This window comes from Telopea speciosissima, chromosome 7, assembly GCF_018873765.1.
Source record: "Telopea speciosissima isolate NSW1024214 ecotype Mountain lineage chromosome 7, Tspe_v1, whole genome shotgun sequence".
Taxonomy (NCBI): domain Eukaryota; kingdom Viridiplantae; phylum Streptophyta; class Magnoliopsida; order Proteales; family Proteaceae; genus Telopea; species Telopea speciosissima.
This window is the reverse complement of record NC_057922.1, coordinates 1,569,294-1,693,833: the sequence shown is the minus strand read 5'-3', so window position 1 is coordinate 1,693,833 and position 124,540 is coordinate 1,569,294. Positions and strand designations below refer to the sequence as shown.

The window sequence follows — 124,540 nt, the reverse complement described above, 5'->3', positions numbered from 1 at the left end:
TTATTAGAAACAAGGATGGGTTTGTTCTGGCAGCCTTCTCTAACTTCTACGGGGAATGCACCAACTCGGTGGCCAAATTAAGAGCCTTGAGGTATGGCTTGAAGCTGTAATCTGATATGGGTTTTATGGACTTTGTGGTTAATTCCGATTCTACTTCTACGGTTAGAGTGATTAACAAGAAAAAGTGTAATCTCTGTAAGGGGTGGTATTGGTTTTAGGAAATCATGATGCTTTGTAACTCTACTCGGTCGTCTATTACTTTCACGTTTAGGGAAAGTAACAGAGCGGCGGATTGGCTGGCCAATTTTGCTTGCGAAATGACGGTCTACAAAGTTTTCCAATTTGGGGAAGAGCCTCCAGGGGAGCTTCGGCGCATTATCCAGGAAGACAGGTTTGGTTCACCGGTTCTTCAAAAAAGGTAGTGCTTTTTTTTTTTTTCTCTCTCTCTCTTTGTGTACTTGAGATGTAAGGGGTAGGGATTTTCCTTGCTTGAGTGTTTGAGAGTTTGTGCTCCTTTGGGTAGGGGTAAGGCGGCAATGTCCCCCCCCCCCTTGTACTTGTTTTTTAACTCCACTTTTTAATAAAAATTTTAGGGGCCTCCCCCGGGTCCCAGATAATATTCGGGGTAAAAAAAAAAAGGGAAATACAAAATATAAAACCATTTACTTAAATGTTATTAGGCATTAATAAGTGTCTGTCCTGGTTTCCAGTCAATGTCCAAGAACAATATACACTATCAAACTTGGGTAAAAAACCACAAGTACCATTTTGAGTGTTTTTTTTGCGTGAAAATAGTTCATGCCTTGTGTTTAGAATGTAAAAAATAGGATGTATACAAAAAATCAGATCAAAAAAAGCATTTCTGGGCCTTGAAACCACCAACTCGAGTTGGCTGGAAAAAAATCATTGGTTTCGACCATATCTCTGTTTCTGGCTAGTCGAAACCCGAGATCTTGAACCTTGCCTACAGGTGACCAAATTACTCTCCAACAACTGGCTGATATGTTTAAAGGTTTAACTGATGAGATGAAGTTGATGAAGCAACAATTAAATGCGATATCTTAGCAGGTTAATGTAAAAAGATTCACTCCACAATTAGATGATGGTCACTAAGAAAAATTTTGCCTGCAAAGAGGGAAGGTAGACTCAGTTTCACAACCATTGAATCCATTCCAGAGATGCTGGTGTATGAACCACAACTTAATGATGATTGGGGTATTGACATTGCCCTTGAAAGAGAAGAGTGTGGAGACACCCTACATAATAGCATTAACATCTATGAGATTAATGTTGAAGTTCCAACATTTTGTCGTTATAGAAGAGCCAATCTTTGATATTTCGAATGTCGAGGCGTACATTGAAGAGTTTGAAGCAGGGAAGGTTGAAGACACAACTGTAGAAGACCCCATGGACATGACTGCTGATTTCGAAGTTGAGCACATAGAGTTTGTCATGCCACTAGAGTTCTTTGAAGAGAAAGTTCCATGCCTTGAAGATTACATTCCTAACATCTACGAGCTGCCTGAGTACTATTATGGGTTGAAGACAGATGTTCGTCACACAATATTGATTCCCCCATTTTGCAAAATTTGAGGACAATTTTTTTTCAAGCAGGGCAGAATTGACGTAAATAAGTCATTTAGTGGGTTTATTTTATTGAAAATAAGCTTTGGGTTGGGTTATATATGTGTTGGCCTTTTGATCCCATTGGTTTATTTTGTAATTGGCCAATTTAATGGGCCTAAAATATGGGTAGAATATAGGAAAACGGGATTTCCTTAGTTTAGTTAGAGTCCTATGTTGAGTTTTTTCTTTATTATTTCACTTTCTTAGTCAACTTAGGTTACCTTATTAGTTAAGGATAGGGTTAGGCCTTTCCTCTTTAGTGTCTAAGTCTATTTTTGACTCTTCTATAAAAGTTTGTAATGGAGGCCAACATGGTACACGAATTTGATTAATGAAGTATTGACTTTAGCCTTTGTGAAAATCCTGGGATAGGTTGGGTGAGATGCCCATTCCCTTCCATTGGTTATTGAATCCAAACCCTAATTTTGTTCAAATCGAGTTTAAGAGTGCTACAAGCTGCTGAGATTTCTTTCAACTGATTGTCATATTGATTTCTTGAAAATTATTACATCAAGATCATTGCTGCTTCAACAGGTTACAAATTTGTGGTTTTTTTTATTTGTTACTTCAACCAATGAAATTGTTCCCTCATTTGAGTTTCCATTGTTCTCTTGTTTCCCTTATATTTAGTTCCCTTATTTTTATTACCCATTGTTCTTTAGGTTTCCTCATATGATTTTTTGTTTCTATTACTATCTTTCTTGTTCTTTAGAGATTTTCTGTTTGATCCTGCTTAGGATTGGACCTATTCAGGTTCTAGTCTTACATTAGACACTTAAAAAGATCCTTCCCAGTAGGTAATGAAACCAGAGTCCAAATATTCCTGGATAATAAAGCATCCATCTCTGTATCCATGACAGCCTTCCAACCAGGGTGAGAGAATGCCTCATGGTGGGTGTGAGGTATAAAGTTAGTAGATAAAATAGAAGCAAGAGGGTGATAGTGAGAAGGAAGATGAGAAATGGAAACATACTGCTCAATAGGATAAACAATTAAGGATTTGTGGGGTTTGTGAGTACAAGATTGAGTACCTTTACGAACAACAATGGTAAGCCGATGGAGCCCTCAGCATCAGAGTCAGATTGAGTGTCAGGCTGATCGGCGTCCGCTGTAGCAGATGGCAAGTCTGGAACAATAGGAGCAGTGGGGGATGGACCAGATACATTTTTGTGGGGCAATGGAGGCTGGTATAGGAGTAGTGGTGGCTGGTAAGGTCGATGGTTGACGTCGGTGACAGTGATAGACTTTAACCGGTAAAGGGATAGGAATGGTGATAGGTATGGGTGGACCTAGAAGATCTTCATTGTTCACTGTGGACGGTACAGAAGTACGAGAAAAATATGTAGTATTTTCAAAAAAGGTGACGTCAACACTGATAAACTGTTTATTAGAAATGTGATCAAAACCTTTATAGCTTTTTGCGTACAAGAGTAACCAAGAAAGAGACATTAATAGAACGAGGAGATAGTTTATCAATGATAGGGTGAAGAATGTGAACGAAACACACGCAACCAAAAAACACGTGATGGAGAGGGAAATAAAAGGCTATCAGGATAAAGAATAAAAAAAGGAACTTTATTATGTAAAACCGAGGACGACATATCTGGTACAAGCGGTAAGGACGTCATCACACCAAAAACGTTTGGGGACATTCATTTGGAGCATAATAGATCGGGCAACTTCTAGTACGTGTCGATTTTTGTGTTCAGCTACTCCATTTTGTTGTGGAGTGTACGAGCAACTAGTTTGGTGAATAATACCATGAGTGAGGCAAAAATTAGAAATCTCAATTTGAGTGTACTCGAGCATTATCAGAACGAAATTTTTTTATGGATGTGGCAAATTTGGTCGTTATTTATTAATAAATTTTTTTTAAATACAATAAGAAATTGAGCCCGGTCCTTCAACAAATAAATTCAAGTGGATCGGGAATAATCATCCACAAAATTAGCAAAATAAGAAAATGCTAACCTATTACGAACTCGACACGGACCCCAAATGTCAAAATGTACTAAAGAAAACAATGAAGAACTTCCAAGTAAAGTACGGGCAAGAAAGGAGGCAAAATGATGTTTGCCCAGTTCACAAGCTTCACATTCAAGACGAGATGTGGACTTGCAACTAGGAACCATTAATTGGAATTTAGATAGAGATGGGTGACCAAGGTGTAGATGCAATTGCATGGTAGATGGTATGGTTATAGATATAGCAGCAGTGGATGGTCCGATGCCATCCAGGTAATACAGCCCATCACGCTCAAGCCCTCCACCAATCATCTTCCTTGTTTGAAGGTCCTAAAAAACACAAGAAGGATAGAAAGTTACCGATCAATTACGAGACGTAGTACGTTGACTAACAGATAAAAGATTTAAAGGTAATTTAGGAACATGAAGAACAGAAGAGAAAGTCATGGATGATGTTGAAGAAACAGTTCCATGACCACCTGAGTAAAGGATCCATCAACAAGGATAACATTGGAAGAAGTTTGAACGGGATTTATGGCAGAGAATAAACTTGACATACCAGTCATGTGACATGAAGCACCCGAATCAATAAGCCATAAAGTAGAGGAAGGATAGAAAGCAGAGTTACCTTTATAGGCTAGAGTGGCGGTAGAGGTGGAGGCAGATGCAGAACTTCAAGTTGTTGGAGGCAGATGCAGTTTCAAGTTGTTGGAGGTGTTTGACTAGCTGGTTGTAATCATCACGATACATAGATGATGAAGTAGTAGAACTCTGTTTCATTTCACTGGTAGGTTTCTAAGTAGCAGTGTCAGTAATGGCATCATTGGCTAGTTCATTTGTCCGCTCAGGTTTTTCATGCTTGCTCAACAAGTATCTATTGTATGATTTGGTTTGCCACAATAAGAGCACTAGTGGGAAGATTTTTCGATGGGTTGACCAGTTGATGACTTGTACCTCATCCACCAGTGCCACGGCCATAGCCTCTAAATTGGCCACGACCATGTCCTCGTCCATGATTTGCAACAAATGCTGAGTTGTCCTTGGGTGTATTGTCAGGCTTGGATGGGTTAGCCAGACGGTTAATACAAGAATAAACTTCATTGAGAGAAGGAACCTTCTCCCCTGTGAGCAACTGACTCTTCACAAACTGGTAGTCAGGATGTGGTTCAAATAGGAATTTTGCAACATGGAACTCAGCTCTTTGTTGTTTTAACTGATCCAGATTGGTAGTCAGAGGCTGATGTATTTGGAGTAATTCAACCATGCCCTTATAACTGGCAAAATATTCATTCAAAGTTTTATCTCCCTGTTGGAAAGTAATAAATTTCTCATTGAGATCATACATACGAGAGATATTCCTTTCTTGAGAGCAGCTTTCACGTAAGTTATTCCAGACATCCTTAGCAAGTTTGTGAAACATCACATTGGAGGCAATAGCAGGTTCAACACTGTTCCATAACCACTTGATAATAGAACTTTCACGCATCCACTCATCATGAGCTGTGATTGTGGTATGGTCCTTAGAATCACAATCAGGTTGATCATCTATAATGTATTTTAGTTTGCCCTTGGCATGTATATAAGGTTGCACTGCCTGGGCCCACAATAAATAATTTGCAACTCCGGAGAGTTAATAGCAGTTATCTGAACTTGGACATTGTCCATTGGTGGTTTGGGATCAGCCATCAAACTAGATTAGGGTAACAACAACAGCAATATATTAATTGGCTATTAGATAGAACCAGATTAGGGTTGAAATAAACCAAAACAGCAGCAGTATATTCAGCAGTAGCAAAGTTGGGTTGTAATAACCTAAGTCAGTAGGAGTGCTATCGGCAGAACCAATAACCAGAACAGCAGTAGATTAGGGCTTAAAGAATACCCTAAAGAAGGCAGTAGTAATAAGCAGAACAGCAGGGGCACACTTGGCAGTATCGAATTAGGGTTTATGAACCCAAATTACACAGATAAAAACACAACCGGCAGTGGGGAATATTAATCCCATGAGTTTACCAACTCAAGTCAGCGAGAATTAGACTGCCGAGTGTTGTTCTGGGAGAAGAAAAGAATCCAAAAACTCACTGGAAAAATTGGATTGATTGGAGAAGAAAAGCTCACCAAAAACTTTCAACCTTCAAGAAGTAATCACAGACTTTCAATCTTCAATAATAATCTACTGACTGGATCAAAAATCTTCAAGAAGTAATCGCAGATTCGCAGAGATATGGTCTTCAGAGAGTACCGCAGCTTGAGAAGAAAAGTCTTCAATCGATCTTGCATTCAGGTATGTAAGATAACCCTAGTTTTCAATTGAAAACTCCATCTAGGGTTTAAATTGTAGTAATATGTAGCGTAGGGTGTTGCAACCCTTTAATAAAAATTAATTAAGAACCTTCAAACCAGAATCACCGAAGAACAACCAATTAAAGGTTGTGCTCTGATACCATGTAATGAAACACACTCATAGAAAACCAGAACTGAGAAGAAGATGGAGAAGGGAAGAGAACTGTTGAATTTGACAATCTCCTTCACCTTGTTTATATTTATGCTAAACAGATTACATTAAGAGGGAATTCCTAATCATATTAGGATTCCAAATTACAATAGGAAATTAGAAATAGAACTAGGACTAGGAAACTCTAACTAAAACATAAACATAAATAGGAGACTCATAAGGAGAGAGGAATCTCGACTAGAATAATTGAATATTCTAATCGAGATATCCTCTTCTACCTATGAGCTCAATATACTTCAACAGGAATCGTGATGGGCCCACACGAACAAGAGAAAACTCAAAACAAAGTATCAATGGCAAAATGGTAAATATTTTGAATTTTATAAAACTAGTGGCAGAATTGTAAATAGATGGAATCTGAACTTGCTGCTTAGGGATGAAGGGTGGAAGGATTTGAAAAAAAGTATAATTAAAAAGGGGTTGACCGTGGAACAAAATAAATTAAGGGGTAAGATGAGATAAAGGAGGTAAACAAGTGGTATTGTTGGAAACTAAAACAAAATAAAAACTATATTGAAATCGTAAGGAGGGTGGGGAATAACGTATTTGAATTGGACAGGGAGAAACCAGCAGGGGTTGGGTTCGAAGGTGAGTTGTTCCATGATGGGGATTTCAGTTTGACAGAGAAAGGGGTCCTTGACTCAGAATTCGAGCTTGACAAGGATTTCAACTCCTGAACTCGTGTACCCCGGAGTGCACGGAGTTAGCTACGTCAATGGAAGCTAGGTATGCTCGAGTTGATTTCCTCCCTCTGGACTTCTCTCTCGCTTTTTTTTTTTTTTTTTTTTGTGTTCTGACGGAACCTTAATGTGGGGGGGGGGGGTCGATCAAAGTTGTGTGGGGAAAAAAAGAAGATGGGGGTGTTGGGAGGGTGGGAGTGTTGCTGCGGAAGTTGGTACTCGAAGGGAGGGGAGGGTTCTAGTTGAGATAATGGGGTTTGGGGAAGAGGGTACTGAAGGAGGCATTGAATTTTTTTTCTTTTTCTTTTTTGAATCTCAGTTATTGGCAGAATAGATGCTGGTAACCAAGTAAGCAAGAAAAACAGAAATAGAATTAATGGGAAGGGAAGAAAGGGATTGATGGGGAGCTTTGGCTTTGATACCAAATTGGTGGAGGGCCTGTTAGAAGAGAGGGGAAATCTGAGAAGAAACTCAGAGTGGCAGGGGGAGAAGGAGCACACAACACCACACTAACATTGAACAACCAACAATTACTATTTTCAAATCTGTATGTCCACTGTTGAAATACAATGTGTAAATAGGCAAAAACCAAAAGAATCCTAGTTCCTAGTTGGTATGTAAAAACTATCTTCTAATCCAACTCTAAATAGAGTTGAAAATACACGTCTATTCCTATGTATCCTAAGAAAGAAAGGGCGTACCCAGTGCATGAGGCTCCTGCCGCTGCTGGGTCTGGGGAGGGTCATAATGTACGCAGCCGTAGCCCTGCTTTGCGGAGAGGTTGTTTCCAGAAACTCGAACCCATGACTACTTGGTCTCAGTGGAGCAACATTACCATTGCACCAAGGTCTATTCCTATGTATCCTACGTTGCCAAAAAAAAAAAATCCAACTCTTAGTGGACCAAAAACCCGGGTTGGATCGGTTCCGTCTGGGTTTGGGTTTCCAAACTCAATCATGCTGGTCCAACCAGTCAAGTGCTACTGCATCAGTCCCCCCCCCCCCCCCACGCCAATGCTAACGAATTGGTTTACTTTAGGGTGTTATGGTTTTGTTTGTTCTCCCCCCCCCCCCCTTTTTTTTTTCTTTCCTGTGGTAATGGTTTTCAATTCATCCCCCCAAAAAAAGCTATGAAAAGTTGTTGACTAGGCAGAGAATATTGTTTATGGCTAATGCCAAGTGATACATGGTGAAAAATCCAATGGATGGAAGGCCATGAGATTTGAATATTAGAGAGCCAAAAGGTTACCTATCTATCCTGCTGTCTGAATGATCATATCAGCCTGACATGTGGCAATAGCTGCTCATCAAGTGGGCTGTTCAACTGTCAGTCTGGCAGACATTTTTGCATGTGTATAATTTATTGATTGCTTTGCTAGTTTCTTTCTTTTAAATGGAAAATGAGATGGGGAAAAGACCAACAAATAAGTGTCAATCACAAGCTTGCCTATTTCATTACTGTATGCATTATTTTGAAGCTTTTCATTGGCAGGGGTAGATCATGGCCCTCGGGGGAAGCAAGAAAGTTGGGTCTGCTGCTGAGGCATCCTCATATCCATTGTCATCCAAACCAGGAAACCCCAATTCATTGAAGCCTAAACATAAAATTGTGAAAAAATCTTCAGATAGGAGAAAAGATTCTACTGCTGAACAGATTCAGGAGAAACCAAATCATGAGAACACCACACAAGGGAGTATAAAAGAAAAGAATGCTAGCAATAAAATAAAAAATGGAAACAAGAAAATTTCACTGGAAGCGCACAGAGAGACGAGTATTATCAATGACAATAGCCGGAGGGATAGAAAGGACAAGGAAGAGCTGGATGGTAATGCTATCTATCAAATGAAAAATGGAAACAAGAAAAATTCACAGGAACTGAACAGAGAGAAGAGTATCATCAGGGAAAATAGCCGTAGGGATCAAAAGGCCAAGGAAGAGCTGGGTGGGTTGATTTTCATGTGCAATGGAAAGACCAAACCAGATTGTTTCCGCTATGGGGTCATGGGAGTCCCGCAGAGCCAGAAAGAGCTAGTAATGGAAATAAAACCTGGTCTAAAGCTCTTCCTCTATGATTTTGATCTCAAGCTTATGTATGGGATCTACAAGGCATCTTTTGCTGGTGGTATGAATCTGGAGCCTGCTGCTTTTGGCGGGGCCTTCCCTGTTCAGGTTCCTTTCATTAATATTACTTCCACATGCATGAGTCTCTGTTTCCATTTTATGGAAATCATAATAGACTAACCCTTGGTTTTCTTTAGGTGCGGTTCATGGTTCACGAGGATTGTTTCCCTCTACCTGAGAGTGTTTTTAAGAGAGCAATCGAGGACAATTATGATGAAAAGAAGCACAGGTTCAAGACTGAGCTTACTGTCCTGCAAGTGAGAGACCATTCTTCTACTATATCAGAAATCAATGTTTGTCCATAATATATTTTTGAGAATGTCAATTATGCCCTCACAGGTAAAGAAACTTACAAGTCTGTTTCAGACTTCTAGTGGGCAGCTTTCTAGAAAACCTTTTTTGGCCCACAGGGAGGGAGCCACTCTACAGGAAGAGGCAATTCGTTTTGATCCACTGTTTCTGACGGAGAAAGAATATCGAACTTACGGTCTTTCAAGAGAAAGACGTACCTTGACCCCGTCTGCTTCTATTGATTGTAATGCTCCTATAGTAGACCTGTACCAGAAGGATCATGAAAGGGAGCAGCTTCCATGGCATGCTGGTCCTCAGCAAAGAGAAACAGCCTCAAAAGAAATGGACCAAGTTCGTCGTGATCCCCTTTTTCTCAGTGAGAAGGATTATCGAGCTTATGGTCTTGGGCAAGAACCACCTTCTTTAATTCCTCGTGCTGTTGTAGCCACTAGTGCTGCCACAGTAATAGATTCCTATGCAAAAGATCCAAATTATCCTCAACATCATGGTTCTACATCCTCAGATGCATATTCTCTGGTTCCTAGAAGAGAGGCAACTTCTTCGGAACCATATCTTCTGGTCCGAAGGAGAGACATTAACCTCACAAATTATGATTACCAAGAAAGGGGCTCTACTGATTTCTCAATAAGTGGAGCTGATGAAGGAGGATTATATTCAAGATATGCTGCCAATTCTTTGAGGGATTACAATGAGAAACAAAACCATCTGGGGGGCAGACATGAGCTTGCATCCTCATCAGTCTCATCTCAATACTCCTTTGGTGGTCCATCGCTGACTTACCGCTAACCTAAGTTCGCATGTGTATGAACTTGTTAAGTTATCAGGCGCATCTGTCAAAACTTACGGAGAAGTACATGCAAGTGTACCATTGTGTTACCCATTAATCTGATCCGAGCAGTTTTGAGGTAATCCAAGTCATTTATTAATGTAAGCTGTAGGTCTTATTTTCAAGGAAAATTCATTTAAAACTCATGGTTTTATGAATCTTCACATTTCAGATTCATGGGCTCTGTAAGAGGTGATCTTAATGGAGCCTTCAGGCCTTAGTAATTTAAGAAATGGAGAAAACAGTGACTACTAGATTTTTTTTAATGTTTGTTTGTTTTTTCTTTTGGGTCTATTCTCTCAGTTATAAATAGACAAAATGAGCTGTATAAAACTATAAATTATTCGATAGATCTGTTACTTCTGGCATGGGCCTCTTGTTGTAATTTATCATATTTTTTGCTGTTTTTATTACGGGTCATCTTAATTTTTTGGGTGTGCAATAGATATCCTTGTTATCCATTTTAAAAGTGAAAAGTGAAAAGTCTGTTAACTTTCGGTCCTCATATTGCTCAGGGAAATGGATTTCCTCCAGCCGTGACGGGAGCTGGAGGGTTCAGCCCCGCAAGACGACAGCAAAAACAGGGGTGGGCTGGTCATTTCACAGGTGGGTCAACTTCATAAAAAAAAATAAGTGGAATGCCGTCTGCCAACCTGAGTACACACTTAACCGTACTCATAGTTTTCAATCTCTCATTCTACTCAATTTTTCACCATCTCTTTCTGTTGAATTTCAAGTCATCAGGTTGGTTTTTCTGACTATCTCTATTTTTAACTTACTCCCCTTTTCCTTGGAGATCCCTTTACTTTGTACTACTGAACTTTTGTCTCAGTTGCCTGTGACACCAGAACATCTTACTTTAAACTCTCACTTGCTTTGATGCCTTTTAGTGTTACTTGCAAGTCATTCTTTTTTTTATTTCCATCTCTTGCTGTATCGTCTTTAATCCATCTTAACATTTTTGGTGAGACTCATGCCCCCATTGGATGTGTTTATCTCTTTGTGCCCGTTACTTTTCAATAATGCATAAACATTATTCCACTCACATCATACCCCTTCCCCCTTATTAGCGCCTGTGTCTTCTAGACATCAATGGGGTTGTTTTGTTTGCCTTGTCCAAAATTGAACTCTATTGATTCATCATCTTTAAGAACACCCCACAGCCAACATGCAGGCGAGCAGGACTAGGAGTGGGTGTTACTACATCCTTCAAGTGGATCCTCTGTGTTCCATGCCTATTTTAGCAATACAATAGTCAATGCTGCCAATTTTGGAAATCATTGTTATTTACTACTACTTACTACTCTTGGAAAATACTCTGTTAATGGGAATCAAACAACACCTGGGGCACCTTTTCTTTTCCTTGAAAATAACACCTACAGATTACTAGTCTAATCACTAGCGCTGCTGCTTTGAGCACTCCTGCTGCGTGGAAAGGGGCTTTGTAGTTGGTGGGCCCTCTAAACCCTCGAATAGAAATTACCGAAGCTAATCTCGAAAGCAATACATGTATGTATCTCTACTAGACTGTGTTTGATGTGCATACTCTGAATAGATAGATCCTGGATCTAGAATGCCTTCTGAAACCTGGTGTTACTCTATTTTCTTGCTTAAAAACATTCTTAGAATGCATATTAAACACAGTTTTAAGGAAAGAGATAGAAAAAGAATACATTCTATCAATCCAATGTTCCGTCCATCCCCTCCCTCCCTCCCTCCTTCACTCACTCACTCCTATTCTCTCTCGTTTCATCTTTTCGATTGGCAGGGTGTTAGTGCCTGCCATTTGTGGTCATTCCTACGTTCACTCTTACTTCAGCCAACGCAGATCTCCTTTCTAACCCCTTCTTTCCCTCCATTCATAGTGCATGTTAATATTGGATGTTTCTAACCCCTTCTTTCCCTCCATTCATAGTGCATGTTAATATTGGATGTTTCTAACCCCTTCTTTCCCTCCATTCATAGTGCATGTTAATATTGGATGTGAGAGAGAGAGAGAACAATGTCTTCTCCGGTTGTCCAGGAGTTCAATTCAATGCCATTGCTTCTCTGGCTTCATTGTAAATGTAGAAGACAATAATCTGGCATGCAATAACTATAACGCATAGATACCAACTATTATTTGAATGGTCCATATTTAAAGATTCTCATCATTGTAACATGTGTCAAATTTTAGAGTCTAATTTAATCACATACCTCCGGTATAGTGGCAAGCATGCATCCCATGTATATCCATGCATGCATATAAATATTTTTTTTAACTATAAAAATACATTCTTCCAACTTTGAGCAAAAACAAACAGTTTGGACTTCAATAGGAAAAACCATGAAAAATTGACTGCTTAGATCGGTCTTGTGACTTCCAAAACGTCACAACTCGTGTGTGACACCAATGATATCATCATCTCTCTCTCTCATCTTAATTCTTAATCCTAATTGCTTGCGTTCCACGTAGGGTTGTTAACGGATCGGATTCGGTTCGGATAGTGCTATATCCGCATCTGCATCCGATTAGCTATCGGACGGATTCGGATAGTGCTAAACGGATACAGACACGGATACGGATACAAATCAAATAATTTATCCGTTTACATATAAATATAGTTTTTCGGATAGCTATAGCCTATTCGTATCCGCTTCCGTTTAGCTTTCGGACGGATTCGGATAATGCTAAACGGATACGAGAACGGATTTCGGCTATTCATTTACACCCTTAATTCCAGGATCTTTATCGTCCCCAGTACTGGGGGCGATCGGTCAAGTGCCATTGTGTGACTGGATACCACCCATGTGTGCACGGTGGGACCCATTGTGCACACATGGGCGGTGCCCCAGCCGCATGATGCACACTTGTACTGGGGGCGATAATTTTCCCTAGTTCCACGGATACCTTGTAAATTGAATTGGTGAAGAAAAAAAATAATAAAAAAAGAGAGATCCGAAAAACGCAAAGAAACTGACCCATTGATTCATCTAATCAATAGGTAGGTAGTGAATCCATTCTTCCTCTCCTTTGAATTTTCATCTCTCGCTGGCTCTCTCTCTCTCCACCCTCTTTGTATGGTCTGGTGTGGTCTGGTCACTGAGACTCACTGGTGTGTCTTCTTCAGTTCATTTTCTTCTTTGCAGTTTGTTAGTTAGTTAGTTAGCCGGAATTTAATACTGAATTTAATCTCGCAAGCAAATCAGTTCTGGTTTCTTCTGTCTCTGTATATTTGTTTGTGTGATGAGATCATGACATCTAATTTAATAGAGTAGGACTCCATCTATCTATCTATACGAGTACGACTATACCTGGCCATTATTATCGATCTATCTATCTATCTATGCTTTGAATTCGAGGGAAAGGAATGTCTGGAATCTTCAGATGGAAGAAGGTCGCAAGGGAAACGGCGACGAGAACTGTCCGATTTTCAGCGCTATCGGAGACTCAGTCGAACTACAGCTTCTCCCACAAATCATCGCCCATCTCGACTCGATTCAACTACCTCCACGTCGTCTCCTACCGTCGCAGGGAGTCTCTGATGGGGTTCCAGGAGCGCTACAAATGGGAGGGCAGCTCCGATGACTTCCAGACTCGCAGGATTCGAGCTGAGCCCAATTGCCCACGCTGCTCCAAGAAGATGGATCTGCTCTTCTCAAATCGCCATCCCGCCACCGCCTCCTCTTCCATAGCCCCTGGCGACAGGGGAGCCTACCAGGCCGTCAATCTCTGCCGCAATTGCAAGGCCGCATACTACTTCCGCCCCTACAAGATGGCTCCCCTGCAGGGCAGCTTCATTGAGATTGGCAGGGTCAGAGGAGGAGTACCAAAGGATTCCGACAGGAAACCCGGCGAGAGTGGCAGAAAGGGAGACGGAAGCGCCCCAAGTGATGGTGGTGCCGGTTCCGGTGCCGGCGAGGAGGAGTTTGGGAACCGGCTTCGGGTGTCGTACTGGGAGACGTTGAGGTCATACAGTGGTGACCCACCTGAGAATTGGCCACCTCCACCAACACCACCTGGGGATAACGGGAATGAGCTTGCGGTGCACACGCCTCCAGGCCCGCCTTTTGCTCCTGGCGTCAATGTCATACGGGCTGCCGGTCCAGGTGGCGGCGGTGGCAGTGGTGGCGGGTCATTTGGGGAGAAGAGTGGATGGGGTGGATCCAATTTGGGAAAGGATTTGCCCACGCCCAAGGACATCTGCAAGGGCCTCGATAAGTTTGTTATTGGTCAAGAACGAGCCAAAAAGGTGCGTAATGTGTGATGTTCCACACCTCCACGGATTCATGCACGTTCGTTTTTTGTTCTTGGTTTTTTTTTTTTTTTTTTTGGGTTAGAAGTTTTTTGTTCTTGTAGATGATAGACATTTCAGAGAAAGAAAATAGGAATTTTTTTTTTTCCGTCCCAAGTATTTATGCATATATGCATTTGAATTCATTTCCTCGTTTTGGAGGGTATGATCACAATTTCTTATCTTTAATGAGTTCATATGTGCATTTGAGTGCGTCCTTTTGTTCATTGATTAATTATCTGCTTCTTCTTACATCGTCTGTGGTATGGTTTTGCACTCGTATTTAGAATTCAGAACCGAAGTGCACATTTTTTTTCTTGGGTGTACTTTTACATTGCTTTTCTATGCTTGACTTATTCTTTGTTATTCTGCTGTTGATGTCTATATGATCTAGGATGTAAAAGGAGATATATCGGGTGATAATGTAGTTATGTAATTTTATATTTTTAACCAGACACTGAGGAGAAAAAGTAGGGTTTTAATCCTCTCCAATTCCCTAAAAGTGTGCAGTGCAGCAGTTCGGGTGGAGATGTTGACACCTGGCAGCTCAGACATCCAACAATCCGAGCTCATAGACTTTGGGTTTTTTTTTTCTTTCTTCTCGAGCTCGGCACTGTTGGATGTCCGAGCTGCCAGGTATCAACATCTCCACCCCGAACTGCCGCACTGCACACTTTAGGGAATTGGAGGATTATTTTCCAAAAAATAGCGGGCGGGGTTTGCTTTTACAGATTTGGCTGCCTTTGGGATTTTTATTTCACACTTTCAAGCTTTCTTTCATGTTGCAGGTGCTCTCAGTAGCTGTGTATAATCATTACAAGAGGATATACCATGCCTCTTTGCAGAAAGGGTTAGTTTTTTTGCCGGCTTTCCAACTCCATTTGTGGTGCAATCGATATGAATCTTTGACTCATGCTGATAGGGCTCGAAAGCAGTTTGAATGCTTCTGGATTTAAGTTATTGTTGTGCATCCCTTGATAAAAATGAATTTCTTGATTCAAATTTCCAGGTCTGGAGGGGAATCAGAGAACCCTGAAACTGAAAATGATGATGATTCAGTGGAACTAGAGAAAAGCAATGTCCTCTTGATGGGCCCAACGGGCTCAGGTATGGTCAGTGCTTGTGATCCCTGATGATTTGTCTACCATCCAGTAAATTGGCTCCAGCAACTTTGATGTTATTTACCACTTTCTTGCTGTTAGCATGATAACAAGCTGACAGATTTAGATATTGCTATTCTGATTACATATTTATAAGGACAGGAAAGACATTACTTGCAAAAACACTGGCTCGTTTCGTGAATGTGCCCTTTGTTATTGCTGATGCGACAACATTGACTCAGGCAAGCTGAATTCTTATCTTTTCACTGCACTGCATTTGTTGACGATGTTTGATTCCATCTTTAGCTGCAGCATTCTGAGGTTGAAGAACTACTTTTGTAGACTTGTTATGTACTGACAATGTTTCATTGCAATGTTGCAGTTTGGCTTCTTATCCAAGCCTTTGCACATAAAATTTCTTTCCTGTGAAAATAAATGTAGTACGATTAAACCTCTCTTCCTAAAGGAATTGTATTCATCTTTGATCTTTCAGAGTAAATTTAGAAACTCTAGTTGTAGGTGGCCCACAGTCTGTTATGGTAACTATAATGCTGCAATATTTTTTAATTGACTTCCATAGAGTGCTCCACTACTGTAGTTAGATGCTTAATGCTATTCAGATTTATATATTGGAAATCTTTTTTCCTCGCAAAGGTAAAAACTGAAACAGGTGATCAATGTTTTTTTTCAGGCAGGTTATGTTGGAGAGGATGTGGAGTCAATATTGTATAAGTTACTCACGGTATGGTTCACAATTGCTGCATGTAGTTAAACACACAGGCTTCTTTGTCACATGCTGATTCATGTACTTAAAATGATTGAATATTTGAAAGTATAGTTGATCCTGGAGCTCAGGTGCTCAGCAAACAGTTAAGTATATACAATTTTTGTTGTATGTTTGTCTGGCAATTTTTGTTGTTGCTGAAGTGTTTCTGGAAAGGTAACATGTGTCTTTTGACTCTTTTCTGTTTTTTCAGCTGTAAGCTGATTACGCGTTAATGGACTTTTGCCATTATCCTCTTTTTCTTTAAATTGCATTTTGCTTGTCTACTCTTCTCTTGAAAAAGCATAGTGGATTTATGGTTTCTGGTACACTTAGATGCCCTTCATGCATGCTTTTAATAAATATCTTTAATATTTGTAGAGAAATGAAGCGGAAAAAGTTTCAATTTGAACTTTTGAAGTTTTCTTCTTCTGCAATCATAATTATTAAATACATTTAGGATAGATTTAATGGCTCGAGTATATGGATTGTCCTTTAGGGACTATTACATTCTAGCATTCAGAGGGTGGTTTTGTCTTAAGAACTTTGGGATATAAAGCATGAACACTTAGCTCTATATGAGCCCTATACTGCTCAACTCAACTCAGTTCAACTGAGCCTTTTCCCAACTAAAAATTGAGACACATTGGTGTTTGAGAGAATTAGCAATCTTGAAGATAATTTCAATGTCATAATATTCTTTGGCAGAGAATGTGATGAAAGATATTGGGAGTTCTATGGGAGTATCTTCTGCTACGAGTCAAGCTAGAGAATCCTTCACTGTGGTCCTCAAGTTTAACCTCTTCTCGTTTGCATGCAACTAACTATATTTTCTGACATTATTTTAATGTTAAAGGAATTTGTGAGGTTTTTCACTTGCATAAGGTATGGGACCTAAGCCTTATGAGCATGCCCTCTTTAGTAAATGGATACATATAGTAACTAATCATACTTATATTCTCATAAAAAGAGAGGGATCAGGTCTCTTTATTTTGTTGACTGAGGATGAAAGATGTCTTCATCATGTTTTACTTGGACAGTTTAACCTTTTTGGAGAGCTAACTGAGAAGAAGAATAACCCTTCCTCCCCCTTTACAGCTGCCTCATCCTGCCCCTAAAGGTTAGGTTTGGTAAGGCCTAATTTGGTTTTGAATTGGGTTTGGCTTACTTTTATAAACCTATCACAATCTAGGTTTATGCCATGACAGAACTCTTATTAATTTTTTTCCTTTGGAAGTACTTTTAGTAAGTGTTTTGAGCATTTATACCCTATTTGTGTACTTTTGTCATCTATTTTACTTGTTTCCATATTGAAAATTTCCCCTTTATCTCCTATCCTGGCCACCCCTTTCTTGCCCATGGCCTGCATTATGGTTTGGGTTCTGGACCTTCTGGTTAGCCAAGCCTCTACTACTTAATCTGACCCATTCTATGTTGGAGAGTCCAACCCAAAACCTTAAGGTATTAGGTGGAGATAGCTCTTCAAGTATATGAAGGCACCAAGGACCAAACTTGACCGATGTGGAACTATAACTCTATTACTCCCAAGATCTCAACAGTCCCCCTCACGTGTAGCTTCGGCATACCTGGCTCTACATGTGGACAAATAACTTATTGAGGACAACAAACGGACCTACGCTCTGATACCATGTTGGAGGGTCCAACACATAGCCTTAAGGTATTAGGTGGAGATAGCTTCTCAAGTATATGAAGGCACCAAGGATCACACTTAAGCGGTGTGGGACTGTGCCTCTATGACTCCCAACATCTCAACATTCTAGCCCTTCACAGTTGCTGAATCAGTTCCCACTTAGCACCAAGAGTGCATGCAAAGTACATGCAGAACTATATTGCTTCGGACTTCCCCCTGGTCTTTCCTCTTTATAATGTGCCTTTACTGGTCTTACTATTTGTAGTTTGGTTGGTGAAATGGAAGCATGTTTGCCCATGCGACTGGCTGCCTCCACATGCATGTTTAATCATTTTCTGTGGGTGAGGTTATACTTTTCTGCCCCTTAAAATTTTAATTTTCCTTTATATACAGTTCGTTGGAGTAATTTATTGCATAATGCCCCCTCCCCCAAAAAAAAAAAAAATGAATATTCATGATAACTTACTAACCAGTATGGCAATATACAGTTTCACCTCTATATTATAATTGGAGAGATCTGTCTTCTGCAGAGTATATCCACTTCTAGTGAGCTCTCTTAGTGCTTGGAGAGATTGAATGTTACCTAAAATGATTTATGACTTCTTAGTGGATGGGATTGAGTTTTGAGGAGTCAGCAGTGGTTGTGAGTTAAGGCTTATACTTGGAAACCTTGACTGACTGTAGTTCATGCCACCGACTGCATTTGTCATAAATGGAAGAGCCCTGGCTATTTATCATTTTGATCCCGCAGACTGGATCCAGGATACTTCATATTGGCACTGCCTGTTTGCAAGTAAAGGTTAGGGAAGGGAAGTGAAATCAGTTTTGCAAAGAAAAAATAGTGTAATTATGATTGTGTATCCCCATTTAATTGGGATAAGGCTGAGTTGAGTTGAGTATGATTGTGTAACCTATCTAAACTCTTACCATATTTGGTAATTATATTTTCAGATGTAAATTTTATTTACTTTTCAAATCAAAGGGATTTGGTTGCAAAGTAAAGTAAAATTTATTAATGATATTTGGAATGCTTTGGAGTTAGTTAGACAATCATGTGAAGTAGTGATTACTACTTTCGTATTGATTTGATTTCACTTCCCTTCCTTTCCTTTTGTTTCCCTTGCAACCAAATGGAACCATTTCCATTTCTTCTCATCCTTCTGTTTAACCTTTTTTATAGGCTTGGTCTCCACTTTATAATTTTTGGTTAGTAAATTACTGGTAAAGCGCATGGCTATGTGAAATTCACTCATGTTCCATATGAATATGGAGAAAATATGCAAGGATAATTGATGTAGGGGAAACCCTAGGGACTAGGGGTCCTACAAAGGCTGGTTAGGTAGGCTATGCTGAGGTGTACAAAACTTAGGTACTGTCTGATAATAGGGACTGGCAGCAACATACATGATCCATATGTAGACTAAAACAGGAGAATCAATGCAGCAATGTGCAGTATAAACCATAAGTGAATGCATAAACTCAATTAGGATTCAATTGGAAAATATGGGGATGGGGACATGGCAGCATAATATCAAATCTAGTACAGGTTATCTCATTATTCCAAAAAAAATAAGTGCTGTACTATTCCTTAACCATGCCTCTAATAAATAAAAATCAGCAAGGAGTTCAATGCATAAGAATCCATAGAACAAACAATAGGTTAATAAAATTCTGTAGCAAGGAAAAGGGTAGAACAAATATTAGGTTAATAAAATTCTGCAGCAGGGAAAAGGGTCGAACAAATATTAGGTTAATAGAATTCTGCAGCAGGAAAAAAAGGTAGAACAATTCTGAAATTTGGGGGGGGGGGTGTTGGTGTCCACAGTAGCAGCAGTAGGTGAAGAAAAAAAAAAAGAGAATAAAATATGAGAGGAGAAGAAGAGAGAAGAAGGGGGGGGGGAGGCGAGGAGAATGCACATGCACACAATTCAAACTCAATTCATTCTTCCATAATCTCAACGATGGGGGATTACATCATATATAAAGAAAAACAAAAGACTCCTAAAAAATAAAACTCACCCTCTAACTAAAACTTATCCAAAGAGGGAAACTAAAACAATTGGAAACCAAATATCCTACGTAACTAACTTCTAAAACAAAGAGAGAATAAAATAAACTAAAACATTCTATTTCCCCAAATAAGATAAATTCCTAAAATCCTACTAGGTCCAAAATTCAAGTTGGACCTGGTTCAATTGAATTTGGGTCGGTCCAAGGTAGTGCACCAGTTGGGCCGGGCCGGTCCATGATTCTCCTGCATCAATAATTTCCAGTTTGAGTTGGCCAGTAGTGGTAGCAGCTCATCTGGAATCTGACCTGGTAATTGTGTCATTTTAGGTACAGTGGGTAGTATAGTGCAGTGTTTTGGGCCATGTTTGCATGACTGATATGGTATGAGCTATCTTCCCAATCCAAACCCAATTGTTTTATTACTTGGGTCTGTTCAATCTAGTTGTTTTTTATCAGTTTCAGGTGGGTCAGATGGTTTGGATGGGATGAAATAGATGATGTTCTAGGACTTTGGTTCCACCTGTCTGAGCACCATCTTTCTAGGGGCTTAATTAGGGATGGCAAAGGGGCAAGGTTCGGCGCTGGTTTGGCTGACATGAATGTTCATGTTTAACTAATCGAATTCAAATCCAATCTAGAACTTTAATAGGCTTTTCTGAGCTTGAAAGCCTGCCTCATTAGGGCGTGGTAGGTTTATCAATTTTAACCTGTGCATTTTGTGTTCCTGGGTTTAATCTTTGGTCCACACTTTGTGATTCCTAGTTTTGTATGCATGCTACATGGAATCTCTAGATATATAATGTAATTATACCTGTAACATTTTGCATGTTTTTATACAGATACACTTTTTGTTTTCATCTTGGAGCATGGGTTGATTGATGTACTTCCTCTTGTCTCTTTCCATGAAACAGAACTTATATTGTTAATGATTCATGAGATTTAAAAAAAATTTCAGTCTGGATTATCACTGTTCTTGGTATTCAGGTTGCTGAGTTCAATGTGCAAGCTGCTCAACAGGGAATGGTCTACATTGATGAAGTTGATAAGATAACAAAGAAGGTTTTTTTAATTACTACATATGGATTGTTTGGTTAGATAACTATAACCAAAGGATCATTATTTAATACACTTTTTTCCACAGGCTGAGAGCTTAAACATTAGCAGAGATGTATCTGGTGAGGGTGTTCAGCAAGCATTACTAAAAATGCTTGAAGGAACCGTGAGTGCATCTACATTATACCGCTTCTGTCATTAGTTTTAAATTTATCAGATGATTAATTTTTCTCTTTTTCTTCCCAATCTTTGGAGTAAAAAATGTTGGGTGTTCTATCTATTGTTTATTTTCAGTTATTTGTTCTTATTTTTTCATGGATCCGAGCAAAAAAGATTTTAGAAAAATTAAAATGGATTTGTGTTACATATTTTGGTAACATATTTTATTTATAGATTTGCTCCACATTTGAATTTATGACATCTATTTATGATGGGTCAATGACAATCACGGTGGTTCTACTTCTGTGGTAGTTACCTTAAAATGTGGTCCATAATATTGAAGAATTCTTATATGAATATGTACTCAAAATTCATATCATGTGCATGACTGGAATCAGGTCAGGCACGGTTGTTTTGGTCTGTCTTCACAAGTATGAAGCTGCTTTCTAAATCACTCCCCCTCTATTCTCCTGAAGATTGACATCCATAAGGCTTTTGATTCTCTAAGGTGGGATTTCATTAGATAAGTGATGACCAAGATGGGATTTCCAGCGATTTCTGTCAACTGGATTCAGGCCTGCATCTCCTCCCCAAGGTTCTCAATGTTAGTTAATGGCAGCCCGACGGGGTATTTTGATGCTTCAGTGGGAATTCGGCCAAGCTGTCCCCTCTCCCCCTACTTGTTTGTTCACTTTGGCTTTGGAAGTCCTCTCCAGGAAAATCCAATTTAGCACAGATCAGTAGCTCATTTCTCCTTTGCCAAAGTGTAAAGCTCTCAAACTAACTCATTTGGCGTTTGCAGATGACATGATGATTTTCTCTAAGGCTTCCATTGCCTCTCTAGAATCTTCTTTGCTCTGTCTTCAGCATTTCCATAAGTTATCGGGCCTTCGCATCAACCCTTCAAAGTCTCTTTTGTTCTTTGCTGGGGTTTCGGATTTGGACAAAGTGGCTTTTATTGAGAGATCTGGTTTCCAAGAGGGTCATCTTCTTGTTAAGTACTTGGGTCTCCCTTTAATTCCAGCTAGGCTATCAGTTCACCACTGTACCCCGATGCTTGATCTCATCCGCAAAAGGATTCAGTTATGGAAAGGCAGACTTCTCTCTTATGCAGGCAGGTTGATGCTTATTAGATCAATTTTGGAATCATCTTATATCTACTAGTCCAGCATCTATGGTCTCCCCCAAGCTACTATCAAGTCCTTGGAAACTCTTTTGGCTTCCTTTCTCTGGAAAGGTAATGATTCTTCAAGGTTCCTTCACCCTCTTTGCTGGGTAGCTGTGTGTCTTCCTAAGAAGGAAGGTGGTTTGGGTATTAGAAGAATCAAAGAAGTGAATTTTGCTGAAATCATCAAGCTCATTTGGAAGATTGTCTCTAAATAGAAAAGCATCTGGGTTGACTGGATTTACTCGGGCCTCCTTTGTCAGGACTCCATCTGGACGGCTTTAGCTTCCTCTAATTCTTCTTGGGTCTGGCGTAAGATCTTAGACTCCCATCATCTAGTTCTTCACAAAATTCACTCTCAGATTGGTGATGGTCTCACTTCCTATCTTTGGCTCGACCACTGGCACCCAAGGGGGATCTTCATCCACTCGATAACCCCGTGAATCATATATGCTTCTGGTCTTCACAGGCTCTCCTTGGTAGCTGACATCTTAGATCAGATTGGTTGGTCCCCTCCTCCTACCTCCTCTCCGGAGCTTAATCTCATCTGGAATGAGCTTCCCTCCATTTCCTAAAGGCATATGGGTAGAGGTGACTGTGTTTCTTGGCTGGCAAGCAATTCTAGTTCCTTCTCCTCTAAATCAGCTTGGGATCTCATTCGTCCGAAGGGCCAGTTGGTCCCTTGGAGAAAGCTTCTTTGGTTCAAGCATCACATCCCTCGACACTGCTTCACTGCTTGGAGGATCTTCTCCAATTGTCTTCCAACCCAAGCCTTCCTTAGTCACCGCCAAATTCCTGTTTCGCCCTCTTGCTGCCTCTGCTGGAACAATATGGAAGACTCGGATCATCTCTTCTTTGAGTGTCCTACTGCGGAAGCAATTTGGAAAGGTATCTTGATCAAATGCTGGCCTACCTCTAGAAGAATCCTTCCCTTCTCCTGCGAGTGGATTTGGATTGATATGACCTTTGCCGGTTCCTCTATCTGTGACATGGTCGGAAAGCTTGCTTTTTGTGCAACTCTTAACCATATTTGGATGGAGTGTAATATCAGGAAATGGACCTCCAACTCTAAGTCTTATCAGCAGATTTGGGATTCCATTTCTTTTGAAATTAAGGCGAAATTATCGTCAGCTCCTCCATCTTCTTACCTTGACACCCCAAGGAACAGGCTCATTGTTGTCTCCCGGGGCGTTTCTTCTATCTCTCTTGTTGTTCCTGGCCCTCATTTATGAGGGTTTGGCTTCTGATTCTTTGTTTTGTTGCTCCCCTTTAGGGGCCCGTAATTTTTTTCCTCTTTGGTAATGAATTTTTTATTCACCCAAAAAAAATAAAAATGAAACTGCTTTCTGTTTTTCTTATTCAATAGGGGAAAGGAATGGTGAAGAATTCATACATTCTGTTGTTGACCATAAATACATCAGTGCCGGTCTGAAAATTTAGTTACTGTACATTCCACACCATATCGATTTTCAAGAGCATGATGCTTAATCACTATCTTCTCTTCCTAAATGCCTTGTTCCAGTGTGACCAAGTCCTTCCTATTTTTTATATTTCCATCCTCTTTTTAGAGCCTTTAACATTTACCACTGGCACTCTTTCATGCCCTTGCTGTCAATGGCCTTTATTTCACATGGCCAAACCATTTCATGTGAGATTCTCCTTTGTGATATCACAGTGCTACTGTTAGAATTCCTAAGATGCTGTTATTATACTTAGGCTGTACTATTTCCGTAACTGGTAATTTGTTTTTCTTAGTCTTGCTGCTTATTAATATCAATACCCTCATCTTGGTTATACTCTCTTTAGGTACGTCTTCTCTCAACTTTAAAGAATATTGGGGTCTTATTGATATTGATGCAGGCCCAGAGTCAATAACAATCCAACGAAAGCACAACTAAAAGGTACAACTAGGAAAAATGTAGCCGTACCAGAAATCTGAATGAGCCAGATGTTATCTATTATACTATACTCTCCTCTTGAACCATGTCTCTCAGAATCCGTCTTATGCTACAAAGTCTGATGCCTTGTCTAGTACTGGACCGTCAGCTGCGGTAATTTGCACACTACAAATGCTGGACTCATAGGAAATGTGAGATTATCTGCCCTAGGATCATAGTACTAAATCTCGTGAAATCTCGGTCGAGATCTCGAATATTTCGAGTATCTCGACCTGACCGAAACGAAACAGCAGCTCGAATAAAAAAAATGCAAAAACTTGGTCGAAATTTCGATCATCTCGCGATATCTCGAAACAAAATCAAAATCTCACGAGATATCGAGATTCTTTTTTCAAAAGTAGCTTTATAGATACCAAAACTCGTTAGTCTCAGTCGAAATTTCGACCGAGACTTAACAAGCTCTGGTTTTTTGGGTTTTTTTCTCCTTGTTCTTCATCCTTTCACTTCGCCTTGCTGATTCTTGCACCGGCCTTCGAATCTTCGCCACATCTACGCCGGAGAACACACCATTAGCACATTTATAAAGCTTTTCCACTATTTCAGATAAAACCAATTTCTCCAAAAATGTTTTTTTGAAAGAAACATGATCAATACTTGTTTGTTTGTGATGAAATTAATATATGTTAGACACTGAAAGCCGATCTACAACCTCACGGTGTCGAAATTTTTTTTTATATATATCTTATTTTTTATTTTTCTGGTTCAAAATTTTGATTTTCTTACAACAAGAATGTTAAAATTAAAAATCGGGGTTATGTACATTGTATGGTGATCAATTAAGTATCTTCTCCATCCATTCCCAGTTTTGAGTACGACTCCCACTCACAGGGACGTAGTGGATCATCTTTTGTAGATGACATCCTTTCCTACCCAACCCACCAGCCGTACCCGTACATGCTCCCAGAGGCGTCATATCATAGTGGATCAGTGGGTAGTACTTCTTCACAGTTTGGTGACCCATAACCTAGGATATGTTACCTTCAACATGTTGATGATGCAATTTACATGGCCACTGTGGATAACTACACTCGTTGTGGGATAACCTAGAGGGGGTGAATAGGTTACCACTAGTGAAATGTTGTCCTCTTAAAATTTTCTTTAAATTAAAAACAAGATAGAGAGAGAAATTGTGCAAATAGAGGACACACAAGATTTATAGTGGTTCGGCTAAGCTAGCCTACGTCCACTCCTCTCAACCTTGAGAGAATTTTACTAGTTACTTCCTTTCAGTGCAGTAGGTGGGAAGAACACATTTACAATCTTTTTCCACGGGATAAGAAGATCCCAATTTTTTAAGGATAAGAGGATCCTTGCAAAACCTAAGTACAGTCTAGGCTAAGCAACAATGCGTTATAAACTCAAAAGCATAAATTAATACAAAGAGAATAAAGGTAAGAGTTACCTAGGCAAGGAGTGTAGTGTGTACTCCTTGCAAGTGCCAAATGATACAAGAATGAATGCTTGTAATGATGACCTTCTTTAAGACTATTCTTTAGAGTGCAAGCATATGAAGGTCTTTAAAGCTTTGAAGTCAACCTTGGAATAGGGTTGATGAAGACAAGAAGACTTCAATGAATGAGAGCTTGAATTGACTTTTCACCTTTTACAAAAGTGCTAATTTAGACTCTAATGGATAGGTGAAAAGGTCTGACATGTTCTCTATTTATAGGCTCATTAATGGCCTTTAAAACATGTGCAAAGTGTGCTCTAACGGATCTATTTTTTACCAATCCGGTCGACCGGATCCTAGCCGTTGGAAAAGTAGCCGTTTGAAGGCTTATAGGGCATCCGGTCGATGTCCGGTCGACCGGATCATCGTCCCACTTGATCCGGTCGACCGGATCATTTATGGAACGCATCGGTGAAGCCTCGATCCAGGTCGATACATGTATCGAGATCCGGTCGACGGATGCTCGCGGCGCTTTGACTGATCGGGGTTTGGTCCGGGGTTTTTTTCAACTGACTCCAACATGTTTAAGGGTCAAGGAGAGTTCAAGTTTAACCTCCTAAGGTCTCTAAATGATGCATGTGCTTTTTCATTTATTTAATGCAAATGCAATTATAAGAATGCAGTGAGTGTGTCTAAGTATGTGCACACGAGCATCTTGATCTTGATGAAGGTCTTGGTCTCTTTCTCCGAGTGATGTTCTTCAATCTTCAAAAGATCTTCCAAAATCTTCTTTTCTTGAAAAGCTTAGCATGCCTTCGATATTTTTTATCTTCGTTGCTTTGTCTGAACATCTTTACTCCGTACTATATGTCTTCTACTCTTTTGACTTTATTAGCCCTGTTGACATATAGACATATGCAAGACCTTGTCTGATATGTTTATTATCATCAAGACAATTATGGAGATGGGGTAGGATTACCCAACACTCGTTTCTTCTCCCATACTATGACATGACATTCATTTGTCCTACAGTCAAAGAACAATGCACGTCAGCTCCATCGGACTATGAGTGGGGTCGATCCTAGATGTTGGAGTAATTATTATTAGAATATTTGTAAACATTTGAGTCACTAGATGATTACTTGACTTGTATTGGACTATTGGGCGCTTGTATCACCCATGCTCCGGATATGGTGAATTGCAGTGCTAAAGACTAGCTTCCCAATATTGGAACGAGATGTCTACTTATATTAAGAATGTAGCTAAAGAAGTTCTAGGCGAGTCTATAGGAAAACGACACTCATCTAGAGAAACTTGGGGGTGGGATGAAGTTAAAGCAGCCATTGAAGCTAAGAAATCTAGTATTAAAACTTGTCAAAGGACTAAGGAATATGTGGATCTCTATAACAATTTGAGCACAAAGGAAAGGGAAAAAGATATCTACAAACTAGCTAAAATGAGGAAAAGGAAGAACAGAGATTTCAACCATATTAGATGCATTAAAAGTGAAGATGATAAAGTATTAATAAGTGATGAGGATATTAAAGAGAGATGAAAAAATTATTTCTACAACTTACTAAATGAAACAATACAAATAACGAGTGTTTCGTAAAATTGTAATAACCATCAAGAAACTACAGGTCTTTGATATTAAAAAAAAAAAAAAGGTCGTACCCGGTGCAAGGCTCCCGCCTTTAGCGAGGTGCAGGGAGGGTCAAATGTACACAGCCTTAGCCTGTTTCCAGAGAGGTTGTTTCAAGTTTTTGAACACAGCGTGACCAAGCGTTCATCAGTGAGCACTTGACCAACATGCCAAGCACGAAAGAAGATGAAAATAGGTAAAGCAATAGGTCCAGATGGTATTTCATTAGAGGTGTGGAAGAGTTTAGGAATTAAATGGTATAACCGTATAACTTGGCTATCTAAGTTATTTAATAAGATTATGAGCATAAGAAAAATTCTAAATGAATGGAGGAGAAGCATTGTGGTGAAGCATTTATAAAAATAAAGGTGAAGGGGGGGGGGGGGGGGGGGGGGGGGGGGGGGGGGGGGGGGGAGATTTTTTAGTGTAATTTTTATTTCATTCACTTAGTGAAATTTTCTCTTCTTTTCCTATTTTTGGCTTAAGTTCTTAGTTTTGATTTTCAAGTTCTTAGTTTTGATTTCATAAGTCTAGTTTAATGGTTGTAATAGTTTTAGTTTAAAGCTTCCTAGTCTAAGTTCCTATGTTGATGACAAGACATGGAGATTTAGAAGAGGAAGCCATGGTGAGTTTATTCAAGTATTCTTCAAGCACATCAAGGTATCTCATTCTCTAAACCCTTAATCTCATTCTCCCTTTCCTCTATCTCTCTCTATCTTCTTCTTCTTCTCCCTCTATTTCTTTTATTTTTTTATATGGTTGTGGTATGTGGATGCACTTTTATTCTCTTATTTCTTTTTATGTGATTATGAAGCGTGGCTGCTTTTTATTATTCCTTTCAATTCGCTTTAGTTTGATAGGTTAGATGCTCATGCGTTAGGACGCCAATTTAATCCCTTAATTTTGTTAGATGCTTATGAGTTAGGATGCATTAATTTTCATTAGTTTAATTAGTTTAATTTAACATTTTAATTTGGTCCACTTTGCATTACTTTTAAGTTAATTAAATAGAGTGGCGTATATCTCCTCGTGTTCGACCCGTAGCTACGATTGACCCGTACGCTTGCGGTATTATTTTAACTCAAACAAGCTATACTATGAAATTACGGGAGAGAGTATTTAAACTCGCTTGGGACATGGAAGTGATATTTCGGATAACCAAATTGGTTAATATCAGGAAGAGCATCCACAAAAGCTATTTATTTGCTGAGACTAGTGGAAAGATTTATAGAATGTAAGAAGGATCTCTAGTATGGTCTTTATTCATTTAGAAAAAGCTTATGATAGAGTCCTTAGAGAGTTAATTTGGCAAGTGTTAGAGAAGAAAAGTGTTTCGAGTAAATATGTGGACATAGTTAAAGATATGTATAATTGTGTAGGGGAGGGCAATGAATTCCCAATTACAGTTGGATTACATCAAGGATTAACTTTAAGCCTATATTTGTTTGCAATAATCATAGATGAACTGACTAGAGACATTCAAGATCAGTTCCCTTAATATATGTTTTTTGCTGATGATATTGTTTGGTGGATGAAGCAAAAGTAGGGATAAATGCAAAGTTGAAATTATGGAGATCAATCTTGGAATCAAAAGATTTTAAGATAAGTAGAACAAAAACAGAGTAAATGGTGTGTAAATTTAGTAATAATAGGATTGGAAGCGAGGTGATGAAAATTGATGACAGGGAGATACCATAAAGTGAAAATTTTGGGTACCTAGGTTCAATCATAATTAGAGTAGGACAAATAGAGGAAGATGTTGCACAAAGAGTTTGAATAGGGTGGATAGAAGTGGAGGGATGCGTCTGGAGTGTTGTGTGATTGACGTATTCCTATAAACTCAAAGGAAAATTCTATAAGACTGTTATACGACCGACAATGATGTAAGGAGCTGAATGTTGGGTAATGAAGAAACAATATATAAATAAACTTAGTGTAGCTGAAAGGAGATGTTGAGATGGATGAGTGGTGAAACTAAAAAATAAAATAAAATTAGGAAGAAGAAAAATAGATCCGATTCATGATTAGTCGTGAGAAGTCGTTTCAGGTGGCATGGACATATGCAACGGAGGCCTTTGAATGCTCTAGTACAAAGGGGTAATTTGATTCTAACTAAAGGAGCTAAAATAGCTAGTGGTAGGCCTAAAATGATCCTAGGAGAAGTGGTGAGGAAAGACATGCATGGCTTAGGATTAGTAACAATATGGTTTTGGATAGAGCTGATTGGAGGAAAAGGATCCATGTAGCCAACCCTATTTAATTGGGATAAGGACGAGTTGAGTTGAGTTGAAATGCTGGACTTGTACACTATATGTTTGGCATCGAGGAGCATTTCCCTTTGTCTGAACCAATCAATTTCAACTTATCTTTCAGAATAACCCAGTGAAAACCAGACGTGCTGAGGAAGTGACAAATTCTCAGAGCAGTGCATAGTGGACGAACAAAAGGTCAAATAACTATTTGATCACCTTGCACACAAGGCAAACATGGGGTAGGAGAAGCCATTTGACTTGCCTCCTCTAGTACAAGCGTTGTTCTCCCAGCTTCTCATGTTGCATATCCTTGCCTGTATTTGGTCCTTTAATGTGTTGGGCTGGATGTTTATTTATAAATATCCATTTCTCCATTAAATTTAGAGGTGAAATAAAGGATTTAAAATTAAAGCACAACACACATGTTACAGGATAGGATATTGATATTTGTGTCTGTGCCCTGGCTTCATGACAAGAGGTGTTCTCCCAGCTTCTCATGCTGTATATCCTTGCCTGTATTTGGTCCTTTAATGTGTTGGGCTGGATGTTTCTGGGGGTCTGTTTGCATTAGATCATGTTAGTGCATGTGTAAGTGTTTGTTCTGTGTGCATATCAAAATTGGTGATGCTACTATAGCTCTGCAGAAAATATTATTATGAGTTTCTTTACCATCCACTTGAAGTTGAAGGTGAATATACTAATCGTTAACTAGAAATTTCTGTTGAACCATCAAATGCTTCTATATATTGGATAAGATTACCTCCTAGTATTTGTAGTCAAATGAATTCTGAGGTGTTACAATGGGAAAACTCAACAGACTACTAGTCAACACTCTTAGACTTATATAAGTTAGTTAGAATGATACCACCATGTATGGAAATAATGGAATGCTAACAAACCTAGTAAAATAACTATTAATGCATAATAGATATACTTCTCTGATGATTGTACATGAGAATGAAGAATAATTTGTCCAAGTTGTTCGATCTTTATTATATTGTAATTTATAAAAATTTGGATAAGGAACTATCACTGTTGATATGAGTAGGGATTTATGTGCTACTTGTTAGATACGTTTGTTTTCCAGATGCTTCTCGATTAGTTATTTTTATGTATTAAGATCATACTGTATTTACTCAATGATATTGTTTATGTGCCTGGAATAGGTATTTCAATTAGCTTTCTGGGAAATTACACGTCTTGAAGAGTTGACATTTTGAACTTAGGATGAGGTCGATTAGCTATGTAGCTGTTAAATGATGGTGCACCACTGTTTGCAGTTTTCAGAGTTCACTCTGAATATGTTATCAGTTAGTTTAAATACAGATTTGAAATCAGCAAGGAATCCTTCAGATCCCATGTGGTCATAGAGATAAAATCACATCACCTTGGTTTTTTTTGCTGTTGTTTGTAGAGGCTGGTATGTTAGGTTTTTCTGTTGCTGTTGTTTGATGTGTTTATTGACTTTTATAACTATATATATATACCTTCTCTTTCCCGTAAATCTTAGTTGTACATAGACAGTAATATGAATACTTGGTTGGTTCTGAGACCAGGTATGCAACCATTTTGTTGGTTGTCTGAAGTATAGAATTTTCTTGACCAGATAGTGAATGTTCCTGAGAAAGGAGCTCGGAAGCATCCGCGTGGTGATAACATTCAGGTAAACTTCCTAATGTAGTTACTATTTACAAGTATATTCAGAACTATCCTTGTGGTGATAATGTTGGTGATAATGTTATTGTTATTGTCTCCTTAGATTCTGTTCATTCATAAGTGTATGTGATAGTTGCTAGTCTTTGAGTACATTGGTAGCCTTATATTATGATTTCCATATCAAACTTCAGTAAAAATATAAAATTTCTGAGTTAAACATTCTTCCTATCTCTGTCATCTTTCTGGTAAGTTTTTATTATTGGTGTCTTCAATTTTGTGCAATTTTATTGTTTTTATCACAAATGATCCCAGCTATGATTGCGGTCCTTATATGTTTGAGGGTTCATCAGATTTACAAATTGCGCATGTTTTGGGAGTTAGGGTTCTAGTGTTGATACATAGCCCAAAGGATCTAATAGGTTTATTTTTCATCAATACTTTTCACCAATAGTTAGTGGGTGAGCCTTCGCGCAACAGTTAAGTTGCACTATTGCAACCTGTTGGTTGTGAGTTCGAAACTTGGAAACAGCCTCTTCTGCAAAGCAGGGGGTAAGGCTGTGTACATTTGCCCCTCCCAGACCCTGCAGTAGCGTCCAGCGGGAGCCTCGTGCACTAGGACGCTCATTCATTTAATCTATTTGAGCTAATCCTTGGTGCATATCCTATCTTTCTAAAAGATGCTAGTCAAACTGTGATTGAGCAGATCTTGAGGACCTTGCTTATAGAAGGCTGAGGGAGAAGTTAGGTTGACTAATCAATTGAGAGGTGGTCTGTGCTTTTTTTTTCTTCCTTTTCTGCAATGCTTTGCTGAGCTGTACCCATGGATTTAAGTATCGCACTATATCGTTTCGTATCAGCAGATACGTAGCAGTATCGCAGGGTATCAATATGATACAATGAGATACGTCTCTTTTTCTTGAAAAAAAAAGGTATCGATCAGTATCGCATTGTATCAGCTGATACGGTGTGATACAATACGATACGTACCAATACTCTTGATACGATTGATTTAGGGGTTAAAAAAAAATTTAAAGTATCAGTACGTATCACATTGTATCGGCCAATACGGCGCGATACATTGCAATACATTGCGATACGCACATTAAAAGACACATGTAACTTTAGAATTGTGATTCCAGAAACCAAAAAGCATTAGGAAGTGTTTGATTCAGTTATTCTGAAAAATTAGATTCTGATTCTGGATCAGATTCTCTAAAATCAGTTTCTATGGATTCATAACTTTGAAATTCAACTGTTTGGTTACCCTGATTCTGTGTTTTGATTCTTCCTGAAAAACTGTTTGGTTACCCTGAGTCTGTGAGTTGGATTTATCCTGAATCTATCTAAATAACTGTTTGGTTACCCTGAGTCTGTCAGTTGGATTCATCCTAATCTACCTAAAAAAATGTCTAGTTGAATTGTTGATCATGTGAAAAGGATATTGGCCAAATTATTAATTCTTAGTAAAAGTAATTTTGTGGTTAAAACTTGGCATGTCTGAAATGCATCTTAATGCCATATAGTTGGGCACCCCCTCCATATATCCTTTTTTGTCTCTAGAAATCAGAAGTACACTGGCTTTCAAATATTCTTTTCCTAAAGAATTAATTTGATGTGTGAGGAGAGAAAGATAATGGAAAACACCATTTGAAATTGTGTAGATTATTGCCATAACTAACTATGCTATGACCAGCTGAATAAAAATGGCCTTGGTGGATTCGAACCACCATCCCTGGAACATGCTCATGTTCCAAGTGCTCTACCAATTTGAGCTAAAGACCCATCAAGTGGAGCTTAGAATTTACAAAAAACCATCAGAGCTTGATGATTTTGTTCAGGTTTATGTAGTGTAGTTTCTGGAGTTGGAAGAGCTACTATCGAGTTTGGTATAGTAAACTCTTTCGATTGAACCTGATGAACTGAAGAACAGACAAGCAATGTTCATGGATTTGGTTGCCAGAGTCATGTTTACATCATCATGGCATCCATGGGAAATAACTAACACGTGTCCCTACCATGACATCTCATTCAGAATATTTTATTGGGTTATCACCCCCAATAACCCAAACTAGTATTTTACAAGAACATTTTCCAAAAAGACCATGAAGAAGTGTAGCCATGACTGCAACATAAGGATTCATACAAAGATCATGAAGAATCAAAATAAAATCAGTCAAGTGCAGCCATGACAGCAACATAACCATAAGGATTCATACAAAGATCTTAAAAAAATCAAATGAAGGTGTACAGCAGATAAGAGAACATACAATAAAACTATGTTGAGCTAGTAATGTAGGTCTTACTTATTTTATTATATGATCATATACCTTTAGGGAATAGTGCAAAAGATTTTCCACAAGCTTTCTTTACAATCTCCTTGTCAACTGACTGCACAAGATGACCTTCAGAATCATTTCCCCGGAAGAAGGGCACACTCCCATCAGCATCCTGTATCCAGATATTAAATTTTCCCACCAACACAATTACCAAAGGTCAGTAACAATGGCTCACCAATTTACTAGACACAATACAGTAAATAGAGCTCAGAATATGATCATAGCAATACAAATAAAACTGAAAAACAAAACCACTGATATGTGAAGGTTACTTATAGCAGCAATGAAGGTGGTTTTTGAAGAGCTATCATACAGGACAAAAACAAACTTCCCACCAAGATCTCTCACAACCTGGTTTGCAGGATAAGGCCCTCTGTCTCTTAGAGTCCTATATGCTTCTATTACAATACTGACTTCGTTTGCAGCCTTGTTCAATCCATATTGTTGCTTCAGGAGAGCAATGTTCTCAATGTGCCCTTGGAATAGGCAGAATATGTCATCTACAACAGCGAATAACCTTGCAGAGAAAAAATGGAGATCAAACTTAATTCTAATTTACAACTAATAGAGAAACGAATAAAGAAATGAGAACAACTAGGTAAGGCAATTGTTAGACAGAGGCAGTTAAATTGGAGCAAAAATTAACAATAAAATGAAACAAAAATGTCGTTCTTCAGATCTGGGTATTTTTACATTGGTTCAGATTGGTTTTAATGGACTCTGAAGAGTCGCCCTTTCCACCCCCACCCCAAAACCCCGAAAAGCAAAAGTTAGAAAACTGATCAGAAGATAAAGAGATCTATAAAAAGGATATGGTATTGAGATTTTAACAATATCATAACAATGAATCGAATAGGGGTTCTACAACCCCATACGTCCGAAGTCTGAACTCTGAAGCCGTCTGAAAAGATTAAACTTTTAAGCCATGATATGTAAAGAACATGTTAGCAAAACCAGAAATATGGAATGGCTTGAATGACCAGAATCGATCATCCAGCCCCTTATTTATAATTACCTCAAATCATAGACAAAGTATGAATCCCCCCTAGTCCTATTCCTACTAGGAATTCCCACTCCAATTAGGAATCCCAAATAGAGATCGAATAGGGAGAAAAATACAGAAAAGAAAGTAACAGAAAAGGAAATAAAAAGAAAACACAAATCAACTAACATAAAAGGACTAAATTACCCCTATCGGGTAAAGTAGTCAATCTCAACACTCCCCCTCAAGTTGGAGCAAAGATGTCGATCATGCCCAACTTGACTAGATTGGGATGAAACAATTTCCCAGACAATCCCTTGGTGAAGATATCAACAAGTTGATCAGCAAATGTCACAAAGGGAATGCAAATCAGCCCATCTTCTAACTTCTCTTTGATGAAATGCCTATCCACCTCAACATGCTTAGTACGATCATGCTGTACTGGGTTGTGTGCTATGCTGATTACAGCCTTGTTGTCGCAGTACAACATTATAGGAAGATGAATAGGAACACCAAGATCTTGTAGCAAACAAGCCAGAGTAACTCACAAATACCTTGTGCCATAGCTCGAAACTCAGCTTCGGCACTAGAACGAGCAACTACATTTTGCTTCTTGCTACGCCAGGTGACAAGATTTCCACCTACAAAGGAGCAATACCCAGAAATAGACTTGCGATCTGCAGAACCAACCTAATCAGCATCAGTGTATGCTTTTATCCGTAGATGACCATGTGTAGACAGAAGAATTCCTTTTCCAGGAGCTGACTTCAAATAGTGCAAGATACGAAGAACAACCTCCATATGAGAAGAGTAGGGATCATGCATAAACTGGCTCACAGTACTCACGGCGACAGCAATGTCAGGACGAGTGTGTGAGAGATAAATTAGCTTCCCTACAAGTCTTTGGTATCAGCCTTTATCAACAGGCTCACCCTCTTTCTCCTTGAGTCTAACAGTAGGGTCCATAGGAGTATCTGAAGGATGGCAGCCTAACAACCCGGTTTCAGCCAATAAGTCTAGGACATACTTCCTCTGGGAGAGAAAAATGCCTTTAGAAGATCTGGCCACTTCAATCCTAAGAAAATATCGTAGTTTCCCTAGATCTTTAATCTCAAATTCTTGTCCAAGGAAGGTCTTCAACCGTCTGATCTCATCACCATCATTGCCAGTAACCACTATATCATCAACGTAGACTATAAGAACAGTGAGTTTTTCACCAGCCCTCTTTATAAAGAGTGTGTGATCAGCATTACTCTGCTTATAGCCCACAAAAATCATGGCCTTGTGGAACCGGCCAAACCATGCTCAAGGTGACTGCTTCAGCCCATAAAGTACACGCTTCAACCTACACATTTTTCCTTGGTTTCTGTCACAAGATAACCCTGGTGGAATGTCCATATATACCTCCTCATCCAGTGCTCCATTTAGGAAGGCATTTTTTACATCTAGTTGCTGCAAGTCCCATCCAAGGAAAAGTTGCTGAGTTTTCCTTCTGCAGCAACAAGCTAGAGTAACTCATAAATACTGTTCATGTGTTACATCTAGTTCCTGGTAATCAATGTCGTATGTCTGAGTGAACCCCTTAGCCACGAGTCGTGCCTTATACCTATCCACAGTACCACCCACCTTCTGTTTCACCACAAACACCCATTTACATCCAACGGTTTTCTTCCCAGGTGGAAGAACCACTAGCTCCCATGTGTTATTTTTCTTCAAGGCTTCCATTTCTTCCATCATAGTTGCCTTCCACTTTCCATCTGATAGAGCTTCCTGCCAATTGTTAGGAATATGAACAAAAGAAAGAGAGGAAACAAAAGCACGAAAGGATGGGGAAAGGGAATCATAAGAAACAACATGAGATATGGGATGCTGAGTGCAAGTTCTGACACCTTTGCGAAGAGCAATAGGTAATTCAGGGGAAGGAACATTACTAGGTAGAGAGGCAGGTTATGGATCCGGGTTCGGCAATTGGATGGGTACTGGAGCAACAGTTGATTGAACCTGCTTATGTTTCCTTGCATAGGTCTTCACAATATTGTCATCAATCCTCCTCTGAAATTCACTAATAGTCCTCTGGATAGGAGTCTGGACCGGGGTAGATTGCTCCCCCTGTATAGGAACCTCTCCCCCTGACTCAGGGGGAGTACTAGGGGCAGGCCGAACTGGTTCAGACTCATGGGAAACAGACTGAAGTGGAGGTGGAGAGTCAATAGTCAGCACATCTTCACTAACACTCTCCCCCTGAAGAGGTGGGGACACAAAATATGGAACACTTTCATGAAAGACAACATCCATGCTGACAAAAGTCCTGCGGGATGGAGGGTAATAACATTTGTACCCCTTCTGTGTAGCAGAGTAACCCAAGAAAATGCAGCGGAGACTACGTGGTTCAAGTTTACCAGGGGACCTTGTATCCCTGGCATAACAAACGCAGCCAAATACCTTAGGTGGGACTATAAAGGAAGAAGAGCCAAGTAATAGCTCAATAGGGGCTTTGGAATGAAGAACCGGGTTGGGCAGCCTATTAATTAAATAGGCTGCAGTAAGGACAGCATCCCCCCAATAAAGGGAAGGGACATTGCAAGCAAACATAAGAGCCCTAGCCACCTCCAAGAGGTGGCGGTTTTTCCTTTCAGCCACACCATTTTGGGCTGGAGTGTCGACACAGCTGGTCTAATGGAGGATTCCATGGGCAGCAAGGTATTTTTGGAACTGACCTTCCATATACTCTTTCCCATTGTCACTCCTCAAAATTTGAAGAGTGGCATTGAATTGGGTCTTAACCAACTGATGAAAGTGCTGAAAACATGAAAAAACTTCATTTTTTGTGTGCATAAGGTAGACCCAAGTGAACCTAGAATAGTAGTCAATAAAAGTGACATACCACCGATGTCCAGACAGGGAAGCTTTCCTACTAGGACCCCACACATCAGTATGAACAACATGAAATAAGGAAGAGGATCTTTTATTAGAAATAGGATAATTTGAACGTGTCTGTTTAGCCAAGACACAAGGCTCACAAAAAAAATCTTCCTTATTACAATCTTTAACTAATGCTGGAAATAAAGTTGATAAAGTACCTAAAGGGGGATGGCCTAGCCTAGAGTTCCATTTGTGTAATTCAAAAGGGAAAGATGCCGAAGGTAAAGCCTGGGTAGGTGTAGGATCTCCATCAAGTAGGTACAATCCGCCATGCACTTTACCCGATCCAATCGTCTTCCCCGAGTCTAGTTCCTGAAAAACACAGTGAGTGGGAAAAAAAGTCACTTTACAATTCAGGGATTTGGTGATACTGCTAATGGAAAGAAGGTTAGTTGTAAATTTGGGAATATGCAACACAGATGACAGTGTAAGAGAAGGAGAACAACCAATGGATCCTTTTCCTGAGATGGAGAAGAGGGACCCATCAGCAATTTTGACTTTATCCTTACCAGAAGCAGGAGAATATGTATTAAAAAGGCTGGAAGAACCTGTCATGTGATCAGTAGCACCGGAGTCTATGATCCATGGAGTGGAAACTACTGATGCACAATGACCAGCAAAGGAAATACCTGTACGGACAAAGAAGGAACCTGAATTGGCAGCAAATGTAGTAGAGGCAGCGGATGTGTTCAACAGATGCCGGAGAGCCTGGAGTTCTTCCTGGGAAAAACCAATGTCAGCAGTGGGAGTTGGAGCTACACTTTCAGTGTGATTGGCTTTGTTTTTAGGCTTAGCACGACCACGTTTGGCCTCAAAATCAACAGGCTTCCCATGTAGTTTCCAACACTGAGCCTTAGTGTGATGGCTTGTGACAATGATCACACTTCACAGGCTCTTTGGCAGTAGTAGCAGCAACACTATCAGAAGAAGGATCAGGAGTGGAGCCAGTAGTCTGTAAGGCTGATTGCTCAACCTTGGGAGGAATCATCATGGCAGCCCGGCGGGTCTCTTCACTGTGAACATGAGAAAAAGTTTCCTCGAAGGTGGGGAAACGAACCCGACCAAGAACTTGCACCCGAACAGAATCATAGTCATCATTAAGGCCAGCCAGAAAATCATACACTCGAAACTAGTCCACATAGGAGTGATAGGCAGTGATGTCTGTAGTAGTAGTAGGTTGAAAACGAGCATAATGATCCAATTGCTACCATAAGCATTTGAGGGCAGCATCGTATTTAGTGACAGATAACCCCTTCTGAGTAGTGTTTTGGAGCGTCTTCCTGATCTCATAAACCTGAGTACTACTACCTGACCGACCATAGGTTCCCTTGACAGCGGTCCATATCTGAGTAGCAGTGTCAAGGAGGAGATACTGGCTTGAAAGGTCGGTGTGCATAGAATTCAGAACAAAGGACATTACCATAGCATCGTTGGCAGCCCATTTAGTAAGGGCAGCACCTTCCTCAGTAGGCTGTTTGGTGGTGCCAGTAAGATGGCCAGTGAGTCCCCTACCAGCCACAGTTAAGGAGAGAGATCTGGCCCAAATTAAGTAGTTCGTACCATCAAGCTTTATTGCAGCAGCATATAGAAGAAAATCAGACCTAGTCTGACCATTACTGTCAGAAGTAGCTGTGGTAATATCAGAGTATGGCATGGTGTGATAAGTGGGGCAAAAATACCAGAAGAAGAAACCCCCCTTGGCAGCAGCAACACAAGCAGCCCTAACCCTAAAAATCGATAAGTTGCAGGGTTTTGAAAAAAAAAACCCTGGAAGAGGTAATCGATTAGGGTTAGGGGTCTTCAAAAACTTGAAAGAGGCTGAAACTGTTGTTGAATACTGTGTATGGTGTGAGAGACACACCCTCCAAAAATCAGCAATATCCGAGACCAAAAAAACCAAAAATCGATAAAGTCAGGGTTTTAAAAAAAACCCTGAAAGGAAGATCGATTGAGGGAAGAGAGCTTCAATGCTGAATCTAGGGCTGCAGTAGATGCTGTCCAATGGTGCGAAATAGGAACCTCCAAAGGGGAACAATCAAACTCCAATAAGAAATAGATCTGATCTTCAAAGCTGGAACTTCCAAAAAATCGCAGAGAAGAAGGGGCAGCAGCTATCGCAGATGATTAATTAAACTTGTGGGACATAAATTGAGGTATGTAGAGGGCAGCAGCTAGATCATCTGATCACCTCATCAGTGCTGCCCTTAAGCAAAGAGAAAAAACCAGAAAAATAAAGGAAGAAGATGAAGATGGAGGGGAGAGAAGAGGGGGGAAGTTTTGTAACCTAGATCAGAGAAATAGGCTCTGATACCATGTTAGCAAAACCAGAAATATGGAATGGCTTGAATGACCAGAATCGATCATCCAGCCCCTTATTTATAATTACCTCAAATCATAGACAAAGTATGAATCCCCCCTAGTCCTATTCCTACTAGGAATTCCCACTCCAATTAGGAATCCCAAATAGAGATCGGATAGGGAGAAAAATATAGAAAAGAAAATAACAGAAAAGGAAATAAATAGTAAACACAAATCAACTAGCATAAAAGGACTAAATTACCCCTATCGGGTAAAGTAGTCAATCTCAACAGAACACCATCACTCCCAGAAGAAGAGGACAAAAGATTATCTGGGTCCATCGTATGTATATAGAAATTTAAGATTAATAGGTCACAAAACAGACAAAAGCATACAAAGTAAATGAAAAAGAAGAAGAAAATTCTGATCTATATAAATTTTTATACCTTGGAAGGAGAGGGTTCTGTTTATCAGTAATAAAGGCCATGACACCAGCAAAACCGAGATTAATGGTGACGGAAGCCGGATGAACGGATGAGAAATGCTGGGCCAAAAACCCATATTTGAAAGCAGAAACCGATTCGGAATCAGGGCTCTGCAAGCCTTTCAGGACTCTTTGCGATGGATTTGTCGAACACAGCAAGCATTTTCTCGTTTCTAAATTCTAACTTCTCTTACAACTGCAACAAGTATGAACAGATTCGATTCAAAACAAAGAATAGACAGAGATGATGAATAAATCAGTTTCCCTAACTCATACAACAGGGACAGAGCGAAAAAGAGAGAGAACAGAGAGAACGAGAGAGAGAAAGAGAGAGCACAGAGAAGTGGGTACCTCGGTGATGAGAGCTGGAGATCAGAGTTAGAGAAGAAGACTTCGGTGATGTCGTCTCCTTCAGCCGCGGTTCCTCTCCTTCCTCTTTGTTCGAGCGTTTCTTGTTGCAGTGTCGGGATTTTAGAATTAGAGTAGCGATTTGGAGATTTAGGGTAAGAATCACCCATCCAAGCCATTTATATACGAGGTACCTCAAAAGTATGTTTTTCGTTGGAATTCACCTAATGAGGTGAATTCTTGTGCGAGTCAATTTTACGTTAAAATGAAGAATCATGGGTTTTCGTAGAATCCATCAAAAAATCAACCAAACGGTCTTTGTTGGTACGAATCAAGATTCTGCAGACTCTAATCCTTAAGAATAACGGAACCAAACACTTCCTTAACAACACCCGGATGGACAAGTTTTCACCAAAACTTCAATTTTGTGACATCTTCTTTCAAATTTCATGCTTGGGGCTTTGTTTCCTTGCTGAAAAACAAATAAAATCAAGGAAACAAACTGCAATATTGCTTATTTATATTGTTTTTTGCTCCAAAAGTGTATTTCTTTGTGTATCTTGACCATTTCCATGTGTATCTGTAGCGTGCGATACGTATCTCCGATACGATACGATACAATACGTCTCTCAAAATCACCCCACCGATACGATATGCGATACCGATATTCTAAACCTTGGATTTACCTAAACGATAAATATAACAACTTCAGCCATTTTGGGAGCCAAGGGTTTGTCCCTTGAGTCCTTGTTACTAATGAAGCTGCTAACCGAGGTTATGAGGTTTGGAAGAAGTTGGATATGGAATGGATAGGGAGTCGATAATTTTCTGTAGCAATTTTAGAGGATTGAATCTTGGGAGAAGAATCTAAACAGAGAGAGAACAGGTGTCCCCCTGACTAAGTGATACTTCTCTGGCTGCATTGATAGGAGGATTTAGCAGACATCAACATACCCATCTGAATAGCCCACCTAGTGAGAGCATGATTAGCAAATTCACGAACAACTTAGTAAAAATTCATTTTGGCAAAAATTGGGACCAAATACAAATCAGTTTGACAAATTCAAAAAAATTTACAAATTTTTGAAAGTCCGTGAATAGTCATCCATGAATAATTCAGCCTGAAATTTGTTGGTAGTTAAAAAATAATTGTCTTTTGAGAATAATTTGTGAACAGAATAAATTCAGTTTGAAAAATTCAGAATCTTCACAAAAGTTCCAAAAAAATGGATAAAAATTCAAAATATTTATGAAGATTCCATAAAAAAATCAAAATAAAACAAGCCTTTTTTTTATTCTGAATTTAAACATAAATGAATTAAGTGGTTGGTCGAGACAGAGAAGTGAGGGAAAGCGTGTATATCTTTTATCGGGATTCAAATTGGAAGGTAGGGATGCTAAGTAATGTAGTAGTGTAAATTGAAATATTTTTGAAGGCTTTCTTGGGCTAGATTTCCATGTACTAACCTGTTTGGTTCTTTGATAGAGAAGTTGAGTGATGAAATTGTCCGGCACTTCAGTTAAATTGTTTTAGTGGTTCCGCTTGAAGGATGGCGGAGATTCAGAACGATAATTTTTTTCCCCTCTTTTCCCATGTTTGTAAATTTTACAATTATTTTTGTACCTGCTGTTGCACTGCCAGTTACATCCTTTAACATAGGTTGAACTATTGGCAGATAGATACAAAAGATATCCTTTTTATATGTGGTGGAGCCTTTGTTGATTTAGAAAAGACAATTTCAGAAAGGTATTTCCATATGATGTTATTTGTTGGAAGGAATTCTTTTCCAATTTTTCATTGCTTGTAGAAATGGAGTTTCTAAAAATCTTTGGAACTTTCATTTCTGTTCAATAGACGACAAGATTCTTCAATTGGCTTTGGTGCACCAGTTCGTGCTAACATGAGAACTGGTGGGCTAACTAATGCTGCAGTGACATCATCCTTGCTGGAAACGGTAAGAAACAAGAGACTTAAGTTCTGAAAAGGCAGGAATGATGGAATTGCCATTTATGACAAATTTCTTATGTTGTGTTCCCTGGAAGTTGAAATATGTAAAATTTTTATGTTTCCCCTCTATATTTTTCAATTTCAGTCATTTACAAATGAGAACACTGAAAGTTCTTTACTTGCATTTTCAGGCTGAAAGTGGTGATTTAATTGCATATGGGCTAATACCAGAATTTATTGGACGCTTTCCAATTCTAGTTAGCTTGTCAGCACTTACGGAGGACCAACTTGTTCAGGTAATTATATGAATCTTCATCTCCCCCCCCCCCTTCAATCTGTGGGTTGATTGAATGGTTTTGTATGTGGTGGAACAAGTAGTCTGCGAAGGTCAGATATGATGCCAGGAATTTCCCTTGTTTAGCTTTAGCTATAAGGGGCTGTTTGTTTGACGGGGAGGATGGGGTGGGAATGTTGTGGGACTGGGTCCCACAGTGTAGTGGATTGGGGAACAGGGATGTGATTTTTACTTTTCCCATGAACGGTAACCAATGTCTTTTTGATAGGATAGAGGTGGGATTTTCAAGTGCCATGTCAGTAGACAAAGCATTTAATGTTGTTCCCTGGGCTTTTGTAAGTTCACCACCTCAGGTTAACCAAACAAGGTTGGGGTGGGATTTTGAAGTGCCACATCAGCACTTTCCCACCCCAATTCTCCCACCCCATCTAAGTCACCGTCAAACAAACGGCCCTTAAGCATTTGCAGCTAGACTATGCAAGTGTTGCTAAAAGACTTTTTTTTTTGGGGGTGGGGGTGGGGTTGGAGAAAACTCATGGATTCTCCGCTACCTTGAGTGGATTTTTTTTCTTTCTAATTTCAATGAATACGTGTCGTGGACATAGTTCGAGAACTCGCGAGATCTCGCCGAGTTTCTCGGTTTTTCAAAATCCCGAGACGAGACTGCCTACGAGTCTCAAAATATCAATATCTCGCCGAGATCGAGATCGAGATCTCGGATCTCGGTCGAGATCTCGGTTTGACATAGGAAAATGCCCATCTAGGTCCTTTATATGAGTGCCAGATCTCGAGATCTTGCTGGAAATTCTTGGTATACAGACACCTATCTATGCCAGGAACCAAGTCAGACACTTATTTATGCCTAATATCATTTTCATTTACTTAAGATATTATTCATAAATAAGCAAATACCCCCTATTTGAATCCAATAAAAATAGTTAAAAAATCAAATTCTAAAAGGAAAAAAAGTCAACCCCCTGGTTCAAGAACAAAAACTGGATTTTCGGCGGTAGGTGCAATTTCAACTTTCTAATGCTGGGGTTTTTCTCAAATCTAAAAATTCCATAAATCGTATTATGGTAAAACATTGCTAAAAATTAAGTGCGGTAAAATATTCATTTGTTTTGATGTCCAAAAACTATTTTCATTCGAGCGATTTTGACGACATTATGCTGCACGAATTAAGTTTGACCGGTACATAACTCTTTCAATATAAATCAGATTTGAGCAATCTTGGACTTGTTGGAAAGCTTTGTTTTGAAAGCTTTCCAACAAGTCAAAACAAAACTTTCCAACAAGTCCAAGATTGCTTAAATCTGATTTATATTGAAGGAGTTATGTACCGGTCAAACTTAATTCGGTGTGCGCAAATGCTGTTAAAATCGCTCTGAATGAAAATATATTTTTGGACATCAAAACAAATGAATATTTTACCGCACTTTTGGTTTTTAGCAATGTTTTACCATATTAAGATTTATGGAATTTTTAGATTTGAGAAAAACCAAGATTAAAAGTTGAAAATTGCACCTACCGCAAAAATCCAGCTTTTGTTCTTGAACCGGAGGTTAACTTTTTTCCTTTTGGAATTTGATTTTTTAACTATTTTTATTGATTCAAATAGGTATTTGCTTATTTATGAATAATATCTTAAGTAGATGTTACTTAAATGATATTAGGCATAAATAAGTGTGTTTGTCCTATGTCTGTCCTGGTTTCTAGCATAAGTGTCTATCCTGCTTTCCCACTAACTGAAACTCCTATTTGGACTTTGTTTTTGCAAAATCTGATAGTGCCATTATATTTAAATAGCCTAAAATAGGCTGAATACCAAGTTTCAGACCCAAACTAGGTCTAAAACCCACCGAGATGAGGCTTCGAGTCGAGAAAAAAAAAAAAGTGCACCAACTCGGCGAGATCTCGACTCGACTCGGTTTTTCAAGGGTCCGAGTTGGCACCAAGACCCGAGTTTTCGAACCTAGGTCGTGGATATGGACGCTACTGACCAATTCGAACTCTATATGCTATATGCTTCATGGGACTTGGTTTTCAACTTGTAATGATATAGTTCCACCGAATGATTAAATAGAGTATAGGGATCAACATGGAACATGTGTAATTGTCTTTAGTCCTTTAATAAACTTGTCATGCATAGAAATGTGACAACTGTAGAAACCATCTTGAGTTCTCCTTGATATGCACTTCAACATGCCAAGAAAATTAAAAATAAAATAAAATAACAAAGTGAGAAGAATGAACCGAGCCCAATGTTCCGATCAGATCCCCTCCTGCCTCTGACCTTGCGCCCACCTTTTGTTTCACTCCCGCTTGCTCTAAGACGTACATCACCTCCCTCTCTGGTCCTCTCCCCATCCTGACACCAGGGAGTAACCTCTGCTCTCTCAGTCGGGGTCGGAGGCACAGCCAGAAAAAGAAAACCCTCAGGCTACGTGAGAAACCAGTTTTGGGGTCTCCCTTGGACATTCCTCTTGTCTGTTGGTCTGTCCCCGTCTTTATCTGTTGGTCCCAACCAATTTGCCTTTCTGAATCCTGCAACCGACATTACTTGCTACACTTTTGGGGCCTCTGTTGACCAGTCCCTCCCTCCCTCTGGCCTCTTGAATTGTCCCTTTCCCTTGGTAGTCTCCCTTGATCCATTGGGGCTTCAGCCAACCATGGCCCTCTCCTCCTCTGTGGCTCTCTTGCGGAAGTCCGCCCCCCACTCTCCTTTATGCCCCACCATCCTCTGTCTTGACTCTCGCAAGCGAGACTCCCCTTTCACTTCCTCTGCTTTTACTTTTGCCACTCCAGAACCTTTGAGTTGGGCCCACCCCTCATGCCATACTCCCCACCACTTTGTCTTTCAACCCCAGGACTGGACCTCTTTCTAGTCTAAGCCCACCTAGTTCCTTTGGGCTAGACCCATCTACCTTCCCTCTTGGCCCATCCTTGGTGACCCTACCTTGCAACGTGGACCCACCGGTTCAAGGCCTTCCCTCGCCTCCCCTAGGTCTCACCAACCTAGCCCTATCCCCTACCCTTTGAACCTAGGCCCCGGGTTGGCTCCACCCGCCTTCCAACCCATTTTTCCTTTCTCTCTCTCCCGAAGCTACTCACTACCATCCTTCAATTGCAATCAACTCCTCTGTCCACCCAATGAGGACTGATTAGCTCTGGCAACCCTCTCGTCTTGCCCATCTGCCAGCCTCCACCACCCTCTCTCCCTGCTCCAGGAGCATTGCAATCAACTCCTCTGTCCTCATCCATCCATCCTTCTCCCAACCCCAGCCTTGAGGGGTATTTGCTGCAGCTATCCTTCCCTTTTAAATGAATAAGTGCGTCGTTTAAAACACGAAGGGCCTCAATTCTCTACTCAAACAGGCAGAATCCGCCATCACATCACCTCCCAACATTTTGCCTTTGCTTGCCTCATTGAAACCAGAATCAAAGAGTCCAACACCCTCCGCATTGTTGCCTCCATTGGGACCCTTCCTTAATCCATATCTCAGTTCTATCTTCCACCTCCCAGCTTTTGCACCTAAAGGTTACCGATCCTTATGGTACCTTTTGCTTCCAATTTACCACCATTTATGCAGCGAATTGTGCTTCAGCGATAACCACCCTTTGGAAAGATATTCACTATGTTGCCCTTCAGGCTGGCTCTCTTCCCTGGGCCTTAGGGAGATGATTTCAATGTGGTGTGGTTTGCTCATGAAAAACAGGGAAGGAGCCAGTTAGATGTCCCCTTTGTTGATGCTCTAAATGAGTGTATTAAAGATATTGCCATGGCTGATTTGAGATGGTCCGGTCTTAAATTCACTTAGCATAACAAGCGTAGTGGGGATTCCATAATTGCTTGTAAGCTTAATAGGCTTTTAGTCAATGATGTCTGGCTTACCTCCTTCCCTTCTTTCCATGCCTCTTTTGATGCCCCTGGTATTTTCAATCACTGTCCCATTACTGTCCTTATCCAGCTTTACACCTCCTTTGGCCTAAAACCATTCAAGTTCTTTGATATGTGGTCCTCCCACCCTGCTTTCCTCCCCATTGTTAGTGAGGGTTGGGCCAAGATAGTGCACGCTTCCTCCTCCCCCCTCCCCCCTCATTTGGAAATCTCACCTCTCTTGTTCCCTATTGTCGTGCCAAGCTTTCAGAAATCTAGTCACGCATCCAATTCGACATCCATAACATCAATCTAGCCTTTGAGGAGAATTCTGCTTCTTCGGAACTCCTTGCCTGTTGGTCTAAGAAGAGAGTTTCTTCCATTAAAAATCTAGAGTTAAGTGGTTGAATCTTGATGACTCTAACACTGCCTAGTTCCCTAGGTCTTTGAATGCTAGATCTAACTTTAACTTCATTTCCAAGCTCTTGCTCTGTGATGGCTCCTCTATATCTTTAGTTGAGGAAATCAAAACTGAAGCAGTTAACTTCTTCAATATCTTCAATCCCTCCTCTCCGTCCCCCACCCCCTCTGTTATCCCTAATAACCTTCTCACCAATTCCATCCCTCCCTCCATTGCTTCCTTCCATTCTATCCTCTCTGAAGAGGAAATCCTCTTGGCTGTCCTCTCTCATAAATCAAACCGAGCTCCAAGCCCTGATGGCTTTAGCATGGGCTTCTTCTCCTCCAGTTGGGATATTATCAAATTGGACCTTGTTAAACTATTCAAAGCTTCTTCTTCAACCCCAGTCAGGTTAAAGGGATCAACCAATCTTTCCCTTCCCTCATTCTCAAAAAGAAGGTGCCTCTTCGTTATCCGATTTTCAGCCCATTTCCCTGTGCAATACCCTATATAAATTCATTGCCAAAGTCCTTGTGAATCGCCTCAATTTGGTGGTTGATTCCTTAGTTAGCCCTAATTAATCAACTTTCATTTCCGGTCGAAGCATCTTTGATAACATTCTTCTCATTGTCTTAAACAAAATGGCATTTCCCCCTACCTTTGTCAATTGGATCTACCACTTCATTTCCAATCCTTGTTTCTTTGTGCTTATTAACAGTAGCCCAACTAGTTTCTTTGCCTCTTCTGGTGGTATTCGTCAGGGCTGCCCTCTTTCCCCCTATATCTTCACTTTGGCCCTTGAAGTCCTTTCCAGAAGCTTCCAGTCCAGTATGGACCTGCATTTTATCTCCCTCCATGTCCAAATGCAATGCTATAATGATCTCCCATCTTGCCTTTGCAGATGACCTCATGATCTTCTCCAAAGCGGATACCTCTTCAGTTGAGACCATCTTATCCTGTTTGAACAATTTTGAAAGTATGTTGGGTCTCTGTATTAACCTCTCCAAATCCCTCTTGTTCCTAGCTGGGGTTCACGAGAAAGCTAGGTCTAGCCTGAAAAAGAAGTGTTGGTTTTCCTTGAGTAGTCTTCCTGTCAAGTATTTGGTCCTCCCTTTGATCCTCTCTACATTGATTGCTCACCACTGTTCCCCTGTTCTAGATCTCTTGCATAAGAGGGTCCAGCTCTGGAAGAGTTAGCTCCTTTCCTATGCCGACAGTCTAGAGTTGATCAGATTTGTGCTTCAATCTTCCTATATCTATTAGTTTGACATTTTTTGTCTTCCTCAGCCCATTATTTCAAAGATGGAGCAAGGATAAAGATTTCGGTGCCGATGAAGGTTTCGACCAGCCAGAAACTGAAATTTGGTTGAAACTAGGTATTTTTTGGGTAAAACTCGACATGTGATGGGCTGGTCAAAACTGGTTGAAAACTACCGAAACTGGGTTGGTTAAAATTGCTCGAAACAAACCAGTCGAAACTTGGTATTTTTTAAACACCCCTAAGGTTTCGCCTCGGTTAGCTCTACAGGTTTCGACCAAGATTTAGTTCAATGAGATGGAGGCCCTCATGAGAGACTTTCTTTGGAAGGGGTGTGAATCTTCCAAATTCCTTTACCCGATCAGTTGGTCCTCCGTTTGCATCCCTAGGGACGAAGTGGGCCTTGGCTTAAGAAGAATTAAAGATTTTAATAAAGTAGGTATTCTTTAGCTTCTTTGGAAGCTTACTAATAGAAGAAGAGCATTTGGGTTGATTGGGTTCAATCCCACCACCTTCCCAACAACTTTATTTGGACCGTCTCTCCTCATGCATCTTGGGTTTGGAGAAAGATTCTGAAAATCAGGCCTCTCGTGCTTGGGGTTATTTCTTCTTAGATTAATGATGATGCTTCTACGAGGTTCTGGTTGGACCATTGGCATCTGCTTGGGATCCTTCTTCACTCGGTGGGTAACAGAGCTATCTACAGTTTCAGTTTCAATAGATTGGATTTGGTTTCAGACATCATTTGGTTTGATGAGGGGGCCGCCTCCCCCTCCTCCGTCCTATCTGGCATTTGGGAAGCCCTTTTGAGTATTCCCCAGAAGGCCCTTTGGCAGTGGTGATATTGTTTCGTGGTCAGCCTCTTCTTGTGGTCAGTTCAGTGCCAAGTCTGCTTAGGATCTCATCAGGGTTGTTGGTTCTATTAAAGTCTGGCGCAACCTGGTTTGGTACAAGAGGTATATTCCCTGCCACAGCTTCACAGTATAAAGGGTTTTCTCCCACTGCCTCCCTATGCAAAGTCCTTCCTCATTGAGCACCATATTTCAGTCGCCCTCAGCTGTTGGCTTTATTGGAATGCCATTGAAGATGTGGAGCACCTCTTCTTTGATTTCCCATTCTCTTCCTTGGTCTGGAAAGGCATCCTTTCTAAGTGATTGCCCAGTAGAAGAAGAATCCTGCCTTTTGATAGAGAGTGGATTTGGGTGGACATGTCCTTTGCAGGGGCCTCTTGTTGTAATATGGTGGGCAGCTTGCATTTGGTGCTTTTATTTATCTTATCTGGTTGATGCGCAACCTTCGCAGATGGACCTCCCAGTCTAGATCCTTTCAGCAGATTTGGGATTTCATTATCTTTGATGTAAAAGCCAGGCTAGATGTGTCTTCCTCCAGGTGTGTAGATTCCCCCAGAAATAGGCTGATTGTTGCTTCTTGGGGTATTTCCCCTTCTATTTTCCAGGCCTTTGCCTCTCCCCCTTTGTGAAGGCTGGGCCTTGATGATTGTATTTTATTGTTAGTTTGTTCCTCCCCTTTTGAGGGGCCCCCTGTATTTTTCTTTTCTTTGGTTAATGAATTATTTATTCACCCCCCAAATAAAAAAACTATTTGGTGTCAGTTGACTTGAGCAGGTCAAACTTAGGTATAATTGGTGGTTTGTTTGTAAACTCATTTAGAATATAAAAAAATCTTTAAATGTTAAGGGACCTTTGTTGTGGTTTCTGTTACTTTCCCTCTCTTCTTATGAACCCCGAGGCTTGTTATTTTTATATACTTTCTCCAGCGATGAAAGAGAAACTGGGGGATCAGGTAGAACACACTTAACTAATTCAGCATTTGAGAGTTTTGATTTAATTATGCTTTTCTGCTTTCTATTATTAGTTTTGTTAAACATGAATCATACCAGTCAAACTTCTAGGATCGAGAGCTTTATGCATTCTCGTGTCCTTGTCCTTTTGGCAAGCTAAAATAGAATCTGAATGCTCTATTTTCTGTAACAGGTCCTGACGGAGCCCAAAAATGCTCTTGGTAAACAGTACAAGAAAATGTTTAGTATGAACAATGTAAGATTTGGTTTGCTTTTGGCTTCTAGCCAGGAGTATGTATCCTCTTTATATATATATATGAATATATATATATATTGTCTAGATCTAGATCTTCATGAGATGGTTAAGATTCTACCACATTTCAGGTCAAGCTACATTTTACAGAGAATGCCCTGAGACTGATTGCAAATAAAGCCATGGCAAAGAACACTGGTGCAAGGGGTTTGAGGGCCATATTGGAAAACATTCTAACTGAAGCCATGTATGAGGTAGTAACTTTTGTACATAACTAATAATGTCTTAAAACTGTTGATCCTTAGAATGAAGTTGACCCGTCATCTGAGCTGCCTTGGGTTCTATGGAATATTAATGTCATTCAGGAACTGGTATCACATTGGTTGACAAAATTAAGAATGTGAGGTGTTATTTCATTTCCTAATTCAACTATTTCTTTGCACTCATTCAGATACCAGATGAAAAATCAGGAAACGAAAGAGTGGATGCAGTTGTGGTTGATGAAGAGGCAGTTGGGACAGTGGATGCCCCAGGACTTGGAGCAAAGATTCTTCGGGGAGATGGAGCACTGGAACGATACCTTTCCGAAACCAAGTCAAAGGAACCTGTGGTATGTAATTGATCAATGCTTCTTTTTTTGTGGTATGAAGTGAAATACTTGCACTAGAGGGTTACGGGCACTCAGTCACCCAGTCTAGTGGTCCCCACTGTGTTGGGCAGCTTGAGCGCCTGTATGGTCCTTAAGCCTGTAGCGCTGCTTTTTTGGTTTTGTAAAAACCCTGCTAATGTACAATGTGATTCATGTGGTTGTGGTTGACCTGTGCTTTCAATGTCCGCAGGTGAGGAGTGAGGTGTTGGAAAGAGAGCAAGAGGTCACATCAAGAGCCATGAGCATGTAGCTATTGTTGGCATGTGTAAAATCTCCACTTTATATCTATATCTCATTGGAAATTTGGTGTAATCATCTCTTGTAAAACACAGCAAGGCTTCTTCTGTTCAATTGAAAAGGAGAAAAGAAAGAGAGAAAAAAAAGGGGGAAGGAAAAATGTAACATGCTCATTTATAAACTGCAGCTTGTATAAAACATTTTTCTCATTCAGGAAAATGGGGTTTCTAATCTTACCTCATCCAAAGGCCCAACTCTGTTTATCAAGATTTCTTTTTGCTGTGGGAGTGTGAAAGTTTAGACTGGAAAATGCGATTATAAGCATCTATTCTTTCGAAAGTGTTTTGCTATTTCCATCGTCCTCATCACTTACCTTGTATGAATCCCTCCCTCCGCTCCCTTGGGCCTTTTTGATTGGATAAAATGGAATGGAAAAAGAAAAACAATATAATTCTACTCTTCTTCCCAGATAATATCAACAGAGCTCCAAGAATCATGGTGAAATAAAGTTTGAGATTATTTCTGATGCCTGAAACAAAGTCTGGTGCAGTTCCATTCCATGGTTGTATGATTCAATTGATTCTGTTGACTGCCCTAACCTTTCGTTGATTATTTATTGGATCTGGATTCTCTACTTCCGAGCTGCCCCTACTTACGTGCATTTCAGTCTCCACACACAACACGGTGGAAAAGACTGCCTTACCCTTGCTCGGGCAAGGCACTTGGGCAGGGGTAAGGCGGTCTTTTTGCTGTCATGCTGTGTCTGGGGCGCACACGGCAGTGCGGGCAGCTCGGCAGTAGAGGAGCCCGATGCTTATTTTTATTTGGTATTTTTACGTAGTAGCAGCATATTTGTGTCCCGTATGTGTTCCAGGACATGAATCTGTAAACATTCACCAAGGTTGGGAAACATTGTACAAAAAACAACTCAGTTTTGTCCCAACTAAATGGGGTCGGCGACATGGATCAAAGTAGGGACAGAATATTAATAATATAAAAGTTAAAGGAAGGAGCACACAATATGGACACAAACTCTAAGGCATCGATCTTTCTTAGCCCGTTACTACTCTTTAACTGGCCAACATTCTGTTCCATATCTTTAGATTGGAGTGTATTACAACAATGTCACAACATCATAGCCCAACTAAATGGGTTTAATCACATGGATCTTTGCTCACCAATCTCTATTTGAAGTCATACAAGGAATAAGGCCCAAGCTAGTCATGTCTTTCCTCACCACTTCTCCTGTAGTTATCTTAGGCCTGCCCCTAGTTCTTTTGATTCCCTCAATCTGAATCAAGTCATTCCTCCAAACTGGGACATCCGAAGGACACTGTCGAACATGTTCATGCCACCTCAAACGATTCTTTCTAAGTTTATCATGGATCGGAACTACTACCAACTCAACTCTAATATGGCCATTTCTTACTTTATCTTTCCTAGTTTTCCCACCCATCCATCTCAACACCCTCATCTCCGCAACGCCAAATTTATTTTTATGACACTTCTTCGCAGCACAGCAATCCGCGCCGTACATCTTAACTGAATTAATGACACCATATATTCAGTCTGAGTTTGTAATAAGAGTTTACCCAAGACTCAAACTTATGTGAAACAACAACAAAAATCCACAATCCTCCATACGGTTTAATGGCATGTTTGCAATTTTTGAATATTATGGATAAACTTTTGACACATACAGTATGGCTCATTTTGGAACCAATAAAATTTTAGGTCTTTTTTAACACTGACAACCCAAATGACTGGGCATGAGTTTGCAGCAGCAATGTAAATTAACAATGGTGAACATTCTTTACCGCTGGGGAAGGAAAACTGGATTCAATTATTTATGAAAAAAGGAAGTAACATTATTGGGGTCAATTATGGGGCAAATCTTACTATACGGTTTATAGTTTTCAGTGTCAGAGAATTCCAATTATACTGAATAAATACAACGTACCACCACTTGTGCACCTGATTTGGAAGGTATTTTTAGGTTATTAGAAGAGTGATCTATGAACTGCCAGGGTGGCGAGTCAGCCAATTGGAAGGGCAGGAGAATGTTCACTTTTTTTTTTTGGTAGAAGGGCAGGAAAAAGTTCATTAATACACATTTTGTCCGGGAGCATGGCGACTATGTTTAAGCGGGACCCAATCCTCCCCCTCCTTTTGATTCAATCAATCTGTGTGGGATAGGGAGGACATTTTACTAGGTGGTGGAGAGAGAGAGAGAAAAAAGGGTGCAGGTGCGAGAATCACGCTAACTTTTTTCCTATTCATTCATCAATAGGGGCAGAGAGGAGAGAGAGGGTGTGAGAAGAAAAGAGATAGAAAAAGCAAAATATTAGCGTAGGCTATGGCACCAGCTCAAGTAAAATATTCTCCCAATATAATTACAAAAACACTCTCCCAATACAAAAACATGAAGAAGTTAAAAAAAAAAAAGGCAAAACAGAGGTTTGACAAATCCAGTGAGAAAATGAAATATAACAACCAAAATATATCTGACGATCCAGAAAAAAAGGGAATTTGGTCTAGTCTCAAGGGGAAGGGTGAGAAAAGGTAAGCAGCCAAGCAAGCAATAAGAGAGGATTGAGGAGGCAAATAATAATAATACCTGCTCATCCATCGTTCCCTCCCCCATCCCCAATCCAGATCCTCTACTGCCAAGCTGCCTCACTAGCTACGGTCAAACTCTCCCTCTCTGTCTCTTTCTCTTACTCTTTCCACCCTCCAAGAATAGAAGTTGAAAGATAAAACAGACCATAAATAGATAGATAGAACGAACTAGATATTTATCAAAATTATTTCAATTCCATCCACCCAAAAAAAAATTAATTAATTAATTCACCAAAATTAGGGGGGCTCTGGACTCTGGATGGAGTTGTTGCACTGCCTATTTAAGCCTCCATTACTCATTTATTTCTTGCATCTCATTCCATTCCATTCCATTCCTTAAGGTACTCACTCTTGTCTGCATTAATTTCCTGTTATTCGTTCTTGTAGAGAGAGAGAGAGGGGGAGGGAGATAGATGGCAACTCCATCGATAGTTTCATTCGGGGAGATGTTAATCGATTTCGTGCCAAACGAGGCCGGTGTCTCTCTGGCTGAGTCGAAAGGTTTCCTTAAAGCCCCAGGTGGAGCCCCTGCCAATGTTGCCTGCGCCATTACCAAGCTTGGTGGTTCCTCTGCTTTCGTTGGCAAGGTGAGAATAAGATTTTATTTATTGTTTTTTGGTTTTTTGTTTTTATCATATATCATTTGATGATGGATGGATAGATCGATGGATGGATGGATGGATGGATGGATAAATGGATGGGATGATCAGGTTGGAGGCGACGAATTCGGTCGGATGCTGGTGGATATCATAAAGAAAAATGGGGTAAACGTAGATGGAGTGTGCTACGACAAGGACGCGAGGACAGCACTGGCATTCGTAACGCTGAGGGCGGATGGAGAGAGGGAGTTCATGTTCTACCGCAACCCAAGTGCGGACATGCTTCTCAAGGAATCGGAGCTCAACATGGGGTTGATCAAGCAGGCCAAGATCTTCCACTATGGTTCCATCAGCTTGATCTCTGACCCTACTCGCTCCGCCCACTTGGCCGCCATGAAAGCCGCTAAGGAAGCTGGTGTCTTGCTTTCCTACGATCCTAATCTCCGCCTCCCACTCTGGCCCTCTCCTGAGGCTGCCCGGAATGGGATCAAGAGCATCTGGAACAAGGCTGATATCATCAAGGTTCGAAACAGAAAAAAAAAAAAAAAAAAAAAAACTCTCTCTCTCTCTCTCTCTGTCTAGTGGTGTTCTTCTTGCATGCTATGTACTTACATTAATAATGATGAATTTGGGTGGCATTTTTGGCGGCGATGGCGCAGGTCAGCGACGAAGAGCTGCAATTCATAGCAGAGGGTGACCCTATGAGTGAGGAAGTCGTGAAGTCAGTCTGGTACGAAGGGTGTAAGCTCCTCGTTATCACCTGCGGCGAAAAGGGCTGCAAATACTACACTAAGGTTTTCCTGCTTCAATCTCTCTCTCTCTCTCTCTCTCTTTTGATCTTTGTCCACCTTTTTAAAAATTAATAATAAAAAGGAACAGATGTTGTGAGTTAGAATCACGAGCCTCATCAGAATAATTGTACTAATTAATGATTTTGATTGATGAAATACTACTAGAAATTGATGTTAATTAATTTGTTGTTGTTGATGTTTGGTGGTGGTGGTGGTGTGACTTGTGACCTGTGAGCAGTCATTCAAAGGGAATGTGAATGGGTATGCAGTGAAGGCCGTGGACACAACAGGAGCTGGTGATGCTTTTATTGGTGCATTACTCTACTCAATCGCTAAAGATCCTTCAATCTTAGAGAATGAAGAGAAGCTGAAAGAGGCCCTTCAAATATCAAATGCTTGCGGAGCTATCGTTACGACCCAGAAAGGAGCAATTCCTGCACTTCCAGACATGTCTACCGCCCTTGCACTCATCTCCAAGTCTTAGCGGGGGCGCAAATGAATTTTTTATAACGACCATCTTCCTTCTCCTCCTTTTTCTTTCCTTTCTTTCTTTTATGCTCTCTACATATTGTATGCACGAGCAGCCTCTCTCTCTCTCTCTCTCTCTCTCTCTCTCTCTCTCTCTCTCTGAATTCTCTCTTTTCATTTTTTTTTTTTTTTTTTTTTTTGTTAACCTTTAATTTGTTCAATCACTCCCTCCCTCCCTCCCTCCTGTTTTGGAAGGAAGAGCAGCTGCAGGAATCTATTAGTTGTATTCTTCTACACCTCTTTTCCATTGATGATATGCTCTTTCATCACCTTGACAGAGAGACAGATGAAACCAAAGAGCAGAGTGAATCAATTTTTTTTTTAAAAATCTTGAATTTGGTAATTTCTGTTCTTAGTGTATTTACAATCATGCAACTAGTAGTTTTCTGTAGGGGAGTGTAGCCTACGCCAACACTCCCATGTGTCTATCTCTCTCCTCCTCAAAACAAGGGAGCAAAAGTGTCTTTTCACATGGGGAGGAGAGAGATAGACTCATGGGAGTGCTGGCATAGGCCACACTTCCGGACACAACTTTTTCCCTATATGGGATATATATATATATATATATAGTAAAACCAAACCATGAATCATGAATGCAACAAATGTTTAAAAAGATATGGCACAAGAAAGAAATCCAATCATCAATAGGAGAAATCGCAATTTGGGTTTTGTCTTGTTTTGACCTGTAATTGAGTTGAGTTTCGGTGAATATATAATATTCTTGTTTGTACAAAAATGCATCCGAACCCCCCCCCCCCGCCCAAATTAATTAATTAATTAATTGGTTCTAGAATTGTATCTGCGCAGAGTGGTGAAAATCCTACGTACTAGAAAGAACTCCCCAGTACTCCATTGCTAATTACTGGATTCATATACCTACTACCGCAATTAAGAGAAACAAGACATACATGATCGAAAGACATGTTTGTCCTATGGCTGCTGCCTCCTGCAAAATGCAGCAGCATCCGCTTCAGTATCCATTTCGTCTCCATCTGATCAACTAAAAAAGTGGATATATAAAACCAGAGGAATGTGCACGCAGACATACATTCACACATACTAACAAGCACATTGATCTGCTGGTTAATTAATAGAGACGTCAAGTGATTTCAATCAACTACCAGATTATAGATACAGATATAACTTAAAAACCACTACAGCCTGGGGTTAGCAAAAAGGGATTCGAACGAGCCTACATCAATCAATCCACCAACCAACCAACTAACAACACACACAATTAAAGGCATTATATCAAATCAAGGTGTATCACAAATGCCCGCAGCAGCTCGATCGTTCTATACAAAGACACAACAACAACAACAACAACAACAACAGCTCTGGAATTGACAAGACTCGATCGATCAGCACATTCACTGATTCACTTGCTCAAAGAAAAGTCTGTAACCCAAATTTACATAATCTTAAGGTCGATCATAATACTCGATCGATCAGCACATTCACTGATTCACTTGCTCAAAGAAAAGTCTGTAACAGCATAATACTCGATCGATCAGCACATTCACTGATTCACTTGCTCAAAGAAAAGTCTGTAACAGCATAATACTCGATCGATCGATCAGCACATTCATTGTAGTAGTAACAATATTACAAATTTGTCTTTCCACATCATGAGTTCTAGCTAGCTGCACGTGATAACAATATTACAAATTTGTCTTTCCACATCATGAGTTCTAGCTAGCTGCAGATGATGAATTATCTGCAGGTCCGGTCCTAATTACAAGTATTAGAAAGCTAAATTACATCCATCTTGGATTAACGCTCATAAATTAATATTCAAAGTTGTAGTGCTTGTCCACAGCTTCTGATACATCCCAAGTGCACTTCATTCCTTTTGGAAACTCAACCAAATCACCAGCCCCAAACTCCACAAAATCCTGGTGCCCATCAGGGTGAACCTTCACCTTACCCTTCAAAAGATAACATGTCTCTTTGGCATCATATGTCCATGGGAATTTACTTGGAGGGCATCCCCACCTAATCACCAGATGACAATATCCATTTAATTATGAACACACACATATATTTGTGCAACAAGGATTTGTTTTTATTTTATGTTTATGTAACAGCAGCCATTAACTGAGGATGGATAATATTTCACATTCAAACATAATTCATAAAATCAGGAATAATGTAACCCAAACTGTTAACAAGATCGATAATTGATTTCACAACTTTGTGGATATAATTGGATACTTATATTTTTCAAAGGCTCGATCACTGCCTAATTAAAAACGAGGATCAGGAAATATATATAAACCAAATGAACAAATGGAAAAGTAAAGTGGTCAAATAATAATTGAAAGATCTATCACCCAATAATCTCCGGCCACTAACAGCTTAATTCTATAGCCCCCCAAAACTCAAGATCCATTAATCAATTTAATGGAGATGAAAAAAAAAAAATTTACGTTGCAAATAAGTTCCACTGGTAACTTTAACACTAAACATAAATAACATAGTGGAAGATTGTGGTGACAGGGGAGTAGTCAGTAGAGCTAATTAATAAGCTCTTTGGAGGAAAATTCTTTGTAAAATAATGCAGAAATCTACAATATTCTTGGGAATAAGGGGTTGACTATTAGATGGTGTTCAAAGGGATAAGGGGTATTTTTCCCTTTAACTGCTTGCTCAACTCAACTCAACTCAAGCTTTATCCCAAACTCAACTCTAGCCTTATCCCAAGTCAATAGGGTCGGACGCATGGATCTTCATTCTCCAACCAACGATCACTTTAATTGTTTGCTCCTATGGTTTATATGAACTTCACAAAAATTAACGATCGAGCAAAGAACTCTTTTCTATCTTTCTCTAGAACTTTCTTTGATCTATTTAGTCATTAAAAGTGTCTTTCTCTAGAATGAGCAAAGATCTATTTAGTTGTTAAAACTCTGTCAAATTTTTATCAGAAACCCAGATGGTCAAAGCAAAGAAAGCGAAACGGGTGAAGGAAAACTTTCACCTAAATAACTTCCCCCATCATATTTACTTATCTCGGCCAAAAATAAAGGAACCAAAATCACAAAACCCAAGAAACTGCGGGAAAAAAAGGAAATGAAAGCAATGGAGAAATGTGAAAAACGTACTTGGGCCATTGTCTGACTCCGAGGTGGGTGAGTTTTGTCTCAGGAGGGTTCCGTTCGATCTTTATTCCCATTTTCTCTGTTGCCATTACTTCTGCTCTTATCCTAGAAGAGAGCCTTCCGCTTCCGCTTGGTTTGGAGTTGGCCCTTGCAAACGGAGAGGAAATCAGAGAGACAGTGAGTTTGGGTAGTGGGTAATGATTGGAAACAGAGATGGCTGCTTGATTTATAATAGCCAGACTCGCCATTGGAATTGGGACTTATTGGGTCTTGGCCCAGCTCACAGGGGAATTTGATGGGGGAAAAAAACGACCTGAAACGAAAAATAATGAAAAATTAATAGATAAAGGTCCAAGTGTGCAATTTTCTGGGTGGTTGTTTTCTTATCGTGTATTTTAATCTCATCCTTTCATTTGTTGTCCACTTCCAGTTGACAAAGATCACCTAATTTTTTTTATTTTTTTTTTTAATAAGAGAAGAAATATATATATTAAAACCATTGAACAAGCTACAGTCCTAAGTCGGTTGTGATCCTAGCATAGCATTGTTTGAAGGGTGTTAGATTTATACAATATATGCCTACGGTAGAAGAGTTCAGGAATCGGTCCATAAGTTCACAATAAACACCTATTTATATCCACGAGATGGATAGGGAAAAAAAGTGAGCAGGTCATATAATCGCTTGTTAGTAGTTCAGATACTCTTTAACGGAATTGATTCTTTCTTCGCTGTCTGCCATCCATGGAAGAGGCCCACCATATCCGCTTTTGTACTGTCAAAAGTTCATAAGCAACCTGCATTTGTTAGCATATGATATCCATCTATCAAAAGGTAAGAAATCCACTGAGCTAGTTTAAGTGCGGGTTCAAAAATTCCTGCGATCATTAAACCAGATAAGTGGGAGTTAATGTTAGCAGATAACAAATTGTAGATGGGAAGGTGTCTGCGGTCAGTGAAACATAGCAAATTTTCTGTGGGGTTCTTTTTTCTTTTTTGTCTTTCTAATATAATATTTTTTTAAAATTAAAGTAAATCTTGTTAATTCACATGACATAATGACAAAATGGTGTTTATTGTGCAAGTAAAAGGCATTGAGCAAGCAAAAGCCTTGGATCTTCATCTGAAAGAAATCTGGGTTTCAAACACAGACATGTTGGGTCTTGTTTCTTGTCCCATCAACGATGCTTGGTCGTGGACTCTGCTTCCTCTTTGTCTTAAATTAATTCTCTTGTTTCAGATGATACTGTTTTTTGTTTAACAGGGATAATTGTGTAATTTTGTGACCGACTTATTTTGCGAATTAGGCAATATTAGGTCATATGAACTTCCAGTCTTTGGATAGTTGTAAATATTTTTCTCTTTCTTAACTTAATACTTTTCTTTTCATCAAAAAACAAAAAAAAAGAGAAAGATGTACTTATTTTTAGGAGAGTGAAAACAAAACTTACTAAACATGAGTTGTCCAAGATGATAAAGAAGGCTAAGGCGCACTAATGAGCACTCTCCATCTTAATCGCCCTTTATAGATGCAATTGGGTGTATGTGAGTAGGCCTCCAAGATACAGCAGTCTTTGTTGGCTTCTGGCAATAATAGTGCACTTTGCTACTATAAACCCCTTCAAGAACATCAAAGTTGTACTCAAGCTATACTTTTACACAATGCATTCGAGAAGATATTATGTTGATTGTTTTGTTTTTTTAAGTAAATGGGCAGCATAGCACACACAAACACACACAAAGAGAGAGTATACCACGAATTTGTGCATTACTTTTGAAGGCGAAACGAGGCCAGGTTTTTTAAAACTCCAGTCCAACTCTAAGTCCTCTCAGTTCAGCCCAAGCCCAACCTGGCCTAGGTCGGGTTGAGATATCTCAACCCAGGCCCAACCTTACCAGACCTAGCCCTGCCCAACCCTGATTGACCCTGATTGGGTTGGGCTAGGTCGAGTTGGCCCTAGTTTTTGCTAAGGGCCGGCTTGGCCCTGATTGATCCTATTTTTGCAACCCTAACTGACCCTTCTTTTTTCTCCATTTGTGTCGTCCTATGCATTAAAAAAATGAGAAACATGTGATTGGGTATTGGTTTGTTTCATACTCAATTGACTATTAGACTTTTCTTTGGTTAAAAATCTTAGTCCTATCTAAAATTTTAAATACTTTCGTCCAATAGATAATTAGACTTTTTTTTTGGTAAATCAATAGATAATTAGATATTACACAAAAATTATAACATGTAAACACTAAATTGTAAAGCATAACCTAACACAGGGTCGGGTCAGGTTGGGCTCAGCCTGAGGCCTCAACCCTGGCCCAGCCCGACCCTAACCCCAAGCCTAAAAATTCCAATTCTAACTTGCTCTCAGGGTTGACAAATCTAGCCCAGGCCCTGTTTGGGCTCAGGGTATCCAGGGCGGCCTCAGGCCTACAGGGCCAAACTTACACCCCTAGAAGGCACCCACTTCCTCTATTTATAGAGGTGGATTCATCCCTTCAAGGCATCCCATGGAATGAGTGTGTTATTGATTTGTACGGATTGATTAAAATATTTCAATTCAAGTGTTAAGAAATCAATGTCCCTTGAAGGTCCTCATGGAGTAGGTGTGACTCTTGGTTCCTACGGTTTGAATTTAACCTAATCATTGGAGGAGAAGATTATCTCCAATGGAAAGAACCACCGGTTTATCTCTCCATCGAATCAAATTAGTTAAAGGTGCATTTATGAACCCATGCTAATTATTGCCAATATCTCTGTTAGGAAATTATGAACTTAAATACAATAGCCCAAACAAGATGTCCAAATAGGAACATCCAAGCCCAGACCGATAAACCATGTATACCAAAAAAATATATATCCATTGATAAATTGTGAAGAGTTTAACCATAGATAATCTCTTAACCAATTCATAAAAAAAATGGAGGATTCATTGAAAATTTGAAATACTATGCCATAATGTGGTGTGTTTCTAATGCCAGTAAAAGTAACACATCCAATTGTATTTAACATTCAAAAAATCGCTAAATAAAATGTGTCTCAAGTTAAAAAATCATAAGTATCGATTCGTCTTGGCCATCGTATTTCTTGGTTTCAATAGGACTCATTATGAGCATTTCTACATACTGTTATCTAAAAATAATCAAGTTATTATTGACAGAAAGAAACTAGGAAACATAGTGGAATCAAACATATTTAAGTAATTATTGCTCTACCAAACCACAAAGAAAACACTTCTTTTTTTCTTCTAGATGAATATAATATTGAGATATTTTCTCGAAACAATATTGGTTCTAAGACTACTTCAGCTTTTGATTTTTTACTAGTTAATCTCAATAAATCACGTAGGCCATTTTTTTTTTAACGAGATACTCAGTGCTTTTTTTTTTTCTTCTTTTTTTTTGATGAAAGTGTAATCACACAAACCACACACCAATCCCAAAAGGTGGGTACTCGATGCATATTGTATGCACATTTTTGGCACAAAATCGCATTGTATCATAATAGCTATTCCGTGTATTACCATCCCCTGAGAGAATTACAAACAAATACAGATCTTTGTATCATCCATTATACTGAGATATACCATGAGACCAATCAATTGATTCAAGATACCGTTTCAAAAATAGATTTGTTCCCAATTAGGCCCAAAATTGTTAAGTTAAATCGATAACTCAAATCAACAACAAAACTGAAAATGAAACCAATTAAAACCATTGAACTGGAAATGTTTAATAACCATTTAAATAAAACATTTATGAATTGGTTTCGATTTGGGATATTGGAACAAGTGTTCTTTCCTTTAATACTTTTACTTCATTGGGAAAAAGATCTCAACGTGGTGGTGTTTCCTACCCCCTTTCACAGGGCACCGTGAGATTACGCCTCTACCCCCCCTTGGTAGATACCCAGGTGTGCTCACCCATTGACCCAGATGCTTGTGTAGAGACGATTCACTGATGTCCACACAGGAAACTGCAGGGAAGTGTCGGAGAACCGGAGCAGCTGGCTTCTACCCCACAAAGCCTTTGTCGATAGGAGACATTGAAACCATCTGGCAATTTCTGGTGGTATTAGATAAACATGACATAACTACAAGGGCAGTAGAAATGATCAATGGGACCCGAATAATAAAAGTAGAATGGACGGATCAAGTTCATTTAATTAAAGTTCTTGCAAGCCATTTATATTATAGTAGTATAGCCTACAGAGCATCAGGTTCCAAACCAGAGCTTCTAATCTCATAGAAAACCTCTGTAACTTCTTGTATTCTCCCTTCCTTACAGAACCCATTCATCAGAGCCGAGTAATTGAACAGTTTTGGCTGACATCTAGTGCTGGCAGATCTGGTAATGACCTTGTCAAACAGATTCACCAATGTCGGCAGATCTGGTAACGAGTAATGACCTTGTGAAACCTATTCGTGGGGAAATAGTATTACAGTTTGTGTTATGTAATAACGTTTAGGAAGGAGAGTATATTGAATTTATGCGGACTGAAACGAGGGATTGACTGGAGGCGGAGTTGCAGGAAAGGGGCAGGATTGCAGAGGGGGTGGGGCGGGTGATAAGAGCAAACCACTTCAACAACTTGGGGGTAGACCGTAGACCTATCATCAGTCATCATCCCAGCAGAAGGAAAGCAATGGCGTTGCCGAAGGTTGCAGCGATGATGGGGCAGTGGGCAGCACAGTGGAGGGTGTGATGGGGTGCAACAGTGGTTGAAGAAGCAGTGGGTCCCTCTTTTTATGTTAACCAAACTATAACTAACATCAGACAAGGATAAAATAATCTTATCTTTTCCAAACTACGACTAACAGCAGTCGGCAGAATAACCGTCAACCAGAAGGGTCCGAGTATAATAATTAAAAGTCCAAAGGAGGAAAGTTTAATTAAAGCAAAAGTACTGGGGAAAAAACAGTTAATTTCAATATCAAATTGTTGAAACGACTCCAAATCCAGGCGACAAAAATCGTCCGGCATACACTTTCATCACTTCATTGGCAATTGTTTATAAAGTGCATACGTTAAAAATTCAAAATCACCAAATGGTGTAGTATTGGGCAATGGTTCATCAAACACAGGCCTCATCAAACTTGGTTTCTAGCTTATGAACTAATAACTAAGTAAAACAGTTAAGACTGAACAATATGAGATTTAACAGGACTTCCCCGAGACAGGACAACACCAGGGGCATCAGCTTAAGAAAAATAAAATAAAGAGCTAGAGACTCTTCTGCTACAGAGCCATAGTTCAAATCGCAGATATTCCATAACCAGTCAATTCAAAAATAAGATTTTGAAAGGTCAATGCATGTATCTGCTGAGTCATTACGATCCCCACCAACAACCAAGTTGCCAGAAAAATCAAAAGCATGCTTTTTGTACTATTTCCTACAGCCAAGAAAGAAGCTACCGTCCTTCAGTAATTCCATCCAGCTGCTCCACCAAACCCCTACAAAATCACTCAAGTTCCTTACATTCCAAATGCAAGAAGGATATCCTAGTACAATAAGAGGGTTAAATGGAAGAAAATCTCTCATTTGAAAGCCATGGAATTTTTAGGCAGCATGAGAATTGATATAATAAATCTGTAATAACTACATACACAAGAGGGAAAGGATGAGCAGCGAACCTTGATAACCACGAACCCTCTCAAAAAATTGACCAGAGCAGGAGCAGCAGCAGTAACGAGCGAATAACACGCCCACCCAGTGCAGGCACTTTTGCACAACCTTCTGCACCAGGCTTTAAATAAGGTTTGATTGATTGCTAGTCAGAATCCTCGTAAACTTCTCCGTCATCAGAAACCTCATCGAAGGACCGGATATCAAGCTGGTAGCGGAGCATGCCACCAATGCCACCAAAACCTCTGCAGAACTGGGAGCCTTCTTGGGATTTATTAGTGACAAATTCTAGAGTGCAGCCAAAGTTTTTGTACTCATTAGCAAACCACTCAAGCAGAGAAACCTTCTCCTGAACCTCCAATTCCGAACTAGTGGCAGAATCCCGGTAGTTGCTCTGATCAGCCTCTTGATCTTTGTTCAAATGCTTTATAATAATTTCACCTGTACTGCTATTCTTCAGTGTATACCTGTTAATGTCCAGGTTTTCCCACACAATAAGTGTCTCAACAGCACCCATCTCCAGAGCCTTCAGGGTATCATCCACACCAAAGACATACTTCCCCGTGTCCTGGCTTATCTCCTCAAAATACTTCCCAATCAGTTTCTTCTCTTGTATGAACTTCACGTTTGATAGAATCTCCGCAGAAAGTTCAATGGCTTGATTGAAACCATTCTCCCCGCCATAAGAAACATCAACAACATTCAGGATCTTGGCCTGGAGACGGGGATCAAACATATCTGACTGGCTTAGCTCTGTTTTAAAATCAGCTGATCCAGCAAGTATTAATCCAGCAACATTAGGTTGACTTGTGGCAGGATTGATGAAAAATTGTGTTGCAAGCTCCGCTGTTTTCCTCACATAATTGTGACGTTTCTCCATTCGAAGACGGGCAAACCGAAGAGCAGATTGCCCTCCCCTTCCGTGCTTCTTTGGAAGATCAACTGTAAATTTATGAAGCACCTCGCGCGTGTTTCCACTTAATGTCCCAAAAAGAGTCCCATTTCCATCCATGACAATAAAGCCAAATTTATCATCAGATTCTAAGAGTTCATTTAGAGCCTCTGTATGGAACTTGTTATCACAGAGATAAAGTGATGCATTGATAGGTTTGAAAGGTTCGAAGTCAATAGTCACCTTCTTTTCCTTCCCATCCTCTGTTACAATGGTTCCAGTATACAGTACCAATCCATTAGTAGGGACCTTATTGTAAAGCTTCAGCCTCTGCTGGGCCGATGTAATAGCACCCAGCACTGACTGACGGTTAACCCTACTTTTGATGTTTGAAGCAGTTCCAAATTCATCGCCTAACATCTTAGTGACACGAGAAATCTGATCACGTGGAGGCATGATCAGTGAGATCATGCTGGTACCATTGCCTCTGGCAGATTCAAGTGCCTTGATCAATTTCTTGACCTTCCATATCTCAATGTTCTTGTCAGTTTCTTGTCCATCAGCCATTTTAAGGGATATGAAAGCAACGAAATCAATACAGCAACCTGAAAAAACAAAATAAAATCAATCTACAAAAAGAATTACTGAGTGTAATAATTCAAATTATGCACTGAAGTCTGCATTCCAGTGAATAAATGGAAGATCCTGAGAATCACATTAAGAACTGGGAAGGTATTGTAGAACCACTATCAAATTTTAGCAGCTATTCACACTTGGTTCACTGTTTTTTTATCATTTATTCGTTGCAATGATTCAACAGATATTTTTGAACCATGCCTCTGGTTTAACAGGATAGAGCATAGGAAAAATTCAAACATCTCAATAAATAAAAATTAAAGGGAAAGCATTGGTCCTAGCAATACCACTTGACATGAAACTTTGAAAGCCTAATTTAATATGCACTTCTCTTTTTCAGATTTTCAAACCATCCTCTATAATCATAGTTCATAGAATAATCCAAAACTTGGGTTGGATATGGTAAAAGAAAATGATGAATAGCTTTGTATCAATCAGCATCAAGAACATTAATCCATTCAAGGTTATCAATGTAGCAATGCTACTCACACTCCTTTTTTACCCTCTCCCCCTTTTTTAAGGTGAATTACAATTATCAAAAAATCTGTAATTTTTTCAAATGCCACCGCAATCTGCCATGTGGATAGATGTTATATAATATATCCATTCCGGCCGTCGGATAGAAAGAACATGATCGAGATGAGCCACATGTCGAATTCCAGAATCTAATTCAATAAAAATACTCCATTTTGTATTGGCACACATTGGGTGTATGTCCATGCATGTGTACCAATACTTTAGGCATTACTGTGCACTCTCACTCTAAGTGGAAACAGACGGTTTAGATTTAAATTAAAAAAATGTAAAAATAGATGACTCAGATTTATCATGTGATTTTCGGAAACTTCACCTTCCATTGTTACGTGAATAATGAGTGTAACTAATATACTTGCAAACACTGCAATTCAATTTTAGAGCCTCTTTAGCTTCACAATTGAAGCTTCAGAAATATAGAATGGGGAGGTCTGAGTAATTTGTTGTCACCCAGAATGGGGATCAGTGTAATTTCTGTGAGATCAGGGGTACAGACTGTAATTAAGGCATAGAATAGGGGAGTTCTTAGTAATTTACTCGAGGAATAAATTAGCTGTCATCTCCTTTAGAAGTAGTAGTGTCAAAGCTGTGAAAGTAAGCACCAAAACTAGTGCCAATCAGATGCTTTTGGATGTAATTTATAGATTCCTAAACACAACTATATCAAGTAGCAAAGGCACCAAGGTTATTAAACTCGGAATTGGGATCTAGATTAGGTCTAGACGCCAATTCCAATTCAGCCGGAATTGGCCTAAACCCTAGAAACCCAGCATGGATCAGCCAATCTGACCGTTCCCATTCGAATTCCAAATCCTGAAACCCTGAAAAGTACAGAGAAATTGATCGTACGTATCATGAAACAGCAAGTTGGAGCAATTTAAGAATGCATTGGAAACAAGCAGAATGGCATCACCCCATCTAGACTGCTCATAAAACACTTGACGGGAAAAAGGAGATGGGGTCAGTTCAGGATTTCCAGCACAGAGCTTATTTTAGTTTTATGTTACATCATGACGGCTTAAATGTTATCGAAAACTCAAGTGATATCAGCTCATTCATCTTATTTCTATAAGGATATCAGGTTTCAGAACAATACAGGAATTTGTTTACAGTGACGTGAGGTATTTAAATCCATGGAGATCAACAATAACTCAGCCAAAATAACTTGAATAAGGATTCCAAAGCAATACCACTAAATGGTTTCTACGGTGAAATCTCAGACTTCTCGGATAGTCTCATGAAAACTGAATTTGCAGATCTACATGAAGTTAATACGGTATATGCTTTTGTACCCATTACACATGGCAGAAAACCATCTCTTTTTTTTTTTAATTTTACTGAAAAGGAAAAGCCATATAAACAAATATATGAAGTCTCTTTGTCTCGAATAATTAAGCAGAAGACCGACGGCAAAAGGAAAACACTTGATAAACTCGAGGTAGCATATAAGAGAGCTGCAGATCTTTAACACGATGACTATCAACATATCCTCATATCCATCTAAAAGAATTTCAAGGCCATGACATTAATTCAGACAATTCTATCACCAATCAGAGAGAGAGAGAGAGAGAGAGAAGGGAAACGTATACCTGCTAGTGCTGCTACGCCGGATATGAAACCCTATAAGAGCTTCCTTTACTCGTTAGATCCCTCCTCGGCACCCAATCAGAGCCGCTCTCCTAGTTGCAGAGCTCCTCAAGGTTTGAGGCAGGCAGAGGCTGGAAAAGATATCACCAACACACGGTCGCGCTCCCGTATGGAGTAAGCTAGGGTTTTTTCGTCGCTCCAATCTCGAGATAAATATCTGATGAGTTTTTTTTTTTGTTCTTTTTGCCTTTTTTCTTCTTCTTTTTTTTTGGGGGGGGGGGGGTGGTTTTGCATCCATACCCCTTACGTTTAAGCGTATTTTACATATATCCCCTTCTTTTTTAATTCTTGTTTCTTTTTCTTTTTTCTTTTTTTTTTGGGGTGAAGAAGCACTATTAATTAAAACAGACTCGAAGCATTGTCCTCCATACAATCTGAAGAAACCAAATTCACCCTAGCAAATCTAGCCATCCTATCCACAGGTTCAATGTAAATTCTATGTTGTTTGAGAAATATTACAGACCCAAAATTAATAAGTAGCTGAGAAATATCATATAACCAAGTATAAAACTAAAATGGCCAAGGGTGTTTCTCTGGGCTGGTGATCCAATCCGCGATCTCCTGCGAATCCGTCCACACAGTCAGTTGTTGTCCTGCCAGTGGAAGTGCTTTCTGGAGTCCTTCTTGTATCCCTCGCAATTCTGCTTCTTACGCGGTTCCTACACAGCCATGATTCATAGAGGAGGCCACAAAGTTTTTGTTATTGATAGTCAAGTACACCCAGCCCCCATAAGAAGTTGAGGGGCAGTAGCTGCCATCCGAAACCATGTGACAAGTCTCATTTGAAAATAGGCTCAGACAAGAGAGCCTTGTCAACGGAGAGGAAAGTGGAGAACAATGGGGGGACGGTTCATTGAAGTCCTCAAAGGAGAGTAATTTGAGGTCAGACACCCATCGAAGAATATTATTTAGCACCATATATGGATTTGATTTTTTGCCTTGAAAAACCACCTGATTACGATGTGTCCAAATGAAGTAAAAGGTGAGAGCCAGCATACTGAGTATAGTGTGAATATGGGCTTTTGAGGTAGCCCCCATTGTTACCAAATTGTTATAGCCTCACAAAAAGTGTCTCCCACAAGATTTTCTGTCCTGATGCCCAGAGGGGTAGCAGCCCAGATTTTTTTACTAAAATCACAAGACCAAAACAGGTGCCAAGGAGTTTCATGTGTCAAATTACAAAGTGGACACAAGGGATTTGTATAATTTGTGAAAAACAGTTTAGACTTGGTGGGGATACCATCGTGAAGTAATTTTCACAAGAAGAGTTGGAATCGTGGTGGGATCTTCAATTCCCAAATTCGTTTCCAAAGGGAGAGCTGTGGAACCTGAAGATTATCAGAACAAGGAGATTTTAGGACAAAGGCTATGTGTTTGGTTGTCAGTTTCCCTGTCTTTGAGGCAGGTGAGAAGATGTGGTCACGGAAGGGGTGAATGGAAAGTGGGATAGAGGTAATGCTGGACACAATGGAGGAAGGTAGGATTGAGTGCAGCAAGGGTACATTCCAAGATCTATTGGATAAAAGTTCATTAACATTGGTAAAGAGTGGATTCCATGGTACCACTTGGTTTAAGGTAGTAAAGGTGGATGATGGGATCCATGGGTCATCCCATATGTTGGTTGTGGAACCAGACCCAATCTGCCAGCGAACCATTTTCCGAAAGGTTGGGAGAACAATACGAATACTATTCCAAGTCCATGAGCCTGGTCTAAGTGGTTTTGTAGGGTTGAGAACGGAATGATTGGGGAAATATTTGCCCTTAAGCAGTTGAGCCCAGAGAGACTGGGGCTCAGTTAGTAGTCTCAATGATAATTTCAAAATAAGGGCACGATTATTATCCCCTTTTTTTTTGTATTCCATAATCCACTGACTTATTTTAGATAGTTTGGGAGAGGGTTCTTGAGCGAGCAAGAGAAGCCCACCAACGAAATACGGTGGAATGGGTTACATATAAAAGGGTAGCAATGTCAATTCATGTGAGAATGAGATAAAAGGGGTGCTAACGTACTATCCGCTCATGGTTCAGAATCCATTCTCCTTTAGATTTCAAATAGAGCGAGAAAGCCATTGCTCAAAAAGGATGCTATCACATCTGCCATTCCACGGTCCTAAAAGTCGATTAACTTTTTGGGATTGATGTGTGGTTTATATGATTACACTTTCATCACAAAAAAAAAAAAAAACAAAGAAGAAGACGCTATCACTACGAACCAAATACTTTACGCATTTTCTTTCTGTTTAATTTAAGGGTAAAACTGTTTGTAACCAAGCTGGTTACAATAGATTTTGTAACCACTTTTTCATACCCTTGCCTATAGGAGAGTACAATATTTTGAGATGGGGATTGTTTTGTAATTGAACTTTAAAGTTTGGGACCATTTCTGAAACCCTCTAACTCTGATTTTCTACCTGATTTGTGTAATTTCATACTTCGGGTCCCTTGATTTCTCCAAAATTCTTTGACAAACATTCCTTATGAGTCAATCGGATGCTGTGGAGGGATTAATGGGCTCAACAGTTTGAATTTCAGTAAGAACTAGTTGTCTTGTCTTTTGCCTTCTATTGGTGATTTTGGTAAGTTGCAATACTTGAACTTGTCTTTTAAATCATTAACCAAAAATATTGATTCTCAATTAAATGGGTTAATTGGATGAATCTGAACTACAATCGGTTCAATGACTCTGTTCCTAACCAACTTGGTAAAACAATGGTTTTGAAATCCACACATCTAGTTCTCTTTGATCTTAGTACTAATAGGATAGCTCCCCAAGTTGGAGACCCTCATTCTCTAGTCAAATTATCTTAATGGAGGAATTCTAGTCTTTCAAGGATTGAGACTCTATCTCGGTTTTCTGGTTATCCGAACGGCAAGAGAGAGAGAGGGAGCAGACTCGTCGACCCTCTCCATCGCCGGTGTTTCAAACAGAGATTGAAAGAGACGACAGAAGATAGGGCTGGTTGGGATACGTAATTCCTTTTTCACCCTTTAAATTAAGGAATCTTAGTTTTTTCTGTCACTTGACCTTATTATATGTGAAATTACCACACTTACCCATATTTTAAAAGCGAAGTCAGTTATGCTGAGGGGCTTATGAAGTCCGGTGACAGATTCTGTTTGTAACCTTCTTGGTTACAAATAAACGCACCCTTAATTTAATTTCAGTTTCATCAAAAAGAAAAAATAAATAAATAAATAACTTTACATATTTATAAATGAGTAAATTACACGTCACCCCTTGGTTTACAAACGAAACTTAGATCACCCCCTGGTTTTAGAAAAAACTTAAATCACCCCCTGATTTAGACCCAATATAACAAATTAGTCTCTAACGTTAGTTTTACGCCATTAAATGACGATGTCACCCAGTTAAATAAATTTAAATCCCTAAGCTGCCCTTTAGCAATGTATTATAAATTTAATTCTAATATTTTAGTACAAAGGTAAAATAGTCCTTTCACGCCAATAATTAACAGCAAACTAACACCATTACTGTAGAGGGGGTGATTTGAGTTTTTTTTTTAAAATCAAGGGGTGATATGAGTTTCGTTTAAAAATCAGAGGGTGATATGTAATTTATCCTTTATAAAATCATCCTATCATCGTATTATACATGTCGGCTTTTTGAGGAATGTCAAATAAATAAAATTTGTAAAAACCATGTGACATTAGTAATTAAGTAATTTACTATGAGATTTAGGTCCACAGAAACCCTAAGAGCTACTGCTGTTTGGAGGAAGAGGAGGAGGTGGTGGGCATAGTTGGAAAATCAAGTTTTAACTGGGGAGAGTCACTCGAGTCAAGTCAAAATTTTGAAAAACTTGATCAAGAGTAATGCTGATTAGGTCAGGATAAAAAATGACAAGATTGTGTCATAAATCGTCTGAGTCAAACTCGATACTTTTACCCAAGTCATGACAAACTCAATGAGTTTGTTTAGTCATTTTTAAAAAACCATAAATCCGGTTCACTTAAAAATTGAGTTGAGAAAAATAGTAAGAAACCCTCATCTCCCTTCTCTTGTTCAATAGTATAAACTCAAAATGCATTGATATGTGATTCCTTATTTTTTGTTTTTGTTTTCTCATATTTGTTTGATTTATTATTAAATTATATATATATATATATATATATATATATATATATATATATATTTATTATATTAAAAATTAAAAAACATGACTTGCCTTGACCGGATTTGACAAAGCCAAGTCACCAGTTTTTTCTAAAAGATGAATCGAGTTAGAAAACCTAGTCACCAAGTTTTTCTAAAAGACGAATCGAGTCAGAAAACCTAGTTTTCCCATGATCCACAACACCTAAAGGGATTCAAGGGACTCACCTCCTTGGCGAACAACGACGGTGGAATCGGGGCTACAGTAAAGTCACCGTCCACATCCCTCCACGTTATTTCAACAATCCTCTCTCTATCTCTCTCTCTTCAAATAGTTAATTTCATCTCCAAACCCTATGACTTTCTGATCTTCTGATGATTTTGATTTATGGAAAGAGCAACAACGATCCTTCTCCCTCCCTCCCCCTCTTTAATCCTCTCTCTCTCTTGCTTTTTTTTTTTGGGTTTTTGTCAAATGCCCCCCTAAAAATATCCATTTGTCCAAATGCCCTTTTACAACTTTTCTAATTGTAAATTCCCTCTATTTTCAAAACTTTGTAAGACTTTGGTCCTTGTCGTTAATTTGAAACGTTAAATGCTAGTTTCAGGGTTTCTAATGACCAAAATGCCTTTCTAATAAAAATCACCAGAATTAAAAAATAAAATGACCAAAATACCCTCATCTTCTCCAAATGGTTTAGGGTTTGAACTGAAAATCAAACCCTAAACCATTTTGGGAAGATGAACCCTAAAATCAAACCTCCAAAATTGAAGTTGCAGTGGAGGGCGTATTGATCGACATGATCCATTCAGACTTCCACTCTTCTCTGTTCTCTCTCTTTGTTTTCAACAGAGAGTGACCGACGGCGATCACAAATTTGAAGCAAAAAGGTTTCAAATTTTCTCTTAAAAGTGAAATATTTTACAGAAAATGCAAAGTCCAGATTTGAAGGTCGGTGAGGCCCAAGTCTGATTGGCTCATGGATGGGCCGAGGGCCAAGAGTGAAGATTGAAGAATAAAAAGTGAGAGTAAAGTGTGAAGAAAGAGATGGAATCTTTCTGGTTCAGGGCTAATGGCTAAATGGTGTAGGATTTTAAGAACAGAACAGTTGATCTGGGTACCGTTAATCTTTTGTTTTAGGGTAATATTCATGATTAATCTTACCAATAAATGAATGAAATAATCATCCAATAATAGGAAGAGGTACTTGCAAGCAATGGCATTCCCAGTTACCCACTTCCCCAGAAGCATGATTTCACATTTAAATGGCGTCTTATGTGTGGCACTTCTACTATTAGTTTATCAGGCATTGAATCGCACAATATCATCAACGCGATGGAAGCAGTGCACTTCATTCAGTGGGGGGAAAAACGAAAAGCGGAGCAAAAAACAGGGGAAAAGGGGGGTGGGGATAGAAAGAAGCGATGCGGATTAGGGATAGATTCGTTCCTTGATAACACAAAATAAGGCCACAACACCAAGTTTACAGGGGGGCACTGCTGAACTGAACTGAACTGAATTGTTTAAGCAAATGGATTTCACAGACAAAAAAGAAATTTATTAAGATACCCTAACCCTAACTCTCATACTGGCTTGTGCAAATTATAAATACAAGATGAGGAATTAGGATATTTTAAAACACAAAGGTATTACCAGATCGGATCGGATCAGCCAGTGTAGATGTGGACACCGATCGACCTTCAATTTTGGAGGTTTGATTTTCAGTTTTGAAGATTGGGGATTTTTTGATTTTAGGGTTCATCTTCCCCAAATGGTTTAGGGTTTGATTTTCAGTTTCAAACCCTAAACCATTTGGAGAAGATGAGGGTATTTTGGTCATTTTATTTTTAAATTTTGGTGATTTTTTATCAGAAAGGCATTTTGGTCATTAGATACCTGAAACTAACATTTAATGTTTCAAATTAACTACAAGGACCAAAGTCCTACAAAGTTTTGAAAATAAAGGGATTTTGCAATTAAAAAAATTTTAAGGAGGCATTTGGACAAATGGATATTTTCAGGGGGGCATTTGACAAAAACCCTTTTTTTTTTGTTTCGTCTAGAGGAATAAAATAAGTGCTGTAATTGGGCCATGGGAGCCTTCTCAATGCTCGTCTCTTCTCTTTGTAATGTTGCTGCTATTTTTCCTAGTTTAATGTTTCGTTGTCTATGCAGATCCACCGACCCCTACCCTTAAAAGCATAGGATCCAACTATCCTTCTCCTTCTCCCTCTCCCAAAATCCGGTGCTCTAGCATCCGGACCCTCTACCGACTTCAACTCCCCTCCTTCGCCTCCACTGTCTAATTTGGCTCTTACTTCTCCTCACACTACCACCGTCGTCGTTGCCATCTCCGTCTCCGTTAGATGATGCGAGCGACATCAATCACGGCTCCAAAGGCACCACCGCCGACGAGTCTGCCAATTCTAAAATGGATCTGCCATGACTGGAGCAATGACCACTGCTTGAAATTTCTTGGGAAATGCTACAAAGCTCTGCTCGATAATGGCAAGGTCAGCGACAACTGAGTTATGACGGTTGAAATCACAATAAATGATTTCTGACTACAAATCATAAATAGTTATTGAGCTATTTGTGATTTTTAATTTATTATAATTTGTAATAAATAGAAATAAGCAGTATAAATCATATCAAACACCTACAAAACTAGAAATAAATCAAATAAATACAAATATAAATCTAACTGTATTATAAATGGATAAGAGAGAGAGAAAGAGACCTTTGCCTGCGTGTGAGAGTTTTTGTGATGGATAATTGAGATTTCGGTGGGGTCGAGTAGTGCATTTCTAGCATGGTTCTAAATATCAGTATTGTATCGGGTGATACATATCGGTTTTGCTAGTCGACGATATCGATACTAGGCTGATACCGTATTAGTAGCAAGGTATGAACAAGGAGTAAAATGGTCAGAAAATTCGTTTTTTAAGGAAATTCAGGGGTATTTTTGTTTGATACAGCCGATCCAGGTCGATACCGTACCGGTATCGTATCGTTTTTGCTGGTCACCGATACCCGTTCCGATACCATGCACTAAAACCATGATTTCTAGTAGCTAAAGTAGAGAGAGGTCAAGTGGAGTAGTGAGTATATACCTAGGAGAGTAAATTAAGCCCTTTTTTTTTGGGTAATTACATAAATCACACGCCCTAGCCTAAAAGGTTAACCAACTTTTTGGACCGCGAATTGCGGAATGACAGATATACACAACACACCATACTCACACACTGGATGTGGGACTAAACCCATGCAACAAATGCACACAATGCAATGTTTTTTTGGTAATCACTCAAACCACACGTCGCTAGTAAGATGTTGGATGCATGATGCATCACTTACCCAAGTGGCAAAGCTGTCAATAGGTGACACCTGGAGGTATGGGACTGAGAGAGAGTGAGGCACCCAGGGATTCTTTGTTGTGGGTGCTGTGACTCGTCCCTCCTGAAGGAGCTGAGGCGATAGATTTGCACTTAAGATCAGGTTAAGCTTTACCTTCTCATATTATCATATAACTACCACATAAAACAATGGGTAATTTATACATACCACCCTTGAGGTTTAACGAAAGTATAATTTTACCTCACAGTTTTGGATAATTCTGTATACCCCCATGAGGTTTACAAACGTTAATAAATACACCCATTCCGTCAGTTCATGACTAACAATATTAAAAATACAATGTAAATTGATAAAATTGCCCTTGGCAATTGTGTTTCAAAACAGCAGAATCTATGATTATACTCAACAGGGAAGAAAAAGGAAACGATAATGAAATTGAAATTACCAGTTCCTTTCTTGATCCAAGGAGAGACCATGATCGTCGGCACACGAACTTCCAATCTATCGAACTTGAAGAAATCAAGAGGAGGGTTCGTGTTCCCATATGGGTTTGGCACATCCACATATGGAGTACTAACATGATTGAAGAATCCACCATGTTCATCATAAGTAATGATCAGAAGGGTCTCATTCCATCGAGGGCTCAATCTTAAAGCTTCATACACCTCCTTCACGATCTTCTACCCAGTGGCAACATCCTGAGAAGGGTGATCATCATTTGCAGATAAACCTTTAAGATCGAAGTACCTTGGCTCGATCACTGTCAAGTTAGGCAATTTTCCTTCTCTGGCATGCCTCTTGAACTTCAAATCAAACTGATGGAACTTAAATACATATTTCAATTTCCGTAAATTCCTATAGAAGAGAGTAGTGGGGATGTTCGGGAAGTAAATACCAATATCAATCCCATTCTCATGGAGAGAATCGAAGATGGTTTTCTGCGGGTACCCATGCGCAAGCTGTTTCTTAACATGACTGATCGACCAATGAGACGTTGCAGAGTAAACGAATAATCTATTGGGCTCGGTGGGTCTAGGAATCGAAGAGAACCACTGGTCGAAGACAGCGAACTCACGAACTAGAGATTCATAGATTGGTATTGATTCGGGATTGAAGCCTTTCATGACTGTTTTGGAGAGGTTAAAAGAGATGGTTAGAGCTTGTTCGACAAATTTGGACATGGAAGGAATGAGACTGGAGCCAAAGACCTGCTGTTGAACCGCCTCGTAAGAGTGGCCTGGATTAGGGTCGACGAATTCGGCGTCATCGGTGAAGCAGATGGTTAGGAACCTGTGGGGTTTTAGTAGAAACAGGGTTGCATTCCTTGCCTGTGACCCCATTAATTATTGGGTTTGCAGATTTCTTCATCCATCCAAGCATGTGATCGAAGGATCGATTCTCCATGACGAGGACTACAATGGTTTTGATGGGTTGTTAAGCTGCAGAAGCAAAAGTGGAATTGGGAGGAAGACGAGTTGCAGGTGAGCAAAGGGTTCATATTTGAGATTTTTCCCCAATTTAAAATCCGAAATTACCAAGGGCAATTTTGTCAGTTCACATCGTATTTGTAACATTGTTAATCATGAACTGACGGAATTGGTGTATTTGTTAACGGTTGTAAACCTCAGGGGGTATGCAGAATTATCCAACATTGGGGGTAAAATTATATTTTCGTTAAACCTCAGGGGTGGGTATGTGTAAATTACCCTAAAACAAATCATAGAAAGGAGTGGACGGACGGACAGACACTGTCAATTGGAAAAGAAGAAATATGAGCGGGATTGATCCGTTCAACGATTCTGAGAAGGGTTGGCTGTGGAAACTTCCTGTCCTCAAATCCAAGCACTTAGGGAAACTTGGCCCCGGTTTCGGCCTCGGCGCTGGCTGTGGTTTCGGTCTCGGTGTTGGTTTCCTTGGAGGTATCGTTTCTCTTACTCTGCTTGGCCACACACACACTCTCTCTCTGCGTTATATTGTTACCCAAAAAAAAAAAAATCTCTCTGCGTTATATTTGCATGACTGTCTGCTGTTATCTGTTTCTAATTTGTGGGATGTTGTTTCACCTTGGAGAGCAGAAAAGCCTCTCTATATGATTGGTTTTCATGGGAATTCCCTGGAACAACCTTTTACGATGATGATGGTGGAAACTATCTTTGTGGTTTATTTCTATTTGAGAGCCTCTGGTTTAGGGTATAATACCTGTCATCAGGAAAAACAAACAGAAAGGTAGGGAGAAAGAGTACCTGGAAGAGAATTGAAAACATTGGGTGCAACTCTTCCTTTTTGTTTCTTTTCGATAAAGGAACGGCAAGTTACAACTCATAAGAGAATGTTGCTCCCAAAAACACATCCAAGGCGTAAGGAGATCTGGTTTAGCTAAGTCATTGCTATGTCACTAATTGATCTTGGCCTCCTCTGGAACAAGAGTTCATATTGGAATCCATCTGTTCGATTAACCTGATCACAGGTCAAGAAGAAGGAATCTCTGACATTCGCCATTGTCATTATTCATCCAACCAATAACATTTGCAGAATCTCTCTCTACCTATTGGGGTGAGGTAGCGCTCTTCTCAAGGAATGAAGCATGGCTCAATAAGAATCCTCTTCACTAATAGGACCAGAATAGACCCTACACTTGTCTTCTCAATCAGATCTGAAAATGCCCCCGAACCCTAGATGGTCCCAGATTAACCAATGATGAACCATCAAATTTCAACTTTGCAAGACCGACTGAAGGAGAGGACACTGGTTCATGGCTCTATTCACTTGCATATTTTCCTAAATTAGGCTGAAAGGTAAGAGGGTGGGGGTTAGTTTTGAGTCTTAGTAGTTACTATATGCTACCATCTGTCTTATTTCTTTCTCTTTTAATCATTTTTAAAATTTAAAGGGGTTCTTGTCTCTATTACAAATTGTTGACTTGTTGTAATTGGGATTTTGAAAGAAATTGAGAATTTGAACCGAGCGAACTTTTTCTTAGAATGGTCTTAGTTTTGTGGCACTGAAATTATATTATGGGAAAATTACTTGGACACCCCCTAGACTATTGCCCGTTTTCTTACTATCCCCCTTTTTTCAAACAATTACTTGAACACCCCCTGCATGTTACCATTTCTTTCAAGTAGGTCCTGTCCGTTAGTCAGTCACCGTTTAGTGATGACGTCATGGCTTAGAAAAATCCTAAATGCCCAATTTACCCTTCAAGGTTATTGAAGTGACCATTTTACCATCTTCTTCTTCTTCCTACTGCAACATAAAAACTAGTAGAGGTGACTGTTCAATAGGAAAAACTAGTGGGTTTAACCTCCAGGAAAAACCTGCAATTGAAAATAAAAAATCCTAGGGTTTCACTTTACCGTTTACTGGCACCATCGGTGTAGCTCGGTGAGGCAACTTTACCCTTTTGAGGTTAGGAAGATCCGACCATTCTCTCTCTCTTCTCCCGCGGTGACCCTCTTCATCTCTGCTGCTGCTCCTCCGGCGGTGACCATACCTTATGTTTACATGCAAAACTGAAATGTCCTTCATACTCTGCAGGGGGTTTCATCTTTTAAGAAGAGATGATTTGAATGGGGGAGTAGGTTTTAGGTCTCAGCCGTTGGAGGAGGAAAATCCGGTTAGTCTTCCTTCCCTGTTCCCTCCCTTTCTGACTCGTCTCCTCTTCATCTTCTCTTTCTTTGTTCTCGGCTTTGGGGAAGATGGAGAGATAACACAGCAGATTAGTGGGTTCCTTAGAATGGTTTCAGAATGAAGCGCTTCTTCTCGTCCTTTTGTTGGTTTCTTTTGATTGCTTCAGTGTGGAATAGGATATTTTTCGGATTCTAGTTGCAAGGGAGGAGCTGAGATGTGCTTCCAATTACTAATTTTCTTCCTATCCTAATTAATTACTTCCTATATTTTGAGTATGCCTTGAGTCGGACCTTTGAGCATTGGAACTGCTTCGTTTAGCCCCCTTTATGATATAGTTGCTGGGTAACAAAAGAGAATTGATTTTGAATGCGAAACAGGTTCTGGTTCGTTTAGCTCTTCGCGGAAGAAAATGCCATCATCTTCTTCAACCTCTGTTCCTCAAGAAGCTTCCACTTACGATGAGCTGTCTATGGAACAAAGCTTGGTATTCTAGGGTTCCACCAATTGAAAAAACTAAAAAAAGAGAGAGAAGAAGAAGAAGAGCAGAGAGAGCGAGAAACCGAGAATCCAAAAAAAAAAAACAAAAAAAAAACACCTGGTTTGTCTTGCGGTGGTTTGAATCCCTCCTTCCCGATGTACCCGTCATGGTGATGATGGTGAGGTTCGGTCCTCCGTTTGCAGCTGAAGTGTAGTTGCAGGAAGAAGAAGAAGAAATAGTTAAAGGGTACATTGCTAACTTCGTTGTTTTCAATTGAATAAGTGATAAGGGTAAAATGGACTTTTCCATTCAACCACTAACAGCAGACTAACACCGTCAGGTTTCAGGGGGTGTCAAGTAATTGTTTGAAACCCTTGGTGTATTAAGCAAACGGCCATTAGTACAGGGGGTGTCCAAGTAATTTTCCCTTATATTATTTCTTCTCCTAGCAAAGTTTTCATTGTTTTTGTGAAATTTCACCGCTATTTTCACATGTGTCCTGGGATGATCTCCTAGAATTTCATCTGTTCTTAATCTTTGTTGATAAAATTAGTTGGAGTATGGTAAAATCATTATAGTAAACCACTGCTTATTTGAAATAATAAAGTATTTGACACTGTTTTTGGTCCTGACAAAGCAGCAAGTACCAAACATATATGTCAGTTCTTTGTCAATTCTGCTACTGAAATCTGAGGTTGTTCAACCTTTGTTGCTTTGTCGTGTTTTTTTTTCTTCCCCTGGGGTGGGGGGAGGTGGGACAATCCACTTTGAAAAAAAAACTGGTTTTCAGAGGATGGAATTCCAACGGTTTGATACAATCGGTCATTGGTCTATGTAGGCTTATTGATGGGTTGATTCCTATATGAGGTTAAATGTCACATACCAAAGGGACTTACACTTGATCCTCCTTTAACTTGGTTCAAATTGACTATTCTCTGAGTAATTTATCCACTTTGAAGTTTGAATGGCTATGAAATTTGAAGGTCTGATGTCTTTATTTTCTTAATGTATCAAAATTGGTTTTCTTTACCTATTAAAATTTTTTTTTGTTTTAATCAAATTTGTGTCTCTTTACTGATTCAAAACTTTATGTGATTCCTCTATATTTTGTGACTACTGACTGATTGGAGCCTTCTCAGTGTTGTATATTCTTGTTTTGTTGAACTTGGGAAGTTATTCTTTGTAAGCATTGTTTAACAATACCGGTTATCCGTAGTTATGTAGGGCTATTACTAAGTAGGGTTAGGGTTTATTGACTTAATCCTCTGGGTGGGAAACTGATATAGAGTTTAGGGCCTTGGAGAGCATTGACAAGTGGAAATCAATGTTGGAGGCGAAGTATATTGGAAAAATATGGTTATTTTGGACTTTTCATGGTGACAACAATGTTAGAACACTGCCAAAATGAAAAAATGGACAAAGATGGTAACTGAGACAAGAAGATTAGAAATAGATTAAAGAGGAGGGATAGTGGAATGGAGGCTAACCAGTTGAGGATTCCTACTGCAGTAATCTCACTAACCATTTGAGGTAATCTTGAAATGAAATGAAATGAAACGTAGATCTCTCTCTCTCAATACTAAAAGGTATATGTAAATTCAGGCATTTTCTTATGTCTTGTTAAAGATACATACTGTGGGATGGTGGTGTTCTATTTGTCTAAGTGTAATATCCCACATTTATTTAGTGATCCAGGTAAATTTAAATTTCGAGGACGAAATTTTGTTAAGGGGTGGAGAATTGTAATACCCTGATTTTAGACTAGGGGCAATTTGGTCTTTTTACCTAATACAGGATTGGCGTAAGTTGAAGTGTAGGATCTTTAAGTAGTGTGCCCTAGTGTAACTCCTTTAATTTGAATTATTCCTTGCCTAAGTGTAGAATTAGGGTTTTATTTATAACATATATAATTTGATTTGAAAAATAATTCATAGTTAGTAATCTAGCCTAGTGCTTAGACATTTAATTCAATTTGTTAGAGGTTTAAGGTTCTATTATTTAGAGGTGCAATTAAATATTTTATTTTTTATAATTTTATAGGGCTTAAAAGGGGCTTCAACTATTTCTAGCTTGGGAGGTCTTAGAATTTTGTAAGAATTTAGTTAGGGAAGTATTATGGATTGATAAGGAAAGGTGAGGTGGCAATCTCCAATTGGATGGAAACTCAATCTTGGAGAAAGAAAGTCTTCATAAAATAAAATCCCAACAAAAAAAGAATTTTAGCTAAAATTAAACTACATAATCTAAAATTTTAATTTAAAAATCTTAAGTCAAGATTCCTTTTAAAATATTTTCATTCTTAAGTCAAGATTCTTTTTAAAATATTTTCATTGAAGGAAAAGTAAAGAGATCTAGTTAGAGACTAAATAGAATTCTTCTCATCTCCTTCCCTTTTGTTAGGATTGAATTCCAATAACCAACTCCCAAACCCCATTCCCTTTATCATGAATTTGGGAGAGAGAGAGAGAGGAAGAGAGGAAAATTCGTGGACTATAGAGAGGAAGAGAAGAAGAAGAAGAGAAGAAGAAGAAGAAGGAAGGAGAAGGAGATTCGGACTGTACAGAATCAGCCACTTGACGTTCAATTTCGACCCTTTTCGGAGCCGAATTGAAAAATTCTTATTTCACGATAAAACGTAGCCTCATCTCTTATCTTCGCAACCCAACTTGAATCAGCCCAAACGGAGATCTGAGTAGAGAGATATCGCTGATTTATTGAAGGTAGGTCATTCTGTCAAAAATCTGTGTTTCCCAAATCCAAGTTTAAGCAATACCTTGAAGTTGATTTCATCATTACCTTACTCATGAGACTCCATTAAAGTGATTATGAACTAGGAAGAGGTAGATCAACATCATTGAAGCATTGATTTGAGGTCACCTATAGAAACCCTAGTCGCTTCACACAATGTGAGTAGATCTTCAACCATTATACTTGATATTTTCTTTACATATAAAATTTGTTTTGAAACATTGTTTTAAATTTGGAATTTAGTTTTAGATTGAGATTTATCATGCCAAAAACATATTTCATTCATGCTTTTACTCAATGAAATTGTTCACACATGATTGCTTGCAAGGAATGGTGATTTCCTTGTGATTTAATTCACATGTGCAGAATTTTTAATAATGTCATGTTTATAGACTAATGAATCCAATGCTTATTTGTTGATAGTATGATGAAGGTCTATGAATGATTCTTCATGATTATAACCTAATGCATGATGTTTTTGGATGATGCATAAAAATCTGATTTTTTTTAGGGTTTACCTTTTAATTTTCATTGATGTTATTGTTGGATAAGTGATTGCGAAGATTTTGCCCAATCTTTCCTATTATTGTTCTTCACTTTATACATTGATATATTGATGAAAGTTATTGTTTTCAAACTATATTTTCATTCTTTTCAATAGTATGTGTTAGGATGGAATTGGGGAGTCATGACCCTAAGTTCCGAACTTGGATGTATAACTTTAAATTATAAGCAAACCCTTGATTGTTATTTTGTTGTTTACCTTACCGACATTAGTGAATATGTTGGGGTAAGGATAAGTTGGCAAGTTTTTGAGGTACGGGTTTACCCTTATTGGAGCTATATGGACTACTAGAAAGAGGGAGATGATAAAAAACTCTCCAGGAGGGCATTGCTGGTAAAACCTTCGGGGGCTTTGACTCGGTCTGGGGCAAGTTTTGTCACTAGTTTCTCCATTAGTTTCTTGATGTTGAGAGGGGATAATGGTGTTGTAGTTGATCATAGCTGGAGTTCATACGCCGCTATCATGAGGGCCTTGACCAGTGTATGGTAACTAGTTCACATTAGTCAATTAGGGAGTGATGTGTTTGTTATTTTACGTTCTTTCGACATATCTTTTGTTAATTGTTGTCATATATACTTTTCATTACGGTAGTGGTGATAAGCAAATATGGTTATGATCATTTTGTTTTGTTTTTTTTTTTTTTTTTTCCGGATCTATATATACGTATTATTGTATGTCTTTACATTTTGTATTACTTGTGCATGTTTTCATTCCTGTATAGTTGTTGATGATTTACTTGCTAAGCTTTTCCCGAAGCTTACCCTCATCATTTTTCAGACGAACAACTTTATGAATGCGAACCTGGATGTGAGGAAGTACTAGAGGAGGAGGTCCAAGGGGATGAAGCGTTTGGATTAGAAGATGACAACTACTATTAGAAACTTTACACTTTCTTTAAATTTTAGAAGAACTCATAGTTTGTTTGAGTTTAATTTAATTTTGAAGATTATAACCTTTATTTAAGAATTATAAGTTTAATGTGGAAGTTGTAATAGCTTAGGTTGACTACCCTACTTTAGTTGAAGTCTTAATCTATACATTCTAGACTTATGTTTGTGTTTTGGTTCTACTCCGGTTCATATCTCTTTGACATAAACGATCTTGTGGACCGTCAATGTCCCTAAACCGCTAGGGTGGTTTTGGGGGCGTTACACTAAGTTTGTTATAGTGTTCTATCGTAAATAGAAATAGCTTTCTATTATAATTAGGATTAGCTACTTAAGAGTTTCATATCTTTTCTGATTGTATTATCAAACTAGTAGTGATTGCTGGCTGGTGGTAGAACTAAACTTATCACACAGCCTCTCTTCTCTCTATCTGTTGGTTTTGCTTCTTCTTCACACGTTCTGGTGTTGAAGTTTTGTAACATGGTATTAGAGCTGTAACCAGTACCTGATTCTCTCCCTATAGCCGTTTTGAGAGTCATTTTGGGTTTCTCGTTTGAAGAAGGAAACCCTAGTTCACAGAAGAAGAAAAAGAATTAGGGTTTTGATGAAGATGATGAATGTGTATGAAGATCATACCTGAAGATTTCTGGGTTTCTTTCTACTGCTGATTTGCTGATTTTTCTGGATTGATCAATGTTTTCATGCTGATCGATTGATTCTCTCCATGAGGTGCTGCCATACTGCTGGTTCTATCGAATGAGTGGCATTTGTATTTTGTTCTACTGAATCAATTGCATCTTTGAAGTTTATTGCCTTTGCTGCTGTGTGCTTCGATAGATTTACTTGCGGAATATGGTTATTGATGTCCCTTCTACCGCTGCCCCTTGGAACTTGATTACTTGCGGAATCAAGAGCTGGGGTTGCTGAAATCTTAGAGTTTGAATCCGATTGTTCAGTAGTTTACTCCGAAGTTTATTCTCATGCATATGCCTCGACAATCCGATAGTTCAGCAGTTTGCGATTTGCTGGGTTGAGGTCGCAGCTCCCCCCCCCCCCCCGGTCCCCCTTTTCTCTTAGTTCTCGGTCTTCAACCATGCAAATTTTGTTTATTTTATAAGTCCTTGCTGGTTGTGTTACTATCCTCTTAGTTAGATTATTTTTTTTAACTTCCATAATTAGTCCTCTTGTTCTATTTCCTCTTTTTCCCCTTATTACTTGTCTTATCCCCTTATGTCCATATTTTATAACCCATTCCAAGTTTACCCTTTGGCCTTAGCCTTTACTACAAATTGGATTTGAACTGGCCATGCCATTCCCATTTTAACATTGAGAGATTTACAATATTGTCATTCCTTCTCTTTTATCTTCATAAGAGCCTCTTGAACATTATGATTAGTTACCAGATTGCCACTACTTAATTGTAATTGTGTTTTATCTCTTTTTGGGTGAGCCAATAATTGGGTTAAAACTTGGGATTGCACTGAGATTTGTTGGATTAATTACAAAATGGTCATTACTTCATTATAATTGAGTTCTGTGGGCCCATAAAACCCAATTTATTGGACTCCTAATCACATCAATTTGGGGTTGCAAATTTTGAAGATTAGTATTTGCATGGAGTGATGGTTAATATTGGGGATTATTATCTACTTAGATTTGTTTGAATCTAGCCTATATGGGATTTTTTTTGCTACTGTGAGGGGGTGCTTGAAGATTATGTTTTGTTGGAGATTATTTGCGGCTGCTCTTGATTATGAGACTTAAATGATGCTCATTTTATTTGTGATGCTGGTTATTGTTGCCATATGATGGTTATTATTTTTTATTGCATCCTTTGCAGTATTTGTCCACGTGTAGTGCTACGTGTGAGGGGGAGATTGGAGTTATTATCTGCTCCAGTCATCACCTCAAGATTATTATTATTATTTTTTGCTTGTGTCATCTGTTCGTGTCCTCAGCAACATTCTTATCTTATGAAGATGGTTATTTATTCAACAACAATGCAACTTGTATCTGTGGTTCACAACAACCTTATGTTGCAATTTTTTTTTATTTGAGACCTTTGTTTAGGGCTTAAGAGTCAAGAGCGAGTTTGATCTTTACTAATCAGATCTCTAATTATGTGATTTTAGTAATCACATTATTTTTACCCCGTTGTTGAAGTGCCTTCCTTGAGAAGGGGTGTATGATGCAGTTGTTGGATGCTGCACAACCTGCACTTTTACCATAATCTTTATTGTGGAGATTACTACTTACCTTCTTTGAGAAGGGCTTATGTTGTAACTGTTAGATGCTGCACTTTTATTTGTTTTTTTTTTTTTTGTGAAGATGACTACTTATTACTTACCTTTCTTGTGAAGAGCTTATGATGTTGTTGTTGCTGATATGATATTTTGGATTGCGGATTGGTGTTCTCTACTGCATATTTTGTTCGTTGCTGATGGTTATGTTGGGTTTATTTAACACATTTCCCCCCCCACCATTTTTTAAATCTACTTATACTACTGATGATTGATGTGCTTAAGTTGATATTGCTACCAGAATGAAGTTCTCTTTGTGTTTACTGGCATCTATGACGTCTACAAATGTTCAAGACTGTTGCTGCTTTTAATGTTTAATTCATATTGGTCCAAGTTGGACCTTCTTTTGATGTACGTATATGTGCAAGAGAATGCAACCTGGTCGTGTGGCCCCTACGTCAGAATGGGGCCCAATGGGAGCATGCGTGCAAGCATCATGGGGGGTGGGATTTCTGCCTTTCCATGGGGGTGGGGTGGTCATTTCGCGCCCACCTATGTCTTGGCGTAGGGGCCACGCGAGTAGGTAGCGTTCTTTTCCCCTATGTATATATACTCCAGCTTGAGGAGGAGTGTTAAAGATACATATCGTGGGATGGTGTTGTTCTATCTGTCTAAGTTCGTTATAGTGTCCTATTGTAATTAGAAAGAGCTTCCTATTATGATTAGGATTAGCTACCTGAGAGTTTCGTTTCTTTTATGATTTTATTATCAAACTATTTTAAGTAGTGATTGCTGGCTGGCTGTAGAACTAACTAACCTATTGCACAGCCTCTTTTTAGTCTCTCTCTCTCTCCCCTTGGTTTTGCTTCTTCTTCTTCACAGGTTCTGGTGTTGAGGTTTTGTAACATGTCTCATTGGCCATTGCTTTAATTTTCTTATGAGATAGTTGACATATTTATATGATGCCTACTCAACTGTTTTGATCTTTTTCATTGATTATATAGTCTATTGAAAAGGGAAGATAATGCAGGACATTTGGGGGCTGCTCCTACTAGCTCTAGCCCAGGCCCAATTAAATACTCCAAGTGTTACCAAGCCCAAGCCCTACCAGCCCTGCATTTAGTTTATTTATGTTTATCTTTTATTTTTTGAGTTATTTGGCAGTTATTTCTTTAGAAGTAGTTATTATGGAGTAGTTATTGCTGTACAAGTAGTTGTTAGGGAGTTATTTTCTTCATTATTTTTGATTTTGAGTTCTTAAAAGACTGTATTTTGAGAAGGAATGTTGAACAGAATTGAATAATGGAAAGAATGAATTGAGTTTGTGGCTATATGTGTGCACTCTTCTCTCCCCCCACCCATCTTCTTCTTCTCTTTCCCCCCCTACAATTCTGATTTCTTTCTGGATTCTCTTTTCTCCTTCCGGTCCCCCATCATTTGGCATCAGAGCCAGGTTGGGTGAATATCTCTTCTTCTTTTCCTCTGTGGCTAAAGCTTTCCTCCAAGGTTCGAAAATTCGTTTCGTTTCAGTATTTCGGGTTGACCGAAATAATTTTGGATATTTTGGTCGAAATATTGCATTTTTCTGTGTGGTTTCGGTGGGTCATTTCGATGGGTCTTAGGCCAAGTTAAGGCCTGAAACTTCATGAAAACCCTATTTTAGGCTATATTAACACATGTAAATGTTCAAATTGCAAAATTAGTCATCCAAAGTGGTGTTTTGGATTTGCACCATTGATTGGCAATATACGGTCGAATCCTAATGTATAACTTAGTTAATTACACATACACATAATTTAAGACTTTAAGTACTAGAGGACATATTAAATTAATAATTAATAAGCAATTTAGACAAATAAATTCACTTGAAAACATAAAGTGAATGACTCATTGACTCATAAGTAATAACTTAAGTCATAATATTAAGTACAATAAATCAATAACAACTTAACAAGATGATATCAATATCCCAAATTCTCAATACAAGTCAAGTAGTCATCAAGTGACTCAAATGGTTACAAATATTCTAATAATAATTACTCCGCCATCCAGGATCAACCCCACTCATAGTTCGATGGAGCCGGCGTGCATTGTTCTCCGACTGTAGGACATATGAATGTCACGTCATAGTCTGGGAGAAGAAACGAGTGTAGTCATCCACAGTTGCCATGTAAATTGCCTCGTCAACATGCTGAAGGTAACCATTGTTGGAGTTATTAGCAAGGGAAGTATTGGTCTCTCTTCCCCAACTTCGGCAGTCCCGCTGAGTGGGCCGGGGGGGTTGGGGGGGCGGGGGCCCACCCATGAGCAGGGGTTTGGGGGCTGCCGCCTCCGACCCGTATTCAATCATGTGTTGTCCAAGTGCTTTCGGTGTAGAATGTGTGAAAAATGAGCAAATTGCACCAAAAACTCGAAAAATACCACTCTTGTGAGCTCTCGGTCGAAATTTTGACCGAGAGTTACGAGACAGTGTATAAGTAGAAGGGAATTTGTGCAATTAAAGCTCGATATCTTGCGAGATGGTATATTGGCTCGAAATATCGCGAGATGATTGAAATTCGGATCGAAACATTGTATTTTTTTGTATCGAAGTGCCATTTCGTTTCAGACAGGTCGAGATACTCGAAATTCTCGAGATCTCGATCGAAATTTCACTAGTGACTAGTTTAAGTACTATGCTTTCCTCCCCACCATCTTGCGGGATCTCTCCCTCTCTGGAATTCTTCTCCCTTTCAGTATCTCTTTCCCTCTTATCTTTCTTCTTCTATCTAAGTTCTCTTATCTTGTTCCCTTCCCTGTTCTGGAAACAATTGAACCCCTTTACCCACACGATTGCAACAACCAATCGTTCCATATTATTCCATATTGTCCCTAGTTGGAATGACGAACAACACCGGAGATGTTGCAATAGTAATGGCGTATGACTACGACATTCCACTCAACAATATTGAGAGGACGTGCTGTTTCAAGATTTCATATCCTCTTCTTGTGAATTACCGAAGCTTTTGAACGGCATGGATGTGCATCACATGGACTGGTTTCCTGGGTTTATCCAAACTAGAGGTTGAGTTTTTTTAAAGCAAGGGAGAGTTGATGCAGGACATTTGGGGGCTGCTCCTACTAGCCCTAGCCTAGGCCCAATTAAATACTCCAAGTGTTACCATCTCAGGCCCAAGCCCAAGCCCTACCAGCCTTGCATTTAGTTTATCTATTTGCTGGGCAATTGGAGCATTCTGAAATTGAATTGTCATTGTTGGCAACATTACCAGTCATATTGGTGATGTGGCAGTGGCCGCTGATGAGTTGGAAGTGTTGTAATGGTCAAACATGCAACTACACAGTGCCAAAGGCATTTTTGGTCATTTGGTAGTGTTACAGGGGTACCCGCACTTGAAGAACACCATTTGACAGTATATTAAGTCCTTATACAATGTTTACCAAAGGCCTGAAGCAACGGGTGAAGACCTCTTGCATTAAAAGTGGTGAAATCACAGGATCATGCAGTGGCAGCGTTTTTAGAGCTGTTTTTGGAAGGTTTAATGGCAGAACTGGGCAAAAGTGGAATGTGTTTTGCAAAACGCGTTGATGTCATGATGACGTCATCAGTACAGTAGTCAAAGCAACTTACTTTTCGAATCGGTTCGTTACGCACGGTATATCATAAGTGATCTTCATAATTACAGGTTGTGCCATTTCTTTCTTGTTTTGGAGCATCCGACTTTGGAAAGCCGTATCTCACTCGTTCTGACTCCGTTTTGTGATCCGCGAAGTGCGTTGAACTCACAGAGAGGAGGAGAACGTCCCTGTAAGAAGAAAAATGTAAAAAATTGTTCAGATGGAGATGTGTGCACGAATAAGCAAGAAGGTGGTGTTTTCACAAGTTCCGTGCTTATTGTGAGTCGTGCGACTTTTTGAGGACGTTCTAGAGGAGGTACTTGCTGTGTGTTATCCTACTAGAGGTAATCCTCATCCGTAAATCCCAGTTTTTGTTCCTGGTTGTTGTTTCTGAATTGAAAACCTATGGAACCTGTGTAAGTCTTGTTGGCAAAATTGTTGGGAAGGGATTTACATTGTTAAATTTTATCATGCTATTATAATTCTATCAAGTGGGTGATGCAGATTCATCATCAAATAAGGCTTGTTTCATTGGAAATAAGTGTAGGGTTGGGATATATATATGTTGGGCCTTTGTTCCCAAGGGTTTTCTATGTATTAGGCCACTTTAGTGGGCCTGAAATAGGGGTATATAGGTTGCATACGGGATTAGCCCAATACTTAGTTATTTTGTGTTTTTAATTGAACCGGTTTAAATTGGTTGCATCCAATTAGTTCAATTGGTTTAATTTAAGTGAAGTGATCCTATTGGCTAAGAGGTTCTTATATCCTATTGGCTACTAGGGAATCTTCTTTATTTTAAGTAGTTTAAGTTGTTTTAAGTCATTAGGACTCTATTTTGAGTCTATTTGAGTTTCCTAGTTAGTTTAAGTTGCCTAATAGGTTAGGGATAAGGTTAGGCCATTCATTTTTAGTGTCTAAGTCTATTTTTGAGTCTTCTATATAAGTTTGTAAGGGAGGCCAGCATTGAAAACGAATTTGATTAATGAAAAGCTTTTGTTTGCTGCCATAGCTGCTGCTCTGCTCTGTTGAGTGAACCTTGTGAGTAATATCAAGGCTACCTTGTGGGTAATATCAAGGTGAAGGGATTGGTGGACTCCGATCGACTCCTTGCATCTTGTAGATCGGGAGGTCCTTCTTCTAGTTCTTCAAAGCTGCTACCATTGAAGATTTAATCTTTCATGTAAGTAGTTTATTAATTCAGCATTTAACCTTCTTCTAATCCTCTAACCTAAGCTCCATCTACAACCTAAACTCCATCTACTCCTATTATCATCCCTTCCATTAATCCATAGATCCATTAGATCCCTAAAACCCTAAATCCAATTCTGCCCTAAATTGCAGAATTTTGTAACTCATCCAAACCCTAACTTCTTTATACCAAAATAACCCCCGAGACCTGCCCATTAATACCCTATAAACCTCTTTCCTAAAATCTGCCCCTAAACCCTAGATCTTACAAACAGTCCATTTTCATAAAGCATCCTACCCAAAACCCTAGAATTCCAACCTCAACCAAATTTGATCCAACTTATACCATTAGACTCATAAAATTCTGCACATCATTACCAAATAAAACCCTAAGTCGAAACCTTAACCATAACCCTAATTCTGCCCTAATTAGCCTAAGCTGTCCCAATCTGCCAGCCTTGTTAAGAGATCCTATTACCCTGGTTCCTAGTGGGATTACTCCTACCTAGGACTACATTAAATTGGTATCAGAGCTATGGCGGAGGGAAGCTCCAACCAAGCCTTGAAAGACCCACCTCCCTTCGTTTTCAAGACCCAAGTTCGTCTATCCAATGGGAGCACAGCCATCTTAGTTGTTGATGAGAGGAGACGTAACAACATTATTTCACAATCCGTGGTGGATATGTTGTCCCAATCAGGAGAGATTTGCATCGAGCCTACAGGTAAAGTCTGTGTTGAATTTGGGTGTTCTTCATATCATGATAGTGCTTGGTGTAAGTCGGTACCATCTCCAAGGAGCTTTATTGCAGTAGGTTGCAATTGGTTGGACGAGCGACAAGGTTGGATTGAACCGGAAAACAACTTGTGTGTCCTACCTGATCGACAGCGTCTATACCATTTGTTTACTCTAAAAGGATTACAACCAAAGGTGACCACATCGACTATACAGCCACAAGGACTGCCGAACATGTCAACTCAAATGCAAGTGACATCGACTGTGTTTGAAGTTTCACCTATGGCAGATGCACCAACAAAAGATTCTACTAAAGCGGTTTGTGTTGAAGAGATTCAAGAACCTATAGCTAAAGAAATTCAAGAAGACCAAGCTGCACCAGTAGTTGAGATCATGGTTGAGAAGCTTGGCTATCAAATTGATGTGGAGGTCCAACACACAATGGTAGAAGAAACTACTGAAGAGGGCAAAGTAGACAAGGCTGAGGGCATGGAAGATGAAGTGGTGATTGACAACACTCCACAAGAAATCATCGACATCCAAGATGTTGTTCTTGAAGAGGTCGAGCACATAGAGTTTGTGATGCCACTATGGTTCTTTGAAGAGAACGCTCCACGCATTGAAGACTTTATCCCCAATGTTCCCGCTTCACCGAAATTCTGTTTGGGGATGTTCAAAGCTGTTGATCACATGTTGATTCCCCCTCATCACTACAAAATTCGAGGACGAATTTTTTCAAGTTGGGGAGAGTTAATGCAGATTCATCATCAAATAAGGCTTGTTTCATTGGGAATAAGTGTAGGGTTGGGATATATATATGTTGGGCCTTTGTTCCCAAGGGTTTTCTATGTATTAGGCCACTTTAGTGGGCCTGAAATAGGGGTATATAGGTTGCATACGGGATTAGCCCAATACTTAGTTATTTTGTGTTTTTAATTGAACCGGTTTAAATTGGTTGCATCCAATTGGTTCAATTGGTCTAATTTAAGTGAAGTGATCCTATTGGCTAAGAGGTTCTTATATCCTATTGGCTACTAGGGAATCTTCTTTATTTTAAGTAGTTTAAGTTGTTTTAAGTCATTAGGACTCTATTTTGAGTCTATTTGAGTTTCCTAGTTAGTTTAAGTTGCCTAATAGGTTAGGGATAAGGTTAGGCCATTCATTTTTAGTGTCTAAGTCTATTTTTGAGTCTTCTATATAAGTTTGTAAGGGAGGGCAGCATTGAACACGAATTTGATTAATGAAAAGCTTTTGTTTGCTGCCATAGCTGCTGCTCTGCTCTGTTGAGTGAACCTTGTAAGTAATATCAAGGCTACCTTGTGGGTAATATCAAGGTGAAGGGATTGGTGGACTCCGATCGACTCCTTACATCTTGTAGATCGGGAGGTCTTTCTTCTAGTTCTTCAAAGCTGCTACCATTGAAGATTTAATCTTTCAAGTAAGTAGTTTATTAATTCAGCATTTAACCTTCTTCTTCTAATCCTCTAACCTAAGCTCCATCTACTCCTATTATCATCCCTTCCATTAATCCATAGATCCATTAGAACCCTAAAACCCTAAATCCAATTCTGCCCTAAATTGCAGAATTTTGTAACTCATCCAAACCCTAACTTCTTTATACCAAAATAACCCCCTAGACCTGCCCATTAATACCCTATAAACCTCTTTCCTAAAATCTGCCCCTAAACCCTAGATCTTACAAACAGTCCATTTTCATAAAGCATCCTACCCAAAACCCTAGAATTCCAACCTCAACCAAATTTGATCCAACTTATACCATTAGACTCATAAAATTCTGCACATCATTACCAAATAAAACCCTAAGTCGAAACCCTAACCATAACCCTAATTCTGCCCTAATTAGCCTAAGCTGTCCCAATCGGCCAGCCTTGTTAAGAGATCCTATTACCCTGGTTCCTAGTGGGATTACTCCTACCTAGGACTACATTAGTGGGGGCTTGCATAGAGATTAGGGTTGTTGCCCTCGTTTGTGTGGTTGTACAAACTGAAGCAGGGATTGGAGTTCCTGGGTGTTTGTAGTCACTGAAATTAGTTGAGTATCGTGCAATATACGAAACCTTGGTTAGGGTATTGCATCATGGACGTAGGCATACTGCTGAACCACAGTAAATACTGTGTCTCTCTTCTGTTATTTTTATATATGTGTATTGGAGTGTTATTTGACTGCAGAATGGGTGTGTTTACCTGGAAGGCCTAGCCAATTCATTGGTTGTGAGGCAAGGTAACACACGAACTGTAGACTGGTCAAATTGGGGTGCCCCAAGCCAGTCGGTGTGTGCATAGGGCAGTAAAACAGAGATACAGGGATTGAAGTTTTTGTGTTTTAGAGGGTAGTGTCAGAGAACTATCATTCAATTGTTTGGAAAATTTTTATAGTGCCCCTGATTTACCCCCCTCTCAGTGTCTACCTGGGATCATCAAGTGGTATCAAAGCAAGGTTCCCAAGGAAAAAGACTAAACAGTTTTGGGTCTGAGACTGAGATTTAGTACAGATGGCATCCAGTGAAGGAAGAGGAATGCATGGGAAGATTCCTATATTTGACGGGTCAAATTACAACTTTTGGAAGATCAGAATGGAGGCTTACCTGAAGTCTCTGGGTTATAGAGTTTGGCTTGTAGTAAAGAATGGATACAATCCCCCTACCACAAACATTACAGAGGCAACAGAGATGAAGAAGTGTGATGACGATGCTAAGGCAGTAAATGGACTTCTAGGCTCTCTTGTGAGCAACGAGTTTGCTAGAGTGATCGGTTGCACAACATCAAAGAAGATTTGGGACAAACTTAAAAGTGTCCGTGAGGGAGATGAAAAAATTAGAGAGGCCAAGCTACAACATCACAGGAACTTATTTGAAAGTTTGAAGATGTCTGAGGGAGAGTCGGTAGAGCAGTTCATGAGTAGGGTTAGTGAAATTATAAACTCCATCAGAAGATTAGGAGAAGAGATAAAGGATGCAGTTGTTGTTAAGACGATTTTGAGATCTGTACCTGAATTTTATAACCCCAAGGTATCCACCATAGAAGAGTCAAAGAACTTATACACCTTGAATCTAGATGAATTGCATGGGATTTTAACTGCTTATGAGATGAGAATGGTCAAACCCAAGTCTACTGAGAAGGAAGTTGCCTTTAAAGCCATGAAGAAACTAAAAATCAAGGAAGATAGTGAAGATGAGGATTCTAATGATGAGTTAATAGCTTACTTGGTTAGGAAACTCAAGAGAGGTGGAGGCAAATACAAGGGAAAACTTCCCTTGAAGTGTTTTGACTATGGTGGAATTGGGCACTTTGCCTCAAAGTGTCCCAAGAAAGGCAAAGGTATAGACTCTGATGATGAAGATACTCAAGAGAGCAAGTTCATGAAAGGGAAAAAGAAGTTCATCCGTTGAAAAGGGAATTTCAAAAAGAAAAGTCTCATCTCAAAGAAGTGCAAGTCTTCTTCAGACGGGTCTTCAGAAGATGATGATGATGAATCGGATGATGAGTCATTTAAGACTCTATTTATGACACTTGAAGACAAGGTGCAACACAAGACTACTGAAGAAGAGGAAGAATAGGAAACTGAGTATGACCTAGAAGCAGAGTTGTATTCTTCTCTAATTGAATTCAAGGGTGCTAGAAAGAAGATAAAAAATCTACAGAGTCAGCTTGTGGAGAAGGAGGAACAGGTCAGTCAGTTAAAGACTACGGTTGATGAAATGGGAAAAATAACTGAAAACTTGAGCATCAGTCTCTCATCTAAGGCAAAAGAGTGCACTACTCTTGAAGAACGATTAGAGAGTTTGAAGATTGAACTTGAGAATGTACAAAAGATGAACCAACAAGAAGTTGTAATTCCATCATTTCAAGCATCTATTTTGGGATCCAAAGGCAAGGAGATAGTGACCCAATCCATTGATGTTAATATTCCATCATCTAGCAAGACAAATGAAAATGTGCTAGATGAAATCTTAAGCTTTCAGAGATCTCCACATTTGAAGATTGGCTTAGGGTATGTGAAAGCAAGCGCTACTGGAGCAATGATTACCAAAGGCACAGGAACGGCAGGAAACCCTGTGAGATTTGTCTGGGAGAATCAGAGAGGCTCTAGAGTTGTGAAGACTGCCAAGAAGAATGTTGACAGAGAAGGCTACACATCAGTCAGTTATCAGAGGGACAGAGGTTCTTGGCAGAGATTGAGCTTCAGAGGTTACTGTTATGGGTGCAACAGTTATCGGCACAAAGTGGCAGATTGTAGGAGACAGGTCAAGCCTATTGTGTTCACAAGCAGAAATAGGTTTGCTCCACTGGTAGAGAGCAGTGTGGAGTGCTATAGGTGTCACAGGGTGGGACACATTGCTAGAAAATGCAGGACCACACTTCCATCCCAGATGCAACCAAGCAAAAAACAAAACAATAATCCTCCACAGAGACAAGGTCAGAAAAAGAAAGCAAGAGAACCCATCACAATGGCAGATAAAGCAGTATGGATTGAAAAGAAAAAGAAAGATAACAGCATCTCATTAATTGTCCAGACAGCTTTTAAGGCACATACTAAACCGTCACCGTGGATTCTTAACAGTGGGTGCTGCACTCATATGACAGGTGATCAAGGTAGGTTCTTGGGTTTGGATTCAGTTGAGGGTGGATCTGTCACGTTTGGGAACAATGATGGTGCAAAGATAGAAGGCAGAGGCACGGTAAAGCTTGACAGAGGCAAGTTAAAGTCTAACAATGTGTTATATGTTAGTGGCCTAAAGCATAACTTACTTTAGTGCAAGTCAGATCTGTGATCAGGGAAACGAAGTCTTATTTACTAAGGATGGTTGTCTGATCAAGAAAACGAAGAACGGAAAGACTATAGCACAAGGTACAAGGACAACAGGAAACCTATATACTCTCTTAGAAGCACAGGAAGACAGATGCATGTTGGGTCTAGAAGATGAATGTTGGCTTTGGCATAGAAGGATGGGGCATATCAACTTCAAGAACTTAGCCAAGTTGAGTAAGAAAAAGGCAGTCAGAGACTTACCCAAAATTAAGTCTTCAATAAATCATGTATGTGCATCATGTTAGAAGGGAAAATAGACTAGGGCCACATACAAGTCAAAGGAGCATTATTCAAGTAAGCCTTTGGACTTGATCCATACGGATTTGTGTGGACCCATGAGGATAGAGGCAGTTGGAGGTGAGAGGTACTTCATATTGTTTATAGATGAGTGTACCAGGATGACCTGTGTTATGTTCCTCAAGGACAACACAAAGGCACTAGATTGTTTCAAGATCTTCAAGAAAAGAGTGGAAAATGAAACAGGAAGGACAATCAAGTGTTTGAGGTCAAACCAAGGGAGAGAGTTTACTTGGAATATGTTTTCCAAGTTCTGCAATGAACATGGGATAAGAATGCAACATAGTGTAGCAAAACCCCCCCCCCCAACAAAATGGGGTTGTGGAAAGAAAGAACAGAACCGTTCAGGAGATGGCAAGGGCAATGTTGACTGAAAATAATGTTGCCAGGAGGTTTTGGAAAGAAACAGTTTACTCTGCAGTGCACATCCAAAACAGATTTCTATTGAGGCCTAATGAGTCCAAGACACCATATGAGCTATGGTATGGGAGAAGAGCCACAGTGAAATACCTAAAAGTTTTTGGATCTAGATGCTTCATCAAGAGAAAGGAGGACAACCTTTGAAAATTCGATGATAGAGCAGACGAAAGGATTTTCTTAGGGTATTACTCAAAAAGCAAGGCCTATAAATGCTTCAATAAAAGATTGGGGAAGATTGTAGAGAGTTCAGATGTAAAAGTTGATGAATAGTTGCCTCACTCTAAACCAATAAAGCTAGAAGATCAAACATTTTAGGAGTTTGATGATGATGAAGTTGTAGAAGGTCAGAATCATAATGATGAGATAGTTGAGATTGGAAATAAGTCAGACACAGATAATGGTGCTTCTGAGATTAATACAGAGATAGAGAGAGATGGCAGACCAAAAGATGGAAAGTGGCAGAAAGTTCATCCTCCACATCAAGTTCTTGGAGATCCAAAAGCAGAAGGTATGCAGACTAGAAGAAGAGTAGCTGCTACATATTCCTTGCTTTCACAGTTTGAACCCAAGTTCGTTGGGGAAGCATGTAAGGATGAATACTGGGTCAAGGCAATGAATGAAGAATTTGACCAGATAGAGAAGAACAATACATGGGAATTAGTTCCCAGACCGGCAGACAAGAACATCATAGGCATCAAGTGGGTCTTCAGAAATAAGTTGAACGAAGATGGCCAAGTGGTTAGAAACAAGGTCAGACTTGTGTGTAAAGTGTATGCTCAGGTGGAAGGGATTGATTTCGATGAAACTTTTGCACCGGTAGCACGCTTGGAATCCATACGGATGTTCTTAGCTTTGGCAGTGTACAAGGGGTTCCAGGTGTATCAGATGGACGTCAAGTCAGCATTCTTAAACGGTAACCTTGAAGAAGAGGTGTACATTGAGCAACCTGATGGCTTTCAGATTGGCGAGGATCCAGATTTGGCTTGTAGATTGAAGAAGGTTCTATATGGATTGAAACAAGCTCCAAGAGCCTGGTACTTCAGACTTGACACCTACTTACATCAGTTGGGACTGCGGAAGGGCATAGTTGATAGCAACTTATATGTTATGACTTATGACAGAGAATAGTAGTCAACTGGTGGTTGTAGTGTATGTCGACGACATATTCTTTGGTGGACATAATGATGAGGTATGTAAACAGTTTGCAGAGAAGATGAAGACAGAGTTCGAGATGTCTATGTTTGGGGAACTGTCTTATTTCTTGGGTTTGCAGGTGAACCAGAAAAGTAGTGCCATCTTCATATCTCAAATGAAGTATGTCAAGGAAATGTTGAAGAGATTTTAGATGGAGGACAACAAACCAGTGGGTACACCCATGGTGGTAGGATGCAAGTTGAATTCGACAGATGAATCACCTCTAATAGATCAGACTTTATACAAGATTACAGGTTGAGGGTAGGAAGCCTTTTGTATTTGATAGCATCAAGACCGGATATTTTGCAGTCTGTTTGCTTGGTGGCCAGGTTTCAGGCAAACCCTAAGGAGACATGCCTAATGGTAGTTAAGCGTATTTTCAGGTATTTGAAAGGTACAGTGGGGTATGGAATATGGTACCCAAGGATAGATAGTTTCACACTTATTGCATTTTCATATGCAGATTGGGCCGACAGTGTTGCTGATAGGAAAAGTACTAGTGGTGGTGCTTTTTATCTGATGCAAAGTTTGGTGGCATGGCACAACAAGAAACAAGTGTCTGTTTCATTATTGACAACAGAGGCTGAATACATAGCGGCGGCAGCCAGTTGCACTCAGGTTATTTGGATGAAGAGGCAAGTGGCAGACTTTGGCATTGAAAGTGATGTGCCAATTTCGATTATGTTTGATAATGTCAGCGCCATCAACATTTCAAAGAACCTAGTGCAACATTCAAGGACAAAACACATTGACATCAGATATCATTTCTTGAAGGAGAAGGTGATCGACAATGAGGTGAGATTAGACTTTGTTCCTACATCAGAACAAGTGGTAGATATTTTCACAAAACCTCTTCCTAAGGAGAGTTTTGAGCGTCTTCGAGACAAACTTGGAGTTGACTCAAATTGCACAGTAGGTGGTACAGGTGAGGGGGAGTGTGTGCATGGGCGTAGGGGGAGATGCCATGCAGGGGGAGTCACTCTTTGTATTTGTCGTCAAAGGGGGAGAATAATTCAGCTCGAAAGAAGTGTGTACAGCTCATAGTATGTAGGTCTTTCGCTTCAAGGCGTTTTATGGAAGCAAGTTGCCAACAATTCCAAAGGGGGAGATTGTTGGGCAATTAGAGCATTCTGAAGTTGAATTGTCATTGTTGGCAACATTACCAGTCATATTGGTGATGTGGCAGCGGTCGTTGATGAGTTGGAAGTGTTGTAATGGTCAAACAGGTAACTACACAGTGCCAAGGGCATTTTTGGTCATTTGGTAGTGTTACAGGGGTACCCGCACTTGAAGAACACCATTTGACAGTATATTAAGTCCTTATACAATGTTTACCAAAGACCTGAAGTAGCAGGTAAAGACCTCGTGCATTAAAAGTGGTGAAATCATAGGATCATGCAGTGGCAGCATTTTTAGAGCTGTTTTTGGAAGGTTTAATGGCAGAACTGGGCAAAGTGTTCTTCATGAGTAACGTAGTTCGTCAAGTCGTGGTTCCAACACAACTGACCTTGCATTATTCTGATATCGGACGAAGGAGTTTTGACGATTCCCGTGTGACTGCGCAAAATCGGAGCAAATCTGGAGAGCACGTTTTCCTTTCATACTTACCCAAATTTTTGGCTTAAAATTCATAAGCATTCTGTGAACAATGATTTTTCATTGTTTTATTAAAGTTCCAGAATGTTATTGATCGTCGAATGGAGCTTGATCGCACTTGATTCTAGATCTACGGATCGGAGTAAAGCAGGAGTTAATGGATGCGCTTGATTTCATCGCTAGCCTCTTTATTGGTTGATACATAGTGCTTTGTAGATCCATGTTGCATGGTATAATGACCTCATGAGCGTTTGATTCTATGTGATGCGTACACGATACACAAGCAGTATAGGTTCTATATAAAGTGACGTGGTTGGAAGTTGAGTTAAAAAGCAAAAAGAATATTCTTATCTTCAAGCAAAAGTGGAATGCGTTTTGCAAAACGCGTTGATGTCATGATGACGTCATCAACACAGTAGTCAAAGTAACTTACTTTTTGAATCGGTTCATTACGCACAGTATATCACAAGTGATTCATAATTACAGAATGTGCCATTGCTTTCCTGTTTTGGAGCATCTGACTTTGGAAAGCCGTATCTCACTCGTTCGGACTCCGTTTTGCGACCCGCGAAGTGCGTTGAACTCACAGAGAGGAGGAGAACGCCCCTATAAGAAGAAAAATTTTAAAAATTGCTCAGATGGAGATGTGTACACGAATAAGCAAGAAGGTGGTGTTTTCACGAGTTTTGTGCTTGTTGTGAGTCGTGCGACTTTTTGCGGACGTTCTAGAGGAGGTGCTTGCTATGTATTATCCTACAAGAGGTAATCCTCATTCGTAAATCCCAGTTTTTGTTCCTAGTTATTGTTTCTGAATTGAAAACCTATGGAACCTGTGTAAGCCTTGTTGGCAAAATTGTTTGGGAGAGATTTACACTGTTAAATTTTATCATGCTATTGTAACTCTATCAAGTGGGGGCTTGCATAGAGATTGGGGTTGTTGCCATTGTTTGTGTGGTTGCACAAACTGAAGCAGGGATTGGAGTTCCTGGGTGACTGTAGTCACTGAAATTAGTTGAGTATCGTGCAATATACGAAACCCTGGTTAGGGTATTGCACCGTGGATGTAGGCATACTGCTGAACCACGTTAAATATTGTTTCTCTCTTATGTTATTTTTATATATGTGTATTGGAGTGTTATCTGACTGCAGAATGGGCGTGTTTACCTGGAAGGCCTAGCCAATTCATTGGTTGTGAGGCAAGGTAACACACGAACTGTAGACTGGTCAAATTGGGTTGCCCCAAGCCAGTCGGTGTGTGCACAGGGCAGTAAAACAGAGATACAAGGATTGCAGTGTTTGTGTTTCAAAGAACAGTGACAGAGAACTATCATTCAATTGTTTGGGAAATTTTTATAGTGATCCTGATTCACCCCCCACTCTTAGTGTCAACCTGGGATCATCATTATCTTTTATTTTTAGAGTTATTGGCAGTTATTTCTGTAGAAGTAGTTATTATGGGGCAGTTATTGCTGTAGAAGTAGTTGTTAGGGAGTTATTTTCTTCGTTTTTTTGATTTTGAGTTGTTAAAAGACTGTATTTTGAGGAGGAATGCTGAACAGAATTGAATAACGGAAAATATGAATTGAGTTTGTGGCTGTGTGTGTGTGTGCACTCCTCTCTCTCCCCCCCTCTTCTTCTTCTTCTTCTCTTTCCCCCCCTGCAATTCTGATTTCTTTCTGGATTCTCTTTTCTCCTTTCCGGTCCCCCATCAGAAGAGGACTCCCCTCCAGGTTCAGGGTTTAAAAGAAAAAGGGTCAAAAAGGGTCCCATTGAAGAAACCTGCCATAATCATCCTTAAATTTATGAAAAAATAAGTAACATAAACTGAATGGACTTGTTGAAGAAACCTGCTATGAACATCCATAAATTTCAAAAAAAAAAAAGTAACATAACTGAATGCAGTTCTCACAAACACACACTTGTATCTAATATCGTACATACTTGTCTGTATTTAATTGGATATACGTACTTATTGAATCAGTTGGGGTTTCATCTCAATTTTTGTCTGATAACTAATCAGATTTACTTGACTAGTTTGAGCAAGGTCCATTCATATATGCCCTTGCTGCATTAAGAACCCTTACATTGACATCCCTTCTGGGGCTATCTTATGTGGCCAATCAAGGGGGAATCTCTTCTGTTTTAGGTTAGTTATATTTCAATTGCATTGCACCTGTGTATACTTGTTATCTGATGCAATGATAAAGATATTGGCTTTAAGCATATGGTCTGCCAACCTGTGGTGTCCCCCCATCCCCCCATCCCCCACCGCCCCCTGAAAAAAAAAAAAAAAAAAAAAAAATCTCGCCCAGGCATGGGAGGGGCAGCATCTGCAATTTTTGATAAGTTGGTTTTAGACTATTGATGAAATTAAATGAGAGCAATTCAAATGTTTTCTTTTTTACATTGCTAATGCCTTCTTCATGTCAGTCGGGAAAAAAAAAGGGGAAGAAAAAGGTTCTCCTGGAGTTATGTCTCTTATATTCAAGCCTTAGGAAAAAAGAATTGGCAATGTGAGACTATTTTGTTCTAGCGAATTTTATGATTATATTTTACTCGTATACTATTTCCTTATCTGCATTTGAGGGCTGAAGAGATATTTGTTTGCAAGTCTTGGCATAAGAGGGGGGGGGGGTGGTCTTTGAACTTGTTTGGACGTTGAAATGGGCTTTTCTTTTCCTTTTCAGGTGTAGGCGTTGGCCCTGGAATTCCTGGGCTACAGATTGGTTTTGGGGTTGGTGCTGGATGTGGTGTTGGTTTGGGATTTGGATATGGCATAGGGAGAGGAGTTGCACATGATGAGTACCGACGCCACACTAATGTGGGACTCCCTTCTCAGTAAGTATTTCTGTTGAATGTCTGCTGGTCCATTAGATTGATTCCGACATCATTCCATCTGTTGAATGTCTGCTGATCCATATTATTGGTTTCAACATCATTTATTCCATGTTACCAATGAAAACGCTATTTATAATGCATTTCAGTGCTCTCATGCCGACTTATCTTTTCTGGAAATCTATAGTAAAGGGGAATGCGAACAAGAAATTGTAGAATTTTAGAACCAAAATTAATGCATACCAAATTTAAATTTGGGCCAGGTTTTAGTAATGGTTTGGATTTGGTCCTAGTTTTTTGTCTTTATTATTTTAATGGGCTGATGAAATATAAAGCTCAAAAGTTAGGGTCTTAGGGTTCACGAAAACTAATATTTTATTAAGGACCAAGTTTTCCTTCAGCCACCGTGAATGGGAATCCATTCACCGCGGGAGGTTCAGATGTACGCGGGGGGTATCGGGAGGGTATTTTGGGGAACATACTAAAAAACCCTATAGGAGTTTGTGAACCCTAGGATGGTGCGGTGAACTTTTCCGCCTTGTAGTGGAAAACTTTTTCCATTTATTAATTGGTCCTATGGCTAGAGTCATCCTTTCCTATTGTGAGTAATATTAGGCAACGAGAGTTCTTATTAGGAAAGTTGGTTAAAAGTTTTTATATTTTAAAATACTATATTTTATTACCGGGAAAAGTCTGGGCACACTGGCGGTGTACCGTAAGCTAGCACCTTCTTGTCTATCTCTTTCTTCCCCCCCTTCGAAATGACCCCTCTTGATGCAGATTCATCACCCAAATGGGCTTACTTTATTAGGAATAAGTCTAGGGTTGGGTTATATACATGTTGGGCCTTTGATCCACGGGTTTTCTTTGTAATAGGCCACTTTAATGGGCCTAAAATATGGGTACATAGGTTGCATACGGGATTAGCCCTATACTTAATATTATTTAAGGATTGGGTTAGGCCTTTCCTTTTTAGTGTAGGAGTTTAATTTTGAGTCTTTTATATAAGGTTGTAAGGGGGCAAACATTGAACACGAATTTGATTAATGAAAAGCTTTTGCTTGCTGCCATTGCTGCTGCCCTGCTCTGTTGAGTGTCGCCTTGTGAGTCATATCAAGGTGAAGGGACTGGTGGATCTCCAGTTGACTCCTTGTGTCTGGTAGTACCGGGAGGATCTTCTACTCATCTCCTTGCAACTTGTAGATCGGGAGACCCTATCTTCTTCAAGCTACTGCTACTGTTGAAGATCTATTTTCAAGTAAGTAGTTTGCTATTACAGCATACATCCTTCTTCTTCTAATCCTCCAACCTAAGCCTACCTATCTCCAATCGATCCTCTAAACCCTAGTTCAATCTACACCCTGTCTAGCCTACCTTCTTCATTCGTCATTAATACCATAGATCCATTAGAACCCTAAAACCTGCAACTATTCTTCTTCTCTTCTAGAAGGTCACATATAAGGTGATTTTCGTAAGAATTCTGCCCAGCCAAATCTAACCGTTAGAATCATCTCAAGTTTAGACCTAATGTTCTTGAACCTAATTCATGAACTCAATTTCAGTTTGGTGCAATTCTGACATGCGAATCTGTTCCTGCTGTGAATTTCCAATTCCACCCTTATTGTTATATTGTTCTTCTGAGGGCACAATCAATATACCTATTCTGCTGATCTGCTATTGCTGATTCTTATAAACTAAATTTATATTCGATTATTGAACATAACCCTAATTTCTGATCTCTGAATTTCCTGGTTAAATTACTGTTTTGCCTTTTTCCTAGTTGTACTAGGATTCCCCCATATTAGCTGATCTAACCATTGGATCAATTTCAGCTTTTCAGCAATTGTTCTAGTCCCTATTTGGTAAACTCATAAGGAATTTGGGATCATTCTAATCATCTATTTTCTGTTATCAAGATTTTCCCTAATCTGAACCATCCTTTGATGAAGAGATCCTGGTTTGGTTCCTAGTTTGAATACTCGAATCTAGGACTACTTTACCTCTGCTCCTGTATGATGCTCCATCTCATGCCCCTGTTGGTGCATTGTGCTAGTTTACCGGTGTGCCTATCCCTCTCCCTTTATTACTGGTTGAGTTGCTTGTAAGGAAACTAGTTTAGCTGTCCTAGATTTAGAAGATTTCGTTTTGAGTTATTTTATTTATTTTTTAAATAATATAAATAGATGTTTCCACCCCTTTCAATTATGGTGAATGTAATGAATTGATTTTGGTTTTGGAAATGTTGGTTGTTGCTAATTTTGCTAGAGAGCTTTCTCTCTCCCTCTAGGAGTAGTGAGGAAAGACATGTATAGTATAGGCCTTTTCTCTAGTATGAATTCGAATAGAGCTGATTGGAGGGCAAGGATCCATGTAGCTGATCCTATTTAGGTGGAATAATGCCGTGTTGCTGTTGATGATGTTGTGTCCTTTTACTTTTACTATTATTATTAGAGAAATTTACTGACCCCTCCCTTGTACTTTGCCCTAATTAAACATTCATCCCCTCTACTTTCAATTATTACTCCCCCCTCCCCTACAGTGTATAATCTATTACAATTAGACCCAGCCCATTAGTGTCCGTCTATTAAGTCGTGACATGGCCAAGGAGAGGAGATATGCCAAAGGATTTCATCTTCTGTTCTACAGAATTGACCTAGAGTTTGAAAGGAACCAATCTCAAGCATGGTGAATCAACAGTGTTAAACTTAATTGGGCAGCAATTTGGATTTTGTTGTACTTAAATCTTCAAATTCTAAGAGAAGATTTTATAATCCTCGATACGCTGTATGCACTTAAATTTTTTTTTTTTGGGGGGTTTTTAGTGCGGGGAGAGTAAAAAAAGAATAATGTATGCATTTAATTCGCTGTAATACTTCCTCAACTATGCATCTGTCACTAAAACCATCACTAGATTCTCATGAAACTATAGGTAAAGCTAAAAATACATCCACAATTGATCCACTCATTAATTAAGTAGAGTGGCATCTCTGAGCAACCTTAAACTAGATAACCCAACAAGTAATGCTAACAATATCTAGCTTTAATGAACCTAGACATACCACCATTATTGAAACACTTGACTTCTTAAAACAAATTGAGAATAACGAAAATACCCTGACAACTTAAGACTACTAGGACATTCTGAACAACCTAACATAGTCAAATACCCCTATTGCCTAGATTAATTAGATTTTAGCTGAAATAACTTACCACAATAAAAGAAAACGAAGCAGCAACCCACTGGGACATCTAGGACTCAGCAAACTCTCTTTCAGATCCTTGTAACATTCAGTTGGTCTGCTAGACTCACTAATGGCTCCGTTTGGGCGAATGCAAGAATGGTCTGCTTGTTCACAAGTTAGGCACACTTGGTGGTTCAGTGAGGAGATTGACACAGGCCAATAACAGTGATTGAGTCTTAATATAGCTTAGCGATGAGTTTGGCAATCAACTGTTGATTGCTAGCCATGTAGCCACCTTCTGGAGAGGATTTATTGAACAAATGGAGGGTTTCTATAAAGACGTAAGAATGGATTTACCAGGGTAACACAACTTTAATTTTGGAAAGGGATGGAATTGGGCCATGGATAACACAACTTTATTGGTCAGCTGGTTATATGGCGTCTGGCTGTGACCATGGTTGGGTGCTCCCTTATCGCTTCCTGTGCTTTCAGCATTGGAGTTTTATCAATTACTGGGCAGGATGGAGAGGAATAAAAAAGTGGCAATTTTTAGGAAATTGCCTGAGTAGCTAAACTGTTTTGGTGGCCGGACAACATAGTTGACCTGAAATAAACTCGCTTTTTAACAGTCACCTGTAATGTGTTTCAGACACCTGTTTTGCTTTCCTATTTATTGGTTAGTGGTCCACCTGGCTGAACCGATGATGCAGAGCTACAGCCCTACATCCGCAAGAAGAAGAATAAGAATAAGCTGCTGTCCAAGTGATATATTTTATGTTTTGAGTTGAACCGGTCCAAATTGGTTCAACCTTTGGTCCAGTTTAAGTGACTTGAGTCATCTTTTAATTAATTATGTAATTTCCTGTTTTTTGGGTCCATACCACATTCCCACGATTTAGAGAGGAGTGTGGATGAGATAGGTCGGCCAGGGGTAATTTAGACTTCTAGGCTAACTATGTTTTAGGCTGTTAAGCCCTATTTAAGATTAATGAAATCGTGGAGCACCTCAACTCCACTTTTATGAATTAAATATGCTTTCAGCAAACTGCTCTTTCTGTCTTGAGAGTTTTGCTTTGTGTTTGATCAAAGCAAGGTGGGATTGGTGTTTGATCCAATCGACACCTTGCGGTGTGAAGCCCGGTGGTTCGAACAAGCTTCTTCTCAATTATTCTGCTGCAAGGTTCGAATTCTCTTCAAGCTGCTGCTGCTATCTACATTCCCTGCATCTCCAAGTAAGGTCACCCCCCCATCCCCATCTCTTCTCTTCTAAACCTTCCACAGCCCAACCCTCACCTCCCCCTTTTATTTTCTTCAATTTCCTTAATCCTAGTTCACTCACATTCATTCACAAACCTATTCCACCATCAGAATCCATTTAAATTTGAACCACAGCCTCCTCCCGACAACCCTCACTCGATCCTAACCTCTGCCCCATCCCTCCATCAAAACCCTAACTTCCATCGATTCCCATTAAAACCCCAAAGCCTTAATTTCCTCACAGTAACATCCAGCCATCACCTGCCCCCCAAACTTTGGCCGAGTGTCCCTCTCTACCCCTAGGGAACTCGATCTGAACCCCTTGTCCTAACTCCATCCCTTAATCCTAGATCCCCTCACTCTCATCTTTTCAAAAACCCGAAACCCTAATTTTCTATTTTTGAAATTCTTATTCAAACCTCACCAAACCTAGCTCTTTAGACTCCTCTAAACCTGCCCAGCTTTACCATATCAGATTCACCCCCCATTACCCTAACCCTAACCCTAATTTGGACTAAAATCCCAATTTCTGCCCAATTGGACTGCCTGTTCATAGCAGATCCTGTTGCTTGGCTCCTAGTTGGTTTCCTTGCGACCTAGGACTAACATTAATCGGAATGAGTCTCTAAACATTGGATGCTGGTGATTTGATAAGTCAGGCATATTTACTGATAAATCGCAGTATGATGAGCTCTCCTTGGACTGATCATTCCTCATTACCCAGGAAAACAATCTGCAGTCCTTTCAAATTAGCCACCCAGTGGCGTAGTGTCCTGGTGTGGATCGCGGATCAACTGATCTTCATGGGACTTCTCTCTTCAGATGTTTCCCTATGTACCTAAGAATGCTGAAACCATGCATTAAATGATTACATTATTCCTCCTGCTGAAGTTTGGATTACTTTTGTCAACAAAAGGAATATAACCTGGCTTGATGCAGAGAAGGTTTTGGAGGGAATGAGCTCATGGGGACCAAAGGTTCCTACGTCGTCAAAGCGGTTTCAAGAAGCTACATCTTGGAGCTTGTAGGTTAAATAAAATGGTATGAATTTTGGGGATCATGCTGAACCAGCATAAGCAAAGGAGATAACACACATTTTGGGTAAACTAACCATGAAGAACTCAAGGGGTTGAATGTTACAGAGACTGATTGATACAGAATAAGACAGCTCAAAAAATGTCTTATTCCTGTGAGATGGTGTGGTTCTCAAATTGGGCCTTATTTAATCTTGTGAGCCTTTGTATCAGTGAGGGGCTTGTCTTGAGAATAACAACTCATTTCCTCATAACTTTATCTTTTTTACCCACGAGGAAGAAAATGACCATCCGTTTCGGTTTGGCTTTGATAGAGAAGTTGAAGTATCCAATTCCATGGTTTTTTGAGCTTCTCTACAGTTGCCATCCCCGACTATTCTTTTCCTCGGGAAAATAAAAGGGGGGGGGGGTTGAGGAACTCCATTTGGCATCTAGTGGTAGTTTAAGCACATAGCATTGCTGTTTTGCCTTGTACATGGAGGTCCTTCCAGGTTTTTTTTGTTCAGGACTTTTATATGTTTTTTTTTAAAATATAGTTACCATTTTATTTGCTAATTTTGTTGTGGAAAATAACTAATTTCTTTCTTCCCCCCCTCCCCCTTTTTTTTTTCCCTTTCCACATTTCTTGGAAATGTAGGGGTGAAATTGGTGCTCTGATTGATGAAGTGGTTATAAACACCAAGAAGTTAATTAGAGTAACTTCAAAAGAGATTGACAAGTGGAGAAGATGAGAGTTTGGACTTGGTAGTCTTGCATGATTCACGTGAACATCTAAATCATATAATATTTGTCCAATTTATTTGATTACAAATTGTTAGAGATAACTTTTTTTTGGTAAATTTTTGAGAGATTTTAATTACATATCCCCTATGCAAACTATTGCTTTCAGTATGATGAAATCTTTTTTTTTTTTTTTAATTTTTAATTTTTTATGTCTTTATGGCCAATATGCTCTACTGATGTGCTAGGACAATATATTACCATGTACCAGAGTACTCTCCTTAGGCGGAGATGCTCCATGATGCATGAGGGCATGAATCTACTCTTAACAAAAAAGGGAAAAAGGGGAAAAAAGGGAAGGATGAAAGGCTAGTTCTGGACCGGCGGGTCTAGACGAAAAATGAGAGAAGCTCACAGATAATTTTCAGGCATGTTACATGGCAGCTGAGCTCGTTTCTGTAGATAATGGAAAAGCATTTTTTGTTTTATATTTTAAAATTCAAAGATGCGACTCAATAATCATTCCTAAAACTGGTGGTTGGCATAGCGACTGTTATTTTATTTCTTTGATCAGCAAACAAACCAGGCCTGGTCACAACTCACAAGTCTCCAATAAGGACTTTGTATGATGCGTTGTATATATATATATATAGATATGGGGGAATGTTTTCTGTGCCGTAGCGTAGGCTGTGCCTAGACACATGGATTTGTCATTTAGGGGGTAGGGTGGTCATTGTGCCCACCCCCATTTGCTTGGGCGCAGCCTGTGCTGCGGCATAGAGAACAACGCCGGTCATTTGTGGGGCGTGCAAGAGTCCAAGGAAAGAGCCATCAATTGTGGATTGCGAAGAGCCAAAGATCTAGGCCTCGCAACCGAGACTATTTGGGTTGATAGTCAAAATATGGTGGATTGATTGATAAACGATTGTGAGGAGGGATTGTAGGAGATATTTTCGATCTTATCGGATATTAAAACTCTAACCAAGTTTTTCTGTAAAGTATGTTTTATCAAACAATCTTATGATGTAGCATTTATAGTTAGAATATAGAAGATTCACTACAAGAAATATAATTTTTCGCGACGGTAATAAATCGTCGCCAAAAAATTTATCTGTCACTAAACTAGAAGCGACGGAATTTAACCGCCGCTTCATCGGCTAAATCAAGGCCGGGAAAAATAGCGACGGTAAAATTGCTACCGACTAGCAAAATACTTTTTCACGACGTTTTTTTTACCGTCGCGAAAAATACATTTTTCACGAGGCTTTATGTTTCCGCGCTAAAAATATATTTATGGCTACATTTATACTTTCGCCGCCATAAATATATTTTTAACGACGAAACATAAAGCCTGGTGAAAAATTTATTTTTAGCTGACGGTTTTAATAGTCACTAAAAATGTAAATATTCGACGACGTCTTTTGTATACCGTCGGGAAAATATAATTTATACGACGGACAATTAAATAACCATGGGTAAAAATAAATCTTTAGCGACGGTAAACATATTACCGTCGGCAAAAATTGTATTTTTTTTTCCATTTATATGCTATTCATTATTTGTAATTCGAGAAAAGGAAATTTTCACCGCAATTTACATCTATATATAATATTCATTCCATAAAAGAAAACTATTAACTACAAAATCCATATATTGTAGTTAATTCATTGCTTTTCATTAACACAAAAACTCAAAAGGCTAGGATTCCTTTAAAATTCACTTTCAATCAACTCTCCACCAATGTTGTTAACCAAAACACCAACAAAAAAACCCAAAGAGAAAAAATTTCTAGCCAAGGAACATCATAATCTAGTACTCCTTCTAATAAAATACTTCATCACCGTTGCTCTCCACATTGCGATCAGAACATCATAGTTGGAACTTTCTAGCTTCTAACTTCATTGCACCTGAAGGAAACATAGATGAACAAATTACACATAAGTTAAAATCCTTTGAAGGACTAAAAGAAACAAAAAGGCATCATCTTCACACTAAGAAGTGGCAAACCATATCCAACCGCCAAGTCATCATCTTGACACTTTAATTTCATTGATAATGCCAAACCAAACTAAACTATCATTTTTAATCACTAACACCACATTTAAGTGAATATAGGTTGTATTTTCGACATCAATTCCATAAAGTTCAAACAACATGATCGGAAAAATAAAAAAAAGGAATCATGATATATATTCCAACAGAAAAAGGAAACAAACATGTCCAGGAAGAAGGTGACTAAGGTGATCAGCAAAGTGCCTTGGAGATCTAAGGAAAGTACAAAAGCAGGTGCATTTTCATCTCACTTAAACAAAAACCATGACATTGTTGCCACGGTTAGTATGCTAAAAGAGTCACCGTCCTCAATATCCTCAACCGAGCACACTCGCCTTCCATAAGCACCCAAATTTTTTTATTCAAGGGAATTGCCTTAGGATTTCACTTTGTACATGGAAAAGGAATACATGTATACGTAATATAAAAACAGTTCTCCGATCATTTCTAAGTAGGAAATAAATATGAAAAAAGATTCAAGAAAACCAAAAAGTAGATGAGAACAGGTTTTTCCAATATCACAACCCTGGTTTGTGGAAAGGATTAGAAGATGTGTCTAAGGGGTGGGGGTGAGTGAGTGTGTGAGTATGTGTAGGGGCAGCAAGGAGTATGTATGGTTTGTGTGTATTTCTTTATAATGTTGTTATTGCATGGGTTGCTGGCCATGTGGCTACGAGTGTGCTTGGTTCAGATCCATGTGGTCTCAACCATAGCTATCAAAGGGAAGAGAAAAAGTAAAGAAGAAAATGAAAGCAGAGTAGAATGGGAAGAAGAAGTTGAAGGAGACAAAATATAAGAAGTGTTGCGAAGAGATGGAGACGGAGCGCTGCATTGCAAAGTGCCTTCCTCTTTCTCCCATGTGTGTTGTGATTCGGTGGTAAAGAGAAGACTAAAGAAAAAGAAAAGAAAAGAAAAACGAAAAAGAAGAAGAGGTAAATGATGATGGTGCTTGAATTTGTGTTTATTTGTATTCGAAAGGTGGAGCGGTGCTAATCGCCCATTTCTTAGACACTTCGCTAGATTATCAATCATATGGCCGTGCTCACATTCGCCTAATTCATGCCCAACAAATTGCATGTATGAAGTGAGTGAGATAGAGAGAGCTTGGAAGAAGATTAATAATACATATAGAAAACAGAATATCTATATTTTGCCTTTTGATTTCCCCAAATTTCAGCATCGGATTAAAAGCTATTCTTAGAGTGAGTGAGATCGAGAGAGCCATACCTTGTAACAATCTTCAAAGCTTTAAACCCAGGAAAAAATGCTCAACAAAATCCTGAAATGGAAACATTGCACACAACCTTAAATAGAGTATGTGTTTTTCATCTTAAAAAACCTATTAAATATAACAGTGCTCATTCCTCAAAGTAAGCCTGTAGGAAGGGCTTTACCACAATTGAAAGAAGAAAACAAAAAATAGAAGGGTTTTACCCCGAAATGCAAAACCAGCCCTGTCCATCCCATAAGGTCCCCTTGAGATTAGCCATGTGGAAAAGCAATAAAGTGTGCATCTCAGCTTTATATTCCACCATGTATAACACTTCCCACAAGTAAGGATAACACTTCAATTTAATCAAGCCTCATTTTGCCACAACCTTTCCTCTTTGGAGTTTACAAAAAAAAGAAAAGGGGTGCACCCAGGCATGAGGCTCCTCTGTTGGAGTTAGTAATTTGATATTTGATATTTTGTCATGCTCTAATGTTTCAAATCAATCAACAATTTGAAAGAATATTATATGCTATAACATGAGCAGCCCTGCTATTGAGGATGAAGACTGATTTCAAAGAGCTTCTCTCTCTCTCTCTCTCTCTCTCTAAAGCTAATGTAGTTTGGCTTCCACATTGACAGAATGAGGAAAAATTCTCTTTCTCGGTAATAGATTTGAAGACTATATGAGATTGTGAGAGGGTTTTCATTTTCTCGGCAGAGCCCCTGTTTCCCACCATGGTTCCTTCTTCTTCTCTCTTTTTCCCTCTCCGTGTCAAGTTAGTTTTCTCGAGAAAGATAAAGAAGAAATTAAATTAAATTTTTAAAAAAATGATTTTTAGTAGAAAAACTGTGAGAAATTAGCCTGAAAATAAAAATAAACAAATAAATTTACCTTCCGTCGGCTTCTTATTTATATATTCTACTGGTTTTGTAACCCGACTTGGGGGCGGTTTTAGGTTCCTTTCCTTCTACTAGAGAAGCATTTCTCTTGATCCTAATTTAAAAAATAAAATAAAATAAAACTGCATTACCACCTAAATCTAACACATAAACACCAAAAACCTGGCCGAATAGAGAGACTAAGTTTCTAAGTTGCGTGGTTTGGGATGGAAAGAGAAGAATGGGGATAGTGGTTTATTATAGTAGTGTGGTTTATAAAAGGAAGAACTGTGAAGAAAGGGACCCCATGCTGCCCCTATACATACTCACACACTCACACTCACCACCACCCCATGCGCCCCCACACACACTCACACAAACACTCACGCACCCCTTGCTGCCCCTACACACACCCACACACTCACACTCACCCCCACCCCATGCTGCCCCCACACACTCACACTCACCCACCCCTTGCGGCCCCTACACACTCACACACTCACACTCACCCCCACCCCATACTGCCCCTATACACACTCACACTCACCCACCCCTTGCTGCCCCCACACACACTGACACACTCACCCCCACCCCATGCTGCCCCACACACACTCACCCCCACCCCATAAAGACTCACATATGAGATAACAAATGAGAGTAATTCTAATTGAATAAAAATGCCTTCTAATATGTACCCTTACTAAGCCAAGATGAAATGGTTGAAAACATGAGAGGGAGGGAAGGGGGGGGGGGGAAGCCATAAACCTTGTTCCAGCTCTTTTACTCATTTATAGATAACTAACCTTCTTTGGTGCAGTTTGAAAATTGGAATTGAGATTAGACATATACAGCATAAAGGACTTATTGGATCAACAAAGGGGGAAGGTTAAGACAGAGATAGCATACCATCACATCCACTCACCATAACAAGTGCAGCTCATCCACAATCATATCAGACAAGAGCCATATAATATTGGTAGGTCAAAGCATGATTTAATTATTTCTGGTAAAAATCCAATAGAACTTGGTATTGTCATCACCTAAGACAGGAAGAAAAGTGAGAGATGTGATATGCTCAAAATCATCACAATTACCAGAAGATAAATACATGCAACTTAGCGAGCTCATCCACAAACTCTCATGGAAATATATAAAACCTAGTTGTGGGTCACCTCCAAGTTTGATATAAGTTGGACCAAGTTAGAGCAGACGGTCTCGCAACCATGAGGTAGTTCCTTGCCTTCTATTTTTCTAAAGATAGAAAGCATATAAATATCAAACTGAAATACAATTTGTATAAACTAAGATACAAGAAGATGTGACACATCTGTGCATATGTTGGAGTGTGCATATCACTACCAATAACTAAATGAAAGTAAAAATGTACATTAAGAATGAAAGCAAGAAATGTCACTAAGAACACAAACGAATTGAGTCACAAAAATTACTTGCTTATCTTCTTGAAGCCTCCAATATATACCCACTTTGCATTGTTTTAAAAAAAAACATGAATGTAGAGAAAGAACAAACAACCAATTTAAAAAAAAAATGAAACATAAAAAATTCAATGAGTATACTATGAATTTAAACCACCAAAGAGGAGCTCTACTCATTAGTTATTGTTGCAAAAGTCCCACTTGAGGGGTTGAAGGGTTTGGGAACCAAGGTCATCGAAGAAGGGGAGTGAATTACCCCTCCTGGTTTTGTTAGGTAATTTTTTGGTTTTTGATCATATTTATGTATTTCAATTGTCTTTGTTTCGATTTTGCAACAATTTTTCTACCGGAAATGGATGTAATTTGAATTATAGGGCATCATCATCATCCTTACAGAGAGTTCTTTTCTTGAAAGGAAAAAACAAACCTTCCGCTCAAAACCATCTCTCGCCATTCCCCCGATGGACCGGTGCTAATCGCCCATTTCTTAGACACTAGCTAGTAAGAATTAAACCCGAAATGCTTATAACTTTAAGATATACAAATGCTTTAAACCCTAAAAAATTAAGTTGTACAAATGCCTATAGCTTTAAACATATACAAAGCTTTAAACCCGGAAAAAAATGCTCATAAAAACCCCGAAATGGAAACATTGCACTCAACCATAAATAGAGAGAGAGAGAGAGAAAGAGACAAACCTCTGTTTCCACCGTAGCAACTGCTCAAAAGGGGGAGGCGGTAAGAGAGAAGGGAGTGGGAGAGGGGTTGCGAGAGATGGGGAGGCGATAGTAGAGAAGGGGGTTGGGGCTAGGGAATCAAGGAGGTGTGAGTCCGATTGAAGGTTAGGGTTTCATCATGAGAGAGGATTTCGAGACTGAAATTGTTGGTGGCGAGTTTGAGGTCGGAAATGTAAATACTCATCGTAAAAAATGAGGTACTACAAGGAAGAATGGCAAGAGGCCTCTAAAGAGGTAGCTTTTGATCATTGATCTCCATATTCTCCGTCGTGCGAGAATGGGGTAGAGATGGTCGGGTAGAGAGGAGAAGAGAGAGAGATGTTTCAAGCCGGAATGGAAAGAAGAAAGCGGAAGATAAGGTATCCCTCCAAAAATTTAAGGCAATTTAGGCGGTATCTATTCTACCGTGGTTACGATGATATTTTCAACGACGGTATTTGCAAATACTGTCGTTAAATATATATATTTTTCACGACGGTAATAATTATACTGTCGTCATAAATATGTTCCGCGACGGTAATATTAATAGTGTCGTTAAAATTACATTTTCTCGCGACGTAATGTTATACTGTCATTATAAATATTTAATCGACGACCAACGTTGGTACCGTCGTTAAGATTCTATTTTTACGACGGACTTGTTACTACCGTCATTAAAAATGTATTTTCACGATGAAAATATATAATCTGTCAGCCAATTAGATTTTCCACGACGGTACCGAATAACCGTCTGAGAAAATAATATTTTGCTACGATACTATAATATCCGTCATTGAAAATGATATTTGGCTACGGAACATATTTCTTACCGTCGGCAAAAATATGATTTCTTGTAGTGATTGGTCTACCTGTAAACCCAGTCATGTTGATCCAACCAGTTTGAGTACTACTGCATTACGTACAAACCATTAGATGGTAGAGAATAGGGCTGCAACAGGGTCAGGTTGGGTCGGGCTTTATAGAATCTTAGTCCAACCCTAAGTCCCCTTAGCTAGGCCCAGGCCCGATCCGACCCTGACTCAGGGCCAGAAAAATCCAACCCTGACCCACCCTCAGGGTTGGGCTGGGTTGACCCTGATTGGCCCTGATCATGGGGAGGGGAAGGAAATGCATGGGCTGGAATGGGCCGAGGAGAAAATTATCAATTTTACGTAGAATAACACTGTAATAAAATGTATTATATCACTTATTGTCTTCATATATAATATATTATATAACAAAAATGTGGGTGATGTTTAAAGTTTATAATATATATATATATCGGGCCGGGTCGAGCCAGGCTTAGCCCGAGGCCTCAACCCTAACCCAACCCGACCCTGACTCAGGGCCAGAAATTTCCAGCCTTGACCTGCCCTCAGATTTAATGCATTTTTTTTTGTTTAATGCAACCCACGCCAATAATTTGGTAATTTTAGTTGTTACCTGCCAGTTTTAAGTTATGCAGGTTGAGTATAAGTAGGTTAAACATGTTTGGCTATAGAAAGATGTCTTGTTTTGACTTTTCAAATGCAAGATCAAATAGAAGTCCAATAAAAAGAGCAAGGGACCTAGACATCCCATGCTCTGTTTAAGCCATACATTCTTTTCCCTTAAAAAAAAAAAAAAAAAACTATTTTCTGTTGGACAATTTTCTCAGCACTTCCTAATGAATTGTGATGATTCATTGGTACCTATCAGACTCAAGGTGCATTAGATAACTATACTAAGTATGGTTTGAGACCATTTTTGTTTCTTTTTCTTTTTCCCTTCTTTCATGGTTTACTGCTGCTGTTTCCTTCATAAAAACAAGTCTCAACAAAGAGACCTACTCTCATAGTCTGATTCCTTTATTCTCAAACCCTGATACCCATAGCCATCAATTCTTAATTTTTGTATCAAATCCTAGCCTAAACCTAGCTAGTTTCAGCCCAGTAACCTAAAAACTCAGTTTTCCGAATTGAATCAAAAAGAAATTGAACTCCTCTACGCACACACCAATATTTTTTTGTACCAATGATAACCGGAGACCTTAGACAACATAAATATAAGGAATGCCACACTTTATATTGGCTGCTACAAACAATGTAAGAAAGAGGGGGAAAAATTCCCAATTAATCATATCGAGTACACAATTTTTTGTTGGTATAAACATAGCAGAGCTTGCTAAGTGAAACTATGGTGGACATCAATCATGACAACATTAGCAGCATAACGTAGGAACACTTAATAACCCATCCCCGTAGCAAGGCCATTGTCAAGAAACATTAATAGCCGGAAAACAAAGACAGTTGTATAGTCAACCTGTAACAACAACAATCAGTAGAAGAAAATACAAATGTAAACGATCAAAACTTATGTATCCTCTGAAAAGCCCAATCTGCAGAAGTGAATAGTGTATCTTCAAGAGCTGAAAGCTCACCACAATCCATATATGCAAAAGGATATGAACAGAGATGATAAAGCTTCCAATTGATCGAAACAATGATTCTATTAAACAAATAGTTAAAGAATAAAACACAAGCAAAAAGAGAGATAGCAAGTTCAAGTTGCCAAAGGGAGAAAGTACTAAATTTTCATAACATGGCAAGTGCTTAGCTAATAATAGTGTTTACATAAAAATGAAGTAAGTTACAGTAACAAGAAAAACAATAACATCAAGATCAATTTGGAGGATACACACCTTTTGCGAGCATGGACAAGAAGAAGCCATCATACCTGCAAAAGAAACCTCAAAATGAATTGCAATAAAACCCTACAGTAAAATCACCTTGGTTTAAGATAATTATCGATTTGAAGAATACAGTTACCTGCACAGAACTGAGGTTTTGGCCTCTGATCGGCTAAAGAAAAGGAAATTTGTAACCAAGTGAAGATACCTAGTATAATGCATAATTAATATTTTCAATTTTCAAATACCTCATCTAAACTTGAAGGGCAATTCCATAATCAATTCATTTTTAAGTGTAATAACAGTGAACGTGTAGTACATATTCAAATTGGGCAATAAATTTTGAATTAAGTACACACAACATCGATAAAGTATAGACAATGTGAAAATTGAGAAAAATTGCAAGGATACCATCACTTAAAGATAGAGAGGTAATGGATTCTCAGTTTCTACCATTTACATTTCACATATAATGCATAAGCAACAAAATCAGCGCAGTTATTGACCTGCTACATTCATTTATAAGCCCCAATATTATACAACATGTCATCCAATAAAGCAAATAATTGTAAAAAAAAAAATAATATTAGAATTCCCTTTGGTGAGCTTGTCAGCAATTTTTGTGCCTTGTGGATCCTCTATAACAATAGACCATATATTATGTTGCTTTCCAACACTATACTTTAAAATGGCATGCAAACACATTCATTTAGCAGAGAAGGTCAAAGAATGCATTTCAAATACATACCCCCAAAGTTTCAAATACTCGGGATAAACCAGATTTTGAAAAATTGAAAGAAAAATGACAGTGTAAAGTAGGAAACAACACAAGATAGATAGAGAGAAAAAGAGAGAAAATAAACAAAAAAACAAAAGTACAAGATCTTATTGACAAAAGTTATGCTACACTTTTGCACTAAGAGAATGATAAGTCAAAATAGAAGTCAAGAATTTTCCTCCCTAAGTCAAATATCAACATGAGATCCACCAAACCTCACGGTAATCTTCCAAAAATAAAATAATAGAAAGGTCTATTATGAATAGCATCCTAAGAGAGCGCCACCGAAGCTCCCAAAAAAAAAAAACTTCAGAATGTGTACATTAATCTGAATCCATGACAACTTTCAACCAAGTGAATACTTTTAGAGAATGCCAAAATGAGAAGAATACCTTAGGTATCACTGGTATATACTTGCTTAGCCTCTGCATATGGAACATTAAAAGTTTATCAAACAAGGGTTATGTGGAAATTCTGATGAGCTTGATTGCTAGTGAGTTGAGGAATTGGATAGATTACTTACAATGATTAAAAGTAGTTCAGGCACACACCACATCCATGGATGGCAAAACTGGTCAGCACAGTATTAGCGACTCAGTGCTCAAATTCTGGGCACACACATCATGTCCACGGAATGTCCCTGCATTAGCGATTCAGTGCTCAAATTCCATTTTACAGTTTTCAGCAAATGGGAATTAAACAAGAATTAACATCATTTAAAAACATACCTGAATCGCCTGAAACTGCAGTTTGAATACAACTTTGATCTTACTCCAAAAAAAAAAAAATACAGCTTTGATCTTGTTCTCGCTCCTCCATCTCGTAGACTTGAACATCTTCGCTCACGGTTTCAGTTAAGCATTTCCCTGTCAAATCGAAGCTTCTGGTCTCACAACCAGAATATCTTCGGTTAGGATCATACTTCTCAACCAGAATATCATGGATTAGGAGTTTTTTCTGGATAAGGAAACTAAACAATGCAAGATTAGGAAAGCAATTGAGGGGAAAGAATTTAGAAAAATACAGATTCGAGCAATGAAGATGAAGGAATAAGGTATTAATGGAGAAAATATATCATAAAAGATATTTTTGAGAGAATGTGTGTTTCAAAAGAAAAAGGAAAGTAAGGAGAGAGAGAGAGAGAGATGGAATGGAGGGAGAATCTAGACTTTCCTAAAATTAAAATGCTATAAAACAAATGTATGTCAGGCAGTCAGGCAGTCATGCATGTATAAAATGAATATCCAGCTGATCCATTTAGTGATAACTGTTGGGCAGTAGACTGAAAAGGGGTTGGTAAAAAGAATAATAAGAAGACAATCTGACGCCTATAACACATAATGAAGTTCTAATTGCTCAGAATTATAAGCAATCACCATGGACAGAGTAAGAAAGTTTTAAGTAAAACTGTAAAGGCGGAAAGAACAATAGGCCTACACTGTGATAGAGGTGGAGTTATCCGAAAAATGTTACTATTTACGGCGTCAACAACAAAGAGTTCTGCCATCATGGGAGACCCGGATGGAAGATGGCACGACCCCGAGCTCGTTTCCCTCCACGACAGTCTCAACCAATTACCCATTCTCAAACTGAACAACATTTCCATCTATTGGAACAACCACAAAAGAGACAAACAAACACTCACACACACACAGACACATACTCAGTGTCTCGGTTTGGCAAGTATCCATTAAAATATAAGCAAACCAGTCATCTGGGTTCAACAGATATCACCAATCTCTCTTTCCAATTACCTGTTTGGGGCATTTTTGGGGAAGACCTTGTCCATTTGAGAAATGAAGACAAGTGTTTAATTAAGGGTCCTGAAGAAAAATAAAACAGAGAACTAAACAAAACAAAACAACAGAATATAAAATGGTAGAAATTTAGCATGTCGAAACAGATCAAAGAAAGATGTGAGAAAAGAAGGGGGGGGGGGGGGGAGTGGCTTGAGAATAACCTGTCGGAGCAGCTTCAGCTCGAAATTGAACGATACAGAAACTGAAGAGTATGTATCAATAAGAGATCAATCTCCCATGGCAGTTTTGTGTTTCCTTTTGAAATATTGCCCCCGAATGGAAGAAAGAGAATTTACTATAAAAATAGAAGAAAGAGATCGATAGAATATTTGGAGCGGAGAGAACATGATATAAATTTTAAATGGAAGAAAGAGATCAATCTCCCATGGCAGTTCTGTGTTTCCTTTTGAAGTATTGCCCCCGAATGGAAGGAAGAGATCGATAGAATATTTGGAGAGGAGAGTAAATGATATAAATTTTAAAAAATAAATAAGTAAGAGAGAATATAAATTTTAAATGGAAGAAAGAGATCGATCAATCTCCTATGGCAGTTCTGTGTTTCCTTTTGAAGTATTGCCCTTGAATGGAAGGAAGAGATCGATAGAATATTTGGAGAGGAGAGTATATGATATAAATTTTAAAAAATAAATAAGTAAGAGAGAGAGGGTACATGAATCACTAAAAAATAGAAAAGAAAGACAAAAAGTATAGTACGAGAGATAAAGAATTTAAAGAAAAAAGAAGGATAAAATAGTCAAGTGATAGCAGTCCCTACAATAAAATCGGATCTCGATGGAATAATTTTAATTTTATTTGTTAATTTTATTCTTAGAAAATGGTCTTGAGGACACAACCAAATTTTAGGGAGATAAAATTGTTACGTGCATCTAGATTAGGTTATTGCTTTGGTATATTGTAGTTAACTAAGTTATTTACTATTTTTTAGGGAGTTGGGTAACTTGATTACTATTTAAATAATTATGAATTAATGAAAAAGGTAAGAGATTATTTACCTACAAATCTCTATTGAGATGAGAGCATAAAGCTCCAAATTCTATTCTCTTTTCTCTCCTATCTTCTCTTTCAAACCCTTATTTTCTCTTTTTTTCTTCTATTTTTTTTCAACAATAACCGTGCAATTATCAACCCCCCACCCAAAAAAAAATTAAAAATAAAATAAAAATTGATTAAGGTATCGGCAGATATGTCAATATTGCTGGTACCTGATACTGATACTGAAATAAAAAGAAGTGATTTGTTTTTAAACTTACACTTGGCCGATATGACTGGATTCGTATTGGTCCAAGGGACCTTGTATAGCATAGATAACATGTCCACTATATAATAGCGTGTCTCAATTTGCTTGGCACTCAAAAACTTACGTTCATAAGTAGATCTGACTATCTCTTAATTACTAGTTAAAATTCAATTCAAGTTTGCCCATTTTGAATAGGGTAAATTACACGTCACCCTCTTGTTTTCAAACGAAACTCAGATCACCCTTTGGTTTTTGAAAAAACTCAAATCATCTCCTTTATAATAACGATGTTAGTCTGCTGTTACTTATTGGTGTGAAAAGATTATTTTACCCTTGTACTAAAACATTAAAATTGAATTTACAATACTACTCTTCCTTCATCTTCAACATTGGTCAATTGTAGTTTAGGGATTTAAATTTATTTAACTGGCTGACATCATAACTTAACAACTTAAAACTAACGGTAGAGACTAATTTGTCATATTGAGGTTTAAATCAGAGGCGATTTGAGTTTTTTCAAAAACCAGGGGGTGATCTAAGTTTCGTTTGAAAATCAGGAGGTGATATGTAATTTATCCTTTTGAATATGATGGAAAAAGCGTTAACAAATCGGAAAAACTTTAAAAAATAAAGGCAAATTTACATCTACCATTCCTGGGGTTTCAAATAATTATGCCTCACCTTTGAAATTTTAAAAATTACTTTCATATTCCTGAGTACTAACTCTATTAAAATTAGAAGAAAAATGACAATTTTGCCCTTGTCGTCTTCTTCTTTTTCGTCCCTTTTTTTCTACTCACCACCGCCACCACCATCACTCTAACCACCCCTCCCCTTCGATCACCACTTCTACCCCCACCGTTTTTCCCACCGTATCCACCACAGTAACCACGACCTCCACTTCCAAAACCGTAACCCCCACCACGGTTGCCCCTTCCCTCATCGCCACCGAAACCATCAAACCTTTCTTCCCGACAACTGAAAGAGCAGTGGTTCCAACCCAACACCGTCAGGTCCCACAGAGCAGTGGTTCCAACATGTTTATTAAATATTAATGGAACAAAGGATTTAAACTACTAAATCGTCGAAAGAAAAACATAGGCTTAAGTAAAGAAATTCATTTTTAATGGTACCTCTGGTACAGGGATTTCTACAGTTTCTGTTCCTCCACTCTTGACAATGAGCTCAGAGTCCATCTTCAACGAACTCAGAATCGCTTTCCCTTTTCAGGTCACCATACTGGATGGGGATATTCATAGCTGGAATGTACCTGAAAAAAAAAAAATCAAATTGGTTTCATTTGCTTCTATTGGGACCTAATTCGGACTTACCAAACTTGATCAAAATGGCAACCTTTTCCATGACGTTAAGCACAGTTAATATCCAAAGGTGAAATATCCATTTTACCCCTTAATTATTTAAATAAAAAAACTGTCATTTCATCTCCTTCCCTCTTCTTCCATATTCTTATCGTCACCTGCTCCGGCTTCGACCACCATTACCAGCGGCCTTCCTCAGCCTTCCTCAGCCACGTTGATTCCATCCCAAACCCATATGCCTTCCATTTTTCTAATCCAATCTATTATTCAGACTTTTGCAAAGGAATATAGATACAAGTTAAGTTAGTAGATATGGTGGGGAAGGGAAGTTGAGATTGTTACGAAACCCCACCTCAACACAAACTGTTTGGATTTAGATTTGAGAGGGACAGAGGATTGTGTGCAATAGAGGAGACAGAAAAAATTACAGATAAAAGAGGAGAAAGAGAATGAAGAGATCATTTGGTGATGGAGGAATGGGTGGAAGGGGTATGATTAGGACTGCAATTCGTTCTGGGGTTGGAGGAATTCAACCCAGTTGGATATGGTAGGAGAAATTTTATTAGGGTTGCATAGCCAGCTTTTGATATTACTTTGTTCCTTTGTTTCTGTCTCTCTATATTAATTCAGAAAAGAACAAAAAAGAGGACTGGAAAAGAGTAATCTTTTGTAATCTTATTACGAGCTGGTTTTCTTTCAATTGCCCAGTTTGTAGCGTATGGGTGTGGGTATTAAATGATTTCCGGTCAAACAATTAGCATGTTGCTCATTGAGAAAGGAAAGAGAGAATAAGCTAAACTCATAACAGATCAAGATAGAAGGAACAAATACAAACAACCTTGGTCGCAGACGAAGGTTCCATAGAGATCTAGTCAAAAAAAAAAACCAAATTCTAACCCTAGATCGAGAGATCGATAAACAGCAAGAAGGATTTGAGAATGAGTTTTTTCATTTGCAGGTTCTTGGCTGAAGCTCCTCGAGGATGATGTCGAGTTCGAGGCCGAGAAGCTCGAGAAGATCTGAGTCTGTTTCTAACATGAACGTGATGGATTCAAAACCCAATTTGGGCGCCGGTGAAGCTTTCCAATGTTGGATGCCACCGGTGATGGATAGATGTAAGCCATGATAAACAATTCTTTTTTTGGGGAAATTTGGGGTTTTAGTCTTTTAAGGACATTATAGAAAGTTCACCCTATTATAAGGGTAATTTCATCATTATAAAAGAGTTAACAGAGACTTAACTGTACAGTAGACAAAATTAAAATATAATCATAAAATAAAGGTAATCTATGATATTTTGATAAATATGTTATGTCCGTAACATA

At 39.1% G+C, this 124,540-nt stretch overlaps 6 protein-coding genes and 2 pseudogenes across 9 annotated transcripts in view; 4 read left to right on the top strand and 4 right to left on the bottom strand.

The window, feature by feature from the left end:
- The window catches only part of LOC122667753, a 16,648-nt gene extending 6,521 nt beyond the window's left edge, over window positions 1-10,127 (top strand). The window contains exons 2-4 of one of the 2 annotated variants that reach the window (XM_043864162.1): window positions 8,277-8,954; window positions 9,044-9,163; window positions 9,246-10,127. In XM_043864162.1, coding sequence (XP_043720097.1) covers window positions 8,286-8,954; window positions 9,044-9,163; window positions 9,246-10,004 — 1,548 coding nt within the window. In that variant the 5' untranslated portion in view covers window positions 8,277-8,285 and the 3' untranslated portion in view covers window positions 10,005-10,127. Of the gene's footprint in view, window positions 1-8,262; window positions 8,955-9,043; window positions 9,164-9,245 lie in introns of both variants that reach the window. The other variant, XM_043864161.1, reaches the window with a different exon arrangement.
- A 3,196-nt stretch (window positions 10,128-13,323) lies between these two features.
- On the top strand, window positions 13,324-51,449 carry LOC122667752 (CLP protease regulatory subunit CLPX1, mitochondrial-like). The gene is made up of 15 exons (XM_043864160.1): window positions 13,324-14,276; window positions 15,107-15,168; window positions 15,328-15,425; window positions 15,581-15,660; window positions 16,110-16,160; window positions 20,827-20,901; window positions 20,984-21,061; window positions 31,068-31,124; window positions 42,164-42,234; window positions 42,343-42,442; window positions 42,627-42,731; window positions 50,263-50,325; window positions 50,454-50,576; window positions 50,774-50,932; window positions 51,162-51,449. The coding sequence occupies exons 1-15, from the start codon at window positions 13,395-13,397 to the stop codon at window positions 51,219-51,221; spliced, it is 2,064 nt and encodes a 687-aa protein (XP_043720095.1). The 5' UTR covers window positions 13,324-13,394; the 3' UTR covers window positions 51,222-51,449.
- Window positions 33,412-40,339, bottom strand: LOC122667758 (annotated as a pseudogene).
- A 2,769-nt stretch (window positions 51,450-54,218) lies between the features above and the next one.
- Window positions 54,219-55,701, top strand: LOC122667756 (probable fructokinase-5). Its single transcript, XM_043864166.1, has 4 exons — window positions 54,219-54,414; window positions 54,538-54,948; window positions 55,086-55,220; window positions 55,456-55,701. The coding sequence occupies exons 1-4, from the start codon at window positions 54,241-54,243 to the stop codon at window positions 55,699-55,701; spliced, it is 966 nt and encodes a 321-aa protein (XP_043720101.1). The 5' UTR covers window positions 54,219-54,240.
- Window positions 55,702-57,446: 1,745 nt separating this feature from the next.
- On the bottom strand, window positions 57,447-59,130 carry LOC122667759. Its single transcript, XM_043864168.1, has 2 exons — window positions 58,850-59,130; window positions 57,447-57,740 (listed from the first exon to the last, which is right to left on the bottom strand). Exons 1-2 carry the CDS (start codon window positions 59,092-59,094, stop codon window positions 57,533-57,535), a joined length of 453 nt encoding a protein of 150 aa, XP_043720103.1. The 5' UTR covers window positions 59,095-59,130; the 3' UTR covers window positions 57,447-57,532.
- A 4,732-nt stretch (window positions 59,131-63,862) lies between these two features.
- LOC122667755 (eukaryotic peptide chain release factor subunit 1-2) lies at window positions 63,863-68,320 on the bottom strand. 3 transcript variants are annotated; one of them, XM_043864163.1, is made up of 3 exons: window positions 68,115-68,320; window positions 64,472-65,960; window positions 63,863-64,291 (listed from the first exon to the last, which is right to left on the bottom strand). In XM_043864163.1, the coding sequence occupies exon 2, from the start codon at window positions 65,920-65,922 to the stop codon at window positions 64,609-64,611; it is 1,314 nt and encodes a 437-aa protein (XP_043720098.1). In that variant the 5' UTR covers window positions 65,923-65,960; window positions 68,115-68,320; the 3' UTR covers window positions 63,863-64,291; window positions 64,472-64,608. The 3 variants fall into 3 exon arrangements, with proteins under 3 accessions (XP_043720098.1, XP_043720099.1, XP_043720100.1); XM_043864164.1 differs by having other exon boundaries at window positions 64,488-65,960; XM_043864165.1 differs by lacking the exon at window positions 68,115-68,320 and adding an exon at window positions 67,899-68,027.
- A 7,632-nt stretch (window positions 68,321-75,952) lies between these two features.
- LOC122667284 lies at window positions 75,953-77,078 on the bottom strand (annotated as a pseudogene).
- A 325-nt stretch (window positions 77,079-77,403) lies between these two features.
- Window positions 77,404-109,139, top strand: LOC122666704 (protein TRIGALACTOSYLDIACYLGLYCEROL 5, chloroplastic). Its single transcript, XM_043862752.1, has 3 exons — window positions 77,404-77,563; window positions 102,757-102,907; window positions 109,015-109,139. Exons 1-3 carry the CDS (start codon window positions 77,416-77,418, stop codon window positions 109,106-109,108), a joined length of 393 nt encoding a protein of 130 aa, XP_043718687.1. The 5' UTR covers window positions 77,404-77,415; the 3' UTR covers window positions 109,109-109,139.
- The last annotated feature ends 15,401 nt before the right edge of the window (window positions 109,140-124,540 follow it).

Coding starts and splice junctions, on each gene's coding strand:
- LOC122667752 (XM_043864160.1), top strand. CDS start 13,395: ATGTCTGGAATCTTCAGATGGAAGAAGGTCGCAAGGGAAACGGCGACG. Junction 15,426..15,580: donor GATGGGCCCAACGGGCTCAG/GTATGGTCAGTG, acceptor TTATAAGGACAG/GAAAGACATTACTTGCAAAA. Junction 31,125..42,163: donor CGCGTGGTGATAACATTCAG/GTAAACTTCCTA, acceptor AACTATTGGCAG/ATAGATACAAAAGATATCCT.
- LOC122667756 (XM_043864166.1), top strand. CDS start 54,241: ATGGCAACTCCATCGATAGTTTCATTCGGGGAGATGTTAATCGATTTC. Junction 54,949..55,085: donor ACAAGGCTGATATCATCAAG/GTTCGAAACAGA, acceptor GCGATGGCGCAG/GTCAGCGACGAAGAGCTGCA. Junction 55,221..55,455: donor GCTGCAAATACTACACTAAG/GTTTTCCTGCTT, acceptor ACCTGTGAGCAG/TCATTCAAAGGGAATGTGAA.
- LOC122667759 (XM_043864168.1), bottom strand. CDS start 59,094: ATGGCGAGTCTGGCTATTATAAATCAAGCAGCCATCTCTGTTTCCAAT. Junction 57,741..58,849: donor GGAGTCAGACAATGGCCCAA/GTACGTTTTTCA, acceptor TCTGGTGATTAG/GTGGGGATGCCCTCCAAGTA.
- LOC122667755 (XM_043864163.1), bottom strand. CDS start 65,922: ATGGCTGATGGACAAGAAACTGACAAGAACATTGAGATATGGAAGGTC.
- LOC122666704 (XM_043862752.1), top strand. CDS start 77,416: ATGAGCGGGATTGATCCGTTCAACGATTCTGAGAAGGGTTGGCTGTGG. Junction 77,564..102,756: donor CGGTGTTGGTTTCCTTGGAG/GTATCGTTTCTC, acceptor TTTCCTTTTCAG/GTGTAGGCGTTGGCCCTGGA. Junction 102,908..109,014: donor AATGTGGGACTCCCTTCTCA/GTAAGTATTTCT, acceptor TTGGAAATGTAG/GGGTGAAATTGGTGCTCTGA.